This window comes from Octopus sinensis, linkage group LG20, assembly GCF_006345805.1.
Source record: "Octopus sinensis linkage group LG20, ASM634580v1, whole genome shotgun sequence".
Classification (NCBI taxonomy): Eukaryota; Metazoa; Mollusca; class Cephalopoda; order Octopoda; family Octopodidae; genus Octopus; species Octopus sinensis.
Window position 1 is genome coordinate 28,199,644 of NC_043016.1, and position 129,334 is coordinate 28,328,977.

At 37.1% G+C, this 129,334-nt stretch overlaps 3 protein-coding genes and 3 long non-coding RNA genes across 10 annotated transcripts; 4 read left to right on the top strand and 2 right to left on the bottom strand.

Annotated features, from left to right (window-relative positions):
* The first annotated feature begins 10,637 nt into the window (after positions 1-10,637).
* On the top strand, positions 10,638-14,856 carry LOC115222697. Its single transcript, XM_029793022.2, has 3 exons — positions 10,638-10,761; positions 13,342-13,482; positions 14,650-14,856. Exons 1-3 carry the CDS (start codon positions 10,729-10,731, stop codon positions 14,821-14,823), a joined length of 348 nt encoding a protein of 115 aa, XP_029648882.1. The 5' UTR covers positions 10,638-10,728; the 3' UTR covers positions 14,824-14,856.
* Positions 14,857-14,923: 67 nt separating this feature from the next.
* Positions 14,924-36,721, top strand: LOC118767334. The gene is made up of 3 exons (XR_005003252.1): positions 14,924-15,406; positions 18,906-18,912; positions 36,708-36,721. It is a non-coding gene; the product is annotated as an uncharacterized LOC118767334 (long non-coding RNA).
* Positions 36,722-40,599: 3,878 nt separating this feature from the next.
* On the top strand, positions 40,600-41,255 carry LOC118767335. The gene is made up of 3 exons (XR_005003253.1): positions 40,600-40,698; positions 41,072-41,076; positions 41,149-41,255. It is a non-coding gene; the product is annotated as an uncharacterized LOC118767335 (long non-coding RNA).
* LOC115222545 lies at positions 41,156-60,172 on the bottom strand. The gene is made up of 6 exons (XM_029792806.2): positions 59,868-60,172; positions 50,881-51,030; positions 50,212-50,280; positions 45,851-46,045; positions 43,139-43,279; positions 41,156-42,004 (listed from the first exon to the last, which is right to left on the bottom strand). Exons 1-6 carry the CDS (start codon positions 60,036-60,038, stop codon positions 41,831-41,833), a joined length of 900 nt encoding a protein of 299 aa, XP_029648666.1. The 5' UTR covers positions 60,039-60,172; the 3' UTR covers positions 41,156-41,830.
* An 11,810-nt stretch (positions 60,173-71,982) lies between these two features.
* Positions 71,983-114,685, bottom strand: LOC115222584 (nudix hydrolase 8). 5 transcript variants are annotated; one of them, XM_029792866.2, is made up of 9 exons: positions 114,544-114,685; positions 110,227-110,649; positions 88,608-88,768; positions 82,037-82,110; positions 80,295-80,386; positions 75,991-76,096; positions 74,493-74,597; positions 73,961-74,163; positions 71,983-72,313 (listed from the first exon to the last, which is right to left on the bottom strand). In XM_029792866.2, the coding sequence occupies exons 2-9, from the start codon at positions 110,626-110,628 to the stop codon at positions 72,146-72,148; spliced, it is 1,311 nt and encodes a 436-aa protein (XP_029648726.1). In that variant the 5' UTR covers positions 110,629-110,649; positions 114,544-114,685; the 3' UTR covers positions 71,983-72,145. The 5 variants fall into 5 exon arrangements, with proteins under 5 accessions (XP_029648726.1, XP_036367412.1, XP_029648729.1 ...); XM_036511519.1 differs by having other exon boundaries at positions 110,227-110,339; positions 114,544-114,552; XM_029792869.2 differs by lacking the exons at positions 110,227-110,649; positions 114,544-114,685 and adding an exon at positions 89,654-89,848.
* On the top strand, positions 101,404-120,345 carry LOC118767235. The gene is made up of 3 exons (XR_005003135.1): positions 101,404-101,415; positions 104,019-104,020; positions 120,016-120,345. It is a non-coding gene; the product is annotated as an uncharacterized LOC118767235 (long non-coding RNA).
* The last annotated feature ends 8,989 nt before the right edge of the window (positions 120,346-129,334 follow it).

Consider the following 129,334-nt stretch of genomic DNA (forward strand, 5'->3'; position numbering starts at 1 on the left):
CCTATCTCTCTGTCTGTCTACCTACCTATCTCTCTGTCTGTCTACCTACCTATCTCTCTGTCTGTCTACCTACCTATCTCTCTGTCTGTCTACCTACCTATCTCTCTGTCTGTCTACCTATCTATCTCTCTGTCTGTCTGTCTACCTATCTCTCTGTCTGTCTGTCTACCTATCTCTCTGTCTGTCTGTCTACCTATCTCTCTGTCTGTCCACCTATCTATCTCTGTCTGTCTACCTATCTATCTCTCTGTCTGTTTACCTATCTATCTCTCTGTCTGTTTACCTATCTATCTCTCTGTCTGTCTGTCTACCTACCTATCTCTCTGTCTGTCTACCTACCTATCTCTCTGTCTGTCTACCTACCTATCTCTCTGTCTGTCTACCTATCTATCTCTCTGTCTGTCCACCTATCTATCTCTCTGTCTGTCTACCTATCTATCTCTGTCTGTCTACCTATCTATCTCTGTCTGTTTACCTATCTATCTCTGTCTGTTTACCTATCTATCTCTGTCTGTCTACCTATCTATCTCTCTGTCTGTCTACCTATCTATCTCTCTGTCTGTCCACCTATCTATCTCTCTGTCTGTCCACCTATCTATCTCTCTGTCTGTCCACCTATCTATCTCTCTGTCTGTCCACCTATCTATCTCTCTGTCTGTCCACCTATCTATCTCTCTGTCTGTCCACCTATCTATCTCTCTGTCTGTCCACCTATCTATCTCTCTGTCTGTCCACCTATCTATCTCTCTGTCTGTCCACCTATCTATCTCTCTGTCTGTTTACCTATCTATCTCTCTGTCTGTCCACCTATCTATCTCTCTGTCTGTTTACCTATCTATCTCTGTCTGTTTACCTATCTATCTCTGTCTGTCTACCTATCTATCTCTCTGTCTGTTTACCTATCTATCTCTGTCTGTCTACCTATCTATCTCTCTGTCTGTCTACCTATCTATCTCTCTGTCTGTCTACCTATCTATCTCTCTGTCTCTCTACCTATCTCTCTCTCTGTTTGTCTCCTTATCTATCTCTGTCTGTCTGCCTACCTGTCTGTCTATCTTTACATCCATCGCTCTTGCTATCTGTGCACACGTCTCTCTCTCTCTCTCTGTGTTTGCACATCCATCTCTATCTCTGTGTCTGTACTTCTGTCTCTCTCTCTCTGCGTTTGTACTTCCGTCTCTCTCTCTGTCTGTACTTCCGCCTCTCTCTCTCTCTGTCTGTACTTCTGCCTCTCTCTCTCTCTCTCCCTGTCTGGACTTCAGTCTCTCTCTCTGTGTCTGTACATCCGTATCTCTCTCTGTGTCTGTACATCCCTCTCTCTCTCTCTCTCTCTCTCTCTCTCTCTCTCTCTCTGTACATCCATCTCTCTCTCTCTCTCTCTCTCTCTCTCTCTCTCTCTGTCTATATGTCTGTCTCCCTCTTTGTGTCTGTTGCTCTGTACATCTGTCTCTCTCTGTATATCTCACTCTGTCTGTCTCTCTGCCTGTGTGTACATATCTCTCTGTCTGTACATCAATCTCCCTGTCTGCACATCTGTCTCTCTCTCTGTCTGTACATCTATCTCTCACTCTGTACATCTGTCTGTCTATCTCTGCCTGTACATCTGTCACTTTCTGTATTTCCCTCTTTCTCTCTCTCTCTCTCTCTCTCTCTCTGTATATCTGTCTCTCTCTGTCTGTACGTCTGTCTCTCTCTGTCCTTATGAGAGCTCAAAATCTCTCATGGAAGCATCATCCAACCAAAATGTAAATACATGGGAAACTACCACCTGTGTCATCTCTTGTGAAAAGTAGGAGAGTCCAGTTTGCTGGACATTGTTGTAGAGCTGAAAACGAGGCAATTTCTACTCTTCTTCTCTGGAAGCCATCTACTTGCGATACCAGAGGGTGCACACTCTCCTATCCTGATGTAATCTCCAGGGATACAGGCATCCAGCAACAGGACCTCCATAATGCTATGATGGACTGTGAAGTCTGGCGTAGCATGGTAAATTCCATTGTCTCAACCACGGTCAAACAATGATGATGATATCTGTGTCTATATATCTCTCTCTCACTTTATTTATATCTGTATATCTCTCTATCTCTCCCTCTTTCTCTCTCTCTCTTTCATATATATATGTGTCTACCTGTACATCACTCTCTATCTGTGCATCGCTCTCTCTCTCTCTCTAGCTGTACATCTCTCTCTCTCTCTAGCTGTACATCTCTCTCTCTCTCTCTAGCTGTACATCTCTCTCTCTCTCTCTAGCTGTACATCTCTCTCTCTCTCTCTAGCTGTACATCTCTCTCTCTCTCTCTAGCTGTACATCTCTCTCTCTCTCTCTCTCTGTATCTGTCCATCTGTCTCTCTCTCTCTCATTCTGTATCTGTCCATCTGTCTGTCTGTCTCTCTCTCTCTCTCTCTCTCTCTGTATCTGTCCATCTGTCTCTCTCTCCCTCTCTCTGTATCTGTCTATCTGTCTTTCTCTCTCTATATCTGTCTATCTGTCTTTCTCTCTCTATATCTGTCTATCTGTCTTTCTCTCTCTATATCTGTATATCTGTCTTTCTCTCTATATCTGTATATCTGTCTCTCTCCCGTGGATGCATTTGCACTCAAAACAGTGACATCTTATTGAGTACATTATCACAGCAATGATGTCCTCATCACCAGGGCAACGCATGGAGCAGAGTGCTGGATGGACCACAGATTCATAAGAGCCAAGCTCAATGTCCACATAGTTCTCCAGCACCAGAAATGCCCGAAGCTCATTAGACTGACCTTCACCACAGTCAGACTCCTTTCAGCCAAATATCAGCAGGAGTTCCAGTCCAACCTTGATAACAAGTTCAAGGCAATAGGACCACTAACTGGTGAACAAGAGGAAAAGTGGAACCAGTTCAAAGAAGTTGTCACAGAGACAGCCAAAATACTTATAGACTCAAAGGAAAAGCTTCATTAGGACTCATTTGATGACAACGATGAGGCTGTATGGGCATTGTTGGATGATAAGAGAAAGGCCTCCACTGATTGGCAGACCCAACCAAACTGCTCCTCATGGCATGACAGATACAAGAACTGTCAAACTAGAGACCAGAGAGAGCTTCACAGCATGCAAGACAAATGCAAAAGAGAATCAGGGCAAGATGGGAGGAGCACTTTAACCAACTTATAAACTAGCCATCCAGTGTTGACCAGGAAGCATTGCAGCAAATAGAAGCTTCTGCTCAAAGATGTTAACCTGTTACCTAGTATAGATGAGGTCAGACTGCCATAAATGAACTGTGGCAAAGCTCTGTGAGCAGATGGAATTCCTGCAGAATTGTATAAGGTACTTGTTGTGGCTTTCAATGCATTCCATGACATTCTTGTATTCCTTTGGCAACAATAGTGTATGCCAGCAAACTAAGATGCTACCAAAGTTACTCTACAAGAACAAAGGATCCAAATCAGACTGGGAATTACAAGAACATTTCCTTACTTTCCATTGCTGGTAAAAATCTGGCCTGCATCCTCTTCATCAGGCTCATCACCAGTCTTAGATAGCAACTTGCCTGAAGCCCAGTGTGGCTTCTGCTCTGGCCGCAACACCATAGACTTGGTATTTGCTGTGTATCAAGTCAGGGAGAACTGTATTGAAGAACAGATGCAAAGTCCATCTTATGTATGTGGAATTTAAAGTACCTTGGCAGCACACAGTCAATGGATCATTAGACAGCAAAATCTCATCCAGAATCCACAAGGCCAGCCAAGCATTTTGAAAACTGAAAATGAAAGTCCTCTAGCAGAAAGGCATTAGACCGTTGACAAAGTTCAAGGTTTACAAGGCTGTAGTTGTCTCTACAGTACTCTATGGATGTGAAACATGGACCCTATACTGTTGACACATTAAACAGCTGGAAGGGCACTGTGTGGGATCATAAGCAATCACTAGCAGGACAGAGGGACGAACCAAAAAGTGCTGGACAGACCTTATCAATGTTGCTGAAGGCTCAGTTATGCTGGACAGGCCAAGTCATCAGAATGACTGATAGCTGTGTACCCAGACAGCTGTTGTATGACAAGCTCATGCAAGCAAGGATGGCCTCAGTTGAAGTATAGACAACCTCAGATGAAGCAACCTGAAATGGAGTGACATTAGTCTGCAAGCTTGGAGCCTCTACCACAGACAGATCAGCATGGAGGTTTCTCGCTTCATGAACAGCAGATGCCATTGAAGAGGACTGGTGACAGTGTCTTGATGCTGCAAGAGAAAGATGCCACAGGGCAGCATCTACCTCAATCTAATTAACAGACTATTGTTGTGACATCTATGGGCACTTATGTTTTTCAGCTTTGGACTGTGGCATCATATGCTCTCTGCTGGGAACACAGGCTTTGTCATTATCAGACACTGGTGGACTAACAATAATTTTGTTAAATTCCTGGCAGCATTTTTCTGATGTGTTAGTTTGGGCTGTATCTTTCTTTTCTATCTCCTTTTACAAAAATAACAGCTCCAGTTTGAGCTGTATCTTCTTTTTGTATCTGCTATTGCTGTATACCCATATCCATCCCAGCTATATGCCCATGTCCACTCCAGCCATATACCTACATTCACCCCAGCTACATATCTGTTTTCACCTCAACCATACACCCTTCTTTACCCCAGACGTATACCCATCTTCAACCCAGCCATACCGTAAATCCTCAAGTATAATCCCCATTTTTTCTCCAAAATTTAAAGGTCAAAATCCCTAGTGCATACTATTTACGAGGTTAAAAATGAAAAATATTTTCTAAGCAATGTTCGAGTCTCTATTTGCTGTCCAGCAATGTTTATTCAGACGCATTTTTGTGATGTCGGCTGCGAAAATACCTTAAACTAAGCCTGAAAGAAATGAAGTTATAAAAGAATCATCCATAACTTGCAGTAAGCAACATTTATTAAAATAAAAGTATTCAGAACACAGAATAACATGTAACAAAAACAATTTGCAAACATATTTACATCCCCATATAACAGTTAAGAACATCACCATTATTGTATTACGCATGCACGGAAGTGTTTGTTCGACTAGGTGCTGCTGGCTTAATTACACATGACTCAAGTAGACAAGGGGTGCGTATTATACACAAGCTTTAGGTTTTACAGAGGTACAGCCCTCTAAAAATCCCCTGCGTATTATACTCAAGGGCGGACTATACTTGAGGATTTATGGTATATATTCATGTTCGTCACATGTCATATATTTGTTCACGAACATAAACTTCATTTTTCTATTATTAAAGAAGATTATGACTTTAGTGGAATTAGCACTGGGTTGGGCTCTACACAGTTTTCTTCTTACACAACCTGATACATTTTGTCATCAATGGTAGTATAGTTCTGGGGATGAAAGTGTGTATAAATAGTTTTCTAATCTATAAGAAAATTAGGCATATAATACAGACTTCGGGTATTGTATTTTTAGGTCCATGTCTGCATTCATCCAACATATCTACCATGAAAGAATTTTCCAGTTAGGATAATTTTTTTCTAAAACTATATTATCTTATGTGTTCTTCCTTTTTGAAGACATTAAGATACGATTGAAGGTTGGGCAATCATTTAAAGATCTCTCTATATAAACGGCAGTTTGTCTGTGCGTGTTTCTGTGTGTCTGTTTGCTTGTACCCTCACCCTGACCACGGCTTTCAACCGATTCTGATGAAACTTGACACACACATAGCCCAATGTCATAATTCAAAACTAACGCAGCGAAAATTTTGAAAAGTTCCCCCAGTTCTGAAAAAAATCGATAAATTCATGGGGTCGAGAATCAGAAACACAAACCGCAAACTGTCTAGGGGACGCAACTCCACCTTTTTTTACTCTCCAAAAAAATTTACCATCATTTTTTTCCATTTTTTTGCTCTTTTTTGGCTATAACTCTCTAAGAATGCTTTATAGTTATTTCCCTTACAAACCTGAGCAACGCCAGGCGATACTGCTAGTTAAAATATAAAATGGAGATTTGTCATTATAGAAAGTTGGTAGGTTACTGCTAGTGATGTGACAAATTACTCAATGCAGCTATACTGCATTTTCCAAAAATGGAGGGTTCTTGATTCTTTAAAATTCTGCTTCAGAAATGCTCAAGCTTGTTTTTATATATTCAGTAAATTTAATAAAACAAGATTTTCTTACTTTCTTTGTTTATTTTCTAAAAATTTACATAGTTTTAGTTGTTCAGTGTATTTATTTGAAAATGTTTGCAATTTGTCAAAATCATTAACATAATTAACAAGTTTTATATAATTTGTGGCTATATTTTATTTTAGTTGAATGAAGAGGTGATTATGGAAGCATCACATTTAGTTTTAGTGAGGATGTATGGAGCCATTCATGTAGGGGCATCTTTTGCTTCATACAAATGTTGCATAAGCAAGGATGAAGCCGTTATTGGAGCATTAATGTGGACTCGTATTTTGGTGAGTTAACCTAGTTTTCTAAATGGTTTTAATCCTCTAGAAATTTGGTGGCTTCATTTTATAAATTATTTTTAAACAAGCCATATATGGACTTGATCACCATATTTATTCTTTACATATTCAGTACTTTAAATTAGTGACATCGTTAAAACAATGCTTGTCTGAATAATAACAATACAGTTTTTTTTTTTTACATCTTTCTTAATTCTAGAGTTGACTCCCATTCTTTTGCCATGATCTTCAATTAAATTGATTTCTAAGTTTTTACATCTTTATGGCTGGGGCTAACAAACTCCTATTTTGCAAATAAGAAAACTGGATTAAATTATACCCAGCAATTGTGAGTTCAGACCTTACTATTATTGTGTCTTCGATCAGAACACATGCTGCTGCTTCAGTTTGGCTGGCTAACAGAGATTACTCTGCTACAAATTCATGGTTACTGGAAGCATTGGAAGTATTTACTCACCAGTATAGAAAAAAAAGTAAAAATTTTTAAAAATGGAAAAAGTTTGTGTCTTCAAAGCTAAATAGAATGTGGCATTTCTATTGTGATTGATTGAACAATGTGTTGACTCACTGTCACACTCTTTCTCTCTCCCTCATTCTTTATATTTTCATCTTTGCAGGGGCTAAAAATCCAAATAGTCGTACTTGAATATCATGCTATGTTTGTCATGGACAAGTTCACTACATTTGTAAGTATTTTTACTGTTTAATATGGTAGGCTGTGGCTTTTGGTAACTCTCATTTGCAATGTCTTTTGTATTCCAGCAGAAAAAGATAAATTAAACATATTTCATATGAGGCATAGGTATGGTTGTGGGGTAAGAAGTTCTGAACCATATGCTTATGGGTTCAGTCTCACTGCATAGCACCTTGGTCCTTGGGCAAGTGTCTTAAGAAAGCTTAGTGAATGGATTTGGTGGATGGAAACTGAAAGAAGCCTGTTGTGTATGTATGTGTACACATACACACACACTAGTAGTAATACCCATCGTTCATTGGGTAATTACTTTTGCTCTTTCTCAGGAGCTACATCCAAAGTGTTATTCTATATATACATTTATTGCTCCTGTATGTGTGTATTTTATAAAAGAAAAAAAAATGTAATAATTGAAGTAGAAAATTATCAGTTTCATACACGAACTTCTGTTTGTTTATTATATGACAATAATAAGTGAGTCGTTTGTGTTATTTTATATATCAATACAGTAATGGTAATTATATAATACACAAGGCTTTCGTCGGCACGGAGCTGTAATGAGAAAATTAGAATGTGCCACACAGTGGGACTGAACCCAAGGTCACATGGTTAGAAAGCAAGCTTCTCAACCACAAAGCCATGCCTATAAAGGAGAGATACATTTTGGATAATATACTCTTTGATACAATATGCTTAACAAAAGAATGGGATGTTTACAGTGAGAAAACATTTGATTTTAATATTTACTCAAGCAACGCAACAACTAACAATGCTACACCATACAGGGTGTTCCAGGATTAACTATCTGTTTCTATGAAATTGAGCAAATTTTTTAAAAAACTGACAAATTTATGCTTCTCAGCAAAACAAATAGATTTATAAATCTTACATCAAACTTTTATTGAAAATTTTCAACATGTTTGTATCCCTGCATACTTGAAATCTCTCCTTAGCATTGTGAAACATATTTTGAAGCTTTTCAGGAGTTAGCTCCTGCGCTGCTAACTGAATGTGTTCTTTAAGCTCAGCTAAACAATTGCTCCATTTTGGGGTTGGAGGTAAAGAAAATGATTGCTGGCAAATTGATAAAAAGTTGTTATGGATGAGGAATGAAAATAAAATTATGAAATTCAAAAGTTATACACTTTTAACATGCATTAAATATGATAGGCATAAATAAAAGTGACTTTTAAAAAAAATGCATCCGATTTCACTCAAATCATCATTAATTCTAGGATACCCTGTATTTACCCATGACTAAATGGGGGAGAGAACACAGGGATTTAATTGCAGGTGGCGGGCGTAGCTTCTGGAAGTGGTCATGTGGTCAAACTTAAATGGCTGTGAGTCACAGCAGCAGTTTATTTTTTTTGTATGAACATTTTGCATTATATAGTTCAGACATGGTTGGCATAGAAAGCAGCCATGCTGCGTTGTGCAAGATTGGAAATGTGAAGCATCAACAGGGCACATCTGGAAAAAGGATGAATGGATTTGTTGTGCCTTTACCCAGCCATGCTCACACACATACACACACGCCCAGTGGTGCACAGGATGGTAACATGAAGCAAAAACGTTAACAAAAATTTTTATGTTCTCATTCCCTCTGCCAAATTGAGCAAAAAGGTTTTAATGAAATATTATACACTACTTATAATGCATAATCTGTAGTTTTCTCATGAACGATGATACTGACTTCTTGTAGAGACTGATAGTTGAAAATGAACACTTTGACTGATTACATAATCAAAATCTAGTGTATGTTGAATAATATTCTGTTTATTTTAGTGGAACCATGGTAGCCCCTTCCTTCACCCTAGGGTTTTCTAATTTTCTTAATTTCCTGTAGTGTATATCATCTTTAGAATGAGTTTGATTCCTTATTCCTTGATATAATCACCCCCCCCCCTCTCTGCTCGTTGCCTTGTTTTCACTATTTGTAGTTCCTAGAAGAGAAGGAACTTCAGCAAGTGATGACTTGAAACTCAGTTGCAGCCTTAAATCATTTGTTGTTGTCATTGACATGTTTGATTTCTGTTCTTTGTACAAGGTACATGTATGTGTGAGAGTGTCTGCAGGTATGGTGTGTGTCCAAGTGGGGTAGAGTAAAAATACTGCTACAAAGTCACATTTTATAGGTTGTATGTATGTATGTATATGTACAAATCTAAGTTTGATTGTTTCTCTTTCCCTTTTTAAATTAGAATAGATTTTGACCGGCCATTTGCTTGGTAGCAAGGTTGTGAGGGAAAGCATCTTGTTTTTTACATTATCCTTTAAATCATAGGAAGGTCTTGCAGATTTTTATAGTCTCATATATTGTAATCATTTGTAGTTTAGAAACTTGTTCTCTACCCATGTTCAGCAATACTTTGCTCCAGAAATAAGTATGGAGCTGAAAGTAGAAAATGCACGTTGAATCAGAATTATGATGATGATAATGACACAAGTCTAATTAATAAAACATCATCATGTAATGCCTGCTTTCCATGCTGGCATGGGTTGGACAGTTTAACAGAAACCAACAAGCCAAAGGACAAACCAAGTCCTACTTTCTGCTTTGGTGTGGTTTCCACAACTGGATAACCTTCCTAATGGCTACCACTTTGCAGAGTGTACTGGATGCTTTTCATGTGGTACCAACTGCAGTGAGGTCACCAAGAAACTTGCAAAACTAAACCCTGTTGTCTGAAGAGCTAGTGGTATTGAGGGAGGTGGCTAACCCAGGAGAGGAGTGAGAGAGAAGATGGTGAAAATGGGTTGGGGTATACCATCAAGTTACAAGGGAGTGTATATAAGTAAAGTGGTACAGAGGATTGGATAGGGTGAATGGGCAGATAAGCTCACATGCACTGGAAATAAAAGGGAGGAAAATGCAGTGAGTGAATACAGGGAGAAGGAGGAGGTGTGAGGAACATGTTGAAGGATAGATTGTGTGAAAATTGCAAGAGTGGGAGATAAAGGAGAGGTGAATGAAGTGAGTGACACACAGATGGAGGAGAGATTTTTCAAGGACAGAGGCATAAACAACATGCCTTTAGGATGTCCAGATTACTTAGGTGGACAGGTCTTCTCAAGTTTTGCTAATTGCTTAACATCTGAAGGTCATTTTGCACCACTTTACTCTACGTCCTCTTTTCCACAGATTCACCTCACACCTTCCAGACAGAATCTGTCTCTCCCTCTTTCTCTCTCTCTCACTTAGATAGAGAGAAAGAGAGAGAGATGAATATCATGTGGTGAGGATCATTGATATCCTTCATTTTTGCCTCTGCAGAATTAAATATTAGAAATGTTATAACACTGTGGATGTAACACGATGATGATGACTATTCTCTGTTGAATCTACACCATTTTTAATGTTATACTATTCCATTTGTTTTATTAAATATATAACTAATAATGATTTATTTTTCTTTCCTTGACAGTATTATTACTTTATTGGGTATTTCATCGTGTGGTTAATGGTTAATTTAGTCCAAATTGTGAAAAATCAACCAAGACTTGGTCACTATGAATTTCAAAACTTATCGACACAGTTGATAAGAATTGAATTCTTTGTTACGTTTCTGTCAGGGCTGGCATATATGGCTTTTCCACATTTTTTGACTACCTTGTTTGTAAGTTTTCTCTTTTAATCTTTCTAATTTTCACCAGCTGACATTGGCAACATGTCTAATGTTGGATCTGTTAACTGTATGAATAATAAAACTGCTGCTGTTAATAAATATTTATCTTGCTCCCAATTTGTCAGCATAATTAGGTATGGTCCGTTTCTCTGACCTGAGCTGGGTTACACAATCTGTAAGAGATGAAAGTAGGGAATCACTGATTGCTGATTTTAAACTTTTCTAAAACAGACAGTACCATCTGTCATTGTGTTAATTTTTTTATCCTCCTCTTGTACAAAATAATGACAGTTTAGACTTACCGTAAAACATTATTAGCAAAATATGGTTCAAATACCTCCTTATTGAAAAGAAAGGTATACAAAAGGGAACAGTGACAACCTAAACATATGGATAGGAGCACTAGAGGGAAAGCATATTGATGGCACAGTTGATTGATATGTGGTTTACTGGATTGTTGCCAGTTAAGCGTGTTAGTCATGGATATGCTACAGTTAACTATACCTTACTGTGCTACCTACATACAAAGGTAGCAGGGTTTGGGAGAACAGAAGGTAAGGTCTTGTTGCCCTTTCATGATTTAAATCTGGTAACTACTGAGAATTTGAACAGACAAAAGGGAGCTTCTCTTTGGTTTCTAATCAGCTAGAAATAACAGCAAGGAGTGGGAATGTGTGTATGAGATAAAGACTAGATGGTGGTGGCAAGAATGTCTTTGAATAAAGCTGACTTTGAGCCAAACAAAATAATGCTTTTTAGCCCTAGATTATTGCTAAGGAGTTGAACTATCCTGAGGGATGTTCCAGTTTTGACCATCCCATCTTGATGTCAGTCCTATCGCCTTTGCCCTTCCATATTTTAAGATAGTAAAGTGGAGTTGAAGGGTGATTTGGCTGTTATTTCTCGCAGTTATTTAATTTGAGCTATTGTATAGAACAGGCATGCTCAACCTCTTTTTGTTAGGCATGCCAATCACAATGCCCTTGGGTTCCAGTTTTCCCTTGCCTGTTAGTAGAGATCCTTCTGTCTCCCCTCATTTTATATGGCTTCTTTCATTTGTCTTTTATTACTTCCCATGTCACCATGTCATTGATGGAGTGGAAGAATTCCCTCACCAGCAATAAATCTGTGTCATTTTTATGGCTTCATCTCAGTTTTTTTTGTTTGGTACCAATTTCTTTGAGCACTGGATGGATAGAAGAAGCACATTGCTGGTCAAATTGTTATCAAGTCTGAGAAAATGCTTAGTGCCCATTTCTTCTTGCTTTACTGGGGTTGACTTTGCCATTCATCCTTTTGGAGTTAAGATATGTACTAGTTAAGCACCATCCCCTAGACTTTAGCAGCTTGTGCCAAAATTAGGAAGAATTAATATTATTATACAATAAGAAAAACCTATTTGAGGTTGTTCATAATTTTTGGTCACAAAAACCTAATTAAACTGCTTTTTTTTTTAACCCGTTAATAATTAAAGTCTCTTAATTATCAACAAGCAATTTAACATTTTAGTGATGATTACTTTATATTGATTGTATGTGTTTTGTGTATTTAAGTATGTATGTTATATTTAATGAACTAACTGCTATAAACAATATTAAATGTTTTATGTCATGCAAACAAGTTCTCTGCTTGACAACTTTCTACACAATTGAGAGAAAATATTTTCTAAAACTTTTTTTCTTCTTTTCTCTAATTTTCCCATAAAGTATAATTGTTATCCCAAGTTTTAAGTAGTGGTGTACATTAGCATAGCTAGAGTGTGTGCCATCTGGAACGGCCCTTCCGTTTGCCGACCCCTGGACCTCACAAAAGACGTATTGCATACAGCAGACCCGAAAGTAATGCCCCTTTAAAAGTGCTGCTTGGAGCAGACCACCCCTACTGCCCACCCCACTAGCTACACTAGTGGTGATGTATGTAATAAATTATTGTACTTTATGGTAATTATGTACTAATTGTATCTCAGTGATAATTGTTAGTTATAATGTATGTAATAAGTTCTTGCTGGAGAGGAAAAGCTCATTGAATCAACAGGAATGTGCCAGGGACTGTAGATAATCTGCAGCTGCCTGGTCAGTTTCACATGTCATATGCCAAGATGCAGGGCAACAAAGCTTGTTTTGCACTATCAAAATTAATTGCTGTTTTGGGGAGTCCATCAATCATGTTGACAGGAAAGGACAGGCATTTTACCTTTTCCTTCTGTCTTTGTAAGATATAGCATGATGAGGGGTAACTGAAAGAACTGAAGATAGGGACTCTTTGTCTTCCAGTTTTCAGCAGAGAAGGGAGTGGGAGGTGTTGTTACAATAACTTGTTTAGAAAGGTGGGTGTTAGTGGCTAAGAAGGCCTAAACAAAAGGGCTTACTCTTCAGAAGCACTTTTAGGTCAGAAAATAACATACTAAAATAAGGTACTTGCCTTTGGTGGTTAGGCTAACCTAGCATCTGTGTGTTTGGATATAACAGTCTCCACTATTATATTTTCTTTGTATTGGCCTCGTTTTGATCCCTTCAGTATATTAAACAAGTAATTCCCACTACTGTTGTTATTTTCTTTCCATTTCTTCAGTCTCCAAAACCTGATCTAATCCATGTATATATAACTCAACTTGTGGGTGGATCGACACTTGGTGGTATTTGGTTATCTTGGTACTCTACGAGTTTTTACCTAGAAAGAGATATAAAATCAGTTTTACTCTCTCGTGTTTACGTAAGTATTGTTTTTTGATTTTTTTTTTTCCTTCTATTAAATGTGTATGTTTTACAAGTCAAATGTATCTAAATTTCTGATTTATTACTACCAATTATTGTATTTCATGGTGTGAATATTTCTAAAAGAGGCTGTTCTCTTTTATTTAGCCTTGCTATAATTAAATTGATGTTTGGTAGACAGGTACATGCTATTTGTTAATTAGTCTACCAGTTTATGCTAGTGGACATGCTAAAACAGCTTTGCTTGATTGAACAAATGATCAAAAAGTTTGTCAGCCAATTTAATATAGTTTCTGAATTGCAAGCTTGGTTCTTCATGATAGTTACACTATAGAAATAAGGGTAGTTGAACTTTTAGTCCTGCTTATAGCTGAATTGTATTGATGAGTATATAGCTTAATGAAACTATTAAGTCCTTCTTGTTTACTGCAAGGCCAGTAATAACTTGTTGATCTAATGAAAAGCAGCTGTAATCATTTTGACCATGTGGTTATATATTGTAAGCTTTCCAGAGTATTTTACGGTTATATCAAGTGACTAATATCAACATTCTCTATTAGTGTATAGAATAAATTGAAAATGCACAACATACAGTGTTATACAGAATATTCCACAAATCAGTGTGCATTTTTCTTTTTCCTTGCATTTTAATTAATCAAACAGATTTATCTAATATTCTTAGATTTACATGGTGCTGTAGGTCATGCAGGCTTTTATGCTTTCCAATTCTGTATTTCATATTGTGAGATATTTTTCAGCCAGATTTTTATGTCTGGTTACTTTTCCTCAGATTGGAGCACATGCACACCAAGTAATATAGTTTGTCATTGACAGTAAAGTTCTAGGCCTTTTCAGTTCATGGCACTTTTGGCTTTCATAAAAGAAACAAAACTGTTATGGAATACATCAATGAACATTGGAGGAACTGTTATTTGGTTGGCCATTTTTCATAACTGGCTTTAGTTGGCCAAATTTGCCATTCAACCTCTTAATATATAAATGTCTACAATACTCTTTAATTAGTTCCTGTTTATACAGTTTAAATGTATTTTTCTCACTCAAATTGTCAACTGTTGCAATAAGCTGTATTGTTTTTTGATTCTGTTCTCCATTTCAATGTTGTTTGCCAAAGTTTATCTGCGTTTTTTTTTTCTGTCTCTCTCAGACAACAATCATAATTTTTGCTGTGATAACCCAAAGCCACTTCATGCTAGGATATCCTAAACTGGAGAATATGTGGTTGTTCTTCACTTGGTTCCTTCCATTTGTACTTGCAATTGTTGGTCTCATTATGATAAATGCACGACGAAGATACCCAATAAAGAAAAAGGCAACATAAATACTTTGCAAAAGACTTCATTTGCAACTCCTATGCAAATAAATGGTAACGTGTTTGGCTGAAGCAAATATATTTTTTCATAATTTCTTTATAAATGTTTATTTTTGAAATGATTTTTCTCCTGGCACATTTTTTGAAGTAGAATTAACTAGCTATGAAGAACATGACATAATTTTAGATGGTAGTTATTTTCATTTGAGTCTAGATTTACTGTTTGTTTTTACTGATAAAGATAATTAATATTCCAAATATTATGGAATTTTTAATCACCTCACAGGTGACTTTTCTATGAATCAAACAGTTTAGGCAATACTATATAATCTTCACATCATTTTTCCTCTAAAGTCTAATTGATATATTTCAATATAATAATCATTGCTCTTAGGAATAGTTGTAATTATATATATTTCTTTAATCCTGTTTATGTAACTATAATTAAATCTACAATAGTTTAATGGCTTCACAGCAATTAAGTAAACAACTGATATCCGTCCCCTCACCCCCATCGCCTATTTCCAGTTTTAATAAATTGGGACTGGTGTGTCAACTCATTTCAAAAAAATTATTTTTTTTTATTTTCAAGGTCTATTAGAGATCATTAATATTTTACAAATGTTGCAGGGGAGAATAATTCTTTGGTAAAAAAAATAAGAGACGCTTCTTTTCTGGGGTTTTTTTTTTTTTTTTTGAGAAACTGCAGGAGCTATTTGGAGGTCACTTTTCCTTTCTAACTTGCATTTTTGCTGTCTTACCTCTTTCCTCAATTCTGCTATCAAACACTACCTACTGGGATCATGCTGCTTATTGTTTATTTTTTTCCTTTGTTTCACAAATTTGTCTTATCAATTAAATGATGGCACTTACCTACCAGATACACTCACCTTTTAGAATACTATCCAAGACAGTGTCAATATCTGAGGTGAATTACTCGAAGCAAATTCAATCTTTGAGTTCTTCCAAAAGCCCACAATGTTTGGATTCATACATGCTTGTGATTTGATCAAATTGAGCAGACATGCCCTAGTCACTGTAGCTTTATTCCTGCTTCAGGAGTTCTTCTACCTAAGCCCCCATGTAATATTAGATGTTTTCATTTTGATTTGAATATTCATGTCATGTTTGCTGTTAAAGACTTTGCCAGGGTTGTTGCATCATCTAGTTACACATTCCTGCCATGCAGTGTCCAATCTCTTAAAGCACAAATTCTGGTTCAACTGCTTCTTCATGTGTTGTGCCCCCACTTGGTAGATAATTCCACCTCACCTAGGTCTGCTTTAGGTATTCTCTCTGATATGCGTTAGTAGCTTGTCTCAGTTTTTTTTGGAGTGCTACCCCTAACACTATTAAATGCTGCCTTTGTAATTTGTGGTCTATTCATCACGGATGCCCATGGATGTTCCCCCACTAGTAATGGTCACAACATTACACATGAAATAAATAAGAGAAATACTTTGTCCCATGCAGAAAGTGCAGCAGCTACTCGGTTCACTTTCCCTTTCCTATTCTTTTTTTATTCTTTATTCAAAGCTTTGAATTTACAGACTAAATTTCATTGTTTTGCTGTTACCTTTGATGAATAATTAAGAAAAAGTGGTGTGTGTTGCTGGTTTTAGAATTAATGGAGCTACTTTACATGTCTACTACGACAGTTACTCGTAGGATTTCCCATTTGGAAACACAAGTTTCCTAAATATTAAGTCTGCTTATTATTTTTGTTTTGCTTTTCGTGTTTTTGTTTTTATTCTTTTGCACCAAAGGTATGATGGCATGACCAATATTCCACTGAAATGATGGGTCACACTATCCTTATTATGTTGGTCAACATTCTAAGAGATGACACTATATCAACATCTGAGATCACTTATGGCAAATTCAGTCTGAGTTCTTCACAAACCCCTCAGAATATTCAGATCATCCACTCTTGTTGTGCATTGATGAAGTTCAGCAGAGATGTCCTTCTTACTGTGACTTCTTTCCTATCTGTCTAGGCCCCTAATTAGTATTAGATGCCTTTCATTCTGATTTTCTATAACAAATCTTCATAGCATGTTTCCTATAAAATACTCTGCTACTGTCATAGCATTATCTGCTTATACCCTCCTGTTTTGCAGTGTCCAATCTAGTAAATCAAATTCCTTCTCCATGTGTGTGCCCCATTTTGCAGATTATCCCACCTCTCCTTAGACTATGTCTTGGTATTCTTTCTTTCTGTGTTATTATCATTGGTTTACTGACATAGCACTTTTTGGTGCTATCCTTAAGAATGTTACATACTGCTCCTTCCAATCTGTTTACTCAATTTTCATGGATAGCAATGGATCTCCTGCCACTGCCAATAACATTCCTCTTCTGTTGAGCCACAAGGCCTGGGCAGGTTTATACGAGGGATCAGCTGTTTCCCATGCAGTTTGATCCCCCCTCTCCACGCAGCTGGTGGCTCCAAGGGAACGATGGGTCGATACAGTTTGGTACCAGATGCGTCACAAGAGTTGTCGGTGATGACGTGTTGTGTCAGGCCGCCTTAGGAACTCCAGTTCCGGATTTTCTGTTGGGGTTTACTCCCTTAGCCTTCCCCAGGAGGGGGTCTTGATATCCAAAATATACATAAAATATATGATGTGAAGTATATAAAAATTTATATAATGAGCAAGCTATAAATATATATAATATATAAAAATTAGCGAGAAAAAAAGCAGATATACAGTAAATATATAATTACACATTTATTGGATAGCTGTTGACTCTCAAGAGTTCCTCTGTCCTTTGGCGGGTTTTGTTTTTCATCCCGCAGGGTGTCCAATAAACACCCTCCTCACCAAGCAAGCTTGGTGGGGTTGCCAGTTTAGTCACCAACAGCCCGACCATGCAACAGGTTGTACTGGGTTACATGTTACCAGTAGCACTCAAAAGTGACCTGCCAACAACATTACACATGAAATAAATATCAGAGATACTTTGCTGAATGCAGAAAGTGCAGGAGCAACTTGGGATCACTTTTCCTCTCTTACTCTCTTTACTCTTTTACTCTTTTACTTGTTTCAATCATTTGACTGCGGCCATGCTGGAGCACCGCCTTTAGTCGAGCAAATCGACCCCGGAACTTATTCTTTGTAAGCCCAGTACTTATTCTATCGGTCTCTTTTGCCGAACCGCTAAGTGACGGGGATGTAAACACACCAGCATTGGTTGTCAAGCAATGCTCGGGGGACAAACACAGACACAGAAACACACACACACACACATATATATATACATATATACGACAGGCTTCTTTCAGTTTCCGTCTACCAAATCCACTCACAAGGCTTTGGTTGGCCCGGGGCTATAGCAGAAGACACTTGCCCAAGATGCCACACAGTGGGACTGAACCCGAAACCATGTGGTTGGTTAGTAAGCTACTTACCACACAGCCACTCCTGTATGTTTTCTTTTAAGATTTTCAATTTACAGACTAAATTTAATTGTATTGCTGTTACCTTTGATGAATAATTAAGGAAAGGTGTTTGTGTTTGCAGGTTTTAGAACTGATAAAACTAATCTAGATTTCCATTGGAACACTTAGTTGTAGGATTTCCCATTCGGAGTTAGAATCTGAGGAAGATGGATGTGATCCTTTTAAAATCAACAGAATGAAGTGCCAGTCATGTACTATGAGCAGCCATAGTAACACACCTTCTCTATAAGGTCTGTTGTTGCTTATTGTTTTTCTTTGGTTTCTTCTGTTACACAACTGAAAGTATGGATGTTACTGTCTTTATACTGTTATGAAGAATGTTTCCTTGGATAATATCAGCATCTGAGATCAATTAATCGTGGCAAATTCAGTCTGTGAGTTCTTTTGAAAGTGGTCCAATGGAAATCTAGACTAAGTATATCAACAAAATGAAGTGCCAGTCATGTACTGGGGTGAACCATAGCAACACACCTTCTCTAAATATGAGGTCTGTTGTTGCTCATTGTTTTTGTTTTGTTCCTTCTGTTACACCACTTAAAACATAGGTCTTACTGTTTTGATGCTGTCATGATGAATGTTTCTTTGGATAATATCGATATCTTAGACCAATTGCTTGTAGAAAATTCAGTTTGTGAGTTCTTCTGAAAGCCCTCACAATGTTCAAATTTATCCACACTTGTGCTTTGATCAAGGTGAGCAGAGATGCCCCAGACACTGGCTTTGTTCCTGCCTCAGGTACTCATCTGACCAAGACCGTAAGTCCAATCTTGTAAAGCGAAAATTCTGGTCCAGCCACTTCTCCATGTGTGGTGCCTCGTGACAAAGTATATCATCATTCCTTGGTCTGCTCTAGTGTATTCTCTCTGATATTGTGTTAGAAGCATGACACAGTGCTGTCCCTAACTTTATTAAATACAGTCTTTGTAATTTGTGGTCCATTATTCACGGTTGCCCATGGATCTTCCCCCACTAGCAATAGTCACATACACATGAAATAAATATGAGAAATACTTTGAGTAGCTGCTGCACTTTCTGCATGAGACAGAGTTCACTTTTCTTTTCTTGGCCATTCTTTTTCTTTAAATGCTTTGAATTTACAGACTAAATTTGATTATTATGCTGTTAACTTTGATGAATAATTAGGAAAAGGTGTGTGTTTGCTGGTTTTAGAATTGATAAAACTAGTCTTTTAGAGCTGTTAGTTGTAGGATTTCCCATTTGTAGTTTGAGTTCCAATATGGAACATGAACTGGGGTTAGCCATAGGAACATAGCTCTCTTAACCCTTTAGTGTTGAGATTAATCTGTTAAATGTAATACTTTTTTCACTCAAATTATTTTCAATTAATCATACATTATCTTACAGCTTTGAAGTTTCAATGGTGTGATAGTTTATTCTTAGAATGTCAATGTAGGTTAGGTGTGAGGGGTTAGATATGGCCAGTTTGAATGTAAACATGTAGGATATTTGGGCCGGATATAGCCAGCTTAAACACCAAAGGGTTAAATAGCCACTTTCTTCTTCCTCTTGATGTCACTTCAAAATCTGAAATCTGCATTCACTTGCTCCACTACTCGCATATGAATCTTTTAAATGGTTTATTGATTGAAATATGTGAAAGAATGCTGTAAAAGAGGTAGATGTGATATCATTTCTAAAATGTGTCAGTGGTAATGCCCTTGATGTTACTGAGGATGATTTATTGTTTGAAGAAGATACTGATGACCCAGATCCTATTGCAGAGAATTCCAGTGATGATGAGAGTAGGAGTAGTATAGACAGCAACACTGAGAATGAGTAACTTTGAAGAAATGTATGATGAAACATACTAAAATAGGATTTCCCATTTGCAGGTTGAGTACTGTCTATTTGCTAATTTCAGCAAGAACCTTAACATTGCCTCTCAACTTGCATCAACTTAACCTCAACATGCTGGGGCTTCCAGTCAAAACATAGCACAGGGTGCAAAAAGTTGTTCCACACTGCTTGCAGAATGGGTCTTCCTCTTTGCTGCATATTTTAAGGTTATTTGTAGTTGGTATGATGCCAGTGATGGCAAACAGGAGAAAATTTTGGTCTTTGATAAGTGCTCCAAATTTCTTTACAGGACATGAGGCATTCAAGTGCCTGGTCTCACTGTATCCATTGCTCCTGTTAGCAAAGCCCTACTACTTTCATACAGTGATCCTCCAGGTTATGGCTAGTTATATAGGGAACACAATAGGTGATGTCTACTTTCCCCTTAAATGCTGTAGGGATTATTACTTGTTATATAAGGAACATGTTAACTTCTGTTAACAGTGTTTTATGAATGTGGTAGAAGAAACAAAGGTGATAATTCAGACCAGCATTTTTTTTTAACTACTGATACATTGTTTATATTTAATTATATTTTGATTATTAGTGAATTTTAATGTTAAACTACTTATATTCCTCAGCAATGTCTAGTCAGTTTCAGAAAAAATACCTAATTGTGTCCTTTGATAATAACAATTTAACAATTCAAACATTCAATTGTAGCTTTAGATATACTTAAGCCATTGTCTGAACATATTAAAAAGAGTAGAGATGTATTTCTGGAAATCTTTTACTGGTTTCCATCACTAGACCTTGGCTATGCTGGGGCAGCACTTTCCAGAGAATTTCTTTCTCTCTCTCTCAATTTGGCTGAAATTAGAATTTGAATGGGCTTTACCAGGTAAACGTACCCAAGATACACTGTATAGCTTAGTTATCTGTTATCTGTACTTCACCAGTACCCAGGAGAAATATGTGCCTGTTAATGATGTTATAAATCCATGAGAGTGGTGCCCACTTCTCTAGTGCAGTACCAGTACTCAGAAGAATGTATATAATGTTGTATATAAATATATACTTATGTAAAAATATATATTTTCTTTCTAATAAACTATTTTTTCAACTTGTGTTGATTTTCTTTTCTTCTTTTCTTTTTTTTTTTTTTTTTCAATATACAACTTTATTTCAGTAAAGCAGAATATTCATTTTCATCATAAAACATCAGGCATGTAAATTACTATTTCTCATCCTTGCTGGCATGGATTGGGCAGATTGCCCCAATCTAGTAACACAGTAACTCAGAATAAGGATCAACTCAAATAAAAACAGAAGTTTACATTTCTCAATTTTAGTTTGGTAGGAAGGGCAGGGTGTACTGAGTGCAACAAGGCGAAAGATACTTCTTGACCACTACAATTTAGAGTGTATTCGATGCATTTTATCATGGCACCAGTGGTAGAGAAATTGTCTTGTGCTCTGCTAGATTAAAGATCCTTTACTATGCTCTGGTGTATTGGTTTACTTCAAGGCACTGATATCAATATAGTGAATACAAAAAGAGAGAGAGAGAGAGCAATGATAGAACAATGGAGTTGGGGTGGTGGTGAAGAGAGGAAGTATATGATGATTGAGAGTAATTGAAGTGAACAATTTATAGTGTCTATCTCCCTCCTCTCTCTCTATACATGTGTGTGTGTGTATCATTCATTCAACATCCCTTTTTTCCATGCTGACATATTTCTGCAAGACACCTGTTCCTGTACTTCTATCATACTTTCATATTCCTCAACACTCTAACCTACTCAGTTGAGGGGTATTGTCTTGTAAATACTTGGTGACCTCACCAATGCTGGTGGCACAAAAAATGCACCCAGTACATTCTGGGAAATTATTGTCATCAGCTACAGAAACTATACTAAAGCAGAGATTAGCACATCACTTTGGTTTGTCATTTCATGTTGAACCATCCAACCCATGACAGCAGATATATATATATTTATATACACACACACACACATATACACTCACACACAGTCCACTGTTCTGTTAAGATATGATCAATAAAAAGAACTCCATCCAGTGAAAAATACCATTTAATGTTCAGTATAAAGATATGAGCTATTGAGTTTCTTACTGTGAAGACAAGTGTCTAGGCTGGATTTTATAACATACATTGTTTCTCCAAGCAATCTATAGGCTCTGAGCACATGGCCTATTCTATTTGGAACTAAGGATGTTGATGCAAAAAGTAGAGGGGTAAATAAAAATGGAAAAAGAAAATTTGAGTTAGGTTTCCTTTTGACCATAAAACCATAATTAAACTAATTATAGAATAATTCTTAAACTTAAAAAGAACGTGCAATCTTTCAGCTACACATGAATTGCATTTCTTAGATCCATTAACATATGGCATGGATTTCTCTACAATTCTCCATTTGATTGTATGTGGTGTTCAGTTGGTCTTCAAACCCCATACATCGCTAGCCAATTTAGTGGCTTTACTTTTGCCAATGTGTCAGAAAGAAGATAGGTGGTTTTCATAAAATCTCTTGAAATCACCTTTTCCTGAACCAATGTAATTTTTCTTTCCAGTTAGATTATCTTGAAGTATTGCTGTGACTTCTGCCTCATAGAGAAGTGTTTATCATACATGCCTAGTCAAGTGGGTAAGATTCAGGGCCTCGCACATTCTTTTTAAATTAAAGAATTCCACCACACCACTTAATTCCAGTTCTGGAATTTTCAGCAAATGCAAGTATATGGATAAATTTCTTTTGGCGTACTGGTGGACCCCATCCTCTCTACATTTTTTATTCACCCTCCCACTTTTCGCATCAACCTTGTTTGTGTAATTTCTCATGTACCAGTGTCCTGATTTCCAAATAGAACAGACTATGTGCTCAGAACTTGAAGGTTGCTTGGAGAAACAATGAGTGTTGCTGAAAAGTTCTAGCCCAACCTTCCAAGTTCTTTTACAAGGCTTAGAAAAACTGAAGGACTTCAGCAATAAGTGTGTGAATCTGAGAAGGGTATATGTTGAATAAAATCATAATTAACTGATCTTCCAGTATTTTATTTTACCCAAAGCCAGGAACTTTTCAGCCTCCCTCCTTATATCTAATATATATATTTCTTTACTGCCCACAAGGGGCTAAACATAGAGGGGACAATCAAGGACAGACAAAGGGAGTAAGTCGATTACATCGACCCCAGTGCGAAACTGGTACTTTATTTATCGACCCCCGGAAGGATGAAAGGTAAAGTCGACCTCGGCGGAATTTGAACTCAGAGCATAACGACAGACAAAATACTGCTAAGCACTTCGCCTGGCGCACTAACGTTTCTGCCAGCTTGCCGCCTTAGCCATGCAAAAGTTTGTGTCAGTGTGTCACACTTTGGCCCCTCTCTCACTATTCATTGACACTCTGACTATTGCTCATGTTGGGGTGAGAATAATAGTAGGCATAGAGACAGTGAGGGTGGTGGTGAAGACAGAGAGAGAGAAAAAAAAAGGAGAGGAAATGAAAGAGAGACAAAGAAATTTAGGGAGAGTTGGTGTTTTTATTAAAAGTAATAGTGCTGATGGTGGCAGTGGGACTAATATGAGAGACAAAGAGGGGTTATGTAAGAGAAAGAGGGACTGACCATTGAAGTAAGATGCTGAAGTAACATACTGAAGGAACACACACTTTGTGATGGTAATGGGGTGATAGCAATAGTATGAGCTGTAGTTGTGATGGAGGCAGTGGTGGTAGCTGAGGCAGTGAGGGATGAAGTGAGAGTAAGCAATGTGAAAGACAGTGGTGATGGTGATGAAGGCAGCAACGTCAGAGGTATTGATGGTGGTGATGTTAGAAGTCTGAATGGTGTGTGTATGGCAGATGTGATGATGGTGGTACTGTCGTTTATCATGCAGCTTTGCAATAAGTTCAAAGTCAACAAGTTATATCATTGTTTTGATCAAAATTGTTCATTGCTTGAAAAATATTGAAGTTTAATAAAATTTAATATGTACTCAATGCATGAAGTGTCATTGTTGGTGGGCCCAAGGCCTAATGAAGAGCCCTTCACAGGAACTAGCTTAAAATCTGCCCAATTCTAGTCTTCTCCAAGTAAGTTTTTATTTCAATAATTATGACCCGCACTCTTAACTCTTTACTTGACCTTTCCTCCCTGCCTGTCTGTCTTCCTCTCTACCTGTCTCTCTCTTTCTTATTTTTCACCCTTTCTGGTTTCTTTTCCTCTCTCTCACTCCTCCTCCTCTCTCTCTGGCTGCTGACCGGAGGACTGCTAACTTTCTTTCTGCCCGCTGCTTTCAACAAGTCAGCATCGGTTTTTTTCTCTCTTCTGCAAGCCAATCTTCGGAATGCGTTCTAACGAATTTTTCCACCGTCTAGGCTTAAAAAACAGAAGAAAAAAAAAGCCCTTATTGTTGGTTTCCTTGTCCTGTTTTTATTCTTTATTTGTACTGTTTTTTTCTTCATTTGTATTGCTTTTACGTCCTGTTCTTGTCGCTTTTTTTACCCCTCTGCAAAAGAATTTTATTTAATTCATTTTGCAGGAAGGACTGCTTCGGCCGGATTGTGTTCTGCCCTTACCTTCGAAACACGCATTGAGTCGAAACAGGGGCAGCTGATGAAGGGGAATATTCCTTGTATTGTTTGTATTGTACTCTGTTTTTTCGTTGTTAAAAAAAAACTGTTTTTTTTGTTTTTGATTTTATGTTTTCGTTTCTCGTGGTTCTACGTTTATTTGTGGTGTCCTGTACTCATATATGCATGTATATATGCATATAGATGTAGGTATGTACATATATGTATGTATGTATGCATATGTTTTATTTATTAACTTGTTATTATATATATATATATATATATATGCTAGCTTAACACTACTACATTAACACATTATGAACAATAAGAAATTTAGGAAAGGTACAGTTGAACTATTTGAAAAAAAAACAGGAGGCCTGAAGACATATTAAAAATAGAACAGTTGGAAGTTCCCTACTTGACAACTTGCTGAAGCTACAAGAAAGATCTGTGGTTAGAGCAAGTTGGAACTAGACCTGTTGGTGGAACATTACTATAGATTGAGCCATAAAAGCTAAGAGACAGTCTTGAAAAGGATAGACTAGAAGAAAGTGGGCAGCAGAGAACTATACCAAGTAGCTAGAAAAGAAGTTAGACACCAGATGTACTTAGCAAAAAGGAGAAATAGAAAGCAACAGATTTGAAAATATTCTGAGTAAGTCTAGATGTTGTAGTCTAGAAGTGTGTGCAGAATTTTAAGGATACTCTTGTTCTTGGGGACATTGAATAAAAAGAAGCATAACTGTTATTATAAAAAGCTGTTAAACAAGGAAATTGTATGAAAAGCAGAGGGTTTTCCATCTTTGTTTCAAGGTAAGAAAAGAGAGAAGACCCTCATTCTTCCCATGGTGGACTCAACAGGGGACCAAGCATTCATGTTGGCAACAGTATGATAAACATTTAATGAGGGATGAATATGAAAACTAGCAGAAGAAATTGAAGGAAAATGTTGAAAAGAGTGAAGAAAAAGTTACCAATATAGAAGGTGGGAAGAAGCAATGGGAAATATGACAATTTAATTGTATGTTAGTATGTTATAAGTGATGTCTTAATCAACAGAGAATATATTTGTGAATGAGGTGAGGAAAAAAAGTATAAATCAAATAAATCTTTCCCTGTAAATCCACCCAAATCCATTCCCTTGGCTGTGGTTTCACTAGATAGGGACATTTGGAATTTTGCTGATTCATTTATTATTTTTGTTCACCCTTTTCAAGCCTAGCCAGGCTCATGGGCCTGGTTTCCTGGTTTCTGTGGCGTATGTCTTCCCCCCAGCTGGATGGGACGCTAGTCCATCGCAGCATTACTCAAGAAACAGGAAGAGAGAATGAGAGAAAGTTGTGACGAAAGAGTACATTAGGGGTCGCCACCACCTCCTGGAGCTTTTAGGTGTTTTTGCTCAATAAACACACACAACGCCCGGTCTGGGAATCGAAACAGCGAGTCCACTGCCCTAACCACTGGGCCATTGCACCTCCACTGATTCATTTATGTCATTAATTAGATAATGAGGTATTTGGTTGCTGTGTATTTATTCACTGTGGAATAGTGTCAGAGGAGAGGCTCCGTAGTAACACAGCGATTCAAAACATGATGTGATCAAAAATGATTACATTGCTTTTTAAGTTGTAATTCAATTTACTTACACATGTACATTGCTGTTGCACAACCATCCAATAGCTTTCACATTATCTGTATATAGTCATAGACCAGCGATTCAGTTTGTTTTTGGTTTGAACCAAATCCAAGGTGCTGGTAAGTTACAATATTGGCTAAATACCAGTATCCATCACTCTTGATTCCATCCAAGGTGACTTGTCTTGCCTAATCTATGACTTTCAGTTGTTTTAACACTTAGTGTTATTAGGGAGCCTCTCCCTAGACATTTTCTCTCTGTGAATTCAGTAACCAAAACACATGTATTGTGTATGTACATTGGTAATTTTTTTCCTTCCTCTTCCCTTCCTTGGAACTTTTCTTTTTCTATGTTTCTGACAAAGAGCTCCACTCGAAACGTTAAATTCTCCTTCTTTCCTTTCTTGAGCGTCCAATAACACTATACTTGTTTCACGTCCTCGTGTTGTGTTTTCTCTTTGTTTTCATGTTTGGATTAACTATATATATATATTTACACACACACACACACAATGCATGTATTTTGGTTATTCACTATATATACACATACACACACAGGTATATAACAGATTCATGACCAAGGATTGAAATGTAAGTCTTTACATTCATTTCTTTTGTTCTTTAATTATGCCCTTAGAATCGTTTTGTTTAATCTGCAAGATAAGTTTAGCAAAAATATGAATTTTAATAAGTAGGAAAGAACACAGGACTCCAGTTTCTTGAGGGAAACTAGCCTTGCTTGATATGCAGGAAAGGTGAAGGTATAAACTTCACACACTGTACCTGATGTATGCTACGAGCATGCAAGACATGTAGTGGAATCACAGGCAGTCTATCGAATAATATAAGCTTTGTTGTATGCATAAGATCCACTATGAACAAACAAGAAATAGTTTTTCTAACATGCTTAGATGGCTCACTGGAAGCAGTTTGATAAGTTTTGTTATTTAGGTCTCACAATTAACAGGGAAGGTATTTGTTCAGAAAATATAACAGCCAACTTAACAGGTTGGATCTATGCCAGCTTCATCCCCTTCTCACTTTTCATTTCCCTTTTTCCCTTCCCCTTTAAATGCGAGACCTTTATACACATGTTACTTCATCACCCTTACCATTTTGTTCTCTTTCTCATCAACTTGTTACATATCCTTTCTTTTTCCCAGCCTATCCCTTCCACACATGTCTCTCCTATATTTTCTACTCTGTTGCTCTCTCACAACTATAAATCAGTTCCTCTTATCATATTTCACTTTGTCAGTGAAACTTGGCAGGGATACAAATCATTGATTGATACGATTTCTTTATTAGGCATAAAGCCCCAAGGACAGACAAGACCACAGTGGACTCAAAAACATAAACGAATGTAAATGTGATGAAATTATATAAAAAATGAAAAATGAAAATGGTCGCATGGGCCCCACTCCCATGTGGTACCATTTGAACCGTTATATACATTATTTACAATTGTTCTATTTTTCACTATTTTTTAAAAATAACATAAAACACTTTACTCTTTCTTTTTCCTCTCAATTTAACATATTTTCTTTATAATAGTACTTCATCAATGGTTCAATTTCTATTAAATCCACGGATCTTTTCAGTTTGAACGGCAGTTTTTAACATAATTTCTAGGTAACTAAAAAATTTTAAACTTCATGTCCTGCGCCGTGAGGATGAAAGACTTGAGGTATTTCGTGTTGCAAGACAGTGTGTGAGAGAGAATCGTGATGTGGTAGGAGAGAAATGTGTTCGCATGGAGGATGGTTCACTTGCGCTAAATGAGGATGCAAAGAGAGAAGCTTGGAGACGCCACTATGAAAGGTTACTGAATGAGGAAAATGAATGGGATAAAGAGAGTCTGCCGAATGTTGACCCTACAGAGGGACCAGCTATCCGAGTTGATAGTTCCGTGGTAGCTAAGGCAATTAGAAGCATGAAGACAGGGAAGCCCCAGGCCCATCAGGAATTACTGCAGAGATGCTCAAAATATCTGGCAGTGTCGGCTATAACCTAGTCACCCGTATAGTCAACCAGGTGATACACGAAGGAGTCATACCCAATGACTGGTGCAGCAGCATACTAGTCAACTGCTACAAAGGTAAAGGTGATGCCCTAGATACAAATAATTACAGAGGTATCAAGCTGTTGGATCAAGTAATGAAGGTTACGGAGAGGGTCATAGCCCAACTAATTAGAGAGAGAGTTAGTTTAGATGAGATGCAGTTTGGGTTCGTGCCAGGGAAAAGTACCACTGATGCTATATTCCTGGTAAGGCAGCTGCAGGAGAAATACCTAGCCAAAGATAAGCCCCTGTACCTTGCTTTCGTTGACATGGAGAAAGCTTTTGATAGGGTCCCCCGATCCCTTATCTGGTGGTCAATGAGGAAACTAGGGATAGATGAATGGCTGGTGAGGACTGTGCAAGCCATGTACAGAGATGCCGTAAGTAAGGTTAGGGTTGGCAACATGTACACAGAAGAATTCAAAGTAGAGGTTGGGGTCCACCAGGGTTCAGTACTCAGCCCCCTCCTATTTATCATAGTACTCCAGGCAATTACGGAGGAATTCAAGACAGGCTGTCCCTGGGAGCTCCTCTACGCTGACGACCTTGCTCTTATTGCTGAGTCACTATCAGAACTGGAGGAGAAGTTCCAGGTGTGGAAGGAGGGTTTAGAATCAAGGGGCCTTAGAGTCAACCTAGCTAAAACCAAAGTACTAATAAGTAGAAAGGTAGACAATCCACAAATATCTTCAGGAAGATGGCCCTGCTCGATCTGTAGAAAAGGTGTAGGTAGAAACTCTATAAGATGTACCCAGTGTAAGCTATGGACACATAAGAGGTGCAGCAATGTCAAAGGTAGGCTAACTGGGAAGATAGTTTTTGTATGTGGCAGATGCTCGGGAGCATTAACCTCCGAAAATCTGCAGAAAACAACTTCCGTCACTTTCCAGGGGGAAAAACTAGAAGTAGTTGATAGCTTCCGTTATCTAGGTGACCAAGTCAGTAGTGGGGGTGGGTGCGCTGAAAGTGTAACTGCTAGAATAAGAATAGCCTGGGCAAAGTTTAGGGAGCTCTTACCTCTGCTGGTGACTAAAGGCCTCTTGCTCAGAGTAAAAGGCAGACTGTATGATGCGTGTGTACGAACAGCCATGCTACATGGCAGCGAAACATGGGCCGTGACTGCTGAGGACATGCGTAAGCTCGTGAGGAATGAAGCCAGTATGCTCCGATGGATGTGTAATGTCAGTGTACATACTCGACAGAGCGTTAGCACCTTGAGAGAAATGTTGTACCTAAGTAGCATCAGTTGTGGTGTGCAAGAGAGACGATTGCGCTGGTATGGTCATGTGGCGAGAATGGATGAAGATAGGTGTGTGAGAAAGTGCCAATCCCTAGCAGTTGAGGGAACCCGTGGGAGAGGTAGACCCAGGAAAACCTGGGACGAGGTGGTGAAGCACGACCTTCGAACTTTAGGCCTCACTGAGGAAATGACCAGAGACCGAGACCTTTGGAAATATTCTGTACGTGAGAAGACCAGGCAGGACAAGTGAACCCAGCCCACTTATGAATGCCTTTCCTCCCTTGGACACAAAGACCGGCTGAAGCAAGCGAAGTCGATATAGAACCTCATCCGACGACAGACACCCATGCCAACCCCCCATGCTTGCGAAGACATGTTGGGGCAAGCGAAATCGAAATCGAAACCGAATTGAACCAGCCAGAATCCCTGGCCTGGTGGTACGTAAAAAGCACTATCCGACTCGTGGCCGTGGCACGTAAAATACTCCAATGCGACCGTACGACAGGCACCCATGCCAACCTCCTTTGCTTGTGAAGACATGTTGGGGCAAGCGAAATCGAAATCGAATTGAACCAGCCAGGATCCCTGGTCTGGTGGTACGTAAAAAGCGCTATCCAACTCGTGGCCGATGCCAGCACCGCCTCGACTGGCTTCCGTGCCGGTGGCACATAAAATACACCAATCTGACCGTGGCCGTTGCCAGCCCCGCCTGGCACCTGTGCAGGTGGCACGTAAAAAGCACCCACTACACTCACGGAGTGGTTGGCGTTAGGAAGGGCATCCAGCTGTAGAAACATTGCCAAATTAGACTGGAGCCTGGTGCAGCCTTCTGGCTTCCCAGAACCCCGGTCGAACCGTCCAACCCATGCTAGCATGGAGAACGGACGTTAAACGACGATGATGATGATGATGATATACTGGTAGAATGTGTTTATAAAACATCTTTTCTCTTGGCTTTATTGAGAAAATTCTATAGTTTGTAAGATATTTGTTGTTGTTTTTTCTTCAATTTCAACCAATCACTGACGTCTATTGAGGAAAAAACATTCTGTGCCGTATGAATATGTCCCTCGTTTAAGAAACAGATTGGGTTTATTTACATTTGTGAAGAAAAAAGATACCCTTCCTCCCACCCCTAACCCTAAAACAGATTGAAATGCAATAGATCGATACTAGGGTCATAATTATGGGTGACAATTTCATATGACACCGCTAGAAAAAACTGCCGTTCAAACTGAAAAGATCCAAATCCACAACCGGCAACAATTCTTTGAATTCCACCCTTACTCCTAGTGGGTCAATACTATCCCCACACATTTCTTCCAGTTTCTTGTAATTTTCCTTTCCGATCACTATCGTCTTCATATCCTCTGCATATATGTATGATGGTACTTTCACTGTTACTATTTGATTAAACTTGACTTTATACACTGATAAAAAGTGTGAGCTGGTGTCAGCATTTATCTGATGATGTCATCAATTTTATCCAAGTTTCTTCTGTTTTGCAAAACTAATGAAAAATTGCTTCCATGGTAACCATGCAACTCAAAATACATACATTACATTGGTAATCTTGTTTCAGTTACAAAGGCAGTATGTATCACCAAATTTTGTAATGAGAAAAATTGAAGAAATATCATTGCTTTATATTGCCTGTTCAACTCCTGCAGTCTCTATTGCAACAGGGAAAATTATTTTCAGAATTAGTTATGGAGAGATTTTGAGGAAAAGTCACAAAATTTCAGAGAAAAATCTGCTTATTTTCAAAAGTTATGCAAAAAGAAATCATGAAGTAGATGGAAAAATAGTTTGGTTTCATACACAGAAGAGAGATTATGGATGCAACTACAGGAGAAATACTTGGCTAAGAAGAAACCACTATTACTGGCATTTGTTAACTTAGAGAAAGCATTCGAATTGAAAGCTGCTCTAATGCAGTGAACATTATCAGTCACACGTACATATATGTGTTTTGTTTATAAAATAATTTACTGTAAGACAGTGTCCTAGGAAAGCTCCCTACATGACATTAAGTATTAAAGAAAACTGACTGTCTAAGAGAAGCAAGACAACTCGTCTAAGGTGATCGAGAATAATAGATAATAGTTTGCTATTGTTTCAGCTCCTTGAAATGAATTGAATCACCAGGCTGGTACATATATGCAAATAGGGTGAAGTGTATTTGCTGATGTGCTGCAGCATAACACATCATCATCATAATTGTTTAACATCTGCTTTCCATGCTGACATGGGTTGAACAATTTCATTGAGGAACGGCAGGCCAGTAGGCTGCACCAGGCTACAATCTGATCTGGCAAGGTTTCTACAGCTGGATATTGTTCCTAATGCCAACCACTCTGAGAGTGTAGCATGTGCTTTTTACATGCCACCGGCACAGGAGCCAGTCAGGTAGTACTGGCATTGACCACATTCGAATGGTGCAATGGTGCTTTTTATGTGCCACTGGCATGGGGAGCCAGTCAGGCAGCACTAGCATGGGTTCCAGTCAGGTGGCACTGGCCAAAACTACGATTTTGATTTCACTTGACTCAACAGGTCTTCTCAAGCACATCATATTGCCCAATGATTCAAGGGTACTTTTAAATGGGCTGGTTATGCAACACTGGCATCAGCCATAGCTGCAATCTCGCTTAACTTTCTGGGTTTTCTCAAGCACAGCATATCGCCAAAGGTCTCAGTCACTTGTCATTGCTTATGTGAGGCCCAACATTTGAAGGTCATGTTTCACTACCTCATCCCATGTCTTCTTGGGTCTACCACTTCCACTGTTAGGGTGTGACACTTCACACAGCTGTCCTCACCCACATGCAACACATGATCATACCAGTATAATCATCTCTCTTGCATACATTTGATGCTTCTTATGCCTAACTTTTCTCTCTGTTGTGTATGCACACTGACATGACACATCCAGCGGATCATACTAGCTTCATTTCTTTCAAGCCTATGCATATATTCAGCAGTCATGGCTCAATTTTTACTGCTGTGTAGCAAGGCAGTTCGCACATTAAAAGCAGCTCTAACAATACACAATATCATGTGGTATGTTTTATCAGATCTGCTTTTAATTCAAAATTTAATTTAGTTCCACATGTGCTATGCACATCAGCAAATAAAGCTCTTAGTGCATGTCATTTAAGTGCATCTGCTACTTACAAAACTAGATTTCTCTATTAGCTGGTCTATGATCCCACAACACTCATTGTGCATCAATACGTTTTATGGAGTACAACAATGGGTTTCTAATCACTACTTTTCAACACATTGAGCATGATCTTTTCCCTGATGGTAGCAGGATTATGTCTTGTTTTAAGGCGGCAAGCTGGCAGAATTGTTAGCACAGTGGGTGAAATGCTTAGCGGTATTTCGTCTGCCGTTACGTTCTGAGTTCAAATTCCGCCGAGGTTGACTTTGCCTTTCATCCTTTTGGGGTCGATAAATTAAGTACCAGTTACACACTGAGGTCGATGTAATTGACTTAATCCATTTGTCTGTCCCCTCTGTGTTTAGCCCCTTGTGGGTAGTAAAGAAGTAGTTATTTCATCTGCTGCTACGTTCTGAGTTCAAATTCCACCAAGGTAGACTTTGCCTTTCACCCTTTCAGGGTCGATTAAATAAGTACCAGTTACGCACTGGGCTCAGTATAATCAACTTAATCCGTTTGTCCCCTCTGTATGTAGCCCCTTGTGGGCAGTAAAGAAATAAGATGTCTTGTTTCCTACTAACAATAGTTCATTAAAAAGTAGTCGATAGCTTAACTAGTAAACAATTGGTTGTGGTTCTGTAAGTAATGTAGCGTGAGTAAGAACAGGTTGCAGGAAGTTCAGAGAGCTACTACTACTACTGACAACAAAACCCTTTTTTTTTTTTACAGTGAAGGGCAGACTGAGTCATGCTTGTGTTACAATTGTCATCCTGCATTAAAGCAAGCATGGGCCTTGAATGCAGAAGTTTTGAGAAAACTGTGGGGAAAAATGAAGGAAACAATGAAAGTTTGCATGAACGAGACTGTACACATATGTGGAGAAAAACTTAGGCATAAGAAGAATCAGATGTAATGTGCAAGAAGACTTCATGCAACATGTACAGATAAGGACAGCTGCATAAAGTGCTGATCACCATATTTAAATAGAGTTTTGCAATAGAGGAAGACATGGAATCAAGTGTGAAGGCTGATCTCTGGACCCTGAACATCACAGAGATGACAAAAGAACTGCTGGTAATATATGGTTCTTTAGAAATCTATCCACCTGAATGACACTAAGATTCTGGAAGCACTAGCCTGGGGTAGTCTTCAACCTGTCCAGCTCCTGTCAAACTGTCTAACCCATGCCTGCATGGAAGGTGGATGTTAAACGATGATGATGATGATGATGATAACATCACATCTACCCAACCCAGTTTCCTTCTTAGGACTTTCTTACCATCTATCATTTCTCTAAACTGCAGTATTCTGCTGTCGTAATTGTACTGAACAGCCGTACTTCACTGATACCACCTATTCCTCTTACAACCTAGAACCATTTCATTTATTAACCATCCTTTTTTAATGCTGTTCTCTCCCGTCACTTTCTACATTAAATGTCTTCAACCACACATCATCTCTTTCTCTCATCTCCTGTCCCTCTCAGTGGTATTATCATTACTATTCTACTATTTCTTACTCTGCCTTCTACTGTCAGTTAGTTCCTACTCTCCACTCCTTATCCCCACTATTCACATCTACCTTGCAACTTTACCCAATTTCTAGATTTTTCACTCTTCTCTATATATCATCCCTAAACGTGTGTTCATTATTATATTCACTCCTCACCCATCTAGGCAAAAGAGACCAACAGAATAAGTACTAGTCTTCAAAACCCAAAGGAATGAACTTTTCAACAAAGATCCTTCAAGGTGTTGCTTCAGCATGACCACAGTCCAATGACTAAAACAAGACAAAGGAGAAATCTTTTTTTTTCCTTTTTGCTTGAAAGAATAAAAAACAAAAACCTTCATAGAAAAATTCATAAATTTTATTAAAAATTTTTTTTCTCGTCTGAAAATGTTTTTAAGAATGAAATAATTTGAGCAAGGTGGTCATTAATATCGAGTCATTTAAAAAATGTTTAATTCCAAATGATATGTATGCATATAATAAAGACATTGTTAATTATTTTAATGACAACTACCTTCTAAAATCTTAAGCAACAATACTATGAAAACTTAATAATACAATATATTCCTTCTTTTAGGAAATAATAAATTGTATTGCACAATACAAATAAGATTTTTTTTTCAAACAATTGCTGTTAGAACAGCAGAAATATTGGGTTAATTATCCTAACAGAGTGGAAAAATTTGTCAACAAACAGCCATTGGACTCAAACCCACATCCCTCACAACTCTGGCTGAGTGCTTTACCATTACGTTAAACTGCCCACTAACAAATTTCTGCTGTTCTAATGGCAATTATGTGTTTGGAAAAATATCATTTTATTTGCATCAATACAATACACATTTTGATGCTTAAAAAAACACACAAAAAACATGTTAGTTTGTTTATATTTATATACATGTAAATCAATTGTATATTGCACCAATGAAAAATTAAACCTTCACCATCATATGCAAGTTATGAGTGACAATACACAATGCCCAGCTGATAAAAGACAATCCCCCCTCCGCCTCTCTCTATTCTATCTTGTTTGATCTACATAGGTACACTGTATTCATTCCACTCTGCAATTTTTGCTTCAGTTCATTTTCTTGTGACTTCACCTTAGCGCCTTGTCAGGGATTGGACTCAGAACCTCTAGGTGACTACATTGCATTAACCAACATCTTTACCCACTATGCTATGTCCGTAGGCAGTGACACAGTGAATTTTTAAGGCTTATACACTTAATGCCCGTGTAATCTAATGGTATTACTTTTGTGGCAGTCTGCCCTTTTCTTCCTTAATTATTTGTTCCCATATTGTATTTAACTCTGCACTTGACCTGCCTAACCCTTTCGTTACCAACCCGACTGAAACTGCCTATGGCTCTGTAGTACAAAGGTCTTGTTTTCATAAGTTTTGAATTAAAATCTTTCACCAAACCTTAATCACAATTTATGTTCCTAACACTGGTTGAATGATAACTAAGTTATTTCACTAAATTCTTTGTTATATTTAAAGTAATTGAAAGAAACACAGAGCATCTCAAAATAAATACAGTAATGAAAGGGTTAAGCAAGTAGCACACATAGGAAAACTGCCTAAGTTTTCTAATTTTCCAGTGGTGCTCTCTATCTGATATTCTGACCTCATTCCATAGTGGCTGGTGGCCTTCATTTTCCCAAATGTAATTGGCTATACCTGACTTATCAATATCCCTCCATGTCATGGTTTTCTGATGTTCCCCTACTCATACTTCAAGGGGGTAGCATGTCTCTCCTTTGTAAACCTTACCACAGCTGCACACAGTTTTTGGTTATATTCTCTTGTATGAGGGCCTTCACTTGGAAGAGATATCTGCTAAGTGTTGAATTACTTCTCAATACCATCCTGATGTCATATGGACCACAGATCTTTTGTCTTTTCTGAGGCCACTGACATAGGGTAGTCATACCATGGCACTGTTTTCTTGGATTTCATCTTCTTCCCTCCTCCTAGCTAGGGTAGATAGTATGCTTGCTGGGCAGTTGCTACATTGTAGTGTTTCTCAGTTTGATCATTTCTTAGTAGTATATGCCAGGATTGTTACTTATAGTTTTTGCTCGATGTCGTAGGTAATGAGCAATCCCTCTCTTGACACTGTACTAGCTTAAAAGCCACACTGTGTGCAGACTTTTAAGCTACCTCCTGTCTAATTAGACCTGTGGCCTAAAATTAATGAGAGCTAAATAGCATGACTATATGCCCTGGTGGTGTTTGATCAGAGGTTAAAAGATGGATGAGAATTAATTCTGTAATGCAATCATTCTATTGTTCCAGTTCCAAGTTGAATTCCAACTGTTGGCCAATTTGCCCTAAAGTTATTATCTCAACATAAGCGAATGTCATTTACCTCCCCCTTGATTTCTGATAAACGCCAACCAAGATGGCATGACTCAGCCAAGCTTTACCTGCTAGAAGTAGCAACCCAAATGCTTCTAAATCAGATCCCAATGCTGAATGTTTAAGAACCAAATGAAGGGCAGATTTTCAATCCTGGGATTATTCTGGTACCAAAAAGGTATATGTTTATGTAGAGGAAATGTGGACTGAGATACAGAGATCCTGAACAAACAGAATTTCGTGTTTATTAATATAGACGGATGATGAGAATTGAAGTTGGGGTACTCTTCTGTGAATGTTGGTTTTGAATATAGTGAGTGGAATGAGAACAGTGTACCTCCATGTATCAAAGGGTTAGGTTTGAAATTCTGATACAACTGAGTTTGACACAAGACACTAGTAGAAGGCTGCAGGGTAGAACAGTCAAAACATAGTGAAAGCAACAATCAAGATGAGGACATCAGTTTGATTAATGTAAATAGGGTACATAATATAAATTCCTCATTGCAGAAATTGTGTTTCTATGATAGTAGCCAAAGGGAGCAATAGAGGCTTTCAGCTACCAATGGGAATTGTTGTGATGGAAATTAGCCAAAGTTTTAAATATAAGTAGTGGAGGTTGGACCTGTATTATAAAAGCAAGTGGAGGAGGAGTGCATTGCAAAATCAGGTGGGCTTATGTAGGAGTTATTTGTGTCGATATGATTCTGTATGAGAATACTAAAGGAATTAAGGGAGAAAGATGATTATGAAATCATAATTAAATCTTTAACCCACCTTTGTTAACCCAATCAACTTTCTAACACAGTGCTCCCACCCCCTACCTCCATCCTGCACAACAAAAACTCCAATAGTATAAGGATTATATCCAGCACCATAAAGATCCATAATACAGGTATCCTTTGGCAACACCATGAAATGAGAAACTAACATGTACCTGTCACAGCAGACCTGCTCCATGAAAGGCAAGTTGAAACAAGCATGTTTTCTGTATTTTCCAACAGTTGATCCTACTATATTGGGTTGATGGTAAACATTCAAAAGCTGCCTACACCAACTCAACTCATTCTGCTATCTGGAATAAAACCTCCACATCTCTCTCCAAACACATTTGGAAATCAAAGAATACAAAAAAAGCAGATACCACATGGGAAATCATTGAATACTAGAGAAATGGATAGATGGTCTACAGTCTTCCTCATAGTTTCCCTAACAGCTTTCACCCAACTATAATCCTAAAGAAAAGAACCAAACTCATTGCAAATTACTACCATATACCAAAGTTCCTGTTGGTCAGCATGGAAGAAGTGATACTTACTGAACCTAAAAGAATGGGTATCATGAAATACAAAATCAATCATGTGGCTAATTACAGGTGCTTGACCACCATTTAAGATCTACTGATGAGAATGGTGAATTTATAAGAAACAGTGAAATAAGAGGAAATAACTATCTAAATTAAAACATTTAAGGCAATATTGAAGGTGTAAATGCAGAAAAAGTTTATTTTGCATATCTCTAATAACATTATTTATAAAATCAAAGTGAAATACATACATGTGTGTGTGCATGCAAACACATATCAGTAAATGTTAAGAAAGAAAATTCACATTTTCAATAATATTTGTTAATTTGGCAAATATCTGCACTATTAAGGCACACTGATCTTAGAATATAGAAACTGAGGAAAACCTGGTTCTCCCTAAAAATATATATTTATCATTGTTTTTATACCACAAATCATTAAATATCCAAAATCTTTCAACAAAAGACTATACCAACTTTAAAGGAAAAGATTTTGAAGTTGTTTGATCAGTCAATCTAGTAAATAACAGCAACTGAAATACAGCCATGAATAAAAGATATAGTTACAGAGACAAAAAAAGTTTAACACTGCACATATGTGAAAATATATAAACAATGCAGAAAAAAGATTTTTAAAATGCTGGTCTGAGTTGTTACATTTGTTTCTTCCCTCTTGTTCATAAAACACTAAGTTTTCCCTAGTTCAGCTATAAACTATTAATTAGCTATTGTGTTGCATAATATGAAAATATCACAACAAAAAGTATTAAACATGTAAAGCTTGAGTAAACAGAAAGTAAAACCAGTTAAGTTTTGAAATAGATGGAGTAATCTGAAAGATTCCAGCCAAGTCTGAAATCATATTTCAATGATATAAACAAAAAATGGTAATACACAACATTTTTGATTAGTTCATGAGTCAAAAATTAAATCATATTCAGTTTTTAAATGTAATTCTAAACCAGTCTCTCTTTTCAATGTGTTACTAACACATTCCAAATAACCAAAATAGTTTTGATGAGAAGAGGTCAATAGGTTAAAGTTCATGTATGGCAAGGCAAGGTCAAAAGGACAAGTAAACTTCCTAGAGAGAGGAATAGAGAGAAGGAAGCCCACTAACTCTACGTTTCATTATAGTGTTAGTTCTAATAAACTAAAAGTGATTATATTTAATTTCTGTAGAATGGTTAAGAATTTAGTTTGTGGTCACAAATTTCTGAATTCAGCACCCAGGGTGGCATCTATCTACAGCAAGTGTCATTTGCCATTGTACCTCTAATACAAAAAGGTACAGCCTTGGGTCTTCATGACAGTTATAATTAACATTCTTGTTGCCATAGTACTACTGAAAATTTACTGCCTTTGTTTGAATTAGTTTTGAAAAGGATAACTCAGTAAAATAACTCATTATTAATGTAGTATTTGAAACGTATTTTAGCACGAAAATTTGATGGAAGGTTTTAATTTAGATCACTTTGAAACAGGAAGATTGCATCATAGAACCAGGGTAAGTCTCAGGAGAGTTGGTATCAAAAGGTGTGTGTGTGGAACACGCAGTCACTTACAAGCTAATTCAATGAGCAGATAATCCAGTTGATCAAACAACTGAATATGTATCATCGTCAATGCCAAAAGAGATCAATTTTATTTGTTAAACACGAAGAGACGCCTTCAGTATAATAGCTGACATCAGATGAACAATACTTCAGATCTGTTTGAATAAACAAAATATTAGTGACCTCTAATAGACCTTGAAATATTCAGGGAGACAGTGTGAGTACAGTCGATTATATCAACCTAAGTATGTGACTAGCACTTTATTTTGTTGACTCAAAAGGATGAAAGGCAAAATGCACCTTACTGAGATTCAAATTCCAAATGGCAAAGCCCATGACTAAATGTCACAATGGACAGCTGAACTAGTTTTATCAATTCTAAAACCAACAAACACACACAGCTTTTTGCTTAGTATTCAGCAAAGTTAACAGCATAACAATCAAATCATTTTGTAAATAAAAAAAAAACCAAAGCCTTCATCTTGAATGAAAATATGGTTAAATATTGTAAAAAAAAAAAAAAAATAATAATAATAAAAAGCAAATGTCATTTGGCAATACATTGTAGAAAATAGCATGACAAGGAAAAACATTTAGAGAAATTAATTTTTGTTTTTTTAATGAGTGGATGTAAGAGAATGGAGGTAAAAATATAACCAACCCTTCTTAATGTAAAACCTCAAATATAACACCACTGATATAATGATAACATATCAGTTGTCAGAAAGACTTCCTCCTGCCCCCCGCCCCCCTTCTTGCAAATTATTGTTTTCACTTAAAAAGAAATTTTTTTTGCTGAAAACCCATGTTTTCGGATATGGAGATTCCAGAAAATTGCAAAAGATTGGAATTTTGAAATTCCGCCCCGCCATTCCCCCCTCAATTTCTTCATTTTTCACTCTTTCCCATAACCCAAACCCTAACCAGAAAAATTTTTTGAAATTTGTTTCAGAATCATAACCTCCATATTTTTCTGCATATTTACAAGAAAAAAAAAAAAAAAACTTGAAATTGAAAAATTTAGGTGGTGGTGGCAGATTTCAAAATGCTGATTTTTACCAATTTTTTTGCAGATTCATATTCTCTGTAGATGGGTTTGTGTAGAAAAAGAAAAAGAAAATAAAAAGAAAAGGGGTGTTTTTTGGGGGGTGGGGGGTATAAAAAGGAAGTCTTGCCCAGTTGTTTAATAAAGGTACAGAGCACCACGACGCATAATCACGGAGGTGTGAGTTCGAGTCTCATAGCCGGCCACCAACACTTTTTAATTTAAGGCGTAGGAGTGGCTGTGTGGTAAGTAGCTTGCTTACGAACCACATAGTTTCGGGTTCAGTCCAACTGCATGCCACCTTTTACTATAGAGTCGGGCCAACCAAAGCCTTGTGAGTGGATTTGGTAAACGGAAACTGAAAGAAGCCCATCGTATATATGTATATGTGTGAATATGTTTGTGTGTCTGCGTTTGTCCCCGCAAACATCGCTTGACAACCGATGCTGGTGTGTTTACGTCCCTGTAACTTAGCGGTTCAGCAAAAGAGACTGATAGAATAAGCACTAGGCTTACAAAGAATAAGTCCTGGGGTCAATTTGGTCGACTAAAGGCGGTGTTTCAGTCAAATGACTGAAACAAGTAAAAGAGTAAAAGAGATACATTAATGTGAAAAGCACAAATTTTATTAACAGAGATGATGGAATTAAAGGGAGGTAAAAAATTTTCTAATGTTTAATAGCAGGTAAAAACAAACTTTAAAAAAAAAAAAGAATTTTTTTTTGAAATGAGTTGACATGCCAGTCCCAATTTATTAAAACTGGAAATAGGCGATGGGGTGAGGGGACGGATATCAGTTGTTTACTTAATTGCTGTGAAGCCATTAAACTATTGTAGATCTAATTATAGTTACATAAACAGGATTTTAAAAAAAATATGTAATTACAGCTATTCCTGACAATGATTATTATATTGAAATATATCAATTAGACTTTAGAGGAAAAATGATGTGAAGATTATATAGTATTGCCTAAACTGTTTGATTCATAGAAAAGTCACCTGTGAGGTGATTAAAAATTCCATAATATTTGGAATATTAATTATCTTTAATCAGTAAAAACAAACAGTAAATCTAGACTCAAATGAAAATAACTACCATCTAAAATTATGTCATGTTCTTCATAGCTAGTTAATTCTACTTCAAAAAATGTGCCAGGAGAAAAATCATTTCAAAAATAAACATTTATAAAAGAAATTATGAAAAAATATATTTGCTTCAGACAAACACGTTACCATTTATTTGCATAGGAGTTGCAAAATGAAGTCTTTTGCAAAGTATTTATGTTGCCTTTTTCTTTATTGGGTATCTTCGTCGTGCATTTATCATAATGAGACCAACAATTGCAAGTACAAATGGAAGGAACCAAGTGAAGAACAACCACATATTCTCCAGTTTAGGATATCCTAGCATGAAGTGGCTTTGGGTTATCACAGCAAAAATTATGATTGTTGTCTGAAGAGAGACAGAAAACAAAAACGCAGATAAACTTTGGCAAACAACATTGAAATGGAGAACAGAATCAAAAAACAATACAGCTTATTGCAACAGTTGACAATTGAGTGAGAAAAATACATTTAAACTGTATAAACAGGAACTAATTAAAGAGTATTGTAGACATATATTAAGAGGTTGAATGGCAAATTTGGCCAACTAAATAACAGTTCCTCCAATGTTCATTGATGTATTCCATAACAGTTTTGTTTCTTTTATGAAAGCCAAAAGTGCCATGAACTGAAAAGGCCTAGAACTTTACTGTCAATGACAAACTATATCACTTGGTGTGCATGTGCTCCAATCTGAGGAAAAGTAACCAGACATAAAAATCTGGCTGAAAAATATCTCACAATATGAAATACAGAATTGGAAAGCATAAAAGCCTGCATGACCTACAGCACCATGTAAATCTAAGAATAATTAGATAAATCTGTTTGATTAATTAAAATGCAAGGAAAAAGAAAAATGCACACTGATTTGTGGAATATTCTGTATAACACTGTATGTTGTGCATTTTCAATTTATTCTATACACTAATAGAGAATGTTGATATTAGTCACTTGATATAACCGTAAAATACTCTGGAAAGCTTACAATATATAACCACATGGTCAAAATGATTACAGCTGCTTTTCATTAGATCAACAAGTTATTACTGGCCTTGCAGTAAACAAGAAGGACTTAATAGTTTCATTAAGCTATATACTCATCAATACAATTCAGCTATAAGCAGGACTAAAAGTTCAACTACCCTTATTTCTATAGTGTAACTATCATGAAGAACCAAGCTTGCAATTCAGAAACTATATTAAATTGGCTGACAAACTTTTTGATCATTTGTTCAATCAAGCAAAGCTGTTTTAGCATGTCCACTAGCATAAACTGGTAGACTAATTAACAAATAGCATGTACCTGTCTACCAAACATCAATTTAATTATAGCAAGGCTAAATAAAAGAGAACAGCCTCTTTTAGAAATATTCACACCATGAAATACAATAATTGGTAGTAATAAATCAGAAATTTAGATACATTTGACTTGTAAAACATACACATTTAATAGAAAGGAAAAAAAATCAAAAACAATACTTACGTAAACACGAGAGAGTAAAACTGATTTTATATCTCTTTCTAGGTAAAAACTCGTAGAGTACCAAGATAACCAAATACCACCAAGTGTCGATCCACCCACAAGTTGAGTTATATATACATGGATTAGATCAGGTTTTGGAGACTGAAGAAATGGAAAGAAAATAACAACAGTAGTGGGAATTACTTGTTTAATATACTGAAGGGATCAAAACGAGGCCAATACAAAGAAAATATAATAGTGGAGACTGTTATATCCAAACACACAGATGCTAGGTTAGCCTAACCACCAAAGGCAAGTACCTTATTTTAGTATGTTATTTTCTGACCTAAAAGTGCTTCTGAAGAGTAAGCCCTTTTGTTTAGGCCTTCTTAGCCACTAACACCCACCTTTCTAAACAAGTTATTGTAACAACACCTCCCACTCCCTTCTCTGCTGAAAACTGGAAGACAAAGAGTCCCTATCTTCAGTTCTTTCAGTTACCCCTCATCATGCTATATCTTACAAAGACAGAAGGAAAAGGTAAAATGCCTGTCCTTTCCTGTCAACATGATTGATGGACTCCCCAAAACAGCAATTAATTTTGATAGTGCAAAACAAGCTTTGTTGCCCTGCATCTTGGCATATGACATGTGAAACTGACCAGGCAGCTGCAGATTATCTACAGTCCCTGGCACATTCCTGTTGATTCAATGAGCTTTTCCTCTCCAGCAAGAACTTATTACATACATTATAACTAACAATTATCACTGAGATACAATTAGTACATAATTACCATAAAGTACAATAATTTATTACATACATCACCACTAGTGTAGCTAGTGGGGTGGGCAGTAGGGGTGGTCTGCTCCAAGCAGCACTTTTAAAGGGGCATTACTTTCGGGTCTGCTGTATGCAATACGTCTTTTGTGAGGTCCAGGGGTCGGCAAACGGAAGGGCCGTTCCAGATGGCACACACTCTAGCTATGCTAATGTACACCACTACTTAAAACTTGGATAACAATTATACTTTATGGGAAAATTAGAGGAAAGAAGAAAAAAAGTTTTAGAAAATATTTTCTCTCAATTGTGTAGAAAGTTGTCAAGCAGAGAACTTGTTTGCATGACATAAAACATTTAATATTGTTTATAGCAGTTAGTTCATTAAATATAACATACATACTTAAATACACAAAACACATACAATCAATATAAAGTAATCATCACTAAAATGTTAAATTGCTTGTTGATAATTAAGAGACTTTAATTATTAAGGGGTTATAAAAAAAAAGCAGTTTAATTAGGTTTTTGTGACCTAAAATTATGAACAACCTCAAATAGGTTTTTCTTATTGTATAATATTAATTCATCCTAATTTTGGCACAAGCTGCTAAAGTCTAGGGGATGGTGCTTAACTAGTACATATCTTAATAACTCCAAAAGGATGAATGGCAAAGTCAACCCCAGTAAAGCAAGAAGAAATGGGCACTAAGCATTTTCTCAGACTTGATAACAATTTGACCAGCAATGTGCTTCTTCTATCCATCCAGTGCTCAAAGAAATTGGTACCAAACAAAAAAAACTGAGATGAAGCCATAAAAATGACACAGATTTATTGCTGGTGAGGGAATTCTTCCACTCCATCAATGACATGGTGACATGGGAAGTAATAAAAGACAAATGAAAGAAGCCATATAAAATGAGGGGAGACAGAAGGATCTCTACTAACAGGCAAGGGAAAACTGGAACCCAAGGGCATTGTGATTGGCATGCCTAACAAAAAGAGGTTGAGCATGCCTGTTCTATACAATAGCTCAAATTAAATAACTGCGAGAAATAACAGCCAAATCACCCTTCAACTCCACTTTACTATCTTAAAATATGGAAGGGCAAAGGAGATAGGACTGACATCAAAATGGGATGGTCAAAACTGGAACATCCCTCAGGATAGTTCAACTCCTTAGCAATAATCTAGGGCTAAAAAGCATTATTTTGTTTGGCTCAAGTCAGCTTTATTCAAAGACATTCTTGCCACCACCATCTAGTCTTTATCTCATACACACATTCCCACTCCTTGCTGTTATTTCTAGCTGATTAGAAACCAAAGAGAAGCTCCCTTTTGTCTGTTCAAATTCTCAGTAGTTACCAGATTTAAATCATTAAAGGGCAACAAGACCTTACCTTCTGTTCACCCAAACCCTGCTACCTTTGTATGTAGGTAGCACAGTAAGGTATAGTTAACTGTAGCATATCCATGACTAACACGCTTAACTGGCAACAATCCAGTAAACCACATATCAATCAACTGTGCCATCAATATGCTTTCCCTCTAGTGCTACTATCCATATGTTTAGGTTGTCACTGTTCCCTTTTGTATACCTTTCTTTTCAATAAGGTGAACCATATTTTGCTAATAATGTTTTACGGTGAGTCTAAATTGTCATTATTTTGTACAAGAGGAGGACAAAAGATTAACACAATGACAGATGGTACTGTCTGTTTTAGAAAAGTTTAAAATCAGCAATCAGTGATTCCCTACTTTCATCTCTTACAGATTGTGTAACCCAGCTCAGGTCAGAGAAACGGACCATACCTAATTATGCTGACAAATTGGGAGCAAGATAAATATTTATTAACAACAGCAGTTTTATTATTCATACAGTTAACAGATCCAACATTAGACATGTTGCCAATGTCAGCTGGTGAAAATTAGAAAGATTAAAAGAGAAAACTTACAAACAAGGTAGTCAAAAAATGTGGAAAGGCCATATATGCCAGCCCTGACAGAAACGTAACAAAAAATTCAGTTCTTATCACCCATGTCAATAACACTTCAGGTTCATAGTGACCAAGTTTAGGTTGCTTTCGTATAATTTGGACTAAATTAGCCACTAACCACAGGCAGAAGTTCCCAAGAACAAAGTAGAGAAACTGTCAAGAAAAGAAAAAAAAAAAAGATCATTAGTTATATATTTAATAAAACAAATCAGAATTAAAACAATTATTATTAGAAATAACTAGAATAGTATAGAAGAGAATAGTCATCATCATCGTGTTACATCCACAGTGTTATAACATTTCTAATATTTAATTCTGCAGAGGCAAAAATGAAGGATATCAATGATCCTCACCATATGATATTCATCTCTCTCTCTCTCTCTGTCTGTCTAAGTGAGAGAGAGAGAAAGAGGGAGAGACAGATTCTGCCTGGAGGGTGTGAGGTGAATCTGTGGAAAAGAGGACCTAGGAGGACGTAGAGTAAAGTGGTGCAAAATGACCTTCAGATGTTAAGCAATTAGCAAAACTTGAGAAGACCTGTCCACCTAAGTAATCTGGACATCCTAAAGGCATGTTGTTTATGCCTCTGTCCTTGAAAAATCTCTCCTCCATCTGTGTGTCACTCACTTCATTCACCTCTCCTTTATCTCCCACTCTTGCAATTTTCACACAATCTATCCTTCAACATGTTCCTCACCCCCCCCCCTTCTCCCTGTATTCACTCACTGCATTTTCCTCCCTTTCATTTCCAGTGCGGGTGAGCTTATCTGCCCATTCACCCTATCCAATCCTCTGTACCACTTTACTCATATACACTCCCTTGTAACTTGATGGTATACCCCAACCCATTTTCACCATCTTCTCTCTCACTCCTCTCCTGGGTTAGCCACCTCCCTCAATACCACTAGCTCTTCAGACAACAGAGTTTAGTTTTGCAAGTTTCTTGGTGACCCCACTGCAGTTGGTACCACATGAAAAGCATCCAGTACACTCTGTAAAGTGGTAGCCATTAGGAAGGTTATTCAGTTGTGGAAACCACACCAAAGCAGAAAGTAGGGCTTGGTATTGTCCTTTGGCTTGTTGGTTTCTGTTAAACTGTCCAACCCATGCCAGCATGGAAAGCAGGCATTATATGATGATGTTTTATTAATTAGACTTGTGTCATTACCATCATCATAATTCTGATTCAACGTGCATTTTCTACTGAAGCTTCATACTTATTACTGGAGCAAAGTATTGCTGAACATGGGATCTTGGGTAGAGAACAAGTTTCTAAACTACAAATGATTACAATATATGAGACTATAAAAATCTGCAAGACCTTCCTATGATTTAAAGGAAAATGTAAAAAACAAGATGCTTTCCCTCACAACCTTGCTACCAAGCAAATGGCCGGTCAAAATCTATTCTAATTTAAAAAGGGAAAGAGAAACAATCAAACTTAGATTTGTACATATACATACATACATACAACCTATAAAATGTGACTTTGTAGCAGTATTTACTCTACCCCACCTGGACACACACCATACCTGCAGACACTCTCACACATACATGTACCTTGTACAAAGAACAGAAAATCAAACATGTCAATGACAACAACAAATGATTTAAGGCTGCAACTGAGTTTCAAGTCATCACTTGCTGAAGTTCCTTCTCTTCTAGGAACTACAAATAGTGAAAACAAGGCAACGAGCAGAGAGGGGGGTTGATTATATCAAGGAATAAGGAATCAAACTCATTCTAAAGATGATATACACTACAGGAAATTAAGAAAATTAGAAAACCCTAGGGTGAAGGAAGGGGCTAAGATTGAAGCCTAGTGCAGCCATCTGGTTTGCCAGCCCTCAGTCAAAATTGTCCAATCCATGCTAGCATTGAAAGCGGATATTAAACGATGATGATGATGAATATTATTCAACATACACTAGATTTTGATAATGGAATCAGTCAAGGTGTTAATTATCAACTATCAGTTTCTGCTTTGACTCCAGAAGACGTTAGTATCATCGTTCATGAGAAAACTACAGAAATATAACCCAGATAGTTTACGTACAGTTGGAGAAGGAAGATAAAGTTAAAAGAGTCTACAGTACATAACTTCAAAAAATAAAGATCCTATGATGAATAGAAGCAGAAAAAAACTGGGTATTGTATCATGACAATGTACTGTGAATAGAACAAACAGCAGCCATAATTAGTGAACACAAAATGGAGCAAAACAAGACATAGAAGTAAAGGGCTTTTTGATAGCAGAGTGGGTAGCAGCCCTAGTTAAGTTGAAATCAGAAGATATACTTGTAATGCACAGTGACAGGTTGTGTTTACCAACTCTGGCTATTTACGCCTTAGTTAATCAGACATTATGGTTATAAACTATTAGAAGAACAAAATAGATACTTCAGAAGGACTGACTACTAAGACATTCAAGTGATCGACCAAGATGCAAAAATAAGAGAGAGATAGTTGGGAGGGGGTATAGAAAAATATAATAGAGGACAAAACCAGATTATAAGACATGTAATTTGTATCAAGATGCCCTCTTCTTCAATCAACTACAAGAAAAGTTCTGAGACAAGAACAAATCATTAAAGCCAATATTTATTGATTTGGAGAAGACATCTTTGACAATGTACCATGAAGAATGGCTGTGAGAACAATGTATGCAACATATAGGTGCTAAAAGCAAGGTAAGTGTTTGCAACCAGTTCAAATAGGTAAGCATCTACCAGCACTATCCCTGTTTCTTTCAGTTTAAGACTGAGTAGTCCCACAGTTCTCAAAGCTAAATTAGTTGCAGAATTAAAGAAAACCTCCCAAATTTGGAAGATGGGATTCAAACAGAGAGACTCAATAGTCAATTTAGCAAAGACAAATGTTTTAGTTAGCAGAAAATACAACAGAATGCTAGTACCAACTTGGAAATGGTTGTGTTTGATATACAGAAAGTCAGCAGGGAGGTACAACTGTTGTACACTGTGTACCAAATGTAAATAATGGGTGGATAAAAGGTGTAGTGGTATCGCAGACAGGCTGACAGAGAAGTATTTCAGATGATACACAGAGGTAGTTAACAATAAAGTCCCTCAACTGCCCAGAAGACTCATTCATCATCATCATCATCATTTAACATCCGTTTTCCATACTGACTTGGGTTGGATGGTTTGATAGGAGCTGGCAAGCCAGAGGGCTACAAAAGGCTCTAGTCACCTGTCCTGGTGTGATTTATATAGCTGGATCCTCTTCATAATGCCAGCTATTTTACAGAGTGTACAGTGGGTGATAAGCAACTTGTTATCTAGATGACCTAATCATTACTATCAAGGGGATTGAGGTAACAGAAATGGTAGCTTCACAAATGATCTGTTAATAGATGGCTTCTCTCTCACTGAAGAACAGACTTTATGATGCGAGATTTAAAGGTAGTGAGGTTTGAGCATAAGAATGCGGAGGACATTGGGTGGAAACTGGGAACAAACAACGTAAACACGTTCTATAACTATGAATGTGGAATTAAAACATTGCTGCTGGCACTCTGGTACAACCAAATCTACTTCTCAATATATGACCTCATATTATCCATTTCTAGTCTGTAACGTGCACTCTGGCTTTTGTCAATTCATTTTGTCCGTTACATTTTACCTTTTCACTAGTTTCAATCATCAGGCGGCCATGCTAAGGCACTGTTCTGAAGGGTTTTAGTCAAACCAATAGACCACAGGACTTTCCTTTAAAAGCATGGTGTTTATTCTCTTAGTCTCTTTTGGCCAAACTGCTAAGTTAAGGGAGACATAAACTAACACCAGTTATCAGCAGTGCTGGGGGATAAAGACAGAGATTTATTTATATATATATATATATATATATATATATATAACAACTCAAGTATTAACAGAAGTATTAATACATGCTAAATATTAACAGAAGCTCAGGGAAGGAAAGAAAGGTGGTTTTACATTTTGAGGAAAGTCCAAGAGTAAAGGAAGACAGGAAAAAAAAAAAAATCGCCAACAATTCACATGTAGTTCCAGTTTATATATATATATACATACATACATTCACAACAGGTTTCTTTCAGTTTCCATCTGTCAAATCCATTCACTAAGCTTTCGTTAGAAGACACTTGCCCAAGGACCAAGGTGCTATGCAGTGAAACTGAACCCATAAGCATATGGTTCAGAACTTCTTACCCCACAACTGTACCTATGCCTCATATGAAATATGTTTAATATATCTTTTTCTGCTGGAATACAAAAGACATTGCAAATGAGAGTTACCAAAAGCCACAGCCTACCATATTAAACAGTAAAAATACTTACAAATGTAGTGAACTTGTCCATGATAAACATAGCATGATATGCAAGCGTGAGGATTTGGATTTTTAGCCCCTGCAAAAATGAAAATATAAAGAATGAGGGAGAGAGAAAGAGTGTGAAAATGAGTCAACACATTGTTCAATCAATCACAATAGAAATGCCACATTTTATTTAGCTTCGAAGGCACAAACATTTTTTCATTTTTGCTTTTTTTAAATTTTTTTGGAGTAAATATTTTCAATGCTTCCAGTAACCATGGATTTGTAGCAGAGTAATCTCTAAACTGATGCAGCAGATCAAAGACAATAATAGTAAGGTCTGAATTTACAATTGCTGGGTATAATTTAATCCAGTTTTCTTATTTGCAAAATAGGAGTTTGTTAGCCCCAGCCATAAAGATGTAAAAACTTAGAAGTCAATTTAACTGATGATCGTGACAAACATATTAATTCTTGAAAAAAATGGAAGTCAACTCTAGAATTAGGAAAGATGAAAATAAAAACTAATTAGACTAGCATTGCTTTAACAACATCACTAATTTAAAGTACTGAATATGTAAAAAATAAATATGGTGACCAAGTCCAGATATGGTTTGTTTAAAAAATAATTTATAAAATGAAGCCACCAAATCTCTAGAGGATTAAAACCATTTAGAAAACTAGGTTAACTCACCAAAATACGACTCCACATCATTGTTCCAATAACAGATTCATCCTTGCTCATGCGACATTTGTATAAAACAAAAGATGCCCCTACATGAATCGCTCCATATATCCGCATTAAAGCTAAATGTGATGCTTCTATCGGCGTCCCTTCACTCACCTAAAATAAAATGTAGCTACAAATTATATAATACTTGTTAATTATAATTTTTCATAATGATTTTGACAACAAATCATTTAACATTTTAAAACTAATATACTGAACAACCAATAAACTATGCAAACTTTTAGAAAATGCACACACACAAAAAAAAATAGAAAATTTTATTTTATTAAATTTGAATATTTGCAAATATAAATGTAGAATTTACAGGAATCAAGAATCTTCATAATATGAAAAGTTTTGGTTCGGAGAAAAAGCATTAATCTTCACTGAGTAACTGTCACATTACTAACAGGAACTTCAACTTTCTACCATAGCAAATCTTAGGATGTGTTTTTTTTACTTCTTGAACATGGTGTAGTTGAGGTGGATTAGTGTATATGGCTGGGTAAACATGGTTACATGGTTGGCATGAACAAGGACATACTTAAGCATTAATCACTGTCAAAAATAATTAAATACCAAATATGAATGAGAATACTTAAATATTAACTTGGATAGTAGGAAGCTTCAGATGGTAAAGCTGCAGCTTACCAACCTTAACAGTTGATAATCTGTTATCCATCACCAGAACAGGGCTCCGTTAGGGGCCTATGCACAAAACAAACATTATTTCGACATGTTAAGTAATGAAATTTTTTTCAGTAAATGTCACCCTGCAGTTGCTCTGCATTCTAAAAGAAATATTTTTAATAAAAAAAAAAAACTATGACAGTACTAAAGAAAAAAAAATACAACCATTCTCTGTCTCCCTCGTGATCTTGACTTCAAGATTACAAAACAGGTGAACTTGATGTAGCTGATGCATGCTTGGAACTTCATTTAACCAATGTTTACATAACAGATCTTTATTACATTCCAATCACACTGATATGTAGGTTTTCTATATTACATTGAACATATATCAATCACTTTAACCCACTTCTCTACTATTTCTACACCCATCTCAGTTGGTATGACACTGTTTTTGATATCCTCTCATTTTGCTATTCAGCCTCCGACCCACAACTTGCAGTGTACCTATCATTATATTCATTCTCTACCTCTCTCTCTCTCTCTTGTACCATCCCAACAACATTTTCCTCTTTATACCCATATTCAGACCCTCTTTTTTCTCTTACCCCCATGGCAGTCACTCCTATTCAAGCTGAATCACATTTGTCTTGTAATGAACGGTGAAACAGACTCATCAGTCATAGTTGCCTGAGTAAAATGGCTGGTGTTTGAATGGAGACATTCAAACACCAGCTACTACTTAATCATTGTCAAATACATGACAACTGCTCTAATACTCTTCTTCATTTTGCTAGTCTCTCATGGTTGAGAAAGACAATTCCACAATTTCTTGCTAAATAACCTGCAGAGATAATATTGTTTACAGTGACCAAATGTTTGTGCTATACATTAGTTTATTCCCTCCTTCAAATCGACATTGCATGTACAGTTGCATGGTGTGAAGTATTTTGTTCATAAGCACAAAGCATCATCTGGTCTGGGAATTGAATCCATGACCTTACAATCTTCAGTATAACACCTCTGATCACTAGGCCCCATGCTCTCTCTAATACTGGTGCTACAATAAAATACACCCAGCATACTAAAGCTGGTTTGTGAAAGAAAGGGCACCCAGCCAAAGAAAAATGGAACAAGTGACAATTGCTCTTCTGACTTGTCAAAGACAGTAGCTTGAAGTTAAAACTAACTCGGGCTGCGATGACCCATACAACACATGACAGCATAGAAAGCAGGCATAAAACAACCATGAAAAAGAAACTTACTAAATCATTCAGCTTTCATGATACAAATATTGATTACTTAGTTAAGATCAACTGCTGAAGGAGAAGAGGTAAAAATCTATTGCATCACCCAAATATACTAATACTTTATCAATGGTAAATAGATGAAAATCTAATGACGGCCTTATCATGATTTGAACAATAAAACTTGTAAATAAAGGAAATAATCTAGCTTTCAAAATACATCAACAAGTAACCCATTATTTATGGACTAGGATACTTATAAATGTAAAAAGAAAGAGAGACAATTTTAATATTCATAGGGATTGGGCCAAAATGAGTATTTCTGATTTCTCATCCCCCACTTGCTTGAAACCACTACATTGTAAGTATTGCATTGTCATTTTGTACTTTTGCACCATGTTTAAGAGTAAAAAATTGGCCAGCATAACGGTTGTTGAAATTAAGAGGGTGACAGGCACATTTTTTTTTCAAAGAAATTTTTTTCTCAACTTTGACTTAATTGTAATCAAAGTTATTAATAAAATATCTGGATAATTTTAGGTGCTTAACAATTAATATTTTTTTCTCTGCTAGATTCCAAGTAATTTTTTTCCTTACACTAATGCCATAATTTTCAAAAAAAAAAAAAAAAAAAAAAAAAAAAGAGAGGAAGAGGTCTAAAGTGGGGCAAAATTAATAATGACTTATTTCAATAATTTCCTCTTTAACTACATGGTGCGTAAATATACCAGGAAGAGAGCCATTCTAGCAGATTGTGAAGAAGCTATAGAGAATATTTTATGTTGAGTTGTTTTAGTCGTGTTTTGTTGTTTCATATTGTGAGTCATTTTTCCAGGATCTTTCATTTGACCTAGATATTTTTAATTTTTGGTGCATTTCTGATGTCTGAGGATGAATATTGATGTGTACGAGTCTTTTTTCAAATATATTCCTGGAGAATTGAAGTAGCAAAGTTACCATATTTTGTGTTACTCATTTTGCCTCATCTAAATTATACTCAAAGAGAATGGAGATAATTTTCTGAAAGTGTTCTGAATATGCTGTAGTGCTTTTAATGCATTTGCTTAGCTGATATAGGTTTTGTAAGGTAGTGAACATATTACTCTTTTACTTGTTTCGGTCATTTGACTGTGGCCATGCTGGAGCACTGCCTTTATTCAAGCAAATTGACCCCAGGACTTATTCTTCGTAAGCCTAGTACTTATTCCATCGGTCTCTTTTGTCGATCTGCTAAGTTACGGTTGTCAAGTGATGTGGGGGGGGGACAGACACACAAACACACATATATATATACACATATATACAACAGGCTTCTTTCAGTTTCCGTCTACCAAATCCACTCACAAGGCTTTGGTCGGCCCGAGGCTATAATAGAAGACACTTGCCCAAGGTGCCACGCAGTGGGACTGAACCCGGAACCATGTAGTTTGTAAGCAAGCTACTTACCACACAGCCACTCCTACGCCTATATGTGAAAAATTATTTTTCTCTAAGTCAACATTACTCATTGTGTCCTATTCACCCTACCTGCTACATTAGTTTTAATACAAAGACTTCTTTTCTTTCACTATTTCAAGTGCTGATTCAACGAAGCATATTAAATATTCATAACATAAAGCCGGTTTTACAAGTTCTACGCATGTCTGTTCCTATACTTGTTCTATTAGGTCATTCATTCATTTTTAAACAATCAATATGACTCGATTAGAAAGGGAGATAAGGGTAGAGACAATGACCTTTTTCAATATATCTGAGATTAGTAAGAGAGAAAGGGAGTAAGTTAGACTGGGGATTTGATTTGAATGCTTGCAAGAGTGGACTGAGTTAAAGGCACCCATGAACTTTGACATCAGTGTTGCTGTCAGGATCACCAGAACACTCAGGAGGAGGTAACTGCTGTTAAGCCATTTTTTAAAACTGCTTCTATCGGATGAGAAATTTAGAATCTCTTCAATGTAAATAAAAATTGCTTTAATTAAAAAATAGCTAAAAGAAAAAAATTACTGTTTATTCATTCAGTTCAAAGGATACTGAGAAATATAGTTAAATAACTGATCCAATAAGTTTTTGTATAATCTACGCCAAATTTCGCCCATATGACTTAGTAAGAACTATTTGCATGTCACACATTTTAATTAATAATTTACTAAAAAGTCTACTGAAACGAAGTTTCTAAATTTCTCATTTAGATTTTAGTCTTTTGAAAAATGGTTAAATTCCTCCTTATTCTTCTTTAGATTCTAATAGTAAGGAGTACCACCAACTCAACATTCAAGTTGGGCAGTAAAATATGGAACTCATCAAAATAAGTAAACTCAGAAATAGTAATCATTCAGACAAGTCTAAACTGACACATGCTAAATTTATCTTAGTCTAGCATCAGATAAGATTTTCTTTCAAGCTTTCTCAATTGAGTAGGAGAAAATTTTCAAAATATCTTGAGGAATATAAATGAAACAAATAGTGAAAACAAGGAACAAGATAGGTATCTATATCATTTCCCATTCAATATGAGAATAATTCCAATCAAAATGAGAATATCAAAAATAAGAAGGCAATCTAAAATATACAGTATTTTTGTGTTAGTTATTTATCACTAATAATAATAAACAAATGTTTGTGTTATATTGTTCAATTCATAGTCAATTTATTCACTAAGTTTATTTCCAAAAATCATATTACACACTACAAAAATTAAAGCATTGTAGATAACAACAAAATTGATTCAACATAACACTAAAATATCACATCATTGAGATTCAATGCATCATCCACATTTGCTTGAATACTTGCAATAGAATTTGAGCATGTATTTGGTGTTATTTGTTCTATTGCTTCAACAACCACTTGTTCAAGTGCTCTTAGCCTATACTCTTTAGTTGTCAATTCACTAGGTGTTACTGATAAAATATCATGAAGTTTATTGGCCAATTCACATTTGACATAACTTTTCACTATTGACCAAATTTGTTCAATTGGATTGAACATGGGGCTGTAAGGTGCCACTCGCAAAACTTCATGCATTGGAAACTGATCTTCATTAAAAACTTGCTCCATCTGAGAACGACATGGGGCATTATCAATTACCATAGCTACTGATCTGGCATATCGACTAAATGCCTTAATTAGGCAACACCACGTCTATTCTTTGGCATTCTCTTTTTCAAATGAGCCCTGTTTAAATTCATAATGAAGACCACCGTTTCCAATACAGCAAATAATATGAACGTTTGCTCCTTTTGAACCAGCTGCAACTGTTGTACATCTTGTTCCTTGTGAAGCTTGACCTTCACATCTTGAGATATGAATATTAAAATTGCTTTCATCCATAAACAAAATAGGTTTGTTTATGGCCTGATATTCGAGCAAACTTAAGACAAAATTTCTACGGTTTTTTTTTTTAATATTCTCAAGACAATTTGGTCTTTCAGGTTCGTTTCTTACATTTTTCAATGTGTACATCGATGAATCCAAATGCCTAGCGACTGTTTGCTTTGATATATATTAAGTTCAAATTTCTGCCGTACTGTGCTACAAATTTCACCAAGTGTTATTTTAGGATCATTTTCAATTAGTTCAGTAAAATAATTTTCATGTGCTCTGACTACTTTCAAATAAGTTTTACCACCTCTTCAGCAACTGTTGATTATGGTACGTTCAATTCTGTGGCCAATCTTCTCCAATCACGGCAAGACTTCCTTTTGTACCCCCCGCCACCCCACCCCCCTTTTTTTAATTAATAATTTTTTTCTACAACCCCCGTTTTCGGCTATGGAGAATACGAATCTGCAAAAAAACAGGCAAAAATTGGCATTTTGAAACCCTCACCCCTAATTTCTTCATTTTTAACTTTTTTTTTTTTCATAATATGTGAGAAAATACGGAGATTATGATTCTAAAAGAATTACCCAAAATTTTTTTCTGAAAAAAAATTTTTTTTTTTCAAATACATGCGGAAAAATAGAGATTATGATTCAGAAAAAAATTTCCAAAAACTTTTCTAGTTAGGGTTAGGGTTAAACGGTTACGGTTTGGAAAAAAAAAGTGAAAAATGAAGAATTGGGGTGAGGGTAGTGAGAAGGGGATCTCTGCATCCGAAAACGGGGGTTTTGGGGGGAAAAAATTGCGAGAAAATGGGGGGAGGGGAGGAAGTCTTCCCCAATCACCACCATTGCGGTATACAGTTAAAATGTATTATTTTTTTCCTCTCTCCACAAATATATTTGCTCTTTTGATTTTCTAGGCACAGTGCAGATCGATTAAGAAAGAATAATTCAAATCGGACTATTACAACTTTTTTTTACATGACTACTGAGAGTATCCAATAAATGGTCTTTAAGGAAACACCACACTCTTTCACACAAAAAAATACCTCAAGATAAGGGTGGGAAAAAAATGAGATACGATTCCAGAGGCAGTTCTCTCCCCTCAAAGACAATATTCACGCGCCCCCTCCCCTTTACAATTTCTCTCTCTCTCTCTAAGCATCGGCGGCTGTAGTTCCAAGTCAGATAACCACGCATTAATATTCTCATTTTGGCGGAATACGCACACCACTCGTTTTCGGCGTAATCCTAACTCCTAAATACCGGGTGTGCGTATTCTTTACTTTCGCCCACATTTTGAATGAAATTATTCCATATTAAATCTGAATTTCTTAGTCCTTAATTATTCTCGTTTTGAATGGAATTATTCTCCTATTGAATGTGAAATGAAATGGACAGTAGTTTCAGAAATAAAGAGGTTTAATATTGGAGTTCCGGCTTCAAACAACGATCTTTAAAAAATACTTTGCACTAAATTATTCCCAAAGCAAAATAATCCTTTCTACTATAGGCACAAGACCTGGAATTTGAGAAGAGGTGGATAGTCGATCACATCGACCCCAGTACTTGACTAGTACTTAATTTATCGATCCCGAAAGGATGAATGGCAAACTCGACCTCGGCGAGTAATAATGTTAATAGATTCGGCTTTCGGGAAACGTAAAATGCTTGAAGAGGCGATGGTGGAGATAGTGAAGATTTCTAAAACATTTTAGTATAAAACTTTAGATTTTAGCTGAGGTGTCTTTGTGCCTATTTGTTACCCAACCATCACTTGACAACCGATGCTGGTGTGTATACGTCCTCGTAACTTAGAGATCAATAGAATAAGTCCTGGGGTCGATTTAAAAACCCTTAAAAGCGGTTCTCCAAATGGCTACAATCACATGGCAAACAAGTAAAAGAAAATATTGTTTGTATGTCCTTTTCAGACTGTCACCCTACCATGATGAAGTATTCCGTACCTTTATTATCCCGAGATTTACATCGCATCCCTCGCAGATCCAATCAAGCCGGACAAGTTTAAGGGTAAAAAGCAGTCGAAAGATATGTCTCGGCTTGTACAGGGTTCGGATCTGAGGTGGGATTAAATACCCTTTTCTCGTAAAAAAACATACACCCGCTACATAAACATCAACAAAGAAACGAAAGCAAATCTCAAGTTATAACCACAAGTGTGCCTTCTTCCCTTCTCGACTTTGTTTCTTCATAACTTGTGATATACCGATCTCAGTTCTTCGGATTAGAAAATAAATATCATCAATGGCCTAAGGCTCCAGGAGGGGCAATAGTTTCTATAATGGGAATAGTTTTAAATTAAAGTACATCGTCGTTTTGGAGATGAAAATTTATTTCACTGTTAGGACGATATTGCTATTGCAACATCTTCCTAGCAAATTCATTAACATCTCTATGGAAACTTCTTACAAAAATTGCGGGACTTTCAGTAAATAACGTTGAAAAATAAATTCTAAATTTTCATATTTTCAAATGAAACTGTGTTTAAAAAAATTTTTTAAATCAGGCAATATATAATTGGGAGATTCTCGTAAGTGAAATGTTTAAGAATTCGAAATGTATTTCTTTATCAAGCACAAATCTTATAATATGACTTAAACTAGGATGTGATGCCAAAATAATTTTGGTTAATGTTTACAATATTAACCCAATATTACCCGGGTGTTTTTGTTTTGACTTTCATTTTACTTCCTTATTTTTCCTCCCGTTTAAGGACTCGTTTATTACTGTAACGTCAGTGTTTACCGTTTTATAAAATTAAATTAGAAAATTGGACAAAACAGAGAACACAATTGAAAAGGAAAAGAAAAAAAGAATCGCAATAGCGAGCAAATCCTTTAATATCTGAAATCGAGTACAAGTAAGTTTAAAATCCATTTATAAAGTATATTATTCCCAAACAAACCTAAGTAAGAGCAACTAAATAGAATACTTCAGAAATGTGTTAATAAAATAATTCTTGATGTCTTTTATAAACTTCTAAAATCACACACACATACACAAACACACACACAAAGTTATCCCTGCGCTGCTTTTCGGCTCTTCATTTTAATTTTCACTTATATCTGTGTATAACTAAATGTCCGTGTGATCACGTACTCGAAATCCTAATTAAAAAGTAAATAGATTTTCGAAATAGCTATTATACTACATTAGGATATTGGAGCGCACAAAATTTGAACTGAAATTGTACCTGTAAAGAATGTATTTATTCCAGGAAGCCCGTTATTTACAGATAGTTACGATATAAACACATCCCGGACTTTTTGAGCCTTAATGGAGATGATCAAAAAGGTATTAACGATAAATTTGACATGTGAATCTCCTTATTTACATTAAATAAGAACAAATACACACCAACTTCATTAACCGGGTGTCGTTGCGGGTGGAAATTTAGAATTTCTTACGACAGGCATTTTAAGTGTGAAAGGGTACTTCAAACTTTGCAACAAAGAAAGATTATATCAAAACTAATTTAACATCTTTATTATATCAAGAAGTTTTTTGTTTTTTTTTTTAAAAATAAGCATTTCCAAATGATGAAGACTCTTAAGAATAACATTATTTCTAGGAAAGGTTCTTCGGAATTCTACAGGTAAAACATGAATAACTCTAAGAAAGTTTTAGTATCTTATTCCTTAATTAGATCTTTTTAGAAATAAAAAAAAATTATTAATTTCACAGCAATAAATAGTTATTTAAAAAGGCATTATTTTTGGCAATTACTAACCTGTCTGCGAAGAAACTCGTTCGGGAATAACAGAGCAAATATTCCTAGAAAAAATTCAATCAACATATCAGCCAACAGCCATGTTTTTACTGATAGAAATAATGCTGGCGAAAAAATGAATGGCATAGCAATTATTCGGACATAATCGAAAGTAGTTAAATTGAAATCCATTCTTGCGGTCGCGAATGCAAAAACAGAGACTCCGTTAGAATTCTGGCGCTATATATTGACGCATGCGCGAGCACTGCTTCAATTAACGAACCCAATTAACGTGCTGCTGAGTTATTTGTTAATGCTATAAGGTTTCACGCTCTCTTTCTTTTTCTTTATTTTTTTCGATATTTACATTGTGTTTTATTTTAAGAAATGAAAGCTATTGAAAATCTATTAGATTAGCTTGAAATATTTGACTTGAAGAAAAAATTCTATGTGACCAAATATAGTGCTTCATTTAAAATCCTCAATACTCTCTTATTGTTTTCTTCGATTTTTGTAGTAGATTGTTCTGTCTTGAGAAGTGAACCATCGTATATTAGACAGATTCAATCAAAACATTACAAATGTTTTTTCATTAATAAAACAATCCATTCATGTATATTACTACTATAGAAATGGGTGGTTGAATAACATTGAGGAATGGGCCGAGGATATAGTATAAAAGTTGGCGGTTTGTAGCATGTCTAGGAAATGGAGGAGTTTATGTCTTTTCTGTCTTCTGATACCCCTCAACCCCGGGTATATTGATTGATTGATTATTACTATGAACAAACGATCGATAGAGATTATTACAGTTACTGCTGTTCTTCAACTTTAAGTCAGCTCTGATCAATCAAAGGTATTCCTAGCATGGAGGGTTACATATTTTTTCCAGGTAGTGTCCCTCCGGCTTGACATAATCCAATGAGTTTTTTTGTTTTTTTCTAAAGATGTAAGAGTATATTATGAACGCGATCTGGCTGCTATTTCTTTCACCTCGAACGAACATGTAGAGGGTCCCTCATTGACTCGGGACAACAGTGATAGATTGCAGGGTTAAATATTCTGTGGATTCCTGTCCGAGAGTATACCAGTTTGTGATGAACTGATTTTATCTCTCATCCTTGTAAAAATCGACAGAATATAAACTGTACCTGAATCACCAGACGGAAGTTAGCTTTGGTTTCCTCGTTATTAAGCAAGATATATGAATATTATCCAGGAAAACAGGCTGATACAAGTGACTTGCTTTTATGAGGGCGATAAACGTTTCATATCATTTGGGGAAACTATCCCACAGTGTAGTACCTATTTGCAGGTAGATAGCCTGGGCTGTTGACAGTGAGTTGATCAAGGAAACAGTACAGTGAACTAAACAACACTATCTATTTACAGTTTGGTAGACTGGGCTGTTGAGCATTGTGTTGGTCATGGACACAGTACAGTGAACTATATCACACTGTGGTATCTACTTATAGCTAGGTAGGCTGGAGTGCTGCCAGTTAAGCATGTTGGTCATGGACAGAGTACAGTGACCTATACCACACTGGTACCTGGCCACTTGTGAGCAATAAAGAAACAACTACACTGTGGTACCTACATGCAGTTAGGTAAATAAAACTGCTGCTTATGGCAATAGGGAAACTAGAAAAGTAAATTTGTCAAAAGAAAATATTCAGACATTCATAGTTTAGAAGATAACCTCATAATCATGTTTTGGGTAGTCATTTCCAAAATGGGGATTTTGAGCATATGTGGTCATTAGCTACCATACACACATATACATAGGTGTAGGAGTGACTGTGTGGTAAGGAGCTTGCTTACCAACCACATGGTTCTGGGTTCATTACCACTACATGGCACCTTGGGCAAATGTCTTCCACTATAGCCTTGGGCCAACCAAAGCCTTGTGAGTGGATTTGGTAGACTGAAACTGAAAGAAGCCCGTCGTATCATCGTCATCATCGTTGTTTAACGTCCGCTTTCCATGCTAGCATGGATTGGACGGTTCAACTGGGGTCTGGGAAGCCAGAAGGCTGCACCAGGCCCAGTCTGATCTGGCAGTGTTTCTACAGCTGGATGCCCTTCCTAACGCCAACCACTCTGTGAGTGTAGTGGGTGCTTTTTACATGCCACCGGCACATGTGCCAGACAAAGCTGGCAAACGGCCATGATCGGATGGTGCTTTTTACATGCCACCGGCACGGAGACCAGACGAAGCTGGCAATCAGACAAAATGTATATATACATATTATATATATTATATATATATATATATATATATATATATGTATATATATATATGTGTGTGTATGTGTATGTGTGTGTGTGTATGTATGTTTGTGTGTGTGTTTGTCTCCCCAACACTGCTTGACAACCAATGCTGGTGTATTTTCGTCCCTGTAACTTAGCCGTTCGGCAAAAGAGACGATAGAATAAGTACTAGGCTTACAAAGAATAAGTCCTGGGGTCGATTTGCTCAACTAAAGACAGTGCTCCAGCATGGCCGCAGTTAAATGACTGAAACCAGTAAAAGAGTAAAAAAAGAGAGATTATGCATATATATATACATACTGTAGATGAGGTCATGAAAGTTATTGAAAGGTTTACAACTCAATTGATTAGGAATAAAATTAAACTAGAGGAGATGCAGTTTAGTTTTGTACCACAGATGCCATCTTCCTAGTGAGACAGTTGCAGGAAAAGTATTTGGCTAAAAATAAGCCATTGTACTTAACTTTCGACAGAGTCCCCTGCTCTGTTATCTGATGGTCTCTAAGGAAGTTAGGAATAGAGGAGTGACTTGTTAGAACTGTACAAGCCATATTCAGTGGTGCTGTCAGTAAGGTGAGAGTCGGCCACAAATATAGTGATGAATTTAGTGTACAGTTTAGGGTTCAGTACTCAGCCCACTCTTATTCATTATAGTCCCCTAGTCTATAACAGGAATTCAAAAATGGATACCCATAGGAACTGCTATATGCTTATGACCTCAATCTTATTGCAGAATCTGTAGCAGAAATGGAGAACAAATTCCAGTATGGAAGCAAAGGACTTTAAAGCTAACTTAACAAAGACCAAAGTTAAGACTCTCTTTCCGTCAGGTAAATGGCCCTGCTCAATATGTAGGGAAACAGTTGGAAGTAATTCCATTTGCCACACCCAGTGTAAGCTATGGACACAAGAGGTGCAGTGGAATCACAGGTAAATCAACAGATAAAGTTGTCTTCATGTGTGGCAGATGTGCAGGAACAATAAGCACTAACAGCACACAGGACTTAGATTCTCAAATATCCAGGAGAATCTCTTGAGGTTGTAGATAGTTTCTGTTAACTAGGAGACCAAATTAGCAGTGTGAAAGTAGACTGTATGATGTTTGTGTGTGAAGGCAGTATGCATCGGTGGATGTGCAACATCAGTGTGCATCTATGACAAAGTGCAAGCGTATTGAGAGAAAAGTTGGACATAAAAGGAATTGAATGCATCATGCAAGAGAGAAGACTATGTTGGTTTGAACATGTGATGTGTATGAATGAAGACAGCTGTATAAAGAAGTGCTGATTACTGAAAGTAGATGGTACCCCTGGAAGAGGGAAACCCAGGAAGACATGGGATGAAGTGGTAAGGTCTGACCTCAGGATGTTGAGCCTCATGGAGAAAATAGCAAGGGACTGAGATGTCTGGCAATGTGAGGTTCTTGAGATGTACCCACATCAGTTCTAGAAGTGCTGTGTGTTCCACCTACATGTAACAAGAAAACTTTTCACACACCCTATCCCAACAAACCAAACTACATCTTTTCTCTTCCTCACATCTCCTCTTTCGTGCACTATGCTTATCTTCAACTCCCCAATCTTGTCCTCATGGCCCAGTTCACTGTATCATTGCTATCCAGTAGCACACAACCTCCTTTATATATACCCAGATTTTCACCACTCACTGCATTCCCCTCCCCCGCTTCTTTGGCAATGCCCTACCACTTAATTTATGACCTCTCCTTTTACTCAACCATCCCATGTATATTCTGATCCCTGTCTCTTGTGAGTATGCCCAGCACTTTGCCACTATTTCTCTTCTGCTCCTTCTCTTGCACTCTTTCTCTCTCCTGCTTTTCTCTTGGGTTGGGTAACCATGTATCTCTTTTACAGCTCCCTCTCTCTCTCTCTCTCCCTCCCTCTTTCTCTTTAGCAAGACACCTGTTTCTGTCTATCTCACAATAACCTTTGATCATCTGACACAAGATCACTTCCTCCAATGCCCATCCCCTCTCAAAGGATCTGTCAAGTTTTGTAATTTCTTAAGCACAGGTATAGGAACAAGGATCAAATAGCCATAAACTGTGAATTTATATCTCATCACAGCAGAAACACAACCAACAGCAGAATGTATGCAAATTGGTAACAACATCAATCGTGATCCTGTAGTGATGAAATCAATTGTTTGCCTCCATTTATTTTAATTGCAATACATAGCAAAAAAACGGACAAGTTCACATAAACCTCATCATGCCATGTGACTGGTGGTTTTTAATTAGTTAAACTTGGGGGTCACCAAACTTTTTCTTAGTGGGCCAGACAAAGCTAAAAGAATGCCAAGCACAAACTGGATAAATATTTTGCTCAATTCAGTACAAAATAGAATATACTGAATGTACACAAAAAATAAAGACAGTCATCCTATTTATTTATCAATACATAAAATACATAAAATAATAAAAACAATAAACATATTTTAATAATACCAAAATGTTAACAAGTTAGAATTTTTAGAAAAAGTGCGCACATAGCTGAATTGCATAAAAAATAAGCAGCACAAAACTTAATGAGATTTGTGAAACTGCCGTTTTGCTTCCAAAATATCATCCACATTTACTTTATGATTGCTGCAGCCAACTATAAGAATTACTTTCAAATCGTTTGTCAGTGAGCTTTGTTCAATGTATTGACTTAACACACTTCATTTTTGAAAAAATTTGTTCACAAACATAGGTTGTTCCAAAAACTAATGCCATACCTGAGGCAAATTTCTTCAATTTTGAAAACTCATCAGCAGTCAAGCAGTGATAAAATTCAATGAGCTTTCCTTCTCTGTGCTTCTCTTTCAACAAGGTATTAGCTTGCAAGTCAATAAGCTCCAGTTGTAGTTCAGTTGGCATGTTACCAAGATTACAGCCAAAGGGATTCTCAAACAAAAGAATTTCTTTCTCAATTCTGTCAAGCTCTGAAAACCTTTGAGAAAAAAGACCCAAATAATTTTTTTAATGAAACTCGAGGTTAACATGTTCCATATTTTCTGTGTAAAACTCTTGAAAACACTGAAAATGAGAGAGGTTTCCTCCTTCAAATTGTGCTTCAAACAATGATAGCTTTCCTCGAAATGCTGTAATGATTCTGTAGAGATTACAGATAAGGTTATTCTTTCCTTGCAGTTTTGAATTCATTTCATTCATATGAGAAGTGACGTCAACTAAAAATGACAACTTTGATAATCATGAAGGATCTGACAGCTGTGAATCATCCATTTCTTCTATAATCTCAAAGTTGCAATTAACAATACGAATGAACTCAAGACGTTGTGATGTACTAGAGAGATCAGTAGACTCATCCTTTACAAGAGAATACCACAAAAATTTCTTAGCTTTCTCATGTATCTGTAACTGTGTATTCTCTCCAAGTTCTTCTATTCTCCACACAACTGAACTAGCTAAAAGGCTGATACAGCCAAACATGTTAGCTTTTTCAGGACACGAGTCATTTCCTGCTTCCATCAGGCACTATTTTAATAAAGTTTCCATCAGTAAATGCCAACTTATTCACTATTTTGCAACTTACGTGAGTGATAGATTCATTTTCGTAAAGAAATTCCTTTGAAATACCAAACTACATTTCATAGGTTCAAATTTCTCGGACCACAATTTTCTAGAATATTGTAGTGACGACAAATTATTATACTCTTTCATAATAGCAACAATTTCGTTGCATATCAGGCAACTAGCTTTCTGGTCATTTGTTTCCCCAAAGAAGTACTTTTCTCCCCATTATTCATTGAAAAATGTGACATTCTTCAACTTTTCTCTTCTTAGTAGCTATAACAATGGGTGAAGAAAAAACAAAAGCAGCATCAGATATTCTCATTTTAATTGTAATCACTAATAAGTGACCAGCCCGAGACACACGTGATGTACTCATCATCATCATCATTTAGCGTCCACTTTCCATGCTAGCATGGGTTGGATGGTTCAACTGGAGTCTGGGAAGCCAGAAGGCTGCATCAGGCCCAGTCTGATCTGGCAGTGTTTCTACAGCTGGATGCCCTTCCTAATGCCAACCACTCTGTGAGTGTAGTGGGTGCTTTTTACATGCCACCGGCACGGGGGCCAGGCGAGTACTGTAGTAATTAATATGGCGCGTGACTCAGTATACATATGACATGTGTAATCTAAGAAGTGCAAGAAGCAGTATAAAAGCATGTTTATTTTTTTCAGCATACGTCGGCAGGCCAGACAAATTGACAGCATGGGCTGGATCCGGCCCGTGGGCCATAGTTTGGTGACCCATGAGTAAAACAAATGTACTGCATTTGTTATATATTGATTAGAAGTTTCATATATAACACTCATCACCTCATTAAGGAAGTCGATTTGGTGGATATCTTTCACTGGTTTAATTCCCTCTGCCGATATCCCTCTGCCTAAAAATGTAATGCTTGAAGTCTTTTGAACACATTTTTTTTCTTTTGACTTGTTTCTTGCGTAATCTTCCAAGGATGGCATTTAAATGTTTATTCAGGTTCTCTTCCGTCTTGGCAAAAACGATTATATCGTCTTGGTAGGCAAGGAAAGTTTTTAGTCCCTTGAACACTACATTCTCTATAGCATGCTGAAAAAATTGCAGAGCTATTTATCGTCACCATCTGTAATTGCGTAACCAAGTATACCCCTCTTGAAAATATTTATGATGCAGAGCTTCTGACTATTTTCATTGAGCTCAATCTGCCAATATGTGTCAGTTAAGTCAATCTTAAAGAAGAATTTTGTGCCACTAAGCTTGCTGAACATTGTTTCTGTTTGTGGCAAAGAATAAGCTTCCGTGCATATTTTTTCATTTAAGTGAACTTTATAGTTGGGTCACATACACAGTCATCCATTTTTCTTTCTAACCCACATGACTGGAGAAATATTGACTATGCCACCTAGAGCGCATATTTTAATTACACCTTTGGTTTCCAATGCATCTATCAGGGTGAGTAAAAAGTAAGCAACGTTTTGAACCATGAAGAATCTGTACTGGATTTTTGCAGAATCTTGAATTTTTTTTTTAAACATTTTTTTGCAATTGTCTGATAATACAGACATAGACTTGCCCAAATGCATCGATAAATTAACATTAATAAGCAATTTTGCTATTTACCTCCAAAAAAGGACGTAAAGCAGCAGAAACTGCTCGCAATATCAATGGAACTTTTGGTGAGGAGATGACCAGTGAGTGGTCAGCTCGAAAATGGTTAAAATGATTTCACAGTGAAGACCTGAACCTTGAAGATTGTGAGTGTAGTGGGCATTCATCTGTCATTGATGACAGTCAATTAAGGACCATCATTGAGAAAGATCCACATAAACCCACTCAAGAACTGGCAAAAGAACTTGAAGTTAGCCAGAAAACTGCCTGCAATCGTATGCATGTGATCGGAAAATCAAAAAAGCTCAATAAATGGGTACTACACGATTTGAATGAAAATCAGAAAATACGCAGATAGGAAATTTGCTCATTGCTTCTTCTCCGTAACCAGACCGATCTATTTCTTGACTATATCGTAAGTTGCAACGAAAAGGGGATTCTGTACAATAATAAAAAATGTTCTTCACAGTGGTTGGACCAAAATGAAGTACCAAAAAACCTTCCTTAAACCCGAGCTCTTCAAAAAGGTCATGGTGACTGTTTGATGGTGTACTGCTTTGTTCAATGTATTGACTTAACACACTTCATTTTTGAAAAAATTTGTTCACAAACATAGGTTGTTCCAAAAACTAATGCCATACCTGAGGCAAATTTCTTCAATTTTGAAAACTCATCAGCAGTCAAGCAGTGATAAAATTCAATGAGCTTTCCTTCTCTGTGCTTCTCTTTCAACAAGGTATTAGCTTGCAAGTCAATAAGCTCCAGTTGTAGTTCAGTTGGCATATCAGGCAACTAGCTTTCTGGTCATTTGTTTCCCCAAAGAAGTACTTTTCTCCCCATTATTCATTGAAAATGTGACATTCTTCAACTTTTCTCTTCTTAGTAGCTATAACAATGGGTGAAGAAAAAACAAAATATCTACTATAACTTCTTAAAACCCAGAAAAACCATTACTGCAGAAACATATTGCCATGAAATTGCCAAAATGAACGAAAGACTGCTACTCCTCCATCCCAAACTGGTCAACAAAAGAGGGCCAATTATTTGTCACGACAATGCTCAAGCACATGTTTCATTAATGACTCTCCAGAAGCTGAGGGAACTTGGCCCTTCCATTTGCTGCCCCAGACCCTACAAAAAATACATATTGACTACAGCAGACCAAAAGTGCCGCCTGGGGCAGACCGCGCCTATGATTCCCCACCCCTAGCTACGCTAGTGCACCCAATTCACATTTCAGTGGAACATAGTGAAATTTACAACCCCTTATACAGGAGAATGAAAGCCACCCCAATTGTGCAGCCAAGAAGCAATTCAAATTTTATTATCAGACACAACTTCTTCACAAAAGGAAGGAGCCAATTATCAATGGCAACTACAAGATTCTTAGAACATTTAGGCTCTCTTATAAAGGGACATTTAATTTAAATTAACCCAAATCACTGGAACTGGATTCTCTAGATCTACATGTTACATTTGACTTCTACCATTAGCTTACACACTTTAACTACCTGATAATTTTGTCTTTCTTCTATCTATTAGAACCTCTACTACTCTCTTCTTTGTTCTGATGGCCATATTCTTCCATGTGGATAGCTATGTATTCTATCTGTCTGTCCGGCCATCCATCTACATACATACACACATACATACATACATGATGGACTTTCCCATTGAAGACAACATATGAGTGTTCAGCTTTTTTACCAAACAACCTGCAAATATGATTTGCTTATAGTGATCAAATGTATGTACTGTACATTAGCTCACTCCCTCCATCAAATTAATGTTGCCTGAACAGGTGCATGCAATCATGAGTGCAACACCATAACCATGTGGCCACGCATCGAAAACACGTGAGGACATGGAACAAAAATAGTGTTATTGGACACTCAAGAAAGGAAAGAAAGAAGGAGGATTTAACGTATCGAGCGGAGCTCTTCGTCAGAAACATAGAAAAAGGGAAGGTCCAAGGAAGGGAAGACAGAGAAAGAAAATCGCCAACGAGGCACATGCAATCATGACACTCCATCGGTTACGATGACGAGGGTTCCAGTTGATCTGATCAACGGAACAGCCTGCTGGTGAAATCAACGTGCAAGTGGCTGAGCACTCCACAGACATGTGTACCCTTAACATAGTTCTCGGGGAGATTCAGTGTGACACAGAGTGTGACAAGGCTGGCCCTTTGTAATACAAGTATAACAGAAACAGGAAGAAAGAGAGAAAGTTGTGGTGGAAGAGTACAGCAAGGTTCGCCACCACCATCTGCCGGTGCCTCGTGGAGCTTTAGGTGTTTTTGCTCAATAAACACTCACAACGCCAGGTCTAGGAATCAAAACCGTGGATCTTTTCCTTTTGAGCGGCAGTTTTCAACACAATTTCTAGTTAACACTTTTAAACTTCGTATACTGGTAGAATGTGTCAAAATAAAACATTTTTTTCTCTTGACTTTCTTGAGGAAATTGTAATTTGTAAGTTTAACGTAGTTTAATTTTTCGAATTTTAACCAATCAATGGCCTCTATTGAGCTGAAATCATTTGCTGCGTCTAAAACTGAGACAACATCCTGTCACTAACCCTAACCCTAAATTTTACCCTTTCGTTTTGTTTTTTTTTCTTAATTGTTAAATTAATTTAATTGTTACGCGTGTGTCTAAAATTATTTGCTTTGTTTTTGTTTTGAAATGCACGTGTATTGTTTAAACTATTTTCCATTGCTTAAGAAAAAAAAAAACGAAAGGCTAAAACAAAAGCAATGGAAAATAATTTAAACAATTAACAAACAAAATAATTCTATAATTTTATACACACGCTTTCCGTACGTAAACATAGCAGTGACAGGATGTTGTCTCAGTTTTAGATGCAGCAATAGAGGCCATTGATTGGTTAAAATTCGAAAAATTAAACTACGTTAAACTTACAAATTACAATTTTCTCAAGAAAGCCAAGAGAAAAAAATGTTTTATTTTGTCACATTCTACAAGTATACGAAGTTTTAAAGTGTTTAGTTAACTCGAAATTGTGTTGAAAACTGCCGCTCAAAACGAAAAGATCCGTTTCGGGTCCGAAACCGCGAGTCCGCTGCCCTTACCACTGAGCCATCGCGCCTCCGCACACACATATACATATATACCGTCTAAGAATCCATAAATCAGAAAAAGAAATATACATTCGTATATTTGTTTATAGAGTGGGATCTCTTAATCGTAGTGTGCAGTATTATATATCCATAACAGCCTATCTTACCAATTGATTTCACATCTATTTAACCCAGTGCCCTTCAGAGATGGTAGTTATGGAATGAAATATGGCGACTACTCTCAATTGATGGAGATGAAAAGGAACATCAAGTTTGTCGGTGCTGTGACTATGACGAAACGAGCTGAGCTGGGGGGGGGGCTGTTAAGAGTTATGTCCCTTGGCACCAAAACACCCTCTGTGGGTGTATTGGGAGGCGACAAAAGAGTTTTTTTGGAAAAATGTGTATTGGAAATGTGCGTAAGTTTTAGGGTCGGTGTTCTTGTAGAATTCGAATATGTACAGTGGTACTATGTGTGTAGTATTTGGGGGGTTGGGGTTGGCGGATGCCCAAAGGCCGCATAAGCATCTGTGTGTTCATTTCTGTGTTTTTTTATTTGTTTTACTCTTTTACTATTTTACTTGTTTCAGTCATTTGACTGCGGCCATGCTGGAGCACCGCCTTTAATCGAGCAACTCGACCCGAGGACTTATTCTTTTGTAAGCCCAGTACTTATTCTATCGCTCTCTTTTGCCGAACCGCTAAGTAACGGGGGCATAAACACACCAGCATCGGTTGTCAAGCAATGCTAGGGGGACAAACACAGACACACAAACACGCATATATATGTATTTATACATACATATATACGACGGGCTTCTTTCAGTTTCCGTCTACCAAATCCACTCACAAGGCATTGGTCGGCCTGAGGCTATAGTAGAAGACACTTGCCCAAAGTGCCACGCAGTGGGACTGAACCCGAGACCATGTGGTTGGTAAACAAGCTACTTACCACACAGCCACTCCGAAGCACATATGTAGGAATTGTGTATGTCTAAATCATCTTTTACTGGGTGCCACTGTTCTCATATACTGGTGTTTAGATGTGTCATTTGGTTTGGTTTTATGTGGCTGGTTACCCATTTTATCTCCAACCACTTTACAGAATGTATATGGTTCATTTTCTCATCAACACTAAGGAGGCTGAACAGTCCTCAACAAAGCAGGACTTGAGATATCTCACAGTACTACACAACTGCTTATCCACCAATCATTTCAAAGTGTACTGGATGCATATTTTTTAGTAACACTAGAAATTTAGTTTTGTTCACCAATCACTTGCAGAGGGAGGCCCAGTGGCACTGGCTCGGGAATGAGTCATCTTGTGCATCATAACTGTAGAAAGCTCTCAGTAACTTGAGGCATGTAGACAGAGGATGGGAAGGAGAGAAGAAACAATGATAGCAGAAAAGGGTGGGTGTGGAGTGATAGGAAGTGTAAAAGGTACTCAATAACCCAGGATGAGTGCATTTGTTTGGACGACCAAGGAGGGGAATAGGAGAAAGATCAATGACAGCAGAGAGCCCAGAAATAAATGGTTGAGTGGTGGGGTTGTGTTGAGTCAATTGACTATAACTTTATTAATCTAAACAGCTTCATGTTTTGGATATTTTAAAAATAAGAAAATAAAATGGAAGAAAACTCAAACCAACAAAAAATATATTATAAATATTTGTATAATTGTTTTATTGGAAAATTCTGAAAGTAACTGCTTTCATAAATCGTATTGATATCAAAATATTTCAACCAAAATATCATAGAAATTAAAAAATAAAATTTTAGATTTTACTAATTCACAATCATTAAATTAAATATATAAAAATTCAATCTTGTAATGTTTGAAGAGAATATATATTATTTTTCAGATTTTTTCTGAAATTCCAAACTTTGGTTGGTTTTATAGCCATCTTAGTTTCAAGCTGCTGCTTGTAACTTTTAGCAAAAAATCTGTTTGCATCAGTAATATCTGTATTATTAATATATTCATCCAACTGAAATGAAATAATGTAGACATGTTAAAAGATCTTTATTAAAAATTTCACAATAAAAATTTATTAAAAAATAAATTTGTATAAATTAATTTCTTTTTCATTCAAGAACGGAGAAGCAATATAAGAAAATTACTTAAACCAATTTAACTCTTAAAGTCACAGCATCTAATTGGTACCATGAGGAAGAATAAACAGCTTTAAACAAGAGGATTGTTTCTTAAATCATAGTGTTGAGTTCAAATTATTTTATGGTCTATTGAACACGTCTACCAGAAACCACTCAAGTGCAACTACTCCTTTATTCTCTACAAAGAAGCAAATATTTCAGAAGTCATTCAATAATCCAAAGACTACAATCAAGAGGGTCATCTTTATTAAGGATACCATAGAAAAGACCTAATAATTGCTCTTCCACAGAATATGACAGAGTGATGAAAGTTGACTTGGGAGAGGCAGCTGAAAATTTCATCACATCTTGTTCAGTCCTCATAGAGACTAAACATTATCATGGTTTCTGAATCTGCAAGACAGCATATTTTATTGGAGTTAAATGTGTCCTGACAGGAGAAGATGGAAGAGATACAAAAATAGAAGGTGAAGAACCAAGAGTTGGCGGAGGATCAAGTGTGTGCCAGTGGAAATAGACTGGTGATGGTTTGCATATTGTTCTCTTAGTAAGGCCTATGGAGAGTAGAACTATCAAAAACAAAGAACTCTCAAAAGGAATGAGGAGGATACAAAAAATGCATCAAGGTGGCTCTGGCTAAGAAATAGGTGACTGCTAGGGGGTCAGTAGTAACAAACCTAGTCCTAGTCGCTTAGATGAAGGTGAATGTCAAAAAACACTAAGCACCCAGTGCCCCAAAGATACAACACTGATGATGTTTCCAAATATTGCATCCAAAAATTTATGAAGGACTAAGAAGTAGATTATAACTCAAATAATTGTTTTTGCAATTAAAATTACAAGTATTTTAAAAAGAAACTACACCATTACTTAAAAATTTATATTTAAAAATGTCTGTTTTTAGACCATTTTTCACATTTTGGGTGTTTTGATATAATGTTCATCATCATCATCATCATCATTTAGCGTCCGTTTTCCATGCTAGCATGGGTTGGACGGTTCAACTGGGGTCTGTGAAGCCGGAAGGCTTCATCAGGCCCAGTCAGATTTGGCAGTGTTTCTACGGCTGGATGCCCTTCCTAACACCAACCACTCCGCGAGTGTAGTGGGTGTTTTTTATGTGCCACCTGCACAGGTGCCAGACAGAGCTGGCAAACGGCCACGAACGGATGGTGCTTTTACGTGTCACCGGCATGGGGCCAGCCGAGGCTGGCAACGAACACGAGCGGATGGTGCTTTTACGTGCCACCGACATGGGGCCAGACAGAGCTGGCAAACGGCCACGAACGGATTTTACGTGTCACCGGCACGGGGGCCAGAATACTTTCCAAATATCTTTCAGACAATCTTCCTAAGTTAAGCCAAAAATTAAACTGGAAAGATCATTGGAATCATGTTAATAGAGTAGTGAAAGGACACCACAAAAAAAAGTGTTAAAAAAAAAAAAGGAAGAAAACAAATTTAAGTAAATGAAGTTATATGAAAGTGAGGCTATAAAATAAAGAAAATTTTCTACTTACATCCATCCATTTACATTCTTTCACTTCTTGTAAACATGGATTTATCTCTTCAGTTAATGGCCGTAAAACACAAATGAAATATATATCTGAGCAGCCAAAATAGTAGTTGTGTTGATGGCGGAATGCTAATAGTGATTCAAATTTACATTTAACACCAGTTTCTTCAAATGTTTCCCTGATAGCAGTATCTGGTAAGTCCTCTTCTGCATAATAATATAATAACATTTAAATTAAATTGTGCATATATAATATATACATTAGTAAATATATAATGAAATAAACTGGTGTATAATGAGTGTGTGTGTGTGTCTATACCTGTGTTTGTTCTCACCACTGCTTGACAACTGGTGATGGTGTGTTTATGTCCATGTAATTTAGTGGTTCACCAAAAGAGATCAATAAAATAAGAACCAAGCTTAGAAAATAAATAAGTACTGGGGACCAATTTATTTGACTAAAAATTCTTCAATATGGTGCCCCAGCATGGATGCAGTCTGAGAATTGAAACAAATAATAGATAAAAGATACATACGTTTTTCAGCATGGCCTCCAGGTAATTTCCATTTTGCCTGCTCTGAAAAAGTTTCTTTAATAACAAGCAGTTGATTTCTTTCGTTAACAACAAAACCAGCAACCCCTGAAAAAAATACACACAAAAGAATATATGTAAAAAAAAGGAAATAATTTATAGCATTATCATTTTGACGTCTGTATCCTTTTTTCTTTTCAGATAATTTTCATCATCTTCAATGTGTTTTTGACACAACATTTTAATGAGTATTCTCTCCTACAGACTATAGTTTTCAGGTGTTATTACCAAAAAAACATATTTATTGGTACTGATTTGAAACTTGTCAGTCAAGTCTATGGGGAACTCAGGCTTTTATGACAACCATTCTATAATAGAAATAAAACAGTCACAACTTAGCTCAGCTTTGAAGGTTCCTCCTTGATTGGACACCTGTCTGCTACAAGGTTAACCCCAGCTGCTACTGCTGAAAGCACCAATTTCCAGTTGAATAGACTGAAGTAATGTGAAATAAGGTGTCTAGTGACACAACATACAGCCTTGTCCAAGGCTTGAACCCACCACATTATGATCTTGAGCCCAACATTCTAACAACTAGGCAATGCCTTGTGAGACAGATTAGTTTTATCCTATTAATGCACTGTGTGTGAGACATCTGATGTAGATAATAGCTGCAGGTGTACAATCTGGGTGTGCTTCAACATGGTCATGCTCATTACCCACTAGTCATTGGCAGTAGATGCCAGCGATATCAACTCTAAGGACTGACCCAAGAAATAGCCCATCAGGAGAGTTCCTTCTCTTTTTTTTCTTACAAATCGAAAACAAAAGGGATATCTATACATTCTTATATTTCTCTCACAGTGACAGTTCCTCATTTTAAAATTTATTTCAATCTTTCTGATACACACTTTGTTGTGCATCACACACACTCTCACCCTTTCTCTCTCACGTGCATGCACACACACTCTCACTCTCTCTCTCACATACATGTACATACTCACACACACACACAAAATTTCTGCTATATATTATTTATATGCATGTATAGTGTATGTATATAATATATGCACGCATATGCATATGTGCGTATGTATGTATGTGTATATATATATTTATATATATATATATATATGTACACACACACAACTATATCCGTATGTATGTCCATAGACACACACTCATATATACATATCTACGTGTCTATCTTTATCTATATAAATACAAATATGCCTATATCTGTGTGTGCGCACATATGTGTGTGTGTGCATGTGTGTATGTCTGTCTGTTCCCCACCACCACTTGACAACTGGTGTTGTTGTGTTCATGTCCCCATATCTTAGCAGTTCAACAAAAGAGATCAATAAAATAAGAACCTGGCTTATCAAAAATAACTATTTAGTTTTGTTCAACTAAAGATTCTTCAGGGCAGTGCTCCAACATGGCTGCCATCAAATTACTGAAACAAATAAAAGATAAAGGATAAAATATATATACTCACCAATATATTGATTGGCATATTCTGGCAATGTATTGGGTTCATCTGTTTTCAACCATTTGTTGAGCATAACATAACCTGGCTGAGCATGATGGAAATCAAATCCGCACTGGAAGAAAGCAAACAATGATACAGAGTAAAATAATTATTTATTCCAAACAGAAAAATGAAGAATCACAACTCTGTTTCTTGATGACTGATGACAGATAATTGTGGTGGGAGTTGTTGTTGCTGTCTAGCCCTAGGTAGCTTTGATAAAGCAGATTTGTAATCAAAGACATTCCAATCATGATCATCTCCTCTGTGTGGAGGCACATGGCTTCATGGTTAGGGTGTTGACCTCATGATTGTATGGTGGTGGTTTCGATTCCTGAACCGGGTGATGCGTTGTGTTCTTGAGCAAAACACTTCGTTTCACGTTACTCCAGTCTACTCAGCTGGCAAAAGTGAGTAATCCTGTGATGGACTGGCATCCTGTCCAGGTGGGGAATTTATATACCATGAAAACTGGGAAACCAGCCCTCATGAGTCAGCATGACCCAAGAAGGAAACTTTACATCCTACCTGTTCTAGATCAGAGACTACATTGGCCAGTGTATCCTCCTTTATTTAGCATATTAGAGTGTAGTTTGAAGAAGATTTGGCTATTTTTAGTAGGTTCAGCAACTTCCTGGAGGTTTCCTTTTTGGTTACGATCATAGATGGAATGTTCTGCTTAAAAATCACATCACAAACATTAAAAGAAATAAAAAGGTTTTTAAAAAAACTGTAAAATAAAAAAGACTAAGCAAAAGATGGGTGGGGTTGGAATACACACACATCTGTGCCTGTATGTGTGTACATGCGTATGTGTGTGCATTTGTATTGGTTCGGATAGAAACATTAGTATGCCGGGCGAAATGCTTAGCAGTATTTCGTCTGCCGCTACGTTCTGAGTTCAAATACCGCCGAGGTCGACTTTGCCTTTCATCCTTTCGGGGTCGATTAAATAAGTACCAGTTACGCACTGGGGGTCGATATAATCGACTTAATCTGTTTGTCTGTCCTTGTTTAGCCCCTTGTGGGTAGTAAAGAAATAGGTATTTCGTCTGCCGTTACGTTCTGAGTTCAAATTCCGCCGAGGTCGACTTTGCCTTTCATCCTTTCAGGGTCGATTAAATAAGTACCAGTTACGCACTGGGGGTCGATATAATCGACTTAATCTGTTTGTCTGTCCTTGTTTAGCCCCTTGTGGGTAGTAAAGAAATAGGTATTTCGTCTGCCGTTACGTTCTGAGTTCAAATTCCGCCGAGGTCGACTTTGCCTTTCATCCTTTCGGGGTCGATTAAATAAGTACCAGTTACGCACTGGGGGTCGATATAATCGACTTAATCTGTTTGTCTGTCCTTGTTTAGCCCCTTGTGGGTAGTAAAGAAATAGGTATTTCGTCTGCCGTTACGTTCTGAGTTCAAATTCCGCCGAGGTCGACTTTGCCTTTCATCCTTTCAGGGTCGATTAAATAAGTACCAGTTACGCACTGGGGGTCGATATAATCGACTTAATCTGTTTGTCTGTCCTTGTTTAGCCCCTTGTGGGTAGTAAAGAAATAGGATAATGGAGTTTTCTGAGTTCTGATCAGTTGGAACATGACTTGAGCCAAGTTCATAAACCAGGTAGAAAATTGTGGCGTGTGTATCTATGTAAAGTGTTGTCATCAATGTGGCTTTGTGACCAGTTAAGGCATGTACTGAATCATGTTTGTAAACTATACAACAAATTATATGGTTTGTAGAAATGTGTTATTGAAAAGGGAATGGTATATTGAAAAGCATCCCACAAAGTAGGACATGCACACAGTTTATCATGGAGTACAAGGAGATTTCATACTAAATGACTCACATAGAAGTATCATCATCAGCTGGTAATGGGAAAATGAAAGGTTCTGAAAAACAGGTAAGTATAGAGGCATCAAATTGATGGACCAGGTTATGAAAGATACTGAAAGAGTTATGGCACACAACTAATTAGAAGATGAGATATAGTTTAGATTCATGCAAGAACAGGGAACTATTGATGTTCTTTTCTTAGTGAGACAAATACACAAGTTTTTAGCTAAGGGCAAACCATTATACCCAACATCTGTTGATGGTATGTATGTATGTATAAGGTGGCGAGCTGGCAGAAACGTTAGCACGCCGGGCAAATTGCTTAGTGGTATTTCGCCTGTCGTTACGTTCTGAGTTCAAATTCCGCTGAGGTTGACTTTGCCTTTCATCCTTTCGGGGTCGATAAATTAAGTACCTATTTCTTTATTACCCACAAGGGGCTAAACACAGAGGGGGCAAACAAGGACAGACATAGGTATTAAGTCGATTACATCGACCCCAGTGCATAACTGGTACTTAATTTATCGACCCCGAAAGGATGAAAGGCAAAGTCGACCTCGACGGAATTTGAACTCACAACGTAACGCAGATGAAATACCGCTAAGCATTTCGCCCGGCGTGCTAACATTTCTGCCAGCTCGCCGATAAATTAAGTACCAGTTACGCACTGGGGTCGATAAAATCGACTTAATCCGTCTGTCTGTCCTTGTTTGTCTCCTCTGTGTTTAGCCCCTTGTGGGTAGTAAAGAAATAGGTATGTATAAAGGTTTGCCCTAGAACTAGAGAAGGCCTTTGGCTCTTTGGTAGGGTTCCATAGATTTTAATTTAGTGGTTATTAATAAAAGTAGGGATAGATGAAGTTTCATGAGAGTAGTGCAAGCCATGCACAGATTATGATAAAATGAAAGTTAGCAATGAATTTAGTGTGAAAGGTATCCATTAGGGTTTGGTTCTCAATCTCCTTCTCTTTACTCCCCAGGCCATAACAGTGGAGTTCAAGAGTGGCTGACTATGGGAACTCTTATATGTTGACGACTTAAATCTCATAGCTGAATCCATTAAGAATTAGAAGAAAAGTTCCAAACATGGAAGCAGAGATTAGATATCAGGTGTTCAAACAGCAAACCTAGCAATAGCAAATGTCATAGTTAGCAGGATTGTTCTGGGAGTTGGTCATACTCAACATGCAGAAAAAGAGTAGATAGTAATCCTATACTTTGTGCCCAAAGTAAATTATTGGTGCATTACAGGCAGGCTTTAAGAGAAGAAAGACTTCATATATAGCATATGCACAAGAATATTAGTTGTAAGAGTACTTGTGAATTTAATTCTTTCTAATGCTTAAAAGGCTCTTTAGAAGTAGTTAGCTGTTTCCATTACCCAGGTGATCTAATTAGCAGTGGAGGGCAGTGTTCTGAATGCATAGTAGCCAGAATAGGAGTAGGGTGTAATAGGTTTAAGGAGCAATAAGGGAATTCTTTCTCTCTCTGAGGGACTGTAAGATAGTTGTGAATGCAGTGTGGTGTTACATGGCAGTTAAACATGGGCAATGAACATAGAAGGTGGGCAGAAACAAGGCTAGCATGCTTTGCTGGATGTGTAATGTTAGAGTCAATGAAGGATGGAGTACAAATGAGGTTAAGGTAAAAGTATTTGAAATCAGATGTAGTAAGAGAGAAGGATAGAGGTTTTATAGATATGTGATGTGTGTGGAGGATAACAGTTGTGTAAAGAAGAATCAGTTGGAAAGAACCTGCAGGCGAAGAAAACCTGAGACATAGGAAAAGCAGTAAAGTCTGATCTCAGAATGCTATATATATATATAGAGAGAGAGAGAGTGCCTGTGTTGAACCACAAAAAGTGGCAAAATATTGTACTCAAGAAGATTCCTCCTACCCATGCAAGCATGGAAAAACATATGTAAAGTGATGACGAAGGTGGTGGTGGTTGTGGCAATGACAGTAGTGATGATGATGATGATGACGACGACGACGACAATGATGATAATGGTGGTACATATGTATATATATATACACATGTACAATAAAGTATTCTATCCAGAAACCTTATAGAAAGGACAATGTGAGATATATATATATTCTCTTGGATGGTATAGTAATAGATTTGAACACAAATCTTAGAATTTGTAGTTCAACATTTCCTCCATTTGGTCATTTCGGTTTATTTTGTGCAAGATCAGTAAAATTTTATATGAAATAGATGTGAAGGACCAGTTTTCTTTCCAGCCAGACCAGAAATTAGACTTGGGCATTAGCTCTAATCATTCCTGAAGAGTTCTAGAGATCATCATCAATATTTAATGTCCATCTTCCATGCATAGGTAAAATGGTTGACAGGAGCCAAACCAGGTAGAAGACTACTCCACCTGGTCTATTGACTACTTCACCCATCCATTTCACTGCCCTTTGTTTATTTACTTACCTTTACACATATAGGTATCACTGAAGAATGTTGAGAAAAGACTTTAATCCAAGCAGCTCGATAGCTAGATTCTTTCCATGATATCAGTGAGTCTAAAAATTAAAAAACAAATAAATTTAAATTAGCAATATAAATGAAAAAGAAATTATTAATTTTATTAAGTTTAACCATTTTGTTACCATATTTCTGTTGAAATACCTTACCTTTGATTCAATCAATTCTGAAATAACGAAGAATTTAATAAAATAACTTTATTGTTAAGCTAGTGTTTAGAATATATGAATTAACATGGAATTTAGGTGGAAGATTTTAAAGTTAGATCACTTGAATCCTTTTGTTTTCATAATTCCATTCAAATCTACTACGTTTGTTTCAATTGATTTTGAAAATAATGAAGAATTTAGTAAAATAACTTTGTCAAAAGCCAATGTTTGGAACATATATTAACATGAAATTTTGAAGGGAGATTTTAATTTAAATCACTTCAAACAGAAAATTAGTATCATGGAAACAAGTGTTGAGTGGCTTTTAAGAGCAATGGAGACAGTGAATAGTGGTACTAAAATTGGTAAAGTGAAATTTATTCTCAGTCCACTCTGCAGAGTAGTTGGTGTTAGTAAAGGCCATCCAACCATAAAAATCTCCTGCCAAAACAGACACAGTAGACTGGGGTAGTCTTCTACCTGGCTGGCTCCTGTCAACTGTCCTACCCATGCATGCATAGAAGATGGATGTTAACGATGATAATAATGATGATGATGGAAAGTTTAGAGGTGGGATGTTGGTGTGTACCACGATTCCTTCCTCAGTTCCTAAGTTATTAATACTATAGAAAGGAGTGTGGTGCTGAATGAATGTCCCAAACTTTTTCATGAACTGCTTTTATCTGAGGGTAAATCTGAGAGTTAACTCTTTTGTTACTATCAATATTTTGAAAGGCATAAACTTTTCTTCAGTTAATTTTGTAAAGAATAAAGTAACTAATGAAGTAACATTGTTATTATTAAGCTGCTGTTTGGAATCAACATAAAATTTTGATAGGTTTTAAATTAGATCACTTTAAAAAGAGAATTTGTATTATAGAACCAAGAATGATTTGAGAAGGGTTGGTATGAAAAGGGGGTAATAGGCATAACCTTCTCACTGTTTGATGATAAAATCATCATCATTTAACGTCCATTTTCCATGCTGGCATGGGTTGGGCAGTTTGACAGGAGCTGACAAGCTGAGGGACTGTCTGTTTTGGCATGGTTTCTACAGCTAGATTTCCTTCCAAATTCCAACCTATTTACAGAGTGTATTGGGTGCTTTTGCACAGTACTGGTATGGGTGCCTTTTACATGGTACCAGCACCTAAAAGCCAGCAATATTAGGGATGCTCAGCTGGTTGCAAGAGCAACCACACTTTTACTTAGCTTGACATGTCTTTTCAAGCACAGCAAACTGCCAAGAGTCTCAGTCCCCTGTAATCCCCTCTTTGAGTCCTAAAGTCTGTAGATATTTTCCCACCACTTCGTCCCATGTTTTCTTGAGATAACCCCTTCCACATGTCCCCTCTACAATTAGAGATCAGCACCTCTTGATGCATACCACTTATATAATACTACATGTGATAAATAAAAAATACATATATAAAATATTGAATAAAAGTTTGCCAATAGTGAGAAATGTTTCAGATTTTCTTCAGAAATATAATTGCCTTAAATTTAAAGATTTAAATATATTTGAAGAATTTTACATACTTGCTAATTTCTCCTCAAAGTCATGATCATTAGAATAAGCAATTTCATTACTTAAAATTGTAATTCCACGATATCTGGAAAAAAGGAAATGAAAAGTTTTTAAGTGTGCATGCATGAGTGTGTGTCTTTTATCTTTTACTTGTTTCAATCATTAGATTGTGGCCATGGTGAAAACTGCCTTGAAGAATTTTTAGCTAAATGAATTGGCTCCAGGACTTGATGTTTTTTAAAGGCTGGTACTTATACTACTGTGGAGGTACATGGCCTAGTGGTTAGAGCAGTGGACTTGCAGTCGAGGAATCGTGGGTTCAAATGTCAGACCGGTCGATGTGTGTGTTTATGAGCGAAAACACCTAAGCTCCACGCGGCTCTGGCAGAAGGTAATGGTGAACTTCTGCTGACTCTTTCACCACAACTTTCTCTCACTCTTTCCTCCTGCATCTTGCAGCTCACCTGCGACGGACTGGTGTCCCGTCCAGGTGGGGAACCTATATGCCAAGGAAATCAGGAAACCGGCCCTATGAGCCTGGCATGGCTCGAGAAGGAACAAACAACAACTTATCCTATTGGTCTCCTTTACTGGACCACTAAGTTACCTGCGCGTGTGTGTGTGTCTGTGTGTGTGTGTAATAATAGTCTAATATACAAACAAGGAAACAATGCAAAATACAACAAGAAGCAATAATATCAATATTAAATTAAATATCAGTTCCTCTAGACATTGTGTTGTGTTTCAATTGATAACTTAGTCTCCTCAGTGGAAGAAAGAGTTGTGTACATATAACAATATTTTAAAAACAAGTATTGGACTATTTCATGTTATTACCAGTGAGATAGTAAGACAGATACTTTACCAATTGCACTTTCTGCACAACAAATAAAATCTTAAAGCTCCTAGATTTTAAGATGGTGGAGCTCTCATATTCTACACAACAAATGCAAAAGATGTATGCGAAAGCAGATTCCATGTTTGTAGTCCCTAAAATTGTATGATACTGTTTTTGAGAGCACAAAAATGGTAATTCAAAAAAAAATAATACACACAAATACATAATGTGTGTGCAGCTCTGTGAGTGTGTGTGTAAATGCTAATGCATGTGAATGTATGTATGTATGTATATACCTGCATGTGTATATAAGTATATATAAAATAATCTTTGTTTTAGGTCCACTTTTCTATGCTCACATGGGCTGGATGGAATTTGTTGAGACAGACTTTCTACAACCAGATGCTCTTCCTGTGGCCAACACTCACCTGTTTCCAGACATATATCAGCATAATGGAAACGAAGAACATCACATGTATGAAGGTGACACTTGCTTACAACTATCACACAATCTTTTTAAAAAGGGACAGTAACACACACACACACACACAGAGCAAAAGAAGTTTTTGAAAAATGTTGAGATGTCTGCTATGTTAAATACCTATTCTGATCCAGAATACACCCATCAATACATACACATGCATACATATATATCAATCAATCAATCAACCTCTAATATGATTGAACAATGAAATCACAGTATGGATTGTATTATTCATCCTTTTGATCACCAAATACAAAATGTGGTTCAAAAGACTTCTGTTTGAGTGATTTTCCTGGCTCACCACCACATCCTTGTATGCCAATCCAACACATTTACAGCTGAATGGGCTGAAGAAACATGAAGTGAAGTGAAGTGAAGTGTTCTGCACAAGAACACAATACACAGCTGGTCTGGAAATGAAGGTCACAATCTCAGGATCTTGAGTACAACAACTTAACCAGTAAGTCACCATCCTTCACTTATTTACACACACATATGCACACACATTTCATGCACACACTAACACATGTAATTTAATTGACAGAAGCTACAAAGTGATTCAAAGGCCAAGAGTTTTGTACATTGGCACTTATCAAATATCAAAAGTTTGTAAGTGCCAATGAATGAATCTCTCAGCCTTTGAGGCACTTAGTAAGTTCTGCTGACCTTATAATAATCCTGCTTGTCATTGCGTTACTTCACCTGTTGATAATGATTTCACATGATTAGAGTAAAATGCGGAGAAAGAAAAGGAGAGGGAAAAAGAGGGAGAGAGAAGCGTCCATAACGTGAGGCAAAGGGAATGTAATTGTAATACTTTCGCATGATTAGTTGAAGGGAAAGAGAGGAGAAAGAAAAAAGATAAGGTGAAAAGTGATACAGAAAGAGAGAGAAAGAAACATTCATGACGTGAGGTAGGGGAATGTAATATTTATTATATTGTTAAAAAAGTTAGTTGAAGGTAGAGGAGGAAAGTTAAAAATATAATTTTAGCAGAGGGGTGATGTTCTGATGGTGAGGTTAAAGAAAGGCAGAGAAAGAGGAAAGAGAGGGGAGAGGAGAGAGGGAAAGTGCAATTCCATGAAATATTCACACTTATTTATGTGGCAGATATATGCAATTTCATTAAAGGTTGTACAGGATATTTTTTTTTTTTTTTTTTATGGGGGAAATGGAAAAATAAGAGTGAATATTTATTTTATGAGTGCTGTGTATTAAGTCTATAAAATTGTGCATAAAGTATATAAAGTGCATTAAGCAATCATTGTATTCCAATTTCTTTCACGTTTCAATGAGTAGCAGATGAGTGACTATCTTTTCATACACACTCAACACTGGCTATGCTATCAGGTATTTTGGATAAAGGAATAACCCAATAGGTTTACCATTAATTCCGTGAAGTATTCATGGATCCCACTAGTCTATATATATAAAAGAGGCTTTGGGTCAAAATTGTGTGCACATTTTGCTACGTCAGAGTTTGGCGGCTAGACCAGTGGTTGGATCAAGCTGAAAATTGACACGGGCATAGAAGGCGTGATGAGGCAGAGAGTTGAGTAGGTTAAAACTCGCCATCTGGAATGATGCGGTTGCTATGGTGAGAAAAGTGATTTTTAATTGATTTAAGGGGGCTCTAAGCCTCTCCAGATTGGAAAGATTGGCATCTAATCTAATCTATAAAATGAAGGCAAACGTTGATACAAATTGGATTTTTATGTAAAAAGGGGTCTAAATGGGGCTGGAAGGGGATTAAATTTTATAGGAGGTGGTAACTTGAGATGAGAAATTGATTGGGAGACGTTTTGGGGCACTACAGTGGTTGCTTTGCTGTGAAAACGGGGATTTTATTGATTTTTGGGGACACTTGGGGGTCTAGACTGGATACCTTTTGCCCGATTTCAATCAAATTTTAAACATGGTAAATTGGAAGTGGATTTGTAATTTAAGTGCGGAAAATGGGTTTGAAATTTTGAAAATTAAGGCAAGATTTTTGAAGTTGAAAAAATTTCTCACTTTTATGTATTTTTGCCTTTTATTTTTTATTGATTACAGTTTTCATTTTTTCCAAAAGAAATTTACAGCTGCATGTAGCCTGTGTTTAAAGCTTTCATTTGCATGGCCAATCGTCAAAAAATTTCCAAAATAAGTACTAAATTTAACAAAGAAATCCTTTTTTTCCTTATTTTTAATTGCTCAGATAGTGGCATGTACAAGTGTGCTTTCTGTTGTCACTGCCTGATATTTATGATTGATCTTTCAAAATATTTTTTTTCTCAACCTACTCAAGATCTTTTGTTTTTTTATAAATGGGAGAGAGAGAGATAGAGAGTAAGAGAAAGCGAGGGAGAGTCCAAGAGAAAGGAAGAGTAAGAGAGTGGGAAAGTGAGAGAGAAAGGAGAGAGAAACAAAGAGGGAGAATGTGGCAATAAGAAACAGAAAGGAAGCAACAGAAAGTAACAACCACACCCTCACCCGGGTCAACTTAAGCTAGTCAAATATAAAATATATATAGGTGTGACTGTATGGCAAGAAGCGTGTATAGTACTGTAGCCTTAGGCCAACTAAAGCCTTGTGAGTTGATTTAGTAGAAGGAAACTGAAAGACCATCCTATACATACAGGGTGCGGTGAATAAATTGTCATTTAAATTATGCAAAAATAAAAATAACACTGACATCTCATTTTAACAGATATATTTACCAAAATTACATAAAAATATCTTGAAATACTAAAGAGTAAATTTATTCAATAAAATCACCATTGGCTTCAACCATGGCCTCAACTGCACCCCACACATGTTTTGGGGACACAGCAAGCCAACAGTTGTTCAGTGTGTTCACTATCTGATCTAGGCAGAAATTTTTCTCATCTGAGGAAAACCAAAGCATGTTCGATTTGAGGGGATGCTTGATTTTGTTCAAAAGCTTCATAGCACAGTTTCCTCTTGTCCTTTCATGGCTTGGGATAAAAATTGGCCCTTTCTCCTCTTGTATGAGGAATACTGAATATCTTCATGCTCTACCTGTCTGATAAGAAACTCAGACACTCCCATGTCCCTGGCAATGGACCTCATTGACTTGGAGGGATCATTGTCAATCATGGCCTGGATCTCACCAACAAATTCAGGAGTTCTTTTGTCATCAGAATGATTAGAGTGAGTTTTCCTAGCTGCCATACCTTTGTAATCACCATTAGACCTATCCAACTCTTTCTGAATCCTCTGCACTGTCCTTAGATTGACACCCAAAGACTCTGAAATGTTCATATTGGAGAATCTGGCTTGAATGCCAAGCAGTACAGCATGTCATTTCCAAATTTCTGGCAGAGTGAATTGTGTCATGGTGCTGTTTTTCTCACAGACAGTGCCCAACTGACCCTACTGTGTAGTTGACAAAATCAGAAACAAACAATGCGCATCCATGAAGTTAAAGATATAAAATTGCAACAATTTACCCATTACACCCTGTATGTGTGTGTGTGTCTTTGTCTGTGTTTGTCCCCCACCATCACCCCTACCGTAGCTTGACAACCAATGTTGGTGTGTTTAACTTCCTGATAGAATAAGAGACCAATAGAATAAGTCCTAGGGTCAATTTCTTTGACTAGAACGCTTAAAGGCGGTGCTCTAGCATGGTCTCAGTCAGATGACTGAAACAAGTAAAAGACTAAAAGACTCATATTCATGTCTGAGTTTTATAATCCTCTTTCTAGTACGTGTGTGTGTGTGGTCGTGTTTGTGTGTGTTAGATAAATAGGTAGATAGATAGATAGATAGATAGATAGATAGATAGATAGATAGATAGATAGATAGATAGATAGATAGATAGATAGATAGATAGACAGACAGACAGATAGATAGATAGACGGACGGACGGACAGACAGGCAGGCAGATAGATAGATAGATACGAATGACAGACTAATGGACCGGCTTAGCCACAGGTTAAGTAAGACATAGTATTTCTGTGAATATAAGTTTTAGTTTATTGTGTCTAGGAAGAGTCATAAAGCCAATGTTATTAACACACGCACTGGTTTAATTCCATTCCTTATTGTTAATCAATTAGTTAAATATCCAAGAAACCGATTGCTTGTTTAATTTAGTTAAACGGTAAGTCATTTGTTTCGCTTTTGTTTGTCAAAGCTCATTCGTTGATACTTCCAACCCTTTCAACGGGCTTTTCGTTTAGATCAGTTTGAAACAAGAAAGTTTTGCATCATGGAACCAGTGGCAGTCTCAGGCTGGTCAGTACCAAAAGGCTTAAGTAATGTCCTCTGTTGGGTATTGAGTACTTTTTCTCTGGTTTGTTACCCAACAATGGTGTGTGTGTGTGTGTATTTATATTTCCAGGATACATTTCACAGATGCTTTGGGATGTATCATCCAAATGTTTCTTGAGGTCTCGGATTTCAGGTCTTTTAACGTGGTTGTATAAGTGTTATCTGTATGTGTGTGTAAATCAGCAGCAGTTCCAAGGTGGCTCAAGAGCCGAAAGTTTGGTACACATCACTTATCAAATTGAGAAGAGTCGAGTACGAAAACTCTCGACCTTTGAATGACACTTCATGTGTGTGTATATAATCCACCAGCCATTAGGATCTGACGAGGCGTATGTGAAGTTAAGTGCTTTATGAACGCGATACCCTGGGTAACTTTGTGAACCGGCCATAGCTTTCTTCCTCCAAATATATATATATATATTGTCTTCTGCTACAGCCTGGGGCCGACCAAAGCCCTGTGAGTGTATTTGGTAGACGGAAATTGAAAGAAGTCCGTCGTATACACATATATGTTTGTGTGTCTGTGTTTGTCCCCCACCACCATCGCTTGACAACCGATGTTGGTGTATTTACGTCCCCGTAACTTAAAGGTTCGGCAAAGAAATCGATAGAATAAGTACTAGGCTTAAAAAGAATAAGCCCTCGGTCGATTTGTTCGACTAAAGGCAGTGCTCCAGCATGGCTGCAGTCAAATGATTAAAACAAGGAAAAGAATTTAAAAAAATAAAACACACACATACACCAGATGTTTGCTTTTTCCTTTTAACGAAACATCGAGTCGTCGATGATCAGGAAGAAATTAAAAAAAAGTGTAATGAAAATAAACATTAAAAAATATTCAGAGATGCACAAAATATACACTCGGTCTAAAATACATATAAACGTATGCGTGCGTGTGTGTTTGTGCTTGTCTGTACTTGCGTTTGTGTGTATGTATGTATAAGTGTGTGTGTATGTATGTATATAAAAGTACAATGTTTACCTGTCAGTTTTCCCATCGAAGACGTTCATATTTACCGGTTGATATGTTATATAAGTTAGAATGGACTGGGTGTATAAATGTGTTGTCACTGGAACACAAGTGTATCGATTGGCAAGTAGTGTCCTTTTAGAAGTACCTCGAAGAAAACCTTTTATTAATATCTGAAATATATACAAACACATTCAAACATATAAGTATATATATGTAATTACAAAATAATATAATTATTTCATAAAAATTCATTAGAAAAACAGGATCGACCAAGAAAGAAAAATGCATGAACATACAAATTAACGTTATTGAAAGTGATTATAAAATTGGTAATAGTGGGTGGAGACCAGGGAATAAGTATGAAAATGTACCGTTTATTTAATATTTGGTTGCTCGTTGCAATTGCTGTAATTGAAAGTTCGATAGAAGATTTTAAGGTTATTAAGAGCACCGGATTAATGTACAAACCAGTATTTAGTTTAGTATGTTATACATATTCTAACCCACACTTGATCAATTTGGCTCTTTATCCCTCCGAAGTACGGTGGATATCGATAATCTGAAGTTTAACTAATCTACTGGAATTATGGAATTAAAATCATTCTCTTTTATCATTTCCCTAGCAAAGAACATAATCGAATTATTTGTGTAAGATTGGAAAATAAATATAAATACCATTGAAAAAGTACTGTTAAAAATTATGATTGTTGATTGTGTTATCTGTATGTATCTAAGATAACGTATGAAGTTATATAATGAACGTAAGTTATATAAATTGTAGAGTGCCCTATGTGAGTGTGTGTGTGAATAGATACACAGAAAGAAAAAAAAATATCTTTACTATGTACGTACTTTTTTGTGTGTTAATGTACGTTTGTGTGTGTGTGCGCGCGCGTGCGTGTGTGTGTGTGTGTGCGCGCGCGTGCGTGTGTGTGTGTGTGTGCGCGCGCGTGCGTGTGTGTGTGTGTGTGTGTGTGTGTGGGCATGAAAAATTCAACAAACTAGGGATTCAATTATAATCTCTTACAAAAAATAAATCTGAAATGTTATCCCACCTGATAAAGTGTGTGAAGCAGCAACAGGTCTAAACTAAATAAACTAACATAACTGTCTAATTTATATAGAAGAAGAAATGCAAGTTCACAAAAAATTTATTTTTGAAGTGCCTCTATTTATATCGGAAAATGGGTTTCCCAGAAAGTGAGAAATTACGTGGAAAAAACACCCACACCTATGTTTTTTCTGGGTCACTTCACAGAAAGATATTTGCTGTCGTCTTTCTATCTATGTCCTCCCCTCTCTCTCTCTCTCCTCTTTATCGCTAATACACTCATTGATAATTATTTCTTTGTGATGCAAATATACATTTCTAACATTGCTCTAGGTCCAATAAATATTTTGGGAAATTACGATCGATTAAAGATACCTCATTATATAACTATTATTTCCTTTATCAACCCGGGTGGAATTTTAGCTAAAAAATCTGAACTGAAAAAATACATGACACACAATACATTGCTCTTAAGCTTTTCTTGCTAAAATGGGGAAAAAAAAAGTTGGGATTGGCTGAATCTGTGGTGACATTGGTAATCCCTGACATGCTGAATTACGTCAAATTATGATCGACGTGTTGATTATCGAGAAACGGACGTAAAAAAAATTATTATTGTTAATAAAAACAACACCACTAATACTACTACTATATTGTCATCATTGTTTTCATTGTGATTGACATTAAGTATTTCAAGCACCACTTGAAGAGGATGGTCATATTTGCGAAGTAAAAGAAGTCTTTTGGAAAGCTGGGTAAGATTGCGTAAGCATGGCCTGTACGAATGGGTCTCCTATAAATCTATGCCTGTATAATAAGGAGGAATATTGGAGAGGACCCTAGCCAATATACAGGGCCAGATTAAGATCCACAGATGCCCTAAGCACTTAAAAGATTTTGGTGTCCCCGTATATATACATACACGAGCGGGTGCTGAAAAGTTCTTGGCTTTAAGGGTGTCGCGAAGGTCCAACCTTCTGAGTTCTTTTACACGGCTTAAGAAACTGAAAGACTGCTGCAATAAGCATGTGAATCTGAGGGAAATATGTTGAATAAAATCATAATTAACTGATCCTCTTATATTTTCTTTTACTCCAAGCCAAGAACTATTTAGCACTCCCTCGTATATATTTAATTCAAAATATAAACAATAATAAACCATAAAATAAATATTTGTTTTTCAAGACGAAACAAAACTAACAGTTTGATGGAAAATAATATTTATTTTTGTACACTTCCACTTTATTTATATTTGAAAAAGTTTTTCTTTTTTTATTTATTACAATGTCTTTGATCAGATCCTCACTATGACACTATGAACACTGAAAATATATTTCCACTCATATAAATCAGTTCAAATATTATTTTAGCAAGTTTAAAATGATTTCTTTTGCGCTGTAAACTATTTATCATTTCTGTGGTGCACTCCTTCATGTGATTCCCAAAGCATGTACTTATTTTGCATGAAGGTTAATCCAACACTAGCAGCACAGGTTAGTTTAGAGAATGGAGCGATCACTACTTGGCCCTAGGTGACTGTTCTCTGTGGTTAAAGATATTCTCACAGCCACATCATGTGCCCTCTCATTAATATTATGTCTTTATGTGTGAGGCTGGTTATGTGGTAATTCCATCCACGTGGTGTTTTGGATTCTGTTCCACCTTGTGGCATCTTGGGCATATGTCTTCTGCCAGAAACCATTAAAGGGTGGGCTGGGGATGCCTTGGCTGATGATGCGCAAGCATGCGTTGAAGCTGAGACACCTCTAGCACTACCTAGATGGTGAGCAGGTGTGGTCACCGCATGCCAAGCAGCTTTTCCTACAATTGAAGTCCCTCTGGGACTTAGGTACATGGATCAAGTGGAGACCTAAGACGGGAGAATGGCAGAAGGAGTGCTGATAATAACTTACTCTATTCTCCCGAGCGAGCAATACTGGCAGTGAAGTTACCGTTGTGGATTTCTATAGAGGGTTGGTAGAGTTTAAGTCCGATGACATCCTGATGGAGACTCTAGACTTCGATGATGAGCAACTGGCCAACCTATTCAGAAGGACATTTGGGCCAAGGTATCTGGATAATTCCCAGAAATCCTTGGCTTGGTTGTGCTACCGATCGGTCTTACCAGTTTAAGAGAGGTTGTCTAGACACAGTTTCAACACCCCCCACCACATGCCTGAGATGTGTGCAAGTCAGTGAAACTGTCACACATGCCTTCATACACAGTGGGGAGTTGAAGGGGTTAAGAGCCTATGTTGAACAACTGATGTCGGAGCTGGAAGGAGTACGGCTCTCGACTGAGCCCATAGTTAAGGAAAGGAAGGCAGCCTTTCTCTGTGTAGGGCCATACTGAAAGAGACAGTGTGGAGGACACATACAAAAGCAATTGAAGCAGGCCACTCTATCTCTGGACATGGGTTGGTAAGTTGGTTCAACTTCCACCATTTAAGGAAGATCTGTCTGGAGAGAAAGTACCCGCCTCTCAGTGTGTATGGGAAAAGATGGGTAAATGTGGTAAGAAAGTTGAGTATGAATGGGGTCATGCTGGTGTAGCCGGTCAAATAGAGAAGGAGGAAAATGTTTTTCTTGCTAAAAGAAAAAGGGGAAAAAAAACAAAGGTTCCAAGTCAGCGGGTTGAAAATAAACTGGAAAATATATATTTCAGTATTTTCTATTAATATACTTTTAACTTCATTAACATTTTAAAACTCATACCGTTTTTCATCACAGTTTTCATGTTTGTAGCCCCAACACCACTACCCCTTTCCTCCTAAGACTGTCCATTGTTTGTCCCTGGCTTCTCCTTTTGTATCTTCTATGTATGCCCTTATAAATAATAAAGAAATTCATTCAGTGCCTGTTGGTTCTAGGCTGCCGCACTTTACTCCCGTTTGCCTTTCTTACTTGGTGACATGTGATTTCAACCAGAACATATTCATTTAATGTTATAAGCTTCCTTCAATTAGCCTTGTTAACGCATTACTTCCAATAATGAAAGTTATGACTTATTACAATTTTATTCTCTTGTTGTTATGAGCAAAAGCAGTGACTCCCTTTTCTCTCATACTGACTAAATTATAGTGTCATTAAGTCAACGTTACCATCAAAATTGGATAACAATGATACCACTATAAGGTCATTCTAATGACTCTTTGCTAAACCTAAGAGACAGTAGCCACAGTTTGCAACTTGCTGTCAGTTAAAGTTGAGACAGTGTCACGTGACAACTTGCTGGGGCTGCCTGCTGGAGCCTAGCAGCAGGTATTTAAAGGGAAATTTGACAAGACACTCAGTCGCCCGCTGACGCTACATCAAAGAGGCCAGGGAACAGAAGAAAGAGGACATGCACCCAACACCAGAGCTGAAAACACCTCCGACAGAGGGGTGCCTGTCACGTCAAAACGGTAGAGGGGTAGGGGCCGAAACTGGATGTGGTTCCTCCTGATGATGTCTTGAGCTAACTGGATCCTATATAGGAGCTGTTGTGGTAGCAGATCACGAAACTGTTGAAATTCCTCATAAGTATTTTCTCCACCTATGGCAAATTATTTACAGAGCTTACTCAACCAACTATTTTGTAATAACTACAGAATTATGCTTTCCAGTGTGTAAACTTTGTTGTTGCATTTTTAATTCAAGACCAACATTAAAAATATTTTGTGTGGTGAAATGAAATTCTGTTAAATGTTCACAAGTGTTATGCATTCATTATACACAACCTGAACACAACTCAACCACAAGCATCTCACATCTTTCATTCTATGACCATTGTGATGATTGGTAACCAATTCTTATGAAATGTGTATGTATATATATATATATATATATATAATATATATATATATATATATGCATGTGCATGAATATGCATAACTGTTGGCAGCCCATGGCTTGCCTTGAACAAAATGGGTGACGTGATGTTTATGTTAACATCGTGACTTGTGCTTTCAAAAACCTGGTGGCATAAAGATCTTCCTTACTTGAAAAACAAGATTGGTGACAGAGCATTATCTGGCCATATAATCAAAGGCAGCACGCTGGCAGAACCGTTAGCATACCGGGCAAAATGCTTAGCGGTTTTCGTCTGCCACTACATTCTGAGTTCAAATTCTGCCGAGGTTAACTTTGTCTTTTATCCTTTCAGGGTCAATTAAATAGGTACCAGTTACGCTCTGGGATCGATATAATCAACTTAATCCGTTTGTCTGTCCTTGTTTGTTCCCTCTGTCTAGCCCCTTGTGGGCAATAAAGAAATAAGAAACGTTAGCACACCAGGTGAAATGCTTAGCAGTATTTCGTCTGTCTTTACATTCTGAGTTCAAATTCTGCTAAGGTTGACTTTGCCTTTCATCCTTTCAGGGTCAATAAATTAAGTACCAGTTGTGTACTGGGGTTGATCTAATCAACTCCCCCTTCCCCCCAAAATTTCAGGTCCTATGCTTAGAGTAGAAAAGAATATAATCCTGCTTCAAATATATCTTCATCTAAACCCAAGCTTTCATGAAAAAATGAATGTTAAACAAATGAAAAAACAATATCATCATCATTGTATATCTGCTTTTCAAGCTGGCACGTATTAAATGGATCATAATGGTCCACATTAGTTCTTATTTGGAATTACTACTCCCCCCAAACAAGCAGTTTATATACTTTTATAGTATGGTTTCTACAAGTGGGAGCTTTTTGTAAAGCCAACTATCAATATTTTACAGTGACAGACAAGCTACATGTTAGAAAAGGGATTGCATAGAAGCATAACATGAAAGGTGAGAAGTGGGAAGATAGAAAGGGGAAGACAGAATGATAAAACTAAGGAGTGATGGGAGAGAGGGTGTAATATATATCAACAAGGAGTGAGCCTAATGATTTCATCAAGTTTCCTGAACCATCTTCCTTCTGAACCACATGGTTCCTGGTTCAGTCCCACTACATGGGACCTTAGGCAAGTGTCTTCTACTATACCATCAAGCTGAGCAAAGCCTTGTGAGTGGATTTGGTAGCTGGAAGCTGGAAGAAGCCTGTCGTATATATTTGTGTGCTTCTTTGTGTCTGTGTTTGTTCCACCAACACTTAATAACTGATGTTGGTGTGTTTTACATCCCCATAACTTAGCAGTTTGTCAAAGGAGACTGATAAAATAAGTATCAGGCTTTAAAAGAAAACAAACACTGGGGCCAATTCATTCAATTAAAAAACCTTGAAGTCAGTGCCCCAGCATCACCACAGTCTAATGACTGAAACAAGTAAATAATGAAAGATAAATGCGTTTATCTAAAGTATGAAAAGAAGTGGATCCAACACAACACATTAATGGACATCACAACTGATGCTTGCTGGACTCAAGTTGATCCTATGATCACATGTTGACTCTTGTTTTCTAGGAAACATAATTCAGCATTTTCCACAGACTCCAATGTTTTCCTTTATCTTTTACTTGTTTCAGTCATTAAACTGGTCATGCTGGGGCACCATTTTGAAGAATATTTAGTTGAATGTACTGATGCCTGTATTCATTTTTTTTTTTTTTTAAAGCTTGGTATTTATTTTATCAGTCTCTTTTGCTAAACCTCCAAGTTACAGATACATAAACACACCAGCACCGGTTGTTCAAGTTGTCGTAAAGGGATGGACAAAAACAGACACAACTACACACAGGTGAGCTGGCAGAATCATTAGCACACTGGGCGAAATGCTTAGAAGTATTTCATCTGCCATTACATTCTGAGTTCAAATTCCACCAAGGTCGACTTTGCTTTTCTTCCTTTCGGGATCAATAAATTAAGTAGTAGTTACGCACTGGTGTTGATATAATCGACTTAATCCTTTGTCTGTCCTTGTTTGCCCTCTCTATGTTTAGCCCCTTGTGAGCAATAAAGAAATAACACACACACACACAAACATACATGTGTGTGTGTGTGAAGGCATGTGGCCTAGTTGTTGGGATGTTGCACTCACTATTGCTAGATCATAGGTTCAATTCTCTGATTGGGCAGTATGTTGTGACTTTGAGTAAAACACTTCATTTCACATTGTCCCAGCCCCACTTTGATCAGGAGTGGGGGAATTGTTGGCCTGCTCACCTAACCAGTGAAGTAGCATCATTTGAAACATTTAAAACAGTTCAAAAAAAGAGCATTGTGACTAGCGATGTGTAACAACATCTGGTAACCTGGTTGGTCACGTGATATATACATATATTTGATAGGCTTCTTTCAGTTTCCTTTACCAAATCTACTCACAAGGCTTTGGTGGGTCCAAGGCTATAGTAGAAGACACTTGCACAAGGTGCCACACAGTGAGTCTGAACCTAGATCCACGTGGTTTGGAAGCAAGCTTCTTACCCTAGCCACACATAACAGACTGTTGTGGTTGGCCCTCTTGCACATCACACCTGATGCCTCTTATGCCCAAATTTTTTCTCAAGATGCTTACACTTTTGACAACCAATGCTGGTATGTTTACATCCCCATAACTTAGCAGTTCGGCAAAAGAGACCGATAGAATAAGTACTAGGCTTACAAAGAGCAAGTCAATTTTGGGGTCAATTTGCTTGACTAAAGGTGGTGCTCCAGCATGGCCACAGTCAAATGACTGAAACAAGTAAAAGAGTAAAAAGAGTAACCAGGGCACTATGAAGTGTGGGCTGGTGATTCAGTAGAGATGTAAAGTGAAGATGATGCTTTAGTCTTACTGAAGACCAAACAACTTCTCTAGTGCTGGTGCAAAATAAAATACAATAAAGTACCCCATTTGATCCACCTCTCCCTTGAACTTGCTCCTGGCATTTCCTTTCAGAGTATACTGATAACAGCTTACCTTATTCTTCAATGTCAGGGACTCTCCTTTCCAGCATCACTCAATTGCCCACTTATAACTGTCCATTACAACCTGAATATTCTTGTCTATGATGGTATGTGCAGTACATTTCTCTTTAGGGCTCTCTGAATCCTGCTGCAAACTCATGGCACATGGTGCCTCTGCACCACCAAACATAACCCTGTCTTCACTAACTTTGACACCTCTTAGACCGCTGAGTATATTCATGCCCATCACTGCATCAATTCCATCCACCACTTGGTAAATCACAATTGCTTGCAGCCTTATTCTTGTTCCCTGCACACCACCATCCCCATTTCACAGTTCCCTCTATATCTAATCTCTTTGATTATCTGAATCCATGTGATAAGATTTCCCTCGCCACAGAAGGGTCTGATGGTATCACTGTTGGTCCTTATTTTTGTTGATATATTGTCCAGTAAAGGGAGAAAAAATGCACTAAAGCCAAAATAGCTTGTGATATGGAGTAAAAGTGTAGCTCACCTACATTGCAGATCATGGAGGCACGTGGCTTAGTGGTTAGGGTATTGGACTCATGATCATAACATTGTGGTTTCAATTCCTGGATTGGGCAATGTGTTGTGATCTTGAGCAAAACACCTCATTTCACGTTGCTCCAGTCCACTCAGCTGGCAAAAATGAGTAATTTTGTGATGGATTGGTATCCCATCCAGATGGGGAATATACATGCCATTGAAGCTGGGAAACTGGCTCTTATGAGTCAGTATGACTTGAGAAGGTAACTTTACCTTTCTTTTTTACCTTGCAGATCCTCTCATAACATTGATCCTTTCTTGATGGGATATATCTGTGACAGCGCTACCTGCCTAACCTCTGGCTAGAACCTAGTAGCAAATTATCTGAACTCACATGACTATCATGCCTGTCCTGAGTGACAGTCCCAAAGCAAAAAAGGCCCACGCCAGTTGTCCTACTCACATGACTTCCCTTGCTTCTGTCCTTCCGACAAGGCCTTTTAGCCGTTTGTGTGATATAACTAACCCTATACTTCCAGCAGCCCCTTCCAACTCCCACTCCCACAAGCTCCACAGTAATAAAGAGCTAGCTGAGAAGTGTAGAGGCCATTCTCATTAGAGGTAGAAATGACAGAGAGAGAGAGAGAGAGAAATGAAATAGCATGGCTATGGTACAGCAGTGATTGTAGTGTGTCAGAGACAGGAATCTCCGTCTCTAAGATTGGTCTCTGATGTAATTCAAGGTGTTTGTGCATAGCAGTAGTATAGCTTACAGACATATAAGCAATTCTTCGTCTTGAAGCTGGCTTCAGCTTTGCAGAATGCCAGCAATTGATAAGGTTTGAAGTGTTTCTGGCTCTAAAATGGAAGTAATGTTTGTGAGGTAGTTTTATCCTATATTTTATATATGGAATGTCATGGCTGGAATGCCTTTAAATCATAGAACTACTAGATCAGAATTGATCTGCTTCTGTACAAGAATAAGGTTAGATAATAACTATTTTGAAGCACATGAACATAAGGTGGTGCTCCAGCATGACCACAAGCCAATGACTGAAACTAGTAAAGGGATAAAATAAATTACCTCTAAAAATCTTAGTTTTTTGGGAAATCTGTGTGTGTGTGTGTGTGCGCGCGTGTATGTGTATACATATGTGCTTGTGTCTGTGACTTTCCATGTGTCTGTGATTATACATGTGAAGTACGAGGTGGTATCAAAAAGTTCCCAGACTAGTTCTGCAGCATGCCAACAGATGGTAGCAAACAGTTGTATACACAGTGAGAGCTAACAGTGACCTTCATGAGACATTGCTGTGTTTACTTTGCAATTAGTGAAATTTGTTTTTGTGATCATATGTATGCTGTAGTCTGTGATTTTATCATAGACAGGAACAAAGGACCAACATGAAATTTTTCATTAAGCTTGGGAAGTCAGCTAGAGAGATTGAGCATGCTTCAGCCAGCTTACAGTGATGAGGCAATGGATCGTGCATAATGTTTTGAGTGGCACAGGCGCTTCAAAAGTGGAAGAATATCTCAAGAAGATGGTGAACAATATGGAAGACCTACCATGAGCATCACTCCCAGAAATGTGATATTGTGCATCAAGAATTCGTCCCCCAGGGCCAGACCATCAATTGAGAGTTCTACTGTAACATTTTGAAGTGCTTGAGAGAGGGCATTCAGCACAAGTGACCGAATCTGTGGAGCACAAAGGATTGGATTCTTTACTGAGCTCTTCTCACTTATGAGTTTCTCACCAAAAACATCATGATATCACTTCTGCACCTGCCCTATTCACCAGATTTAGCACCTGTGGACTTCTATCTCTTCCCCAAGATGAAAATGCAGCTCAAACACCATTGTCAAGATCCAGGGCGAATTACAGGTCCTTGACTCACTCATGGAAAGCAACATCCAGTCCAGATTCCAAAAGTGACAGGAACACTGGGACCAGAATATTGCTGCACAAGGTGATTATTTCGAAGGAAATGATGTTAAAACTTAGATGAGTTATTCTTTATTAAACACTAGCAGTATCGCCTGGCGTTGCTTGGGTTTGTAAGGGAAATAACTATATAAGCATTTTTAGAGAGTTACTTCCCTTATAGATGCCAATTCGGGCTTTCTTAGCCATTTCTGTTTTGGTGTCTTCAAGCCATGAAGTCGTTGTTCTAAAAGAACGCTGGTCTCCTTGACAACGCTTTACGACGTTGATTTCCTTACATTCCCTTCCCCACAGCTTCACGAGGGAGGGAAGAAGGGGGAGAAGCAAACAGGTGCAGGTGTGACCATGGACGCCAACTCCGCCGCCATCGACACACGAAAAATTATGCATTAAAATGGAATAAAAAATGATGTTAAATTATTTTTAAAATCGTAGACTCATCGTTGACACGCGCTAATACTCAGACGGGCTCGATATGAATCACGACTATAAGATACCCGAATTTGGTTAAACTGCACCGCAAAATGTGGGAGTAGTTAGGAATCTGAATCGAAGGGGACAGACACTCATACAACTACAGTTTTATATATATAGATAACTAGTCTGGGAACCTTTTGATCCCACCTCGTAAATGCTACATCTTCTGTGAACAAATTTTGGACTAATTTGGATTAGCTGAACAAAGCAAAAATGATTTTTAAAAAAATGAAAATACCAAGACAAAAATTTTCAACATAAGTAAATAAAATCTATCAAATAATAAATAAACGAAGTTATTTTATTTGTAATTATAAAGTTTTTCTCTCAACTGTTTCTAATTAAAAATTTATTATAATTCACCCCGATTCTGCCGGCTCACCTCAAAGATGGTGAGCTGGCAGAATTATTTGCGCCTTGGACAAAATGCTTAAAGGCATTTCTTCTTGCTCTTTACATTCTGAGTTCAAATCCTGCTGAGATCAAATTTGCCTCTCATTCTTTCAGGGTCAAAGATGGTGAGCTGGCAGAATTGTTAGCATGTAGGACAAAATGCTCAACAGAATTTCCTCTGGCTCTTTACATTCTGAGTTCAAATCCTGTTGAAGTCAATTTTGCCTTACATTCTTTCAGGGTCGATAAAAATGAATACCTATCAAGTACATCAGTTTTATCGACCCTGAAAGAATGTAATTAACTTACCAATGTAATTAACTTGCCTCCTCCCCTCAAAATTTCTGGCCTAGAACCAAAATTAGAAAGCATTATAATTCACCTTTCCATTGCACTCTTTCTTAGTGAATTTAACTGTTCAGAAAGCTAATAACTTGTAAGATTTCTAAATTAATGAATTTCCAGTCCATCCATCTTCTCAACCCACTATTTCTAGTGGAGTCGTGAGGGTAGAGTCTTCAGGCACCACCTCCACAAGGTCCTACCAGAAGCAACTGACATTAAACCTCTTGGCTCAATTATAAAACATGACCAACTGACACTATCGATATTATTCAACCATCTCATTCTTGGTCAGCCACTATGTCTCCTGCCAGTGTTGGCTTGGTTTGAAGAATCTATCTCATGATTCTTTCCCGCAACACTCTTCTCACATGTCTGTAGTACTGAGCTATTGATAAAGAAAAAGACAAGTTGAAATTTCCAGTGAATTATTATAAATTTCACTGACTTAACCTATTTTCCTCTCTACAAGAGTGCAACATATTTTCAATTTCTGTGGGGTTTTTTTAATGTAAAAAAATTATGCTGAGATGTAAAGAAAAAGATAAAAGAAACATGACTCACCAAATTCTAGATAACTTAATTTCCATAATCTCTAATGAATGCTGAATTGTGATTATAGCTAATAACAAAAGAAAACCCCAACCCTCTTGAATTGGTTATGTATCAAAGATAAAGAAAACTAAAACCCAATATCAGAAAAGACGTGTTAGATAACAGAATGAAAATGATAATGTTGATAGTATAAGAGACAAAACGTTGTATATGTGAGAGGGAGGAAAGAAGATGTGTGATCATGATACGTTTATCAAAATAATCAGTGAAATATTATGTAAAAGAGATAAAAATTTAGAACCAAGCTGAAAATTCTTATGTTGATAATCTTGTGCATCATTGTCATGACATGGTGCTCATGACACTCTGGGGCAAGAAATGTCAAATATAGGGGAAATCACTACCTATGACACAATTGACAGAAACAATGCACACAGATGGACAAATAAGTTTAAAGAAGGAGAAACAGCATTGAAGACAAGTAGTGCATTGAGAGATCATTCAACAACTACTGACTGACCTGAATCTCCAGTGAGTAGATGAAGTGAATTGCTCAGCTAGACAAGTCACAATCCATGAATTTACTGCACAATCAAACTGTGATACTTTAGGTACTGGAAAGTGTGTGCAAAGTGGATTCTCTGATAACTGATACCCAATTTGAAGGAGAGGACTGGAAGCATATTCTGATCAGCTGGAAGAATTTGAAAGCCAATGAAGACACATTCTTCTGATCTGGTGACAGAATGAAACAAGAATGTACATTTATGACCTAGAAATGCAAGATCATAACTTCTTAGGCCTTGAATAAAGGTGTGACAGCAATCATGCCACACCTCTCTTCAAAGTATAATATGTTCAAAAGCCAGCAACCAGCATAGAAGGTCATAGTGACTGTTTTGCAGGGTTGGCTAGCAAGGCCATCATTCTTCTTGAGTTTTTGGGACATAGCTATATGATGAACAGCAAGCAGTACATTGAGATATTTAAAAATCTTAGGGAACCCATAAGAAGGTAGAGACTGAACAAGAATCTAAAAACAATCCACATTCACTATAAAAATGTAAAACCACATGTATCTTTCTAGATAACTTAAACAGATAAAATTTCCATAATCTCTATTGAATGCTGAATTTTGATTATAGCTAACAACAAAAATAAAACCCCAACCCTCTTGAATTGGTTATGTATCAAAGGTAAAGAAAACTAAAAACCTAACACATACAATTTGAATAGCCTATGTCAGTTAGTAAAAAAGTAATGAATTACCTTTGGTACAACCCTTATAAGGGTATTCTATATGTAAGTACTGTACAAATCAAGAGTACACACACACACACTATATATATAAATATATATTCTTTTATTTGTTTCAAGCATTTGACTGTGGCCATGCTGGAGCACCACCTTGAAGGATTTTAGTTGAACAAATCGACCCGAGAACTTATTTTTTAAGCCTAGTACTTATTCTATCAGTCTCTTTTGGCAAACCAGTACATTACAGGGATGTAAACACACTAACACTGGTTGTCTAGCAGTGATGAGGGGGAGACAATTACACACACACATACACATATATATATATAATATACAATGGGTTTCTTTCAGTTTCTGTCTATCAAATCCATTCACAAGGCTTTTGTCAGCCCAAGGTTATAGCAGAAGACACTTGCCCAAAGTAACATGCAGTGGTTGGGAAGCAAACTTCTTACCACACAACCACACCTACTCCTGCTCACATACATACATGCATGCATGCATGCATGCATACATACATACATACATACATACATACATACATACATACATACATACATACATACATACATACATACATAATCATAAATAACAAGAGAAATATACTATGATAAAATTTATTTTACCATTCTTTCTCTTTTACTTGTTTTAATCATTTGACTGCGGTCATACTGGAGCACCACCTTTAGTTGAGCAAATTGATCCTAGTACTTATTCTTTGTAAGCCTAGTACTTATTCTATGAGTTTCTTTTGCCGAACCGCTAAGCTACGGGGACGTAAACACACCACCATCGGTTGTCAAGCAATGTTGGAGGGACAAACATATACACATACATACATATTTATATATATACATATATACGACAGGCTTCTTTCAGTTTCCATCTACCAAATCCACTCACAAGGTTTTGGTCAGCCTGAGGCTATAGTAGAAGACATTTGCCCAAGGGGCCATGCAGTGGGAATGAACCCAGAACCATGTGGCTGGTAAGCAAGCTACTTACTACACAGCCATACCTAACAACTGTTTCACAGCTTAATAAACATGTATAGATAATTCATTTTCTTATACTTTATAAGTAATAAATTACTTACCTGGCTGCACTAATAAATATATAAATATATAATATACAATCTTAAAATTAATGCAAATATTAAGCTAGCTCTTCAGGTAAGAATAAAACCACGCTAAAAATAATACCTTAACATAATGTTTTCAAAAATGCAGAGTCAATTTTTAAAAAAAACCTTTTATTCTATTTTCTGCTCTCTCTCTCTCTCTCTCTCTCTCTCTCTCTCTGGTGTATAGTAGTGAAACATGGACAATGAATGTAGAGGACTACATATGGGGTGAGTAAGATATGTGATGGTATCAAGGGATCTTGTCATGTGAATTATTTGGTGATCTCACTATTGCTGGTGCAACAGAAAAATACAAAGTACACCTGTAAAGTTTTTGGTGTTAGGAAGGGCCTATAACTGTAGAAACATTGCCAAACCAGACACTAGAGATCAATGCAGTCCTCTGGCTTGAAGGATCATGTCAAACCATCCAACCCATGCCAAAATGGACCATGGAAATAATGAAGGCGATGATATACACATCTACATTCTACCCACACACACAAACAAACAAACAATTATGGAGATATGTGGCTGCAGGGTTAAGATGCTTCCATCCTAACTACATGGTTTGGGTTTCAATTCCATTGTGTGGCACTTTGGGAAACTCTATCCTTGAGCTACCAAAGCTTTGTGGGTGGACTTGGTAGGCAGAAACTGAAATAGTCCGATCATACGTACATATGTATGTCTGTCTGTTTGTATGTGTATGTTTTCTGCGAAAACAAATTCAGCCATGAGGGAATATTACCTCACTTGGAAACAGGTGAGAGTTGGAAGCAGGAAGGACAACTGGCTGTTGAGAATCAACCTCAATAAACTCCAACTGACCCATGCAAGCTTGGAAAAGTGGACATTAAAACAACAATGATGATATACATACACTTCTCTCTCTCTTTACATATATATATATATGAGGAGACCTATTGAGTCAAGTACGTCAACACCAACATCAAAATAGTTGTGATACCTGTGCCGGTGACACATAAAAAGCACCATCCGAACGTGGTCGATACCAGACAGAGCGCTGCCTTGACTGGCTTCTGTGCCGGTGGCACGTAAAAAGCACCAACCGATTGTGGCCACTGCCAGCCTCCTCTGGCCCCTATGCCAGTGGCACGTAAAAAGCACCCACTACACTCACAGAGTGGTTGGTGTTAGGAAGGGCATCAAGCTGTAGGAACACTGCCAGATCAGACTGAAGCCTGGTGCAGCCTCCTGGCTTCCCAGACCCCGGTCGATCCGTCCAACCCATGCTAGCATGGAAAACGGACGTTAAACGATGATGATAATGATGATGATGATATATTCTATATAAATGAGAGTGCATGTGTGTATAGCCCTGAAAGGCTTTGAAATGGTGTATCCTTGAGAAAAACGGATTTGATTTTTGAAATCTGCATCTCAAAGAGAAGGATTTTCAGTAAATAATAATTTAAAAAATCATGCTTGTGTAGACCTGTCAAGCCAAGTGAAATAGTAGTCATGGCTGATGCTGGTGCCACATCAATGTCACCTGTACTGGCGGCATGTAAAAAGCACCCACTACACTCTGAAAACTGGTAAGCCAGGGAGCTGCACCAGGTTCCAATCTGATTTGGCATGGTTTCTATGGCTGGATGGCCTTCCTAATGACCCTCCCAAGAATAGCAGGCAAAGAAGATGGCTGGATGGATTGAAGAAAATATTTAATTTCTAAAGATGATGATGTTCATAGTTTTAAATTTTTACTTTTTAAATCTTTGCTATAAAGGAAAATATAAATTATTGTGAAAGAGTCAGAATTATTCATGTGTTATTGTTGCTTCCAGTAACACTTAGTACTGTTAAAGGCAAAGAAACCAGAACTGCAAACTGAATTGCAAACAACAATATGGTGTCACCTACATGGTTACTCACATAATAGAAGATTGGATGGGAGTGACCAGGGAGATGCTGAAAACAACTATTGAAGATTAAAACAAAGGAATATATTTAATAGATTGACTCAAAAATAGAGTGAATAAATATTTTAACCCTTTGCCTGCCAAAAACATTTTCATAAGTTTTGTCCTAAACATGCATGCTTTTCTGCAGACTTCTAGTTAGCTCTTGTTTCATACATTCTGAGTAATAGAAATCTTCCCTTTCATGAGTCCCATGTTACTCTGGTGGATGAAATAAAAATCAAGAGAGTGTATCGTATATGATGCACAGAGAAATATGTCCTGTGTATCATATGTGATACAAAAGTCAGGCAAAGGATCTTTTAATATATTAGTTGAGCTGTTTGCATTAAGATTTATAAAATTTCTTTTATTACACATCAAACATCAGAGTTGAGACATTCTTTTCTACATTAACAAAAAAAAAAAAAGCAAAGAACTGCAACTTAATTTTTAGTTTCTTTTTATTAGTAGACTAAATTCAATAGAAATTGTATTAAAGAACAGTTTTACAATAACTTCAAGATTATATTACAATTATTAGATTTTCATCTTTACAAAAGACATAGATTTATTCTTGCAGTTAAGATTTAAAACCTGAGTTCATGGCAATGGTTATTTTTCTTTCTCCAAATTGAATGCTTTTTTCATTTCTAAACGTTTATTGGTTTTGCTTTTCTTTTTAGCTAATTTAACAGCAGATTCTGCTTTATTACGTTCTGAGAAGCTGTCCTTTCCATGTAAGAAAACATCCAGCTTTTGTTTCATTATTTCACGAGCTTGTTTTCTGTTAACTTCCAATGATCTACTCACATGACACTGAAAACAGAAAATGTATTTCTGTCAACAAACAGGAATAGTTTTCTTTAACATCAAGAAACATTATACATACATATATACATATATATATCATCATCATTCATTTAGCGTCCGTTTTCCATGCTAGCATGGGTTGGACGGTTCAACTGGGGTCTGGGGAGCCCGAAGGCTGCACCAGGCCAGTCAGATTTGGCAGTGTTTCTACAGCTGGATGCCCTTCCTAACGCCAACCACTCCGAGAGTGTAGTGGGTGATTTTATGTGCCACCGACACAGGTGCCAGACGAGGCTGGCGAACGGCCACGCTCGGATGGTGTTTTTTTATGTGCCACCGACACAGGTGCCAGACGAGGCTGGCAGACGGCCATGCTCGGATGGTGTTTTTATGTGCCACCGACACAGGTGCCAGATGAGGCTGGCGAATATATATATATATATATATATATATATGCATTCATATGAAGAGAATAGCTACTTATTTCTCTGGAATTGATCAAGTGATGTAGGCACCTCAGATGCAACCCCAATAAAGGTTAAAAATTGATAAAGCTGTTCACCAGAAATAGGTAAAGTTGATATGTTTGTATGTCTATGACATAGATTTACATATATTATATCATCATCATCATCGTTTCAACATCCATGCTTACATGGATCAAATGAAGCATTTTGAAGCAAATTTCCTATGGTTGGATTCTCTTCATGTTGCCAACCCTTACCTATTATCAACAAGGTAACAGGGTAATATTTTCCCTAGTCCTTTGAATATGAACAGCACAGTGGCTGGGTATGCTTCCATGGAAGTTTGCAATTGAACGACACTACTTGTATTATGGTGATATTTGTTTACAGTTAGTAACCAATGTCAAGACAAGAAAACACAAACAAACACACATGCACATATGACTCAAACTATCAAACCTGTTCACAAAGCTTTGGCCAAACCACAGTCATAATAGAAGATACTTGCCTAAGGTTTCATGCAAGGGGACTGAGTCTGAAATTACGTGGTTCAGAAGCAAACTTTTTAATCACATAGCCATGCCTCTGTGTGCGCGCATGCATATGTAAGTGTGTGTGTGTGTGGTTTTTGTGTGTGTGTGTGTATGTATGTGAGTATCTATGGATAGATGCATGCATGCATGTATGTTATGCTGAGTTGCTCTAAGTGTTACTGGTAACATGTAACCAAGAACAAGTCACATGATTGGGCCATTGGTAACTAAACTGAACTGTACCAAGCCTGCTTGGTAAAGAGTAAGGTGTATTGTTGGACATCCTGTAGGACAAAAAAAAACAAAATTTGTCAAAGGATGGACAAACCCAGTGGTACCAATGGTTATCAAACAGCCAGAAGTTAGAGAAATGCATTGGGACTGAACCTAAAATTATGTGGTTGGGAAGCAAACTTCTTACCACTCAGCCATGCCTGCACCTGACGTCCACTTCTATATGGGCTGTACTGAGCCAGTTCTTATTTGGAGTTAGTTCTCTTCAGTATGGTTGGAAGACCACGTCTTGCTGAAATGCTTTCTTTCAGTATGGTTTTTATGTATGGATACCCTTCCTAATACCAGCTACTTTCAGAATGTACTTGGTGTATTTAACTTTTATTTAATAGGTTGCTATATTCTTGACATGATAAGACTAAAGAGTCCTCTTGGCCCTATGATGTCTCTGCTCATTCACAATCACTTGAACCGAGCAACTCCTACGCAGGGGATTTTTAGGGGGCTGTACCTCTGAAAAACCTAAACCTTGTGTATAATACACACCCCTTCTCTAACTTGAGTCAAGGAGGTCTATATAACGTCCTTCGTTTGTAAAAATGTATTCGGTAATGTCCTTTATTATTATTGTATATATAACATAATGCAAACGTGTAGCTTTTTTGTGTATTTTGTTTGCAGAAAATAAAGAAATAGCAGTAATAATGTTAAATAAATGTTGCTTACTGCAAGTTATGGATGATTCTTTTATGACTTCATTGCTTTCAGGCTTAGCTTAAGGTATTTTCATGCCCTATATCACAAAATGCGTCTGAATAAACATTGCCGGACAGCAAATAGAGACTTGGACATTGCTTAGAAAATAATTTTCATTTTTAACCTCGTATATAGTACGCACTAGGGATTTTGACCTTTAAATTTTGGGGAAAAAATGTGGATTATACTTAAGGATTTACAGTAGTTATAGATGTTAAACACTAATCAATGCGATTAACTTAACTGAGAGCTGCCACAATATCCACCCGGATAATATATCCCTCTAAACTCACACACACATACAAACATCATAAATATAAATAGATAACATGCCTATATATGTATATCTTCTATCTTTCACTTTTTCCCTTATTTCAGTTATTGGACTGTGGCCAAGATGGAGCACTTCCTTGAAGGGTTTAGTTGGACAAATTGATCTCAGTACTTATTCTTTAAGCTTGATACTTATTCTATTGATTTCTTTTGCCAAACTTCCAAATTAGTTGTTAAGGAGTGGGGTGGACAAACACGAAAATACACAGATAGCTATATACAGATATATATACATTTATATATACATATATGCATGCATGCATACATACACAGATAGCAATATACAGATATATATATATTTATGTATATATATGCATACATGCATGCATACATACATACATAATACATACATACATACATACATACACAGATAGCTATATACAGATATATATATTTATGTATATGCATGCATACATATACATAAATCAGTTTGAGGAGTTAGGTGGCCAGATGTTAGGTGTGATGTAGTCTGACAGCCATGACTGAGTTCTGCTTGTGTGGCATGGTGCAGAGTCCTGTTGCCAGACATAAGGTCTTCCAGCTGCCACTTTCTTGAACCAGGGCAGCACTACCAACTCCAGGCACTTGATGTAGGCCATATGTGGGAAGATGAATGGAGGCATAACGTTACCATCACTAGTGATCACTCCAAACACCATGATGTTGACTGGATGTTTGATATTTATCACTCTCGGTACATGTTTTGGGGATACAGCAAGCCAACACTTATTGTGTGTTCATCTGATCTTAGCAGAAAGTTTTCTCATCTGAGAAAAACCAAAGCATGTTCAATGGACCTCAGTGACTTGGAGGGATTGTTGTCAATCATGGCCTGGATCTCACCGACAAATTCAGGAGTTCTTTTGTCATCAGAATGATTAGAGTGAGTTTTCCTAGCTGCCATACCTTTGTAATCACCATTAGACCTATCCAACCCTTTCTGAATCCTCTGCACTGTCCTTAGATTGACACCCAAACATTCTGAAATGTTCATATTGGAGATTCTGGCTTAAATGCCAAGCAGTACAGCATGACATTTCCAAGTTTCTGGCAGAGTGAAATTGCACCACGGTGCTGTTTTTCTCACAGACAGTGCCCAACTGACCTTACTATACTGTGTAGTTGACAAAATCAGAAACAAACAATGCGCATGCACGAAGTTAAAAACATAAAATGGCGACAATTTAACCTTTGCAACCTCTATGTATGCTTATATATATATATATATAGAATAGATTTTTTAGATTCTGTCTTTAAAAATCACTTATAAGGCTTCGGTTGGTCTAGAGCTATAGTAGAAGACTCCAAGTGTCTTCTACTGTAGCTATGAGATTGGGAAGTGCACTTCTTACCACATAGCCACACCACATTTACAGGAGGTGCAGGCATAGCTGTCTAGTTAAAATGTATGTTTCACAACCATGCAGTTTTGTGTTCCATCCCATAGACTAGTACCTGTAGCAAGTGCATTCAACCATAGCCCCAGGCCAACTAATGCCTTACAAATGAAACTAGGCATTTGATTTATGGAAACTGTACAGAAGCCCACTGTGTGTGGGTGTGCATGTATGTGTACTTGTGTGTCTGTATATATTTGCCCATTGTTTTGGCAACAGTGAAATTTGTTAATGTCAAGTGTAAACAATATATCTTGCAGTCCAGAAGACGAATATGTGAAGACCTGTAGAATTAAGTACCTCACTGCGAAACAAGTAAACATCTGGAAGAGTATCTGACTGCAGAATACTACTATAAGATGTTTTGTACTATCCATGCCAGCATAGAAGATCAGATGGTGTATCTGTATCTGAGATGACAATGACAATAACGATGATACTTTTGTGTGTGTGTGTGTGTGTAGGGGGGGGTGCACTTGTGCTTATGTATATGTATATAATAGTCTCAGGTTAAGGTAGACTATTATTTAATTAACCTCATTCTACAGTGAAATAATTGGTGAGTTTATCGGTAACAAATAGTAATTAGTAAACCAGTTTTCAAGTTCTGAAGAGTTAGGTTTCCTAGTCTGGGAAAATGTTGATAAATGTAACAAAGGAAAGGATTAGTAAAAGTGGATGGATTAAAAATCAAACAATTAAATCATTTACCTTGACAACTATACCAGTTGGTATATGTTTAATAACACAACAGTTTGCTGTTTTATTAACTGCTTGTCCACCTGGTCCGGTACCTCGTGCAAAACTCTCTTCTAGCTCATCTTCTTTAATTTCAGGAAATTGATATGACTTAGATGATATTGGTGTAATAAACATTGTGGTACAAATAATATTAGTTCCATAACGAGATAATTTAAAGTTATGGTAATTATACTTGATATAGTAATATTTTGATAATAAGGAATTTATAACAGGAGCAGAAGAAGAACAGCTTAAATTTCTTTTAAAGTTAGAAGTTTGTTGACAGCAAAATGCAATATTAAAATGTAGTTTAGAATGAAAGAGTCCAAATCTATTTAGTATGTGATTGAAAGAGTTGTGAATGAATGCCATATAGTAATTTTGGTTATATTTCTGAAAGTACACAAAATATTTTTTATATAAATATTAAGAAAAAAAAAATGTTTTTATGAGTAGTATACGTAAAGAAAAACAATGTCTGATAGTAGCAGTTTGTCAAGTTGTTTGCAAGAAGAGTTATTGGATAAAAGAAAGGAATAAGTTGGAGAAAAATTACTGTTTCAAAATCCAATTGTTGGATATCTTTAGCAAAAATCAGAAATGATGAATGCTGTATGATAGAACTAGTTGCATAGGTTTGTGACAAGAGGCTAATCTGGTTAAATATATAGTAAAGGAAAAGTTTGTGGATATGACTGTTATAACTGCTTTATTATAAAACTGTTAATTCCTTTACATCTTCTGGTGGAGCCACACAGGTATAGCAGCTGGCAATGTATGTGTGTGTATGTGTTTGCATGTGGCTTAGTGGTTATGGTATTCGGCTCCTGATCATAAGGTTGTGAGTTCAATTCCCAGCGATGCATTGTGTCCTTGAGCAAGACACTTTATTTCATGTTGCTCCAATCCAGTCCAGTCAGCTGGCAAAAATGAGTAGTACCTGTATTTCAAAGGGCCAGCCATGACACATTCTGCATCTTGCTGAATCTCTATGAGAACTATATTAAGGGTACATGTGTCTGTGGAGTGCTCATCCACTTGCAGGTTAATTTCAAAAGCAGGCTGTTCTATTCATCAGATCAACTGGAACCTTTGTTTTCATAACCAATGGAGTCCCAGTTTATATATATATATATATATATATATATATATAAATATTAAAATTGATTAAAAGATAATGTGTGGAACTTTCTTTATCACAACAATTTAATCAATTTAAAAGTTATCAATCCATCTTCTCTGTCCACTATTCATGGGAAGGTCATGGAGGTAGAGTCTTCACGCACCTCCTCCATAGAGCCCTATCAGAAGCAACCATCATTAGACTTTTCTACTGGGTTCCCTAGCATGACCAACTGAGACTATGATAAAATTCAACCATCTCGTTCTTGGCCTACCCCTGGGTGGAGAAGTAGTGGCTTGGCTTGCACAGACTCCCTAATCTACAAGCTGCACATTTTGTTGAGTAATGTTAAAAATTGAGACTGCCATTACTTTGGTGTCTTTCCAGAGGTCCAAGCCACCTGGCATACATAAATCAGCCAGAGAATACTTTATTCAAAACTTTTAACATTTCTGACTGAATTTCAATCTCTCCAGTAGCCTTGCTGCACTTGTGCACTCTAATTGCCACTATAACTTCAGCCTCTGTAAAATTATTCTTCATTCCTAGATGCACCTTGTGCTCACCAGAAGATTTTATTGTGACTGGATTTATGAGATCAGCAAAATATTCTCTACACTTCTCAAGGATGCTCTCCTCTGAAGAGAGAAGAATCCCAGCTGAATTCTTGGCACTCTTGCTGGTGGCACGTAAAACCACCCATTACACTCTTGGAGTGGTTGGTGTTAGGAAGGGCATCCAGCCATAGAAAACCATGCCAAATTAGACTGGAGTCTGGTGCAGCCTTCCAGTGTGCCAGCCCAGTCAAACCGACCAACCCATTCCAGCACGGACAACAGATGTTAAATGGTGATGATGATGATGATGTGGAAAAGAGCTTTTTGTTACAAAGTAAACGGATTCTCTGCCAGAATACTTTGTTGGTCAACTTAAAGTCAGAGTTCAGCTTATCCCCCAAAGTCCTCTCATGATTTAGCCTGAATAAAAATAGACATGAGAGCTATCATCATTCAATATCCATCTTTCATGTTAAAATGGAAAGGATAGATCAACAGGATCTGTAGAGCTGTGTTGAGCTCCTGCATCTGCTTTGGCATGGCCTCTTTGGCTGGGTGCTCATCCTAATATCAACTACTTTACAGTGTATATTATTTACATTATTTACATTTGACTGATATTTGTCCTCATCTTGTTCTTTGTTAACACAACATTTCAGCTGATACACCCACCAGCCTTCATCAAGCTGTTACTAATGAAACTGAGACAGTAACATTACCACTTCAGTTTGGATGTCTCACTAAATTAAAATGTTTCCATTCTGTCACAGCTTCTATAAATACATAAATAAGAGATGGGGGTTTCATAATTATTTAAGGACACTGAGATCATCATCACTATCACAACTTCGTTTCATGCTGGCATGGGTTGAATGGTTTGACAGGATCCAATGTGTCCAAAATCTGCATTGTGTTCCAGTATCTGGTATAGCATGCTTTCTATGATTAGATGGCCTTCTTAAGGGTAACTTCTTTACAGTATGTACTGAGTATTTTCCCTTACTCCCAACACTAGTCAGGTTGCCATGCAGCTTGCAAGACTAGAAACTTTAAGGGAAAGGAAAGGGTGTAGTGGTTTTATGATAGGGGACAAGGCATTTAAGTATGAGAAGTGGAAGAAGACAGAGCACATCCTTGTCAAGGAGCTGCATGGCTACTCACATTTGGAAAAGAGGAAGAGAATATTCAGTAGGATCTGTGATGAGGTGTCCAGGTGGCCTCTGAAGGCATGAGATAAGAAATGCGTGAGGTTGCAAGCTTGTATGGGAAGCAGATGAAAGGATACAGAGGCAGAGTGCAACTACAAATGCTGGGTTGGGTTGAAGGGCAGATGACCAATGAGTTAATGAGTTGGGAAGTTAGAGGGCTGCAGAAGAGAGAAGGGGAGGGGAGAGGAACAAGCTAGTGATGATGGGAGGGAGGACAAGAAAGGAAGATTATGTGGTCAGATAGGCTACAAGGAGCAGCAGAGAGAAAGAGACGCAAGTATAGTGTATGACAAAAGATAATTTGGCTCAATGAGTCGGAGGTGGGTGGGTGGTGAATCAATGAAGCATGTGAGTGGAGAGAACAATAATAATGGATGAAGAATGGCTAGTTAGTGAAATGGTAGCATATAAAATAAGGTGGTATCCAGGAATAGCTGTAGATATATATACTTACTTGGAAATGGATGCGTCACATTCAATTAAACAAATAATAGAGTATGTATGTATGTATGTATGTACGTACGTACGTACGTAGGTATGTATGTATGTATGTATGTATGTATGTATGTGTGTGTGTGTGTGTGTGTGTGTGTGGTGTGTGTGTGGTGTGTATGTGTGTGTGTGTGTGTGTGTGTGTATATGTATGTATGTATGTATACATGCATATATGGATATTTTTCGGGCAGCATGTCCTAGATTACATAATCCAATGTATCTTTTAAAAATATAAGGTGCGAGATAAGGGCGATTCGGGTGACAAAAATAGACATGGTCACACTTGGAACATTTTTAAAAGATGGAATGGTCACAGTTGAAACGATTTTAAAGCATTCCAACCGTGGTCATGGTCACAATTTGAATACCTTTAGAAAGATGCATATTTTCGAGTATCTGTGCACACAAATGTATACGCATGCATGCGCACGTGAAACAGTACATGTGCAAAACAATCAGACCGTTTATTTTCAGTTTTGAAAACTTTTTCTATTTTGTAATTTGTCAATTACGGGATACCCTATTTTTAAGTAAGTTGTAAATGAAAATGTTTGCTTGCATATTATTAATTACTCTTATAACTAATAACCAATGTGAATTTGAAAATATGAAATTGTTTAAGGCAAAGTGAGCAAGTAATTTTGAAGAAGAGTACAAATAAATCTTACAATTAATTTTGTCCTGAGATTTAAATCGTCCTCTGAAGTAGCGAGTCAAAATAGCTTAACACACAATAACATAAAATTATGTAAACTTGAATAATTTCTTCGAAAAAATTTTCTCAATCCATAATGTAAAAAAAGTTCGCGAAACATGTCAATATTTACTTGTAAGTGTATATATATTAAATATCATCTGAAAAACACAACAGATTTAAAGTAGATAATCATAACAAAGCATTTACCTTCTGAATGTCAACAATGTCAAGCAATAGTCTCAGCAGTCGGCGGTGTAAACACAATTATGTTCTCGCTTGAAAGTCAAACCCCCATGAAAAAATTTTCTTTTCTAATCTGGGCACAAGGCCTGAAAGTTTGAGGGAGGGGGCCAGTCGATTATATCGATCCCCAGTACACAACTGATACTTATTTCATCGATCCCGAAAGGATGAAAGGCAAAGTCGACCACGGCGGAATTTGAACTCAGAACGTAGCGGCAGATGAAATACCTATTCCTTTACTACCCACAAGGGGCTAAACGCAGAGGGAACAAACAAGGACAGACAAACGGATTAAATCGACTATATCGACCCCAGTGCGTAACTGGTACTTATTTAATCGACCCCGAAAGGAGGAAAGGCAAAGTCGACTACAGCGGAATTTGAACTCAGAACGTTACGGCAGACGAAATACGGCTACGCATTTCGCCCGGCGTGCTAACGTTTCTGCCAGCTCGCCGCCTTCCTCATAAATAAAAAAAAAAATAAATAAATAAAAAACTATTAATTTTGGGATTTCTTTTCGCTTTCAATAATCACCACTTAGACATTCAATAATATTTTGTAAACTTTATTTTCATATCCCAAGTAAAGAAACGGAATCAAAGAATATTAAGGTGGTGCTCCAGCATGACCGCAGCCAAATGACTGAAACAAGTAAAAAAAAAATAATAAAATTATATATATATATATCATCATCATCATTATATACACAAACACACACACACACACACACACACACATATATTATCATCATTTAACGTCCGTTTTTCTGGCATGGATGGGATGGTTTGACTGAAAACTGATAAGCTACTCCAGGTTCCAATCTGATTTGGTATAGTTTCTACAGCTGGATGCCCTTCCTAATGTCAACCACACTAAAAGTGTAGAGTGCTTTGTATCTTTTTGATCATTAGACTGTGGCCATGCTGGGGCACTGCCTTGAACATTTAGGCAACTGAACTGACCCCAGTATTTTTCTTTTTTTTTAGTCTGCTACTCATTCTATCGGCCCTTGTTACCAAACTGCTACATTATGGGAACGCAAACAAACCAACACCAATTGTCAAGGTGGTGGTGCAGGACAAACACAGATGCAAACACACACACACACACACACAGAACGAGCTTCTTTCAGTTTCTGTCTACCAAATCCACTCACAAGGCTTTGGTCAGCCTGGGGCTATGATAGAAGACACTTGCCCAAGGTACCACTCAGCGGGACTGAATCTGGAACCATGTGGATGAGAAGCAAACTTCTTACAACACAACCATGCTGGTATCAAAGCAAGAAAAACTTTTGGTATTGTTTGTTCACCATTACACACGTTTTGTTTCCTAATAGGAGTTGCAAAATTGTACATGTAGAAGGTATCTCCTATTAGAAATTCTTCAGACAGCTACCTTCAGGCAACTTTTTCCCATTTTATAAGAGTAAAATACCCATACTCTCTTCTTCTTCTTCTTCTCTTCTTCTTCTTCTTCTTCTTCTTCTTCTTCTTCTTCTTCTTCATTATCATTATCATCATCATCATCATCATCATTTAATGATTGTTTTGGCATGGTTTCTATGGCTGGATGCCCTTCTTAAAAACCAACGACTTTGAGAATGTAACGGGTACTTTTATGTGCCATTTGTGCGACACCAATATCTGCCACGACTGGTTTTACTTGATTCGGTGGGTCTTCTCAAGCATAGCATAATGTCAAATGGACTCGGTTATTGCCTCCATGTGACCCAATGCTCAATGCAACTGCATAAGAAAGCTCATGGTTCCATCAATTTTACATTTGCTAATATATATTTTCAGTATCCAAATCTACCTATTTTATTTCGATTTACATGATGAAATTATAAGAATTTCAATTCATGGTATAATTTATTATTTTTTTATTTTTGGTGCTAGGGGTTGATATGCATTTTTATCTCATTAATTGCATCTATTTAATGGGGATAGTATTCTCTATACATCATATGCACATTATTAGATTTTAATGAGTGGCTTCCTTCGTTTATTTCACTTAAAGGTTTGTTCATACTCTTTACTCTTTTACTCTTTTACTTGTTTCAGTCATTTGACTGCAGCCATGCTGGAGCACCACCTTTTAGTTGAGCAAATCAACCCCAGGTCTTATTCTTTGTAAGCCTTGTACTTATTCTATCGGTCTCTTTTTGCTGAACCGATAAGTTACGGGGATGTAAACACACTAGCATCGGTTGTCAAGCGATGTTGGGGGGACAAACACAGACAGACTAACACACACACACACACACACACATACATATATATATACATATATACGCGGCCGTTGCCAGCCTCGCCTGGCCCCCGTGCCGGTGGCATGTAAAAGCACCATCCGTTCGTGGCCATTGCCAGCCTCGCCTGGCCCCCGTGCCGGTGGCACGTAAAAAGCACCATCCGTCCATGGCCGTTTGCCAGCTCCGTCTGGCACCTGTGTGGGTGGCACGTAAAAAGCACCCACTGCACTCACGGAGTGGTTGGTGTTAGGAAGGGCATCCAGCCGTAGAAACACTGCCAGATCAGACTGGGCCTGATGCAGCCTTCTGGCTTCACAGACCCCAGTTGAACCGTCCATGGAAAGCATGGAAAGCGGCGCTAAATGATGATGATGATATGACGGGCTTCTTTTCAGTTTCCGTCTACCAAATCCACTCACAAGGCTTTGGTCGGCCCGAGGCTATAGTAGAAGACATTTGCCCAAAGTGCCATGCAGTGGAACTGAACCCGGAACCATGTAGTTGGTAAGCAAGCTACTTACCACACAGCCACTCCTTTTAATTCATTTAATTTCATCAGTGTGTTTACTTGTATGTAGTTTATTTAGGATTATTCAATTATTAAGTATACATATACACATACCTTCTTATACACACACACACACACACCATTCTTTGAGGACTTGTCGAACCAAGTGTTATGTAACTGGCACCCATGCCAGTGGCATGTAAAAAGCACCACTACACTCTTGGAGTGGTTAATGTTAGGAAAAGCATCCAGCAATAGGAACCATACCAAATCAGATTAAAACATGGTGCAGCTCCCCAGCTTAACAGTTTTCAGTCAAATCATACAACTCATACCAGCATGGAAAATGGACATTAAATGATGATGATGCTACATACGTGTGTGTGTGTGTGTGTGTGTATACACACACATTTATATATGTATGTATAAATATATGTGTTGATGTGTATGTGTGTGTGTGTATGATAGACACTTCTGTTAGTCTTGACATATGAGGATCTAACAACCTATTCTTTGTTTGTCAGTCATAATGCTTACGTTGAATGTGACATCTGAGTCCTGTTAACAATTTGCAAAGAAGCCCACAGATGTTGAAAGTATGAAGATTATGGGTCAGTGCAGGCAGTGTGCTTGCAGCTGCTTTTCTCCTTTGCCTTACACTCCTAAGCCTGCTAATGCTGGTTGCAACAAAGTTTCTTATACCATTTTGACACAACAATCTCCATTTTGTTTGCTCAAAGGTGTTATGAGCTCTATTGACTGCTGAGAGGTTACTCTTCAGCTTGTCCTTATATCTGAGCTGTTGTTGATCAACATTCCTGCATCCAATATCAAGCTAGCTGTACATGAGGACTTTGGGTATTCTTCCATCACTCATTCTGATGACATGGCCAGCCCAGCACAACTGTGACTGCATAAGAAAGCTCTTGGTTCCATCAATCTTACACTTGCTAAACAGGTCAGCATTAGAAACACTGTCTTTTAGCAAATAATCACAGATTGTCATGAGACAGCCTTTGTGGAAGATGTCTGGTTGGTTAATGTGCTATCTGTAGGGTGTCCATGATTCTGCGCCATATAAGAGCTCATGATTCTGAGCTCTTATCACTGTTCCATGTTTTATGAGAGCTGTGCATTTTACCTATCAACTACTGGACATCTGTGTTGTTATCACTGAACCAATCTTGATGTTTACAAATAGGAAGTTTGAGAACCTCTATGGATGCAGAGAGTATTGCATCATGCACAGCCTTCCAAGATGATTTAATAGCATCGCTGATATCAAGTGTTGAGTGCAGCTTGATAAAAAGCTCAGCCTACTTTCCAGTTGTTTTCAAAGGCAGAAAATTAATGTATTTAGGAGCTCTTGAGCACTACTGGTAACATGTAATCCAGTACAACCTGTTGCATGATCAGGTCATTGGTGACTAAACTGGCAACTTGACCAAGCAAGCTTGGTGAGGAGGGTGATTGTTGGACACCCTGTGGAGCAAAAAATAAAACCATCAAAGGATGGAAGAACTCATGAATAGTCAATAGCCATCCAACAATACACACACACACACACATTTCATCATGTTGAACTGTTAATCCATAAACATTTTTTTCTTACTGTTTTTTTTTTGTTCTCTCTTCATTTTTTCCACTCAATCCTTTCTGTCGAAGAGCACTGGCTTGTAACATCAAAACTCTTCCATCCTTCCTGAGTGTCAAACTAAAACATCTGCTGGCTGGTTCCCTCACTTGTCTGCGTCTTTTGTTTTCTGTAAATTTTAACTTTATACATATTCATACATGTGTGTGTGTGTGTGTGTGTGTGTGCATGCGTGCACGTGTGTGCATGCATGCATGTGTGTGTGTGTGAGAGAGAGAGAGTGTGTGTATATATATGTACATATTCTGCTTTTAGGGTCTGTGTTTCACTGAAATTAGCAATCTGCTTGAGCTTCACATATCTCCAGTCATCCGAGTCCTTTGTCATTTCCTCTGTAAGGTTCAACCTCCTGAATTCAATCTTCCCTACTTCATCACACATCTTCCTGAATTTCCTCTTCCACAATCTTCCTCTATTATGTTGTCCAGAAAGTTCTGAGTGTCTTTTAATATGCAAAATGAGATATAAATGATTGACGCTTCAATAAATTTTATTCAATAAAATAATTTCCATTATTATTGATGACATTTGCCCATCTATCAGGCAATTTAAATATTCCATTAGCATAAAATTTGACTGGTTTTGAAGAAAAAAAAGTTATCTAGATGCACTTTAACTGTCTAAATCATTAAATGTTTTTCTTTGCAACAAGTTCTGTAGAGACAAAAATGCAGGGTAGTTGGATGGTGCAATATCAGGAGAATATGGTGAATGGGACAAGAGATCCCAGCCAAGTTCATGTAACTTTGTTTGGGTAGCCAAATATAAACGTGGTCAGGCATTTTTTTGGTTCAAATTAGCTAGCTGACAACAGTACACATCAGAATTAATGGTCTGGCTTTGTGGGAGAAGCTCATAATAAATAATGCCTTTATGATCCTTCCAAACACAAAGCATAGCTTTTTTGGTATAGATATACATCTTTGGTTGCTGTTTTGGGAGATCCTTATGCAAACTCCACGATCTTTTTTGTACTACATTTTCATACACAACCCATTTTTCACCTCCAGTCACAAGTTGTTTCAAAAAAGGCATGCTTTCATTCCATTTCAAAAGCATATCACAAACAGAATACTGGTCCAAGCAATTCTTTTCTGAGAGTTTGTGAGGGACCCATACATTATAGTGAGAGATGTATCCTGGCTTCACTAGGTGTTCATGCGCCATACTTTTAGAAACTTCCAACTCTTCTGCAAATTTTCTAGTTGTGATATTTGAGTTTTCTTTGATTTTTTGCCATCAAAGCATCTTCATCCAATTTTGAAGATCTTTCAAGCTAAACTTTCCAGCTTTAAATTTTACAAACCACCTTCGAACAGTTGATTCAGATACAGCATCATCACCATAAACTTCCCAGATGTTTTTGAAAGACTTTGCTGCACTTACACTTTTTTTTAAAAAGCAAAAGCATTACAATGCAAAAATGAAATTTTTGGTTATCCATTTCAAATGTCAATAAAGGGTAACTGGAATGAAAGATAAATCTATTTTTAGTCAGTAACAAAGAAGAGATGCACTACCACATCAAGCAACACCAAAGTTTTAACTGTGTTACATTTTAGGTGTGTTCAATGAAGCGTTAAAAGATTTAGAACTTTCCAGACAACCTAATACCATAAGTGATTGAAATTTCTTTATGCTTCCATGCCTATCACGTGACCATACCAGTGCAGCCTTCTTTCTTGCACACTACATACAATTCTTTTTATATCTAGTTGTTCTCTCAACATTGGCTATGTCCCCTTATCCCATACAATATCCCTCTATATCTCATCTATCTTGTGAATCAGTCACATCTGTACTGCTGAAGTTCTGTCAAAGAACACAGTATATGTTTAGGGAACCCCTGAACAGCTTTTTTCAGGGAACCAAACTGAATGACTTTTACTCAACTTCTGTAAGACCATTTTATGAAATGTGAGGACAGTCTCCTTATATTACACAGTCTACAATTTTCCCATTTCCAAAACGAGCTAACTCTTGTGTTAAATAAATGTTAAATAACTTTATGGAATCTTGATTTCCTCTACATCTTGACCAGAATAATTCCAAAAGCTCAGTGACATGTATGGACTGTTTCAGCTCTCCTAAAATTTAAAAAATGAAATCTAGAGAACCATAAAGGCTATACATATGTTTATAAAACAAAGAAAGATGTTAAAATTGTATGTGGTAGATTCCATAAAATTTAATGTATATTTTTATATAAAAACCTGATTTAAGAAAATAAATCATAATTTGTTGAAGTAGCAAACTGAAAGTGATAAAGATTTGAAATATGAGTTTACTTGTAATTATTTTCCCATTTTAATTATTGTTATGCTGACATGAATGTGAAAGCAGGGGAAATAACTCCTATATTAGTAGCCCAGCTGTCTATGTAACTCTCCAGTAGAGAAAATGTATAAAAGGTGCTTAGAACTGACAGGGAGCCATCTTGAAACAAAGAGTAATGAGAAACAAGAGTTGGCAGAAGCATTTAAATCTATTGAAGACAATAACTCTTATATTAATTGGCTTTTATTCTGCTCATCAAATAAATAACAGTATTCTTTTGTATATAAATTTTAATATGGAATGAGATGAAACTAGAAATTGAAGATGTATAGAAATAATATTGTGGGGTATTTAATACACAGGCTACATCTCATAAAACAGTAGGAAAATGTAAAAATGAAAACATTACTCTTAATCATCTAAATTTAAATATATAGTGAAAAATAAGGAATCCAATTCAGATGAATGAATTGTAATAAATAATAAAAGCATACTCCTGTGGGCCACATGCTTGAAAATGGCCATAATTCTTTGCTATCAACTAGGATGTTTTTCTCAATAATTCATTTCTCATCATTCTTGTTGTGTCCATTACCATCCCACCCCCAGTTCAACACTAATCACTAAGACCAGTCCTTCCACTCCAGATCATTATCGTTCTGGAATTTCCTCCCTGCTGTTGTACTTCCTGCAGATGTTAACTTATAAAAGTTTAAGGGAATATTAATGGTATTGATCACGCTGGTCTAGAAGGGCCTATAAAAGTCCTCCAGACCCAGCAAGTGAAAAAAAGATAGAAATTTTATTTTTTTTATTTTCAACAAATACAAGATACAAACAGTGTCCATGGTACTGAATATATGAAGTTTTCTTTCATTGTAGAGAAGAAACCTTAACTGAAGCTCCTTGTGGGATCCACTCATTTTAACGAGTCCATCATAGACCTGACTACTTCATGTTTCCTATTTCTAAGTCATTTCTTTCTTTCTTTCTTTCTTTAAAAAAAGCAGGGCTCTGCTTTCTAGCTATTCGCCAGTTGTAGATCCTACATCACAATGACATATTCTTTGGCCTCATTATCAAATAACTCCCTTCTAAAAAAAAAAAAAAAAACAGGCCTTGTACCTAAATTAGAAACATCACACACATTGTATATGCATAGAGAAGCTTGCTCAATGTGAGGAAAGCATATGTTATAAGAAATAAATATATTTTTGTTGTTTGATTTAATATTGGTTTTAAATTTAGGTACAAGGCCAGCAAGTTAGGGGTAGGGGTAAGTTGATTATATCGATCCCTGTGTTGAACTGGTACTTATTTTATCAACTTAGAAAGGATGAAAGGCAAAGTTGACCTTGGCAGAATTTGAACTCAAGAATGTACAGATGGAGAAAATACTGCTAAGCATTTTGTCCAGCATGCTAGCGATTTTGCAAACTTATCACCCTGCTACTTAATTTGATATTGATTTTCTTACATAAATAATTATATGACATGCATTCAAAAAGAATCCAATTTTATTTTTCCGCATCAAAACCAATTCTGTTTGGGCAAAATCCTTTGAGTAGGAAGTGACACCATCTTTCCTGCACATGCATGAAAATTTTCAAGCCAGTAGGATACATCAGTTTGTGCCTGTTATACATAGAGTGTACACATATAGTGCATGCTTGTTGTATCTTTATTTTCAGGTAAGATGACAAATACATTAAGTTGAGATGTTGAATCAAGTTTTGCCAAAAGCTTGTAGACACTCAAGCTCAAGATGATTTAGCAGGCCTTTGGCAATGATGCATAGGCAAAACTTAGATCAAGGAGCGGTATAATTGCTTCAAATATTGCTGCACCCCAGTGGAAAGCGAGGTATGCTCAGGCAGACAATCCACAAGCTGAAATGAAGAACGGACGGAGAAGGTTTTGGCAAATAGTCATCAATAATTGTCGTGTAACAATCCAGGAAATTGTGCATGAAATAGAAATAAGCACAGGATCAGTGCATTCGATTTTAACGGAGGATTTGTGCATACAGGGAGTGTTGGCAAAATTCGTTCCCAAGAAGCAACTCCACATGGCATCAATCAAATTCCCGTGCTTAGATAAGTTGGATGATATTTGTGGCAGATTTTCTACAACCGAATGCCCATCCTGTTGCCAACCTTCACCTGTTTCCAAGTAAGGTAATATTTTCTACCAGATTTTTTGCCAACCCTCATCAGTTTCCAAGCAAGGTAATATTTCCCATGCTTGGATGGAATTTGTGGCAGATTTTCTATGCCCATCCTGTTGCCAACCCTCACCTGTTTCCAAGCAACGTAATACTTTCCCTGGTCACATATTTGTCATGGAAGGCTGGAAATGAAGATCCTCACTTCTATGACAATGATGCTCATTTACAGCCATCACATGATGTTTAGACATTGATATACACAAATAAATACAGATACACACACACATAAATAATAGTTATATATTTATATGTATACTAGCAGTATCGCCCGGTGTTGCTCGGGAAATAAATATATAAGCATTTGTTGTAAGGGAAATAAATATATAAGCATTTTTAGAGAGTTATAGCCAAAAAATAGCAAAAAAATGCATTAAAAATGGGAAAAAAATTATGGTAAATTTTTTTAAAAATCGTTGACTCATCGTAGACATTTTTAGAGAGTTACTTTCCTTATATAATAGCGAAAAAAATGCATTAAAATGGAAAAAAATGATGGTAAATTTTTTTTTAAATCGTAGACTCATCGTAGACACGCGCTAATACTCAGAAGGGCTCGATATGAATCACAACTATAAGATACCCGGTTTTGGTTAAGCTGCACCGCAAAATGTGGGAGTAGTTAGGAATCTAAATCATAGGAGACACACACAACTTGACTTTTATATATAAAGATTTATATATAGAGATATATCATCATCATCATTTAACATCTGCTTTCCATCTTTGGCATGGATTGGACAGTTTGATTGAGGACTGGCAAGGTTTCTACAGCTGGTGCTTGCACATGCCAGCCCAGTGGCACTGGCATCTGCCACGCTTGAATAGAGTTTTTTACAAGCCACCAGCACAGGAGCCATTCAGGCAGCACTGGCATTGGCCACAGCTATGATTTCACTTGGCTCAACGGGTCTTCTCAAGCAAGCCCGATGATTGAAGGAGTACTTTTAAATAGGCCAGTTACGTGACACTGGCATTGGCCATGGCTATGATCTCACTTGGCTTGCCGGGGTCTTCTCAAGCACAGTATATCCTCAAAGGTCTCGATCTCCTTTCGAAGGTCATGCTTCACCACCTCATCCCATGTCTTCCTGAGTTTATCTCTTCCACAGGTTCCCTCCACTGTTAAGGTGTGACACTTCTTCACACAGCTATACTAATCCATACGTAAGACATGACCATTCCAGTGCAGTCATCTCTCTAGCACACCACATCTGATACTTCTTATATCCAACTTTCTCTCAGGATGCTTACACTCTGTTGTGTATGCACACTGACACTACACATCCAGCAAAGCACACTAGCTTCATTTCTTTCAAGCCTATGCATGTCATCAGCAGTCAAAGCCCATGTTTTACTGCTATGTAGCATGACTATTCAGGCACATGAATCATACAGTCTACCTTTCGCTCTGAATGAGAGGCCCTTTATTACCAGCAACATAGCCCAGGCTATTCTTATTCTAGCAGCCATGCTCTCAGAGTATCCACTACTGACTTGGTCACCTAAGTAAAAGAAGCTATCAACTACTTCTAGTTTTTCCCACTGGCATGTGATGGAATCTGTTTCATGTACATCTTTGGTGTTTATTGCCTCTGTGCATCTACCACACGCAAAAAATCTTCCCAGTTAACCTTCTTTTGATATTGCTGCACCTCTTATGTTTCTATAGCTTACACAAGGTACATCTTATGGAGTTTCTAGTTATGCCTGAGAACTGAATCTTGGTGAACCCCTACTTCTAAACAGAATTCTTCACTATACTGACAGCATCCATGTATATAGCTTGTACAGCTCTCACCAACCACTCATCTATCCCTAGTTTTCGCATTGACCACCAGGTAAGGGATAGGGATCTCTGTCAAAGGCTTTCTCCATGTCAACGAAAGCCAAGTACAGAGGTTTATCTTTGGCTAGGAATTTCTCCTGCAGCTGTCTTACCAGAAATATAGCATCAGTGGTGCTTCTCCCTGGCACAAACCCAAATTGCATCTCATCTAAACTAACTCTCTCCCTAATTAGTGGAGCTGTCTTTCATCACTTGACTTTCATGAATTTCATTACCTGATACAACTTGATACCTCTGTAATTATTCCTATCTAATGCAGCACCTTTACCTTTGTAGCAATTGACTATGGTGTTGCTACACTAGTCAGTGGGTAAGATGACAGTAAAAGGTGTTTGTTATTATGCACATTTAAAAGTACTTTGACATTGTTTACAGATTAAAATATTTTTGAGATTACAAAGGATATGAGCAGTTCCTGTGAGCACTATCATTTGAATTTCTTCCATTTTGGGATTTCTTGGTATCTGAACTAGGTTGCAATCAGCCCCTTTTGTTATCATTTCTAGAGTACCTATGACCCCAGGTATTGTTTTAGTTTTGAGGTTCCACATTTTGCCAATCTCTATTTCAAGATCTTTATAATTGCTCAGTTTTTGGTAAGTCTTGACAGATGTATTTATGTTGATTGAGACAATCACATCAATGAGGAGGCATGATTTTCGTTTAAAATCCTTCTATATAATGTCTGCCTTATTTGCATCTTTCTTTCTGTCAGTGAAGTTCCAAAGGAGTGAGATGTGGTCATTTTCAAGCACCAGCAGTGGTTAGTGTTCCTACCAGTTTTTATCATGAGGTAGGTTCAAGTCTTTGCAAATTACCCAGCGAATATACTGTGCTGCTCTATCATGCCTATTGAGATACTCTGTAGGTGCAAGAAGACTGCACATGGAGACGTGATCGATAGTTTCATTTTGTTGTTTATATACACAATATGTTGGGCTACTGCTGTTCTTTAATATGTTGGCCTGGTAGCTTCTTGTAGGTAGGCATTAATCTTGGGCTGTTCTCATAAACCCCTTTGTCTCTGATTTTAAGCCAGAAGACACTAACTATTGATGGGTAAGGGCTTTTTCAACATTATTAACTCTCTTTGGGTATTTGCCATCGAGAGGTTTTTCCTTGCCATTTATCAGTAAGGATAAGGGCAGCAGTTTTAGCAAGGGTTTTCATACACTTAGCTTTTTCTGTGCTTGTTCTCAGTACATCTAATTCAGGGATTTGTTGTATTTGAAATTCACTTAGATTCTGAGATGTGTATTATTATTATTATAATTATTATTATTATTTGGCCCAATATATTATATATTAAATGAGTTTTAGTCCTGGTGTGTGGCTTTTGGCCCACTCTGTATATATATAAAGGCAAATAAATATATAGCAAATATCATGCAAGATGAATTTTTGATTCTTGAAATTATCTTCCCTTTAAAGGGATGGATAAACAAACACCTTATGGTAATTGGACCAAATCCAAATGAGAAGGGGAGATAATGACAAAAATCAAGAACTTTCCAAAATTAGTATGCCAATAAGGAAAAGACAATTTGATCATCGAGGGACAAGGGGATAGCTTTAGGCCTGTTTCTGTTCCAATAGGCATCATCAACACAAGAGTTGTCCAAGCTTCAACCCAAAAGACACACAAAGAGAGTTTTAAAATAATAATGGTTTAGAATAATTTGCATAATTTAAATGAAAATGAGCTAAGACAGAGCAATCAGAGTACCCAAGACGTATTTGGACAATAAAGATGAATAAAGGTATATTAAATGTCATACATGATAAATTCTTGATTTATTCAATTTAGGTGATAAATGTTTTCTACTCTTTTCTCTATGTATTTCATCGCTAGGATTCAAGAGTGAACAACCACTGAGCTGATGATATCTACTGAGGCAATAACACATGTTCACAGTAGTTCTCTTGTTTCCAGGCATTCAAATTGACTTTTTGTGAATGGTGTGTCAATTCTGGCGATTTCATCCTTAAGATTATCTCCCCTTTTCATTTGGAGTTCGTTGTAATTGCTACAAAGTTATTGTTTAGTCTTTTCTTAAAAGAGATACACATTAGACGATGGAGTTCAAAATAATGTTTTTGAAAGAAAGACGAATGTTTGAAGGCGGAAACATAAGTTTTGATCATTAGTTTGTTGGATCAGGATTGTCTCAGGGCTATGCAACAACATCATCATCATCATCAACAACAACAACAACCACATGAATAACGAAGGAATTTGATATTCTTTCTGTTTGATCCTGAGAATATTGTCTGAGAATATTTGCAGATCACAATCAAAATTGAGGTTCAGTTCCGAGAGACAAGTGCATTCAGAGCCCCCCAAAAAACAGCAATATTGTGTGTCTTTCTACCAAATATACGAAATTAATAACTATAAATTAGAGAAACCCATACAATAATTACTAACATTTCTGATGAAAAAGATGTTAAATAAGGTTATGTATTTTAATTTTTTTTTCAGGCATTACATTGTACCTTTGCCCAGTCTTTTTACTTAATGGTATTAGCTTCTCTGAATATGTGAATGGTCAGGTAGAAATGTTAGATCATTGAAAAAATTTCTTGTGATATCTAATTATGTTTTGAATTCAAGTTTACCTTTCACCCTCTGGGTTAATAAAATAAAGTACCAGTGAAATACTAGGATAGATTCAATATTTCTATAAAACATCCTAGATGTGAATGAAATTATAGTAGAAGACTAGGTGATGAAATATGATCTTTAGTTGCTGAGCCTCAAAGAGGCAATGATAAGTGACTGAGACTTCTAGCAATTTGCTGTTCTTGAGAAGATGTTAAGGTAAGTGAATCAGGGTCATTGTGAGTGACAATGAGACATAAAAGGTACTTGTGCCAGTGACACGTCAGAAACATCTAGTACACTCTGTAAAATAGTTGGCATTAGGAAGGGCATCCCTTCTTAGAAACCATGTTAAAGCTGATGACTGGAGCCTTATGCAGCTGTCTGGCTTACCAGTTCCAGTCAAACCCGCCAACCCATGTCAGCATGAAGAATGGACATTAAATGATGATGATGATGACGATGATGACAGCAACTAACTTTATCTTGCATCCTCTCAGGTTTGTTAAAAGTAAGGAACCAGTGAAATACTAAGTTAGATTTACTATTCCTATAAAACACCCTAGATGTGAATGGAATTATAATAGAAGATTTAGAACTATAATGTAGAAGAAAGGAAAACCCAGAGGTGTTCATGGCTCTTATAATCCCAGTCAGATTGGATGCGATTATCTTCCTTAAAGTTATCACTAGTGTGAAATAGTGTAAACTTGTATTAAACTGGATTATAAATTAGATGAGTATTAGCCAATCTGTGCTGATGCTTATTCCCTAATTGTTTTCTTGTAGGTGGAAGCTCTCAGTGAGTTCATTTTGAGTTTCAAGTCACTTCATTTTTGCAATTATTTTCTTTAGAATAGTTATGACTATCACAATTTGTTTCTCAACCTCATCTACCTCACTCTGCATTCGTCAGAGATAGCAGCCAGATCTTCCTCAAATCATGCCCTGCTGGCATATTTAAAGACAAATTACTAAATAAGTGGAGAGAGAGAGAGAGAGAGAGAGAGAGAGAGAGAGAGAGAGAATGATTTACTCAGAGAATATTTTTAATGATATATTCCTTTGAACACTGGAAAGAGTTATTTAACATTAAAAATACATTAATGTAGATAAATTCACATTCATAAATTGAAATAAGGCAAGATATTTGAAGAAGCAATTATTTTTTTAAAATGAAAGCTATTTTGTTTGTATTGATTATGTTAGTATATTAATTAGACAAAAGAGCAACAGCCGTGTTAAATAAAAAAAAAATTAAAACAATTATATAATCAATAAATTCCACGTAGACCAAAATTATTGATAGCTGACACAAGTGACATTTTAAAGGTTCATTTATTCCCAAACGAACATTATTTCGTCATTCACCGCTTTCATGTGG

What these genes read in the sequence shown, in the direction of transcription:
- LOC115222697 (XM_029793022.2), top strand. Translation starts at nt 10,729, where the DNA reads ATGGCTTTTCCACATTTTTTGACTACCTTGTTT. An exon ending in ATTTTTTGACTACCTTGTTT is followed by an intron (nt 10,762 to 13,341) that starts GTAAGTTTTCTC and finishes CCATTTCTTCAG; the next exon opens with TCTCCAAAACCTGATCTAAT. An exon ending in TTTTACTCTCTCGTGTTTAC is followed by an intron (nt 13,483 to 14,649) that starts GTAAGTATTGTT and finishes TGTCTCTCTCAG; the next exon opens with ACAACAATCATAATTTTTGC.
- LOC115222545 (XM_029792806.2), bottom strand. Translation starts at nt 60,038, where the DNA reads ATGGATTTCAATTTAACTACTTTCGATTATGTCCGAATAATTGCTATG. An exon ending in TGATGTGGAGTCGTATTTTG is followed by an intron (nt 50,281 to 50,880) that starts GTGAGTTAACCT and finishes TCATTTTTGCAG; the next exon opens with GGGCTAAAAATCCAAATCCT. An exon ending in ATTTTTTGACTACCTTGTTT is followed by an intron (nt 43,280 to 45,850) that starts GTAAGTTTTCTC and finishes CCATTTCTTCAG; the next exon opens with TCTCCAAAACCTGATCTAAT.
- LOC115222584 (XM_029792866.2), bottom strand. Translation starts at nt 110,628, where the DNA reads ATGGCATTCATTCACAACTCTTTCAATCACATACTAAATAGATTTGGA. An exon ending in TGATACCTATATGTGTAAAG is followed by an intron (nt 76,097 to 80,294) that starts GTAAGTAAATAA and finishes GCTTTCTTCCAG; the next exon opens with TGCGGATTTGATTTCCATCA. An exon ending in AAGAATGTAAATGGATGGAT is followed by an intron (nt 72,314 to 73,960) that starts GTAAGTAGAAAA and finishes ATTTCATTTCAG; the next exon opens with TTGGATGAATATATTAATAA.